Source organism: Dasypus novemcinctus, chromosome 20 (genome assembly GCF_030445035.2).
Source record: "Dasypus novemcinctus isolate mDasNov1 chromosome 20, mDasNov1.1.hap2, whole genome shotgun sequence".
NCBI classification, from domain to species: Eukaryota; Metazoa; Chordata; class Mammalia; order Cingulata; family Dasypodidae; genus Dasypus; species Dasypus novemcinctus.
This window is the reverse complement of record NC_080692.1, coordinates 16,157,821-16,286,513: the sequence shown is the minus strand read 5'-3', so window position 1 is coordinate 16,286,513 and position 128,693 is coordinate 16,157,821. Positions and strand designations below refer to the sequence as shown.

The 128,693-nt window shown below is 38.8% G+C and overlaps 3 pseudogenes; all 3 read left to right on the top strand.

Annotated features, from left to right (window-relative positions):
* The first annotated feature begins 21,181 nt into the window (after positions 1 to 21,181).
* On the top strand, positions 21,182 to 24,680 carry LOC101439993 (putative aldo-keto reductase family 1 member C8; annotated as a pseudogene).
* A 20,411-nt stretch (positions 24,681 to 45,091) lies between these two features.
* Positions 45,092 to 46,074, top strand: LOC101429352 (homeobox protein NANOGP8-like; annotated as a pseudogene).
* A 29,253-nt stretch (positions 46,075 to 75,327) lies between these two features.
* Positions 75,328 to 121,722, top strand: LOC101428898 (prostaglandin-E(2) 9-reductase-like; annotated as a pseudogene).
* Positions 121,723 to 128,693: the final 6,971 nt, after the last annotated feature.

The window sequence follows — 128,693 nt, the reverse complement described above, 5'->3', positions numbered from 1 at the left end:
CATCAGTGAACACCTCAGACTTAACATGCCTCAAACAGAACTGCTTTAGTCTCCTTTATTCCCCCTGTAATCCTGCTCCAGCTTCAAATTTCCAGTTTCAGTAATTGGAAACTCAATCCTTTTAGTCATGAAAGCCAAAAATCTTAGAGTTAAAAAAGAATTGTATAGTCATTATATAGATAATTTTATATCTCCATAATATGTCCAGTTTTCATGTCAAACACTTAAAGACATGTGTTGAAAAGATGTTCTGCAGTGGTCATTAGCATATACAGTCATTTGATCTTACAATAAGGAGGTTATAGTCAATATTGTGGTAGACCTCATCAAATAAGATGAGGCCCAAGGAGGAAAATACTGAGGCTTCCCAGAGAAGAAGATACTCTTCTGCCTCAAGACTAACACAATACATGACCTTATTATTTAAAGTAAATCATAAATGTAATGTAACAAATGGTTTTCCACTAGAACCGCCTCTATGTAGGAAAACAGTAAACCAATAGCTTCCCTGGAGGGATTACAGAAATTAATTATCCAGTAGTCAAAGAATGCAGGAATGATGACTAACATCATCACTATTCAATTTGCCTATTTGGCCTGTGCAGGAAGGAGATGTATCTTGGAGAATGATAATGGATTATTGGAATTTTAATGAGGGAGGGAGTATATGTAATTGCTGTTGTTCTAGATGTAGTTTCATTGCTTATGAAAATGGTACATTCCCTGGTATGTCATAGGCAATTATTATCTCGAAAATGCTTTTTTTCTCAATATCTTAGTAAAGACCTCCAGAAGCAGTCTGCTTTTAGGTGGCATAGCCAGCAATATACCCCCACTCTCCCAGGGAATAAGAACTCCCTAGTCCTATGTCATAACTTAATTTGCAGGGGTCTTGGTCAACTTCCCTTCCACAAAATGTCATACTGGTCCATTACATTGTTGTTTTTTTTAAGTTAATTAATTAATTACTTTTATTACATTCAGAAAATATGAGGTCACCATATACCCCTGACCCCCCTCACCCCACTCCTCCCCCCATAGCAACAATCTCCTCCATCATCATGAGACATTCATTGCATTTGGTGAATACATCTCTGAGCACCACTGCACTTCATGGTCAATGGTCCACATCGTAGCCCACACTCTCCCATGTTCCATCCAGTGGGCCATGGGAGGACATACAATGTCCAATAATTGTCCTGGCAGAACTACCCAGTACAACTCCAAGTTCCGAAAACGCCTCCACATCTCATCTCTTCCTCCCATTCCCCACACCCAGCAGCCACCATGGCCACTTTCTCCACACCAATGCCACACTTTCTTTGATTACTATTCACAATAGTTCATGAATAGAATATCAGTAAGTCCACTCTAAACCATATTCTATTCCTCCATCCTCTGGACCTTGGATTGGTTGTATCCACTCCAAATCTACATCAAGAGGGGGCTATATCTATATTAAGAGGATGCTGGATGCAATCCTCCCGCTTTCAGTTGTAGCCACTCTTGGCTCCATGGTGTGGTGCTTGACTTTCTTCAACTCCATGTTGGCTGAGTTGGGTGAGTCCAATAAACCAGAGTGTAGGACCTGAAGTCTGTTGAGGCTCAGGGCCTGGCTATCATATGGTCAGTCCAGAGATTCAGATCCTCTGGGTATATATTAAACCCCAGCACCAACTACAGTTCTGGTAAATGTAATAGGAGAGGCTTGTGAAAAAAGATGACATCTGAGTCCAGCTCCATCACACAGAAACACAAACTCCAAATTAGGGCCAACTGACATGGCACTGAACTCCATCTGCCATGACCACAGAACCTGTGGGTCTCTGTAGCCCTCAGAAGAACCAATATGCGGTCACCCCTCGGGCTGAAGTGTGGTTTGCTGGCCTGGTGGGGGAGCAGCTGCGGTAGGCCTAATTCCGATGCCCCCATAATAGGGTGGCTGGTCGGACTCACCGCCACCCCTGAAGGGAGCTCGGCATGGGCGCAGAGTGCCCTCGGGTCTCCCCTTCTCGGCAGCCATGCTTCCGCGGCCGCCCCTCCTCCCGGATGGCACCACACGATGCCTGTGGGGCGGCACCCTTCTTCTTCTTTCTCCCTGCGCAGGCGCAGGGCGGAAAATTCCAGTCTGCCCTTTTCCCCTCCCCCGACAGCAGCAACAGCCAGGCATGGGCGGAAAAATCCAGTCTGCCCTTTTCCCTTCCCCCGACAGCAGCAACAGCCAGGCGTGGGCGGGAAACTCAAGTCTGCCCTCCACCCCAGCAACAGCAGCCACCAATCCCTAAACCCTGCCCCTTCCCCCAGCAACAGCAACAGCCAATCCCTAATCACCACCCCTCCCCCGTCCAGTACCGCCCACTGACCTTTCTCCGGCAACCAATCAGAACAGGGCGTGGCCTCGACCAATCAGCCTTCCCCAGCCCCTATAAAACTGTTGCCTCTCCCTCAATAAAGTGGACTTGCATGTTTACCTCGTCTCCGCGGTAGTTTTTCTGCCCTGCGCCCTCCAGTCCTGAGAGCCCCCGACAAGGGCCTGGCCTCCCTTGTCCCCAGTTCGTCGCCTGCTTCTCCGGGCGACCCCTTCGTCGCCGGCTTTGCCGGGCAACCCCGTCAGCTGAACCGCGCAACCCCTGTGAGACCGACCCCTCGTCTGCTGCTGGACCGACCCCTCGTCCCAAGTGGGACCGACCCCTCGTCCCAAGTGGGACCAACCCCTCGTCCAGAGCGGGACCGACCCCTCGTCCGCAGCCAGACCCCACCTCTACCAACTGAGCAAGCCGCCGCACCAATACCTGGGGTTGTATCTACTTTATCTGTCTCTGGGACTCTGCTGAGGTGTGCATAAGGGTGATCCCTCTGATAACTGCCTGGCTATTTTTTGGAGATTCATAGCCATATAAACTCATTTGTCCTTTCCATTTCCCCCTTGATTCAGGTCAAAAAGCATTTTTACTCCTGGTATTATATGTAGACTGAGATATTCTGCTGGTCCAAGTTGACCCTTGTATTCAAGGTCATTTTCTAGTTACATCATCAGCTGGTACTTAGTAGTAATCCCTCGGTGCCAGGGAGGCTCATCCCTGGGAGTCATGTCCAGTGCTGGGGGGAAGGCAACACATTAACATGCTGAGTTTGGCTTTGAGACTGGCCACATTTGAGCAACACGGAGGTTCTCAGGAGGGTACTCTTAGGCACCCTGCAGCTCTAGGCCTTGTTCTTATTTCAGGCACATAGGCTCACAAGCATAGTCATTATTATCAAGGGCTCATTGTTGGACCTTCCTTCTTTTTTGGTATTTGCCGTTGCACTTGGGGGATTTTTGCTGTTCCTTTAGGGACTGTGATAGAGCTCCCCTGGCTAGGAACTCAGCACTCCCTCAGTTGTTGTTTTTAATTGTAACCACTATGAAAATATCCAAACATTTTTATGTACCCTGGATATATGCTCTATAGAACTCCCTGCCAACCATGTGTCCCCTGTCAATAACATCCCAGTATTCCTCCACTGCCATTGTTGAAACTCTGTGATCCAAAACCTTCTGAAAAGTGAAGCCCAATATATTACCAGGTTCCCTTATTAGTAAAATGGAAAATAGCAATGAGTTTAGAGGTTAGATATAGAATACATATTAATTTAGAAAAATTAAGGTAAAAATAAATTGGAGTATCAAAGAAGTAAAAAATGCAAAACCTTTGTTTTTGATGTTTTGCCTTCCATCACTGCAATAAGTGTTGCCCTGTATGCAAATTGGCAAGGCAACTATGTCCATCTTTATCTCAGTGTCTACGTCCTATCTTTTTTTTTTCTAATTATTAAGCTTATCTTCACAAGAGTTTTAGATCACAGTAATTCATATATACAATATACAGTACTCCCACATATCCAATATAAAACCTTTTCCCTTCCCCAGCAATAATCTTTTTACATATTCATGCTATATTTCCTGAAACTGTTGTACAGATATTGAGACTATAGATTTCAAACAAGGTGACATATGGGTTTACACTGTGGTATAATTTTTAGACTATACAATTTTCTAAATTTTTAGTTGTCTTATGTTTTACATTATGATTTACATTTTAGCCTATCAACACCTATAGATTTTTGGTGTAATTTTACATGTCTTATATCCATCCTTGCGTACTCTTGTGAAACACTTCAATTGTCCACACAGTTACATTGGCTCCATCTATTCAATACATTGGATGTATATATCACATTTAATTTATTCATTCGTCTGTTGATGGGCATTTGGGTTGAGTCCAACTTTTGGCAATAGTGAACAATGTTGCTATGAACATTGGTGTGCATATATCAGTTTGTGTCCTTGTTTTCAGTTCTACTGGGTATATGCCCAGCAGTGAAATTGCTGGGTCGTATGGCAAATCTATGGTTAGTTTTTTGAGAAACTGCCAGACTGTCCTCCAGAATGGTTAGATCCTTCTGCATTCCCACCAGCAGTGGATGAGTGTTTCCATTTCTTCACATCCTCTCCAGCATTTGTAGTCTTCTGGTTTTTTTCATAGCTGCCAATCTTATGGGAGTAAGATGGTATCTCATTGTAGTTTTGATTTGCATTTCCCTGATAGCTAGAGATTTGGAGCATTTTTTTCATGTGCTTTTTAGCCATTTGTATTTCTTCTTTGGAGAAGTGCCTGTTTAAATCTTTTTCTCATTTTTTAAATGGGTTATCTTTTTATTTTCAAGATACAGGAGTTCTTTATATATGCAGGTTATAAGTCTTCTATCAGATATATGGTTACCAAATATTTTCTCCCATTGTGTAGGCTGTCTTTTCACTTTCTTGACAAACTCCTTTGAGGTGCAGAAGGCTTTAATTTTGAGGAGATCCCATTTATCTATTTGTTCTTTTGCTGCTCATGCTTTTGGTGTGAAGTTCATGAAGCCATTTCCTATGACAAGGTCTTGTATATGCTTCCCTATACTGCTTTCCAAAGTCTTTATGGTCTTGGCCCTTACATTTAGGCCTTTGATCCATCTTGAGTTGATTTTTGTATAGGTGTGAGATTGTAATCTCCTTTCATTCTTTTACATATGGATATCCAGTTCTCCAGGCACAATTTTTTGAATAGACCATTCTCTCCCAGTTGAGAGGGTGTGGTGGCTTTATCAAATATTATATGACTATATATATGAGGATCTATATCAGAACTCTCAATTCGGTTCTATTGGTCTGTTTGTCTCTCCTTGTGCCAATACCATACTGTTTTCATTACTGTAGCTTTGTAGTATGTTTTGAAGTCAGGTAGTGTGATTCCTCCAATTTCATTTTTCTTTTTCAATATGTCTTTGGCTATTCAGGGTCTCTTTCCTTTCCAAATAAATTTCATAGTTAGTTTTTCTAGTTCCTTAAAGAAGGCTGTGTTGATTTTTATTGGGATTGCATTGAATGTGTAGATGAGTTTTAGTAGAATAGACATCTTAATAATATTTAGTCTTCCTGTCCATGAACAAGGAATATTCTTCCATTTATTTACAACTTCTTTGATTTCCTTGAACAGTCTTGTGTAGTTCTCTGTGTATAAGTTTTTTACATCTTTAGTTAAATTTATTCCTTGGTATTTGATTTTTTATTTGCTATTGTAAATGGTGTTTGTTTCTTGATTTCTTCCTGAGCTTGCTCATTATTGGTGTACAGAAATGCTACTGATTTTTTGCCCATTGATCTTATAATCTGTGACTTTACTAAACTCATTTATGAGTTCTAGAAGCTTTGTTGTAGACCTCTCAGGGTTTTCTATGTATAGGATCATGTCATCTGCAAATAATGAAATTTTGAGTTTTTCCTTTCCAATCTGAATGCCTTTTATATCTGGTTCTTGCCTCAGTGCTCGAGCAAGTACTTCTAAGACAATGTTAAATAGAAGGGGAGAGAGTGGGCATCCTTGTCTTGTTCCTGATCTTAGAGGGAAGGATTTTAGGATTACACCATTGTAAACGATGTTGGCTGTGGGTTTTTCATATATACTCTTTATTATGCTCAAAAAATTTCCTTGTATTCCAATCTTTTGCAGTGTTTTTATCAAGGAAGTTTGCTGTGTTTTGTCAAATGCTTTTTCTGCTTCTTTAGATATAATCATGTGATTTTTTCCCTTCAATCTGTTTATATGGTGTATTACATTGATTGCTTTTCTTATGTTGAACCATCCTTACATACCTGGAATGAATCCCACTTGGTCATGGTGTATAATTCATTGAATGTGTTGTTGAATACAGTTAGCAAGTATTTTGTTGAGGATTTTTGCATCTAGGTTCATTAGAGAAATTGGTCTGTAATTTTCCTTTCTTGTGGTGTGTTTGTTTGGCTTTGGTTGTAGGATAATGTTTGCATCATAGAATGAGTTAGATAATGTTCCTTCTTTTTTGAATTTTTGGAAGTGTTTCAGCAGGATTGCTGTTAGTTCTTTCTGGAATGTTTTGTAGAATTTGCCTGTGAAGCTGTCTGGCCCTCAGCTCTTCTTAATTGGGAGGTTTTTAATGACTGATTCTATCTCTTTACTTGTGATTGGTTTGTTGAGATTGTCAATTTCTTCTTTCATCAATACAGGCTGCTTATGTGTTTCTAGGAATTTGTCCATTTCCTCTGAATTGTCATTTTTGTTGGAATATAGTTTTTCAAAGTATCCTCTTATGATAGTCTTTATTTCTGTGGGGTCAGTGGTGTATCACCCTTCTCATTTCTTATTTTGGGTATTTGCATCTTCTCTCTTTTTTTCTTTTTTGTCTTGCTAAGGGTTTGTCAATTTTATTGATCTTCTCAAAGAACTAGCTCTTGGTTTTGTTTATCTTTTCAAGTGCTTTCTTATTTTCTATTTCATTTAGTTCTGCTCTTATCTTTGCTATCTCTTTCTTTCTTCCTGTGGGGTTACTTTGTTGTGTTTTTACTAATTCCTCCAAATGTGCAGTTAGTTCTTCAATTTTTGTTCTTTCTTCTTTTTTGATGTATGAATTTATGGCTATAAATTTTCCTCTCAGTACTGCTTTTGCTGCATCCCATAAGTTTTGGTATGTTGTGTTATCATTTTCTTTAGTTTCAAAGTAGTTATTAATTTCTTTTGAGATTTCCTCTTTGACCCACTGTTTTTCTAAGAGTGTGCTGTTTAATTTCCATATCTTTGTGTGAAATCTGGGCCTCTGGCCCTTGCAGATTTCCAGCTTCTCTCCACTGTGGTCAGAGATATTATTTTGTATGATTTCAATCTTTCTGAAATCATTGAGCCTTTCTTTGTGGCCTAGCATATGATCTATCTTGGAGAATGATCCATGTGCACTTGACTAAAATGTATAAGTTGTTGTATTCAGGTGTAATGATCTGTACATGTCTATTAGATCCAGCTCCTCTAATAAACTGTTCAAAGTTTTTGTTTCTTTCATGATTCTCTTTTGAGATGTTCTGTTCAAAGTTCATAGTGGTGTATTAAAATCTCCCACTAAAATTGTAAGGGCATCTATTCTTTCACTTAGTTTTTCCAGCATTTGCCTCACGTTTTTGGAGGCACCCTTGTTAGGAACATAAATATTAATGATTGTTCGTTCTTCTTGAGAGATTGTCCCTTTCACTCATATGTAGTATCCTTCTTTGTCTCTCACAATTATTTCACATTTAAAGTCTATTTTGCCTGATAGTAATATAACTACGCCTGCCTTTTTTTGGTTATTGTTTGCTTTTAAGATTGTTTTCCAACCATGCACTTTCAACCTCCATGAATCCCTGGGTCTAAGATGTGTTTCCTGTAAACAGCATATAGATGGGTCATATTTCCTTATCCAATGTCCCAGTGTGAATCTTTTGGTAGGTGAGTTTAATCCATTGACATTCAGTGTTATTACTTTCAAGGAATTATTTATGTTAGCCATATTTTGATTGGACTTGTGTTTGTCATATTTTGGTTTTTTTCCCCTTCTCTTTTTGTCTTTTTTGTTGCTCTTACACTCTCCTCCAACTCTACCTCTCCTGCTTTTTCCTTTCTTCCTGCAGAAATCCCTTTAGTATTTCTTGAAGGGCAGGGTTCTTGTTGGCATACTTTTTCAATTTCTGTTTATCTGTGAATGTTTTGAACTCTTCATCATTTTGAATGGTAGTTTAGTTGGGTAGAGTATTCTTGGTTGGAAATGTTTTTCTTTTAGTACCTTGACTATATCGTACCACTGCCTTCTTGCCTCCATGGTTTCAGATGAGAAATCAGCACTTAATCTTATGGAGCATCCCTTGTATGTGATGATTTTCTTTTCTCTTGCTGCTTTTAGAATTTCTCTTTGTCTTGAGCATTGTTTAATTTGACATGTATATTCTTGGGGTGGGCCTATTGGGGTTTATAATGTTTAGGGTCATTTGTGCTTCCTGGACATGTACTTCCATCTCTCTCAGTAGATTTGGGCAGTTTTCATCCATTATTTCCTCCAACACCCCTCTGCCCTTTTCCCTTCTCTTCTCCTTCTGGGATGCCTGTAATATGTATGTTTGTACGTTTTGCATTGTCTTTCAGGTCCCTTAGTCCTAGCTGGATTTTTTCTATCTTTTTATCAAGCAATTCTACTATCTGTTCGATTTCAGATGTACCGTCTTCCACGTTGCTAATTCTCTCCTCTGCCTCTTATAATCTGTTGCTATTTGCTGAGAGTGTATTTTTGATTTCTTGAACTGTGGTGTTCATCACCATCATATCTGTTATATTTTTGTGTATGTCTGCAATTTCCTCTTCCAGTGTTTTCTTCACATTGTTAATCTCTTCATTAAGTTGGTCTCTAATATATGTTTTGAGATCTTTAATTACTAGTCCGATGTTCTGCTCCCCTTCCTGGTTTTTAGTTTGTTCATTAGATTCAGCCATGTTTTCCTGATTATTGGTTTGGTTTGTAGTTTTTTGTTGCTGTCTGGTCATTATTTTATCTTGATGGATTTAATCAGTTCCTTAGCTTCTTTGTCTAGTCTTAGGGATTAATTAGTTGTTCTTGCATAAGTGTTATGTCTTCTCTTTGTCACTTTGTTCTTCTTACTCTAATTTCTTGTTGCCGGCTAAGCTCACTTTGGAGGAAAATATTAGGGTCAGGGAAAGGAAAATGTGTAAGAAAAGAAAATGTGTAAAGTAGTATTGATAATTAATGTTAACAGATCAACAATGTGAGATCTGGGAGAATGGATATTAGACTCATGTAAGTTGTGTAGAGTTATAGCGGTAAGTTGAGTATCTATAATGAGATAGTCAACTGAATATGGGGAGGAATATAGTATGAATTAAAAAGCCAGTGTTTTCATGAGAAAGGGAAAGAGAAAAGAAAGGCAATAATATCAAGAGTGGATAAAAGAGAGTAAACAGAACAAATGTATTAGAAATTAAAAGTTGGACAATTTGGGGGCCAAAGAAAGGGAGGTAGAATATAAGAGAGACAGTAGATGATGGAGGATAGCAAGATGTGGGGGAAAGGGGATAGTGTAGGTGGTCAAAATCAATTCATACAGAAATGAGGAAATGGAGGATGAGGAATCACAGCAAATCTGAGGTGCTCCCTGCAGCACCTATTATATAAATAAAATAAAATAAAATAAGAAGAAAAAGAGAGAAATATAACAAAAGAGATGAAAAAAAGTGGATGGGCAAGAAAAGGGAGGGAAACAAGCAAGAAAAAGAAAAGAAGAAAAAACCTGAATAAATGAAAAAAGGATCTTGGGGGATAAAATGGGAGAAAAGACCAGGAGATAATGCAATATTGGCACCCAAGACAATAAAAAAAGAAAAAAGAGAGAAAAAGAAGAAGAAAAAAACCCCCACAAATGCCGAGGGCTAGGATAATCAAGGACCTCAGACAGACGTCAGGGTGCAGTGGATGCAGGGATGGGATGTCTGTGATATTGCAGACTCAAGGTGTGTGAGTCTCTGGAGTGTGGGCCACCAGGGTTTAGGGGACACAGACTTGTGAACCATGCATCTGGTTAACAGGGAGCCTCGGAGCACTGCAGTGCAAGACAGCCTTCAGGGTTTCCCACAGCTGGGCGCCAGCCCTAGGGGGAGGGGTCACACCTGCAAACTCTGACCTCCATGTCATAAACCCAAAATTCCACCTCTCACAATAATCTCTTCTGCCACTGTCTCACCAAATCGACTTTCAGATACCTCCCACCCTTCAAGCCCCTAAAACAGACTGCTGGGGGACCTGCTGCACTACATACAGTTTAAGGACTGCTGCAGATGGGCTGCTGGCCCTAGGGGGAGGGGCTCTAGGCAGAAGCTCTGACCTCTGTGTCAGAAACCCAAAATTCCTCCTCTCGTAAGAATCTCCTCTGTCACTGTTTCACCAAATAAACTTCCAGACACCTTCTGCCCTGAAAGCCCCCAAAGCATCCTGCTCTGGGCTTGGGAACTCCCCAGCACAGCAAAGCCTTCAGGAATCACCACTGCCAGGCTGCCAGCTCCAGGGGGAAGGGTCCCATGTGCAGCCCCAATCTCCATGAAAGAGACCCAAAATTCTACCTCTTACAAGAATCTCCTCTGTCGCCTCCCCATAAATCAACGTCCAGACACCTCCTGCCCTGCAAACACCCAAAACAGCCTGGTCCAGCAGGACTCCAACCTTACTCACCTGCTTCTTTGCAGGATAGATTATAAGGTGCACTCACTCAGATGCCATCTTGCCCTGCCTCCTGGTCCATTACTTTGTTGACATTATGCTGATTGGACCTGGTGAGGAGGAAGTACTCCAGTCTTATTTGTAAAATTGGTACATGAAAGAGGATTGGAATTAAATATGAAAAAAATCACGGGCCTTCCACCTCAAAGAAATTTTTAGGGATCCGGTAGTGTATGACATGTTAAGTTATCTCTTCTAAGGTGAATTATAACTTGTTGCATGTGGCTCTTTCTACACCCACAAAGGTGCACAGCACCTAGCTGGCCTCTTTGGAGTTTGGAGGCAGTATTTTATGTGTGCTGTTCCTGCTAGTTTTGAGTGGGCTCCAGAAAAAAAGAAGGCTTGCAACATGTCTAGTCTTCTCTGCAAGCTGTTCTGTCACTTGGGCCATATGTTTCAGCCAATCTAATGGCTCCTGAAATGTCAGTGGCAGATGAAGAGGTTGCTTGGAGTATTTGGGAGTCCCAATAGGTGAATCACAGTGCAGACCCTAGAATTTTGGAACAAAGTCCTATAATCATCTGAAAAGGCAATAATCCAGGAGATAAATACTCTCCATTCGAAGAACAACTGTTGGTCTCCTAATGGGCTTTATTAGAGACTAAATACTTTTGATTCCTAAGATAGGCTGAGATTCCCATCATAAACTGGCTTTATTTGACACAACTAATTGAATAGTATACATGGTTGAATAGAAGAAATGACCACAGGCATAACTACATACCAATCTGGAGATTTGGATGGATGGTAAGGAACTTAGAAGGAACATGATTGTAAAATTGGTTACAAGGGTATCTGTGGAAAAGGTAGGCAGATAAAATTCTTGGAATGGACAAAAAACTCAAAGAAATTTTTGACCCAAAGGAATGGTCACCAAAGGGTGACCTTAGCAGATGAAGATTTTCATTTTGTATTAGTAGATATTTATCCCATTCTGTGGATAGCTGTCCATCTCTCTCCCCAGGCACTCCTATCATTTCCCAATAAGATCATATGTTGGAGATTTGGACCCAAAGGGTATCAGGAATGAAAGAAAGAGAAAAGGGAGAGTGAAAGAAAGAGAAAGAAAAAGAAAGAAAGAAAGAGAGAAAGAAAGAGAGAAAGAAAGAAAGAAAGAAAGAAAGAAAGAGAGAAAGAAAGAAAGAGAGAAAGAAAGCAAGAGAGAAAGAAAGAAAAAGAAAGAGAAAGAAAGAAAGAAAGAAAGAAAGAAAGAAAGAAAGAAAGAAAGAAAGAAAGAAAGAAAGAAAGAAAGAAAGAAAGAAAGAAAGAAAGAAAGCGAGCGAGTGAGCTGGGATCAGGGGGTCTGCGAGTAGAGACTCATCAGACAACTTTATTGTTTACAAGGGCTTTCTATATACCCCAGTCTATGTGACAACAAGCAACAACATGCAGTTAACTATCAGCATTACTAATAATCTAAGGAATTTTAAAAAATCTTATCTCAAGGTACAAAGTCTAAGTGTTCTATTTACTACAAAGGTATGTGCTCATCTTTTCTTTCAGCCTTTAACAACTTCATCCTATCTGCTGGGAACTCTTAATTATCACATTCCTTAGGTTGCAAGCATAGCCATGGAGACAGCACGTCTCTCCTTGTGAGGCCACTGTGCCTCAGTTTCCAACATCTCCCCCTTTTTGTTTTAGTTGAGGTGACTGTGCCTGTCTTAGGTTGCCCTCCTTTCAAGAGTCTTACCCATCATTGACTACCGGCCAAACTCTTCAACTTGGGGAAATTATTGAAGTGCTTTTGCCAGCACCAGATTATTCACATGTCCCATGGCAGTTACGCCTTGCAATTTTCTTCAAAAGCACTGTCCCGCACAGGTGAGAATCATGAGCAACAGAACAAATATGATTAGCCCTATTCCTAAAGCTGACAGGAAATGCTGTGATTTCCACCAATTAACTGGGTTAAATTTTGTAATATATGAAATCATATCTGAGGAAATATCCTTATCATTAGCTACATGACTTTGATTTTGAGACATTTCTATTATTTTTCTTTGTAATTCAATTATTTCCAGAGAGAAATTGCTTTTATGACCTAATAAATGTTTCTTAATTTTTCTCCATTCTATATGAGTTGAATTATAGGCAAGAGGAGTAATACAAAAGTTGCTTTCATTCCAATCACATTTCAATCCCTTAACAAGTTTAAATTATACAATTGATCTCCAATATGCAAAACAGCTGATTCTAAATCATTAACCCTGATTATATAACTGTTCATCAATGTGCTCTTGGCTATGCCACAAATCACTAACATTTTTATGCCAATCATGCACATATTGTTGAGTCTGAACAGTCTCATGCAAAGCCACAGCAGTGGTTGCAGCAGCTGTGATGATTCCATTTAGTCCCATTATACTAATTATTAGGAGTCCAACGAATCTTTTTGCTTGTTTTAGGATTTCTTGCACCATGTAAAGCAATAGCTGACTTTCAGGTGATGACTGCCATATTCAGTTCATTTGGTCAGGAATCCATATACCTTGTCGTCTTCTGGCTGTTGTGATGGTGTCTCCATCCTGCAACACACTTTCTGACAGACATGTATACAAGGCACCATTTTTATAAAACAAATTATCTTTTATAATTATTTTTCCAGTAATGAATATGAAAGGATCCCTGACACATGCTTTCAATTGATAAGTTTGATTTAATTGTAGATACTGACTTGTTTGACTGTAATTACGAATCCATTCATAAGTAGGGGCAATTCCAAGAAATACTTTCCACAAGTTTTTATGTATATTAAGATTATAGGTGCCATTAATCCAAGGAGTTGGCAACCATTTTCCTTTACATTTCTAAATAGTAAAATTATTAGTATGTGCCACTTGTTCACCCAAGAATAGAGATTCTGAAAAAGGATATTGCATATTATTAACTCATTGACCCTTGTTATTAAGTCCATACCATATAAATCTGCCGTTATATTCTTTGGGGGTCTCCATAGGAGCACTTTCCCACACTATTCCATAGGAATCATTAAAAACGACAGATCTTTTTCCTATATGGCATCCCTGCCATCCCTCTTTCTCTTCATGTTCTCTGGGTGGACAATTATAATTTTGCTTTTTAGTTATGAAAGAATTATATGAGGGAAACAAAGTTATTAATTTGGTACCATTACTTTTCATGATAACCACAGTTCGATTTTTTGTTTGCATGCAAGGGGGACTTTTTCTAATACATAATGGTCTATGATCAAAAGGAAGGGTAAGATGATATATTTCTTTCCCCTCTTCATCAGGTTTTAAGGGTAGTCTGCAATCTATAGGCCCAGGAAACACGTATTTTATTCAAAAATATAGGAAATGATGGGTCTCTCCATGTTAGAGTACGTACTAGAGGTGGGTTAGGAATATATGCCCAATAAGTATGATTTTGACCTGCATGACCCAGAGTTACCATTAATATGACCAGTAGAGGAGAAATCATTGTTAACATTCTCTTTCTTCTCCTTTATACACGGTTTAATCCATCAAGCTGGCAGCCAAATTTATTCCCCGTCTTCTGAAATGACAAGAGCATATCCTCGTCCCCGTACTTTAACCTTTCCCTTTGCCAAGCGTTAGTACATCTTTCCAATATATTGGCTGATATTCAGCTAAGTCACATAATACATTTTCTTTATTCTTATTCAATGCATAATGCCATTCAGCAGGTGTTATTGAATCATATACATTAAGGAAATTTAAAGTGAATAAAGCTTTTGCCAATTGGTCCTTTGGTACTATAATGCCATCATTTCTGTTTTGCTTTTAGTATTTGCAATCCACCCCTGGATAGGAATGGCAGTCTTTAGAATGACCAGACACTATTGGGTTAAGTCTTTCACTTTTAGCAGAACCTTTTATGCTGCACACAAATTGCTTTTTCATATTTTGCTTTCAGCCTCTTTTCAGAATTGTGATTAAAACCCAAGGGGTACTTGTTTAGTATTTTGCTTTTGCCACAAACTCCACCCAAAGCCAATATTGGTGCTTGCTACATCCAATTCATAGGCTAAGTTAATGTCTACAATTTACCTTCCTGTTATTATTATTTAAAGCAGCTTGCTGGAGGTTTTCCTACTTCCATGAAGGACTTTTCCCAATTAATACATACAGTAGTTTTAATATTTGAGCTAAATGAGGGATGAAAGATTTTCAGCACTTTAACAATATTACAAACTATATTAACATGAGAAAACATTGCATTCCATTAGTTACAACAGAGGGCATAGTTTTATCCCACCCAACCAAACCACATTTAGGAATTTGATAGAGCAGCAGGGACTTTGCAGCCTGTCCCAATTGTTTGCCTAGTTCAGGCTCTTAAGATAAGATACTATTGTCTCTGGTGTTTCTTTTCATTCTGAAAAAAGGATTATTGGTTAACATAATGTCATCAGTAGAGTTTCAGCCACCAATTTTTTTCTATGCAGCTAGATTATCACCATGCCAGGACAGATGGTTGGGCTATGCACACAGCCTTGGGAAAGCACTGCAAAAGTCCATTGTTGGGTTTTCCATAGATAGGGGAATGCACGCTGGCTTGACCTGTCTAAGGAGACACTAAAGAAAGTCTTAGCAAGTTTTAAAACAAAGTGATAGGGACACACTGGAAATTAACTTCTTGCAACAAACTAGCAATATTTGGGACTGCTGCATACTACAGTGTTGTTGTTATTTTAATTTATGATAAGAGGTTGTTTCTGTAACACATACCTTTTTATAATAATTAAAACCATAATTAACCACATTGTACTTCTGTTTAATATTATGCTGAAATATTGGTAAATTTATACACTCTTGTATTCATTTGAACCTTTTACTCACAACTTTAATTAACAGAGGGTTAAAAAATCCTGTTAATTTTATAACACTTTTAAACACCTTCTACTTATATTAGATAAACTCAACTATTACTTTAAATTTTCTTTCATGGTAAAATAATAAATCTCTTGTAATTAGTTTGAAATAAAAAGCTACTTTTCAGGATTTGATTTTTAGAAAGCAAGTTTGAACATTATGTTCCTTTAAAAGAGATAAGACCCTTTCTTCTTCAAACACTGAGGAAATGATGAGGTTAAAGCACAAGAAGCTATTTTGATAAAACAGACTTTCTTTGTACACTGATTATTCAGGATAGCAACTTAAGATAGAAAGTTTTCATAAACTTTTATTAAAACAGACTAATGATTTGAGAGACTTTGAAAAAGGACAAAATTTTTAACTTTGCATTAGTATACTACTTGATACTAAAGCTTTTAAAACTTTATAGACAGACCCATCAAATCTTACTCAATTTTAGTCATAAAAATTTCTTTTCTATGAACCTTCTATACTTTCAGTATTCATTCAGGTTTTGTCCTACACTCAACTCCTTCTCAATAATCAATCATTTTATCTTAGGACAAAATCATCTCCTGTTTCCTTAACAATAAAAACACATTCCATATATAAGTTACCAGGCAAACTTCTTACAACATATAATTATCATTAACACTAAAACTTGTTAAAATAACAAACTTTTCTTCACTTTAAATACTTTGTAGCATGCAATACCAGAAACAGTCTCCTAGAGGCAAGCTGGCAGGGGAGGCTGGCCACCAACAAGTTTTCCTGTTATAAAACTACCTTTTATTATTAGCATTACCAATTCGGGTTTTGTTTAATAATGACTTTTTGCAGTTAGCCATTTAAATACCTTAAACAATGCTTCATTAAACTTCTTACAATTATTTATAATTTTAAGACAAATTTTACCTTCAGAGAACACATTCCCTTACTTAAAATTACCACAATACCTTCTACAACTTGCCACATGCATTTAGGTCCCTAGAGTTTATGAAAATTAGCCATCCTATTTTAGGACAAAACACACCTTTTAGAAAAAACTTATTAAATTTCAGTCAGCATTCCCACAAACTTTTAACCTTCTTTAATATTCATTTAAGTTTTACATCCTTCATTTTATCCTGTGAAGAAAAATAAACTATTCATTTCAATCTAGGCAAGAACCATTTTTTATGAAAAGATTTATAGTAATTTTGTTAATCAAGACTTACAATTTTTATCATTGTAGTGGTCTTATTAACATTTAAACTTAAGTATTAATATAAGTGCTTATTTAAATTTTAACCATTTGAATAGAGCTCTTTTAGAAACTTTTATTTATTAATTTATATCACCATCCGGAGGTATCAGAATACACACTGACATTGAACAAACAAACACAAAACAATTAAAACATACCAATACAAACATACAGTTTACAATTGACTCATCAACAGTGCTTGTGTATTAAAGCAAACAATTCTAGTAATTCATAACTTTTTATAGGCACCCCATTATCTTTCAACAAAGTTTTTAACACTTATGAATATGCTTCCACACGTCCCGTTTGATTACCCATTACCCTGATGACTATGTAGAAAAGTTACTTACTTAATCTTGAAGACTCGAGTCACTCTGCTTTGGATTTCTCACTTGACCCTCAATGAGGTCTTTTCTGCTGTTCCTGATACTGATTTGGAAGACTCATTGACTTCTTTGGTCCCCACGCTGGGCACCAGATGTTGGAGATTTGGACCCAAAGGGTATCGGGAATGAAAGAAAGATAAAAGGGAGAGTGAAAGAAAGAGAAAGAAAGAAAAAGAAAGAACGAGAGAGCTGGGATCAGGTGGTCTGCGAGTAGAGATTCATCAGACAACTTCACTGTTTACAAGGGACTCTCTATATACCCCAGTCTATGTGACAACAAGTAGCAACATATAGCCTATGTGACAACAAGCAGCAACATGCAGTTAACTATCAGCATTACTCATAGTGTAAGGAATTAAAAAAAATCTTATCTCAAGGTACAAAGTCTAAGTGTTCTATTTTACTATAAAAGGTATGTGCTCATCTTTTCTTTCAGCCTTTAACAGCTTCATCCCATTTGTCAGGAACTCTTAATTACTGCATTCCTTAGGCTGCAAGCATAGCCATGGAGACAGCACGTCTCTTCTTGGGAGGCCACTGTGCCTCAGTTTCCAACAATCATAAACAAGTTTCCATAGTGATAGGGAGGGAGATTATTAATGGGATCAATAACATGGGCTTCCATTCACCAAGACTGACCTGGTTACATCTACAGGTAAATGCGAATTTTCCAGCAACAGAGACTGACATTGTGTAGCAGTTTGATACAGTTATGAATTCCAAAAATAAACATTGGATTATGTTTGTAACCTGGTCTGTACCCTTGTATGAATTAATTATCAGTAAGGCTTTGATTTGGCCATGTCAGAAGGCTGTTGAGTCCCCACACCCAGCAAAGAGTTGGGACTCACAGTTAAAAGACATGGCAAAGGACAGAGTTGGAGGTTTTGATGTGGAGTTTTGATTTGGAGTTTGATGCTGGAGTCTTGAGCTGGAGTCCAGGAAGTAAGCTCACAGAGGAAAGAGAAGCTAGCCCCAGTTAGTGAGGACCTGAGTCAAGAGAACACAGAGGAATAGAGATGGCTCCTTAGACACAGCAGAAACCCCAGGGAGAGAGCCAGAGGCATTCACCTGAGAGTCTACACTTGACCTTGTGGAGAGAGGCAAAGCCTAGAGAGCCTCATAGTCTACAGCTGACCTTGTGGAGAAAAAGAGAACCTGAGCCTAGACAGAAGCAAGACCTGGGAAGAGAAGCACCTAGGAAGCCTGAACACTGGCAGATGTCGGCAGCCGTCTTGCTCCAACATGTGGAAATAGACTTTGGTGAGGGAAGTAAGTTATGCTTTATAGCCTGGTGTCTGTAAGCTTCTAGCCCAAGTAAATTTCCTTAAAGTCAACAGTTTTCTGGTATTTTGCATCAGGACCCCTTTGGTTGACTAATATACATTGTGTCTCCAATATGGCACCATTCCCTCAGGCAATCAGTCAGCTACCCCGGGGGCAGCTAGATCACATCAGACCACTTTTCTTTTTTTTTTTTTTTGAACTTAAAACAACACAACACTAATTTATTATCTCACAGTTCTGTAATTCAGAAGTCTGAAATGGGTCCCACTTGGCTAAAATCCAGTATTAACAAGGCTTTCTTCTTTTCTGGAGACTACAGACTTCCAATTCCTTGCTTCTTCCAATTTCAAGAGGCTGCCTTCCTTGGTTCCTGGCCCTAACTTTAAAACCAGATATTAGACCACTTTCATCATGGGAAGAACAGCATTTTAATCTTCCTGTAATAGTTACTAGTGGTACCATCTTGCCTTCCCTGAAGACAAAGTTTATGCCAAAACTATTATCTACCATGGATTTAGATTGTTTTATCCACCATCCCAGTATTCCACACAGGATTGCTTCTAATTGAGGAACTCACTTCACAGAAAAATGAAGGGTGTCAATGGGCCCATGCTCCTAGAATTCACTGCTCTTACCGTGTTTTTCATAATCCCGAAACAACTAGCTTGATAAAGGGTGGAATGGCTTTTTGAAGAGTCAGTTATTGTGGTTTGGTGGCAATACCTTGCACAGTTGGGACATTGTTCTCTATGAAGGTGTATATGCTTTTCATCAGTGTGCATCATATGGTTCCATTTCTCCTCAAGCTAGGATTCACAGGTAGGAATCAAACAGTAGAAATGGAGGTGGCATTATTCACTATTATGGTTTCAGGAGATGTGCATAGGTGACAAACTGAGAAGGGGTGTGTGATGATTAATTTTATAAATCAATTTGTCTTGCATTCAGCTGATTGGAAAAACACTAATCCAGATGTTGTACTTGAGGGAATTTGATTGAAGTCTACATTCAGTTTTCATAAAGTAAGGGACATTACCCTTGATAATATGGGTAAACCTTATCCAAAGAGTTGAAGCCCTTGAAAGCAAAAAATAGGATTCCCAGAGAAGAAGAAATTCTTTCTCGATCACAACATCAAGTCTTACCTGAATTTCTAACATGCTGGCCTCACCTAATGATATTGGTTCTGTTTCTCTAGAACACCCTGATGGATAACTTGAATATTTTTAATTTTCATTCTCTATATATCTACAATCTATGAAAATATTATGCCATAGTCACCTTCAAATTAAAATTTTAAAACTTTTATGACCTTCAAAATTAATAAATAGCCTCTTAATTATTTTGCCTCATTATGCCATTTTTCTTCTGTATTACATTCTTGAGAGAGCAGCTCAAAGTCCCCCAATGTTTTTTGTTCATTCACAGAGTAAAAACTACAACCACTTCAGTGACTTAAAGGATGTACCCAATTTATCTTTTCGTTAACTTCCTGATATCTTTGCTATTTTGCTCATGCCACACCAGCCCCAACACCTTCCTGCTATACCTGGAACATGCTTATCATGCTATTGCTGCAGGGATTTTGCCTTTTAGGCTCTCTCTGCCTGAAATTCTGTATTCTCAGAAATCAACATGGCTTACCTCCTCCCCTTCACAACTATAATATCCCTCATTATGCTATTAAAAATTAATTTCCTCTCTCCTTCCATTTCCTATCCTTTTGCTCCTCCTTTAATTTCTTCACTGTAATTCTCATAAGTATGGAGCAAACTCTTTCCTTGTACATATATATTTATTAGTACAATCCTTATACAATTTTTTTTAACTGGAAGTCTTCTCAGATCTTAGATTTCAGAGTATATTGTGGTCCTACAAGGGATATTTGGGAAGATTCCACCTACATCTCATTTTTCTCCTGTGGGTATCTCAGTTAAGCCCAACACCAAGGTCTCCTCCAGAAAACAAACTTGTTGCTGGGGGACAGGTAGGCTGTAGTGGATATTCACTTGGCAACAACACTTTATCCCATCTAGCCATTCCAGGAAACTTTTGCCAGATCAACAAATCAGTTACTTAGCAAAGTGCAATTTATTACAATTGACCAGGGGACCTTGGTTATTGTTTGGCCATCTTGTTCATGATTCGAATAGTTTTATTCACCTACTGTTCATGGGCTGTTGAAAGAGTGGCTTCCATCCTAGGATTATCAGTCTGGCTAAATGCATGATATGCAATGCTAGACAGTTGAGATGGGCAGAAGGTGTAAGTTGCATATACTCACACCCTAGGTGAGCAGGACACTGCATCACACAAATTCAGACATTCAACTTGGGAAAAGACTGAACAACCAGTGGTTGTAGGGATTGGGCTTTGTGATAGAAGGAGGATGCAGTGGATCCAGGCTCCAGTGGGAGGGTGGGATTAGCTTCTTTGATAGCTCCATGAGTTAGCTGGAAACTGATTTCTTTCTCATTTAGAAAAATGAACTTCAGTGAATTCTTTGATGAGAAAAGAAAAACAAGTGAAATGGTGCTAATTCTATTTTCACTCGATGTAATGTCCCTTGAAGCATAGTCACTCCTACCATATTATTTGTTAAAAATTGAACTGTGCATTGGGGCTTCTCATTTGCATCTCTTTGCAGTTAGGGCATGTCTTTTGTCTTTAGGACATTTCCTTTGCAATTGGGATATTGCCTTGGTGTTGTTCAAAAATCTGCTGGAGGAAAAGGAAAGAATGCAATCCCTATGTATTTTGAAGGGTGAGAAGCAATGGGTCTCAAATATTGTGTGCAACTGAACGATGGACACTACATGCCTGTACTGGGATTCAGCACATATTCACCTGAAGAGGTAACAGGACAGGGCTTGGGGTCAAGGTTGTAGAAGGAAAATAGTTTGGATGGGTGGTTTCTAGTCTAGTCTGCAATAGAGTCAGTTCCTGTGTGACACTGAGGGTCCTCTTTGTCTCAGTTGCATCAGGTTAGAGCCAGTCCATGGATAAAGTCTTTAGATGGTCTTTCAGGGTCTCAGAATTTGGTCACCTACAGATTATTCTGGGCATGACTTTTCCTCCTGTTTCCAACTTCTTTTAGAAGAAATGGACTTCAGCTGTTAGGCAACTTGCTGTCATCTGTCTACTTTAGATATATTGCAATGAGCAGTTTCTCTGTACATTTCTATAATTCAAGAAATATTTCCTCCTACCAAGTACAGTGAAGTCCATGTGGTAAGGATCCCTGGCCTTGCCATTCAGGACTCATATATACTTCAATAACCTCTTATTGTAAACCTATATTCTAGAAGTATTTTTTTCTTCCTAATATATAATCCTGTTATGGGACTAAAGTGATTGTGCTGAAAAGAATTAAAGAAGTCATCTACTATCCTTACAAGTTCCTCCTTACAAGTTTCACCATTGGCTGCCATGTGTGAACTTGAATTTCAAGAAGTGTCCAACAGTCTTGTCATCAGGAACAGTGGTTCAGTATAAAGTGTTTGTACAAACAACGAAACTTCATGGTGAATCCTCCTTCCTTCAGGGGAACTGGAAATTTGTTCTGTGTTAGGCAGAATGGGCTTCTATGAGTAGCCCCATCTAAACAGTTTGGGAACTGAGTCTGTAGTGAGCTTACCTGGTAGACAACATTTCCCACATATTGTCAAAGTTTGATACTGGAATATTAAGCATGTTCAATGTTCCTCCACTGGAGGAGAAATCTTTAAATTCCGTACCTGGTTCCTGTGTACTTAGCCATATGTACCTTTTCCCTTGGTTGATTTTGCTTTGTATTCTTTCATGGTATTGAATCATAGCTCTGACAACAACTCCATTCTCAGTCTTTTAAGAACTTCTAGTGAATTGCTGGACCTGAAGGTGGTCGTGGATACTTCCAATGCCAATGAACTAGCATTCCAGTTTTCCTGGAGTGGAAAGTGTTCCTGGGATCCACAACAGTCCAAAATAAACCTGAGAAAGTCCCAAACAAACTGGGATAAATTGTTCAACCTACATGGAGAACTAACACAAGAATTGAGGGAATAATTGATTATGTGAAGGCCGCCGTTGGGGCATGGCTATCTGTAATAAAATGAACCTCCAACTACTTCCTTCATTGCTCCTCTAGATTCCTAAGAGTAAAGTAGGGGAGGACACCAAAGTAGCTATTAATGCTGAGTATCCTCATCTTGATGTTGTGTATGTGTTTGGAAATGAAGAGGAAGTTGGACAAGCTTTCTGAAGGTTATGGATGGCACTGTGAAGAGAGAAGTCATATTCTATACTTGGAAGGTGTGTGTATAAGTTGCATGTATGTGTGTGTGTGAACATTTGTGAAATGTGATCGTGTGTAGACATGGGATAATATGATCAGTTGAGTAGCTATTTTCTGAATTATATTAATTTGTGTGACTTTTATTCACACATGTATTATGGGTTTCTCATATTTTGTGGTTCTTCCTTATGTTTAATCACTTTGCTTTTCTAAGCCTAGCCAAAAGCACTGTAGTTTGGCATGGAGTATAGCATCAGACAGACCTATGGTAATTTGATGGATTTCCTTATCATTTCTGAGACGAAGTGAAATTTCTTAACATTCTGAATGTCAAATCTCAAAGGCAAAAAGACAGAGCAGGGAAGCAGATGTGGCTCAAGTGATAAGGTCTCTGCTTACCATATGGGAAGATCTGGTTTCCATCCCTGGGGTTTCCTGGTGAAAAATAAGAAGAGAAAGCATGTCCACACGGTGACCCAAGTGCCCATGTGGTGAGCCTATACCCACATGGTAAGCTTAGTGTCCACATGAGTGCAAGTAAGGGAAACCAAGTACCTGCATGGTAAGCCAGTACCTGTGCAAGTGAGTCACCGAACAAGATGATGATGCAACAAAAGAGAGATGAAAGGGAGAGTGAAGATGAGGCACTGCAGAGACTAGGAATTGTGGTGCTACAATTGACATGGAGCTTCTCTCTCCATCAGAGCTTCCCAGGTTCTAATCCCAGTGAATCCTAGAAGAGAAAGACAAGAATAGAAGACAAAAGGAGAAATAGATACAGAGCTCACACAGTGAATGGTCACAGACAGCAAAAACAGTAGGGCTGGGAAAGGGAAAGGGAAGAAAAAATAATAAAAAAATGAAAAATAAAGAAATCTTCCTTCTTATTAAAAAAAAAAGGAAAAAAGACACAGAAATGTAAGAGCGTCAATAGATTATCAAAATATATTGCTAAATTTTCTCAAAATGTGTCAGCACATATCACCATGAAAAACCATCTTCCCTTCATTTATGCATGCAACAGTATTACAAAATATTCATCCTAATGGGTTTTATGAGGACGGAACTAGATAAATTGCCAGAAAGTGCTTTGTAAACTCTTTAAAATATAAATCAAATGGTGGACATACTTTTCACTTGATAATGCTTTTGCTTCTTGAGTTATTTCCTTCTATTGAGGAACATACTTAAAAAATAATAGTTTCTTTTAATATGTCAGAGGAAAAGGAAACCCAAGATAAAAGGAAACTTTTCCTCTGTGGTAATGAAGTGTTTAAGTAGTAGAAAACTGTGTACATATTGGTTTATGTAAACTATTCAAGATTTGACATTAAAGTCCTTGAAAAAATGCCTGTGGGAAACATTTTTGTTTAGTACCTTAATGGAACTCTTCCAGCATGGCTATTTTTCAGTGTTCTTCATTTACTATGCATGCTAGAAATCCCATATCATTAATCTGTTTTACTTTGGCAAGATATCCATGTCTTTTATAATATTTTGCTCATTAACTTCTATTTCCTTTCAAAAATTTCCAGATCACTTTTATGCTATAGAGAGCCATAAAATATAAAAGATATTAAAAGAGGAATTGTATTCTGAATGAAAGTCAATGATTAGGTCTATACATACTGATTACATTCTAGATTGATCTTTGATCCAAGTATAGCTTATATTTAGTCAAAATGGCAAATAAGTTTCAGTTGTGAATTTGCTCAACTAGTCACCCTCCATCTGCTTTCTGTTTCCTGATCTCACTCACCAAGTCAGCTGAAGTATTAATGCAACTTGTCTTTTATTTAACCTCTGCAGCTTTGGATCACTTTCTTTAGACCAGACTTGGTCCACCAGCCTTGAAAAGATCACTGAAGAAACTTCAGCTGGACTATGTGGACCTCTATATTATTCATTTCCCAACAGCTCTGAAGGTCAGCAATTTGCATGATCAAACCATTTGTACTTTCTCTAGCAGCATGCCTTTCATTCATATAAATGATTGAAATATGCTTTTTTAAGCAGTTGCAGGGATTGTGAAACTGCATTCATCCTTCTCTTTTTTATTGAATGTTTATATCCCTAAATTGCCTACACCATGTCTCCAAATGATTAGAGTTCAGCAACTCAAAGCCTCTGCCTCAAAATCTTGAAGAAATTTCTCTGGCTGGGTCCAAGGCATAGACATGATTTTGTCTTCTGAGTCCATTGGGGACCTTAGAAGACACAGTTTTCATGTAGCTGTTGTAAACAATGACACTGCCTTATGTAGGTCTACAAGGTGTTGTCCTCCTCTCTCACCAATTTCAAGCTGAAAAGAGGTTTGTTGTTGCTCACTTTGGGTTGCCCTAAAACTAGCAGGTTCCACAGGGAAATGCAGTGTTTGCTCTTTCTGTTGGCAACTCTTCAATTAGGGTATTTTTTTTAAATTGATGGTCTAGCCTTTATTTTTTTAGAACTATCAAAAAAAGTAAAATTTAAATATGGTACAGCTAGCATGCAAATTTTCCACTTTTATCATGTCTACTGAATGCTTTCAAATTAAATTGTAGTCTTGACGTTTCACACACCTCCATTCCTCAGTTTGCCTAAGACTGAAGATATTCTCTGACACACTAACATTCTATTATAAGCAAATTAACAGTGATTCCTTATATTATGTTATCCATTCATATTCATTTTCCCTGTTTGTTAAATAAATCCTTCTGCAATTCTTTTATAAACAGGATCCATTGTTGATCACTTATATTTTACATTTATTTAAACTTTTTTGATCTTCCAACATCACTGAAAACTTACTTATCTGATGATATACTGACAGGTTTTTTTTCTAATATTCTGGATTAATCAGATTGTTTCCCTGTGGTGCTAGTTAACTTGTTGCTCTATTCCAAGTTTCTATAAAGTAGAATTTGCATCTGAAGACTTTATTAGATTCAGTTTAAATATTAAAAAAAAATTTTTCATCAGGGTGCTGAATCCTTCAAAGTGCACCGAATTAGGAAACATAATATCAATTTGCCGCTGACAGTGGAAATAGATTTGCTATCTTGGTTAAACTACTGGTAGCCAGATCTACTCTATAACATATGGTTTTCCCTTTGCAAGTGCCATCTATTATGATGAGGGGTAATTCAGCATCAGGGAATATCTTTTACCTAATGTTTGATATCTAGCTAAGATTTTGCCTGAAGTCATTATTTCATTGGGGTTTGTGGTTTTAATTTTCTACTTTTGTCAGTCCTTTTACCTTTCTTAGAGGACAATTTCCTACATTAAAAATTTTTCAGAGAGCAGATGTGGCTCAAGTGGTTGAGCGCCAGCTTCCCAGATGGGAGTTCTGGGGTTTGGCCCCTGGTGCCTTTTATAAAAACCAGTCAGGAGAGCAAATGTGGCTCAGTGGTTCAGCACCTCATTCCCACACACAAGGTCCCATGTTCAATCCCCAGTCCTGGTACCTCAGGAAAAAAAATATTATTTCAACTCAGAATAAATTACAAATATAATTACTTGATGATGGTAAGGATAATTTCTTTCCCTTTAATTATTAATATATGGAGGAATACTGTATTAATCACATTCAATGTTGATAATTATTTTCTGTATTCTCCCTCTTTCTTTCTCTTTCTCATCACTGGGGACTCGTGGATTTTTATTGATTCAAATGATAAGAAATGTAGTACTCAGTATTCCACCTGATGATCATATCTACCCAAACGTGGCCAATGCGATCCTCCCAAAATATGTTGCTTTTCTTTTCCTATTCCCTCCTAAGTCTTGGACTGATTTCCTCTTTTCTGGCACAGTCTGATTCCCATAGCTCAGATGGTTCTTTCTCTATCTCCTATCCAGAATTAGTCCTCTCTGGATAGAAGGCATTGATATTTTATTTTATTAAATAATTTTTTTATTCATTTTTAAAAAATATTACATTAAAAAAATATGAAGTCTCATTCAACCCCACCGCCCCCACCCCACCACTCCCCCTACAGCAACACTCTCTCCCATCATCATGACATATCCATTGCATTTGGTAAGTATATCTCTGGGCATCGCTGCACCTCATGGTCAATGGTCCACATCATAGCCCATACTATCCCACGTTCCATCCAGTAGGCCCTGGGAGGATCTACAATGTCTGGTAATTGTCCCTGACGCACCACCCAGGACAACTCCAAGTCCCAAAAATGCCTTCACATCTCATCTCTTCCTCCCATTCCCTGCACCCAGCAGCCACCATGGCCACTTTTCCCACACCAATGCCACATTTTCTCTGTGGACCTTGGATTGGTTGTGTCCATTGCACATCTATGTCAAGAGGGGGCTTAGATTCCACATGGATACTGGATGCAATCCTCCTGCTTTCAGTTGTAGGCACTCTAGGCTCCATGGTGTGGTGGTTGACATTCTTCAACTCCATGTTAGCTGAGTGGGATAAGTCCAATAAGTCAGAGTGTAGGAGTTGACATCTGTTGAGGCTCAGGGCCTGGCTATCATATTGTCAGTCCAGAGATTCAAATCCCCTAGATATATCTTAAACCCCAGCACCAACTACAATTCCAGTAAAGTAGCATGAAAGTCTTGTGGAAAGAGATCCCATCTGTGTCCAGCTCCATCACGCAGAAACACCAGCTCCAAAGAAGGGCCAAGTGACATGGCAGTGAACCCCATCTGCCATGACCATAGAACCTGTGGGTCTCTTTAGCCCTCAAAAGGACCAATACCTGGGGTTGTATCTACTTTATCTGTCTCTGAGACTCTGCTCAGGTGTGCATAAGGGCAATCCTTCTGACAACCTCCAGACTCTTTTTTAGAGACTCATAGCCATATAAACTCATTTGTCCTTTCCATTTCCCCCTTACATTAGGTCAAACAGCACTTTAAACTCCTGTTATTATATGTAGACAGGGATATTCTGCTGGTCCACGTTGAACCTTTAATTCAAGGTTGTTTTCTAGTTACGTCATCAGCTGGTAATTGGTAGTGATCCCACGGTGCCAGGGAGGCTCATCCCTGGGTGTCATGTCCCACGCTGGGGGGAAGGCATTGCATTTACATGCTGAGTTTGGCTCGAGACTGGCCACATTTGAGTAACATGAAGACTTTCAGGAGGAAACTCCTAGGCATAGTGCTGCTCTAGGCCTTGTTCTTATTTCGGGCGTATAGGCTCACAAGCATAGTCATTAGTATCAGGGGCTCACTGTTGGACCCTCATTCCTTCCTGGTCCTTACCATTGCACCTGGGGGACTGCTGCTGCTCCCCTAAGGACCACGAAAGAGCACCCCGGCCAGGAACCCAGTACCCCCCCAGCTGTTGTTTTTAATTGTTGCCACTATGAGTATATCCAAACATTTCCATGCACCCTGGACATATGCCCTGTATAACTCCCTTTCAACCATATATCACCTGTCCATAACATCCCATACCAGTATTCCTCTGCTGCCATTGTTGAACCACTCTGTGATCCAAAACTTCCTGAAAAGTGAAGCCCAATATAATGTCAGGATCCCTTACTAGTAAAATGGAATATAGCGATGGGTTTAAAGGTTAGATATAGAATACGTATTGATTTGGAAAAATTCTACATCCTATCTTTTCTTTTCTTTTTTCTCTAATTATTGAGCTTCTCTTCACAAGAGCCCTAGATCACAGTAATTCATATATACAATATACAGTACTCCCACACTTCCACCATAAAATCTTTTCCCTTCCACACGATATTCTTATAACTTATTCATATCATATTTACTTAAACTGATGTACAGACTCTGAGACAATAGCTTTCAAACAAGGTGACATCTGTGCTTACATTGTGGTCTATACTTTAGGATATACAGTTTTCTAGATTTTTAGTTATCCTATGTTTTACATTATGGTTTACATTATTAGTCTGTCGTCCTCTATATGTTTATGGTATAATATTACATGTTTTATATCCATCCTTGTGTACTCTTGTGAAACTCCTATCTTACCCCCACATTTACCTTGGTTCCATACATTTAACATACATTTTCCCCTCCCCTTGGGGCCCACAGCGACAGCCAATCTCCATTTCCCAAGGAGCCACATCCAGAGATACTTGCAACAGTGTTCAGGGCCTGACTTGCTCAACTGCCCTAATGCCCTGGGAGCCACCCTTTCTCTCGAGAGATACAGTTCCCTCTTTTTTGATGGCATTAGTCCTCCCCAGGATGTGGGTCCACCCCCACTCTTGCTGCTTGGGTCTCTATCCAATGGTACAACCCACCCTGGCAAAATGAGCATTCAGACATTCCCCTGGAGTCCGTCCCGTGTCAGACCATCCCCTCTGAGCATCCTAAACATGTAACTCTCTTAAATATATTTTGATACTGTTTTCTCAGCATTTTACTCTCAACCAACACCTGACACTCTCCTATGTTCGTATGTTGCCCCACCCTCCCCCCTATCTTTTGGGCACTATTATCCATCCGCCCATCCCTACCCCACCTCAAACCTGCAAAGCCCCACCCAAAGGCAACCCCTTGCCCCCATTTTATCTCTTCTTTGTGCTCATACTTACCGCCAGCTCATCATAAATTCCACCCCTGCAGACGTCAGCTCACATCCTTCCTCCACCCCCCGATTTCCTGTAAGCCTATCTTCCAGTCTCTAGCTCTCTGAGGCAGCTTGCTTATTTCATATCATTGAGGTCATGTAGTATTTGTCCTTCAATGCCTGGGTTGCTTCACTCAGCATAAGGTTCTCAAGGTTTGTCCATGTTATCACGTGTGTTTGTAGTGTATTTTTTCTTACAGCGGAGCAGTATTCCATTGTATGTATATACCACATTTTATTGATCCACTCATCGGTTGATGGGCATTTGGGTTGATTCCAACTTTTAGTGATAGTGAACAATGCTGCTATGAACATTGGTGTGCATATATCGGTTTGTGTCCTTGTTTTCAGTTCTGGTGGGTATATACCCAGCAGTGGTATTGCTGGGTCATATGGCAAATCTATGGCTAGTTTTTTGAGAAACCGCCAAACTGTCCTCCAGAATGGTTGGATCCTTCTGCATTCCCACCAGCAGTGGATGAGTGTTCCCATTTCTTCACATCCTCTCCAGCATTTGTATTCTTCTGTTTTCTTCATAGCTGCCAATCTTATGGGAGTAAGATGGTATCTCATTGTAGTTTTGATTTGCATTTCCCTGATAGCTAGAGATTTGGAGCATTTTTTTCATGTGCTTTTTAGCCATTTGTATTTCTTCTTTGGAGAAGTGCCTGTTTAAATCGTTTTCCCATTTTTTAAATGGGTTGTTTATCTTTTTATTTTCAAGATATAGGAGTTCTTTAAATATGCAAGTTATAAGTCTCTTATCAGATATATGGTTGCCAAATATTTTCTCCCATTGTGTGGGTTCCCTTTTTACTTTCTTGACAAACTCCTTTGAGGTGCAGAAGGCTTTAATTTTGAGGAAGTCCCAGTTATCTATTAGTTCTTTTGCTGCTCATGCTTTTGGTGTGATATTCATGAAGCCATTTCCTATTACAAGGTCCTGTAGATGTTTCCCTACACTGCTTTCCAAGGTCTTTATGGTCTTGGCTCTTATATTTAGGTCTTTGATCCATCTTGAGTTGATCTTTGTATAAGGTGTGAGATGGTAATCCTCTTTCATTCTCCTACATATGGCTATCCAGTTCTCCAGGCACCATTTGTTGAATAGGCCATTCTCTCCCAGTTGAGAGGGTTTGGTGGCTTTATTGAATATTATATGGCTATATATATGAGATTCTATATCAGAACTTTCAATTTGATTCCATTGGTCAATGTGTCTCTCCTTATGCCAATACCATGCTGTTTTCACTACTGTAGCTTTGTAGTATGTTTTGAAGTCAGGTAGTGTGATTCCTCCAATTTCATTTTTCTTCTTCAATATGTCTGTGGCTATTAGGGCCTCTTTCCTTTCCAAATAAATTTCATAGTTAGTTTTTCTAGTTCCTTAAAGAAGGCTGTGTTTATTTTTATTGGGATTGCATTGAATGTGTAGATCAGTTTTGGTAGGATAGACATCTTACTAATATTTAGTCTTTCTATCCATGAACAAGGAGTATTCTTCCATTTATTTAGGTCTTCTTTAATTTCCTTGAACAGTCTTGTATAATTCTCAGTGTATAAGTTTTTCACATCTTTAGTTAAATTATTTCCTAAATATTTGATTTTTTATTTACTATTGTGAATGGTATTTGTTTCTTGATTTCCTGCTGATCTTGCTTATTATTGGTGTACAAAAATGCTACTGATTTTTGCGCATTGATCTTATAACCGGCGACTTTACTAAACTCATTTATGAGTTCTAGAAGCTTTGTTGTAGACCTCTCTGGGTTTTCTATGTATAGGATCATGGCATCTGCAAATAATGAAATTTTGACTTCTTCCTTTCCAATTTGAATGCATTTTATATCTGGTTCTTGCCTCAGTGCTTGAGCAAGTACTTCTAAGACAATGTTAAATAGAAGGGGAAGCAATGGGCATCCTTGTCTTGTTCCTGACTTTAGAGGGAATGATTTTAGGATTTCTCCATTTAGACAATGTTGGCTGTAGGTTTTTCATACATACTTTTTATCATATTCAAAAAATTTTTTGTATTCCGATCTTTTGGAGTGTTTTTATCAAGAAAGGGTGCTATATTTTGTCAAATGCTTTTTCTGCATCTATAGATATAATCATGTGATTTTTTTCCTTCAATCTGTTTACATGGTGTATTACATTTATTGATTTTCTTATGTTGAACCATCCTTGCATACCTGTAATGAATCCCACTTGGTCATGGTGTATAATTCATTTAATGTGTTGTTGAATATGATTAGCAAGTATTTTGTTAAGTATTTTTGCGTCTAGGTTCTTTAGAGAAATTGGTCTGTAATTTTCCTTTATTGTGGTGTCTTTGTTTGGCTTTGGTACTAGGGTAATGTTGGCATCATAGAAGGACTTAGGCAATGTTCCTTCTGTTTCAGTTTTTTGGAATAGTTTCAGCAGGATTGGTGTTAGTTCTTTCTGGAATGTTTTGTAGAATTCACCTGTGAAGCCATCTGGCCCTGGGCTCTTCTTAGTTGGGAGGTTTTTAATGACTGATTCTATCTCTTTACTTGTGATTGGTTTGTTGAGATCATCAATTTCTTCTTTCGTCAATATGGGCTGCTTATGTGTTTCTAGAAATTTGTCCATTTCCCCTGAATTGTCATTTTTGTTGGAATATAGTTTTTCAAAGTATCCTCTTATGATAGTCTTTATTTCTGTGGGGTCAGTGGTGAGATCTACTTTCTTATTTGTTATTTTGTCCATTTGCATCTTCTCTCTTTTTTTCTTTGTTAGTCTTGCTAAAGGTTTGTCAATTTTGTTGATCTTCTCAAAAAACCAGCTCTTCGTCTTGTTTATCTTTTCAAGTGCTTTCTTATTTTCTATTTCATTTAGGTCTGCTCTTATCTTTGTTATTTCCTTCCTTCTTCTTCCTGTTGGATTATTTTGTTGTTTTTTTCTAATTCCTCCAAATGTGCAGTTAGTTCTTCAATTTTTGCTCTTTCTTCTTTTTTGATATATGAATTTATGGCTATAAATTTCCCTCTCAGTACTGCTTTTGCTGCATCCCATAAATTGTAGTATGCTGTGTTATCATTATCATTTGTTTCAAGGTTGTTGTTGATTTCTTTTGAGATTTCCTCTTTGACCCACTGTTTTTCTAAGAGTGTGCTGCTTAATTTCCAAATCATGGTGTGAAATCTGGGCCTCTGCCCCTTGCAAATTTCCAGCTTCACTCCACTGTGGTCAGAGATATTATTTTGTATGATTTAGATCTTTCTGAATTCATTAAGCCTTTCTTTGTGGCCTAGCATATGGTCTATCTTGGAGAATGATCTATGTGTGCTTGAGAAAAATGTATATCTTACTGTGTTTGGGTATAATGATCTATGTATGTCTATTAGATCCAGCTCCTCTAATATACTGTTCAAATATTTTGTTTCTTTAGTGATTCTCTTTTGAGATGTTCTGTCCAGAGTTGATAGTGGTGTATTAAAATCCCCCACTAAATTGTAGATGCATCTATTCTTTCACTTAGTTTTTCCAGCATTTGCCTCACGTATTTAGAGGCGCCCTTGTTAGGAGCATAAATATTTATGATTGTTCGATCTTCTTGACAGATTGTCCCTTTCACTAAAATGTAGTATCCTTCTTTGTCTCTCACAATTGTTTCGCATGTAAAGTCTATTTTGTCTGATATTAATATAGCTACTCCTGCCTTATTTTGGTTATTGTTTGCTTGTATGATTGTTTTCCAGCCATTCACTTTCAACCTCCATGAGTCTCTGGGTCTAAGATGTGTCTCTTGTAGACAGCATATAGATGGGTTATATTTCCTTAACAATGTCCCAATCTGAATCTTTTGATAGGTGAGTTTAATCCATTGACATTCAGTGTTATTACTTTCAAGGAATTATTTGTGTTAGCCATATTTTGATTGGAGTTGTGTTTGTCATATTTTGTTTGTTTGTTTTTCCCTTCTCTTTTTGTCTTTTTTGTTGCTCTTACACTCTCCTCCAACTCTGCCTGTCCTGTTTTTTCCTTTCTTCCTGCAGAAATCCCTTTAGAATTTCTTGAAGGAGAGGTTTCTTGTTGGCATACTCTTTCAGTTTCTGTTTATCTGTGAATATTTTGAACTCTCCATCATTTTTGAATGCTAGTTTAGCTGGATAGAGTATTCTTGGTTGGAAATTTTTTTCCTTAGTACCTTGACTATATCATACCACTGCCTTCTTGCCTCCATGGTTTCAGATGAGAAATCAGCACTTAATCTTATGGAGCTTCCCTTGTATGTGATGGTTTTCTTTTCTCTTGCTGCTTTTAGAATTTTCTCTTTGTCTTGTGTGTTGGATAATATGACAAGTATATGTCTCTGGGTGGGCCTGTTGGGGTTTATGAGGATTGGGGTGCGCTGTGCTTCTTGGAAATGTACATCTGTCTCTTTCAGTAGAGTTGGGAAGTTTTCAGCCATTATTTCCTGCAACACTCCTTCTGACCCCTTTCCCTTCTCTTCTCCTTCTAGGATTCCTATAATACATATGTTTAAGTGTTTTGCATTATCATTCAGGTCCCTAAGTCCTAGGTGGATCTTTTCTATCTTTTTATCTACCGATTCTACTATCTGTTTGATTTCTGATGTACTGTCTTCCACATCACTAATTCTCTGCTCTGCCTCTTCTAGTCTGCTGATATTTGCTGCAAGTGTATTTTTGATTTCTTGAACTGTGGTGTTCATTCCCATCATATCTGTTATCTTTTTGCGTATGTCTGCAATTTCCCCTCCAAGTGTTGTCTTCATGTTGTTAACCTCTTCTTTTACATCATTAAATTTGTTGGTGATAAATGTTCTGAGATCTTTCATTTCTTGTGTGAAGTTCTGCTCCCCTTCCTGATTTTTAGTTTGTTGATTGGATTCAGCCATGTTTTCCTGATTACTGGTTTGGTTTGTAGATTTTTGTTGCTGTCTGGTCGTCTTTTAATCTTGACGGATTTAATCAGTTCCTTAGCTTCTTTGTCTAGTCTTGGGGATTAATTAGCTGTTGTTTTTGTGTAAGTGTTATATCTTCTCTTTGTCACTTTGTTCTTCTTACTCTAATTTCTTATTGCTGGTTGAGTTCACTTTAAAGGAAAGTATTAGGGCCAGGGAAAGGCAATTGTGTAAGCAAGGAAAAAGTGTAAAGTAGAATTGGTGATAAATGTTAACAGAGCAACAATATGAGATCTGGGAGGATGGATATTAGATTCATGTAAGTTGTGTAGAATTATAGCAGTAGGTATAGTACCTATAATGAGGTAGTCTACTGAATATGGGAGGAATATGGTATGAATTAAAAAGGTAGTATTTTCCTGAGAGAGGGAAAGAGAAAAGAAAGGTAGTAGTTTCAAGAGTGGATAACAGACAGAAAACAAAACAGAGGTATTTGAAATTAAGAGTTAGACACTTTTTGGATCAAAGAAAGGGAGGTGGAATATAGGAGAGACAGTAGATGATGGAGGATATAAAGATGTAGGGGAAAGGGGATAGTGTAGGTAGTCAAAATCAGTTCACACAGAAATGAGGCAGTGGAGGATGAGAAAACCCAGCAAATGTGAGGTGTTCCCTGCAGCACCTATTGTATAATTAAGATAAAATAAAATAAGAAGAAAATGAGGGACAAGAGAGAGAGAAAAAAACAGAAAAAAATAAAAAAAGAGAAGAAAGGAAGAAAGAAAAAGGGGGTGGATAAAGGGCAGGGAACAGGTAGGGGGGAAAAAAAAAGATATACATCAACCACAACAGCAACACCAACAAATAAAAAAACACTAAATAACTCAAGAAAAAAAAAAAGACTTTGGGGGGTATGCTGGGAGAAAAGACTAGGGGATAATGCAATGTTATCAATCAGGATGTTAAAAAAATAAAAAATAAGATAAAATGAAAATAAAAACAAAACAAAATGAAACAAAAAAGAAAAAACGCAAACGTTGAGGGCTAGGGCATTCAAGGACCTCAGATGGACCTCAGGGCATGATAGATTCAGGGATGGAAAGTCTGAGATATTAAACTCAAGAGGTGTGAGTCTCTGGGGTGTGGGCCACCAGGGTTTAGGGGACTCAGACCTGGCAACCTCAAATCTGGTCAACAGGGAGCCTGGGGGCACTGCAGTGTAACACAGCCTTCAGGTATCCCCGCAGCTGGGTGCCAGCCCTATGGGGGAAGTCAGATCCGCAAACTCTATCTTATGTCTGAACCCCACAATTCACTCACTCATTGGGGTCTATTCTGTGGATGTATCATCAATTAGACTTCAGGACAACTCCCACCCTGTAAGCCCTGGGAATGGCCGCCTGAGGGCGCCTCTACACTGCAACCAATTTAATGACGCAGATCAGAAGCCAGGCCCAGGGGTGGGGCTCCAGCCGGAAATGCCGACAACAGAGTCCAACACCGGAATTCCCAAGCTTCGCAAAATATTCCCCAATCGGCTTCCAGACATGTCCCCCCCCCCCAACACACACACACCCTGTAGCAGCCTCCCGATTATGTCCCTTTGTTGCCAGCAATCTAAGTCCACTGCAGATTGGCAGCCGGGCTTGTGGGGGCGGGGCTCCAGGCGGAAGCGCTATTACTTGTGTCCACAATCAAAATTTCCGTGCTTCGCAACAAAACCCCCGTTTGTCTCCCCAAATCGGTCAACAAAGGCATCCCGTCCTGTCCACCCCCTAACAGCCCACCCAGGGCTCGCGAATTCCCCAGTACCACAGAGCCTCCAAAAAGCACGACTGCAGTGCCAGTTCCACGGCTCCACCCTCCCCCCCCCCCCCAGGAGGGAGCATCCCGTGCAGCTCTCACCTCCGTGTAATAGAGTTTCAATTATATCTTATAGACTAATCCTCTCCGTTACCTTCCCACCAAATCGATGTCCAGACACTTCCTGCCCTGCAAAAATCCTGAAACAGCCTGGTCCCGGAGAACCTCCAATGCTGCCCAGCCGCTTCTTTGCAGGAGAGACCGTCAGGTAAGCTCACTCAGCCACCATCTTGCCTCCAGTGGCAATGATATTTTAGAGTAAAGATCTGGGCAATGGAGGTGCTTCTTTTCTGGAACATCATGGTTTTGGTTTTTCCAGGGGACAATGATATAAAATTTCTCTTTCTTCAAGTCATTAGCTCATGTTGATATTTTCAGTTCATGTTTAACTTTGCAGGGTTTTTATTGAGCTTCTTTGACTTTTATCCTTTCTCTTACATTTTAATGTGAGTTTTTCATGCAATCTAACACATTTCTACCCTGGCATCCCACAGGTAGAATACCACCATATTTCAACCAGAGAAAACTGTTAGACTACTGCAAGTCAAAAATGTTGAAACTATAATGTTGAGAAAACTCTTTAGAAAATATAATAAGGAAAGATTCTGTGTTTCAGGTGCTTAAGGGGGGGCATCAAGTACAGGGGCAGGCTTCTAGGGAGTTTGTGAGTGCTCATTTTGTTACAGTGTGCTATATCATTGGGTGGAGACCCATATAATGAGTGTGAAGGTGTACCCACATCCTGGGGAAAGCCGTTGTTTTCAAACAGAGTGAATTGTGTCTCTCAAGAGAATGGGGGCTCCCAATCAGTTAGGGAAGTCTAGTATGTCAAACCCTCAGTTTTGTTGCAAGTATCTGTAAATCTGGTCACTCAAGTAGTGAAGATTGATTGTGACTGTGGGCCCTGATGGGAGGTGGAGAAAGGTATAGAATAGATGGAAGCAGGGCAGCTGGGGGGCAATGGAAGTGCTCCACAAGATCATGTAATGATGGATATAGGACATGTTAACTTACACCAAAAGTGTATAAAATTCTAGAAGCTAAAATGTAAACCATAATGTAAAACATAAGGAAACTAAAAGTTTTAAAATGTGTACAGCCTAAAATATAAACCATAATGTAAACCAAAATGGAACCATGTTTGATAGCTATGTTTCAAAACCTGGACATCAGCTGCAGCAAATATAACATGAACATGTAAAAAGATCATTGCTGTGGAAAGGGGAAATGGGTTTGATGTTGGATATATGGGAGTCCCCTATATTGTACGTATGATTTACTGTGATCTAAAACTTTTTTGGAGACAAAATTAAAAATTAGAAAAAAAAAGAAAGGATGTAGACACTGAGGAAGAAATGAAAGAATGTGCTTTGCCACTGCACATACAGAGCAATACTTGTTACAGTGATGAAAGGCAAAACGTTAAAAACAAAGCTTTATAATATTTTTCATTTTTAAAATATACCAACTTATTTTTACTTTATTTTAGTATTTCTAAATTGGTATGTATTCTATTTCTAAACTTTAAACCCATCACAATATTTCAATTTCCTATTAATTGAATTTGGCATTATATTAGGCTTCATTGTTGCAGAGGTTTTGGACCACAGTGAAGATCAACTATTGCAGCAGACGGACACTGGAGTGGGGTATTATCAATGTTGACGGGGGACACATAGGTGGGAGGGAGTTCTCCAGGGCATGTATATAGAGGACATAAAAATGTTCTGATATATGATATTTTCATAATAGTTACAGTTACTATATAACTTAGGGAATGCTGAGTTCCTACCAGGGGAGCTCTGTTACATTCTCCAATGGAACAGCAATAATCCCCCAAGTGCAACAGCAGAGACCAACAAGGAAGGATGGTTCAATATTGAGCCCTTGATACTGATGTCTATGCTTATGAGCCTGTGTGCCTCTAAGAGTTACCTTCTGAGAGTCTTCATGTTGCTCAAATATGACCACTCTCTAAGCCAAACTCAGCACATAAATGCATTACCTTCCCCCCAATGTGGGACGTGACTCCTGAGGATAAGCCTCTCTGATGCTGAGGGATTACTACCAATCACTAGCTGGTGATGCAACTAGAAAGAGAGCTTGAATAAAAGTGTCAACTCAGATCAGCAGAATATCTCAGCCTACATGTAGGATCATGTGTTAAAAACTGCCTTTTGACCTTGAATGAAAGGGGGAAATGGTAAAGATGAATGAATTGATACAGCTAAAAGGTTTCAAAAAAGAGTCGGGAGGTCATCAGAGAGGTCAAGTTTACACACACCTCAGCAGGACCCCAGAAAAAGCCAAAGTAGATACAACCCTAGGTACTGGTTCTTCCTAAGGCTACAGAGATTCACAGGGTATATGGTCATGGCAGATGGATTTGGAGTTCTGTGTCATGTCAAAGGGTCCTACTTTGGAATTTGTGCTCCTGAGTGTGATGGAACTAGACTCAGATGTGACCTTTCTACCCATGCCTCTTCTATCACTTTCACTGAACCTGTGGTTGACCCTAAGGATGGTATATACTCAGGGGACTTGAATCTCTGGACTGCCCAAGTACCTGCTGGGCCCTGAGCCTTAGCAGACTTGCAACTCCTCTCTGGTTCTTTGAACTTACCTAGGTTAGCTAAAAAGGAGCTGGAGATGGTCAACCACCACACCAGGGAATCAAGAGTACCTACAACTGCAAGCAGAAGAATTGCGTCCATCATTGATGTGGAATCTAAGCCTCCTCTTGATCTAGAGGTGGAGTGGACATCACCATCCCAGAGTCCACAGAATGGAGGAATAAAATATGGATTAGAATGGACTTACTGATATTCTACTATAGAAGTTTTGTGACTAGTAATGGAAGAAATTGTAGCATTGAGATGGAGAAAGTGACCACAGTAGTTGCTGAGGGTAGGAAGAGGGAAGAAGAGATGTGATGTGGGGGTATTTTTGGGACTTTGAGTTGTCATTAATGATATTGCAGGGTCAGATGCTGGACTTTATATATCCTGCCATAACCCACTGAAGGTACTGGGCGAGAGTGTGAACTATAGGGCAAACTATTTTCCATGTGGTGCAGCAGTACTCCAACATATGTTCACTGAATGTGATAAGAGTGCCACAGTTATGGGGGAAGTTTTTGGTTTGGGAGGAGTGGGGTAGGAAGGTGGGGGTATATGGGAATCTCATATTTTAATGTAACATATTTTGATATATATGTATATCTTAAAAAATACAATTTACAAAAATGATGGGGGTGGGGGTGTGAGGAGTGGGTTTTCTGGGAATCCCTTATGTATTTTAATGTAAGCTTCTTTGTGATCTATTAACTTTAATAAAAAAAGTATTAAAAAATAAAGGGAATGTAACATAGGGATGAATAGCATAGTAAAAGATCATGTGAAATTTAAACAAATATATAGTGCTTGTTGCCTATACTGCTCTAGGATCCCAATGAGATAAAAGACTATAATGAGAAGAGGGGGTTTACCTAAAACCCCACTATGGATTAAACATTGTTAATCATACTAAGCTTTGTTTCCTGGAAATAACTCTCAACTGTCTATTTACATGGTGGATAGGGACAGACATACACCTCCTTTAAATCCTGTAACCCTATACATTGCTTTTACATTGTATTATGTTGTTACAGTTTATATAATAATAAATATCTGCTTGAAAATCTAATCATAATAAAAAAGGTGAGCCAAAGGCATAGTCTTAAGTAATAATTCTGAAAGTTCAAGTAACATCTTCCATAAGCTTCAGTACTTTATTTGAGATTTATATAATTTGAGGATAGAAAGAAATTATCATCTGAAAACATTTTGTAACTTTATATTAAAATATTACCCATTATACTTAATGATGAGAATGAATACTAATCATTTGGAAACTGCAAGATTTTCAATAATATGTTAGAAAATTTAGAATAAAAGTGATCAAAGTCTTCCCTTTCTTTCTTCTATGTAGTTTCTTGCCCTTCTTCTAGGGTTATTATACCAAGAGAAGAAATATATCCACAGGGAAGTAGAAAAGAAAAAGTCAATAGCTTGGAACCATTGTTCTCAAAGCAAACATCCTTAAAAATGACCTGGAGGACATGATAAAACACAGATTACTGGACTACACATCTGGGCTATGATTCAATAGATTGAGATTGAAGTCTTAGATTTTACATTTCTAGTAATTTCCTAAATTGTATAGTGCTGCTCCTCTAGCGACAATATTTTGAGAACTACTGATCTAATACAGATAATCTTATTCTTTTAGGAGCCTCCTAATAAATTGAATACCCATCAACAGATATTCAGCCTTTCTGCTTTCTTTCAAGGGTGGACCAGAACTTACCTGTTCTCTTGGATGATCCAGTCCTTTGTGATATAGCAAAAAACACAAGCAAACCCCAGCCCTGATTGCCCTTCGCTACCAGATACACCGTGGAGTTGTGTTCATGGCCAAGAGTTCCAATGAGAAGCAGATGAAAGAGAACATGCAGGTGATGAGCAGCGCTGGGGCCTCAGGAAGCCTCTATCATATTCTCATATGTGTTCTGCTTTGGCTTCATTTATTTCCCTAAGTTTTCCCATTCATATATGTGCCCCGTACACTACCAATAGTTTTCTCCTTCTTCCACAACATCAGGAAAAGGATAACTGGATGGAGAGAAGGTTGGGGAAGAGCTTGAAATTTGGTTTCTCATCATATCCCTGTAATTTAATCTGTAACCCTGGTCAAGTGACATCTAATTTTCTTCCTTTCTAAAATAAGGTATTCAGATTGTAAATCTCTAGGATACTTTTGCTAAGACCGAATTGATACCTCTGAACCAGAACTGACAACCTAACCCAAAACCATGGATAATCCCCCAGCATATTTGCTGTGTCTTAAAAGTGAGAAGACCAATGTCCAGGTGACAATCTTCTCCACTCTGAATTCCTACAGGAAGTGGTCCCGTTCCTATGGTAAATTGAAATGTTCTTCTTATCTCTGATATTTTAATCTTTTAATAACTTTTAAAAAATTATGTTAAAAATTTAAACAGTATAAGAAGAAACTGTAGCACTGATCTGGAGAAAGTGGCGATGGTAGTTGCTGAGGGCAGGGAGACAGAAAGAAGAGATGAGATGTGGGGGCATTTTTGGGACTTGGAGTTGTCCTAAATGATATTGCAGGGACAGATGCTGGACATTATATATCCTGCCATAACCCACTCAGTGTCCTGGGGAAGAGTGTAAACTACAATGTAAACTATAATCCATGCAGTGCAGCAGTGCTCCAAAATGTATTCACCAAATGCAATGAATGTGCCACAATGATGAAAGAGATTGTTGATGTGGGAGGAGCGGGGATGCGTGGTGTGGAGTGTGTGGGAACCTCTTATATTGTTTAATGTAACATTTTTGGTGATCTATGTATCTTTAAAAAAAAAGACAATTTAATTAAAAAAAAATAAAAATTACCTCATGTTTTTTTCCATGTCATTATCAGTTGGCCTTTTCCCGTATCACTTTCAGAGACGATCCCTGAGTAAATACCTTCTTTAAAAATCAGTGCAGATGGGAAATGGACTTGGCCCAGTGGTTAGGGCGTCTGTCTACCACATGGGAGGTCCGCGGTTCAAACCCCGCGCCTCCTTGACCCGTGTGCAGCTGGCCCATGCGCAGTGCTGATGCACGCAAGGAGTGCCCTGCCACACAGGGTTGTCCCCCGCGTAGGGGAACCTCGCGTGCAATGAGTGCGCCCCGTAAGGAGAGCCGCCCAGCACGAAAGAAAGTGCAGCCTGCCCAGGAATGGCGCTGCCAACACTTCCAGTGCCGCTGATGACAACAGAAGCGGACAAAGAAACAAGATGCAGCAAATAGACACAGAGAACAGACAACCGGGCCGGGCGGGGGGAGATTAAATAAATAAATAAATCTTTTAAAAAAATAAAGATACTGTAAAAAAAAAAAGTCAGTGCAGAATGGTTACACTTTAATTTTTAATTTTTATTTCAGGACACAAAATTTAATATTGACATGAAAAGATATAAACTATGGCTTTCAAGTATGTGTTATCAGTTTGAGCAGTGTATTGAGTGGTTCAACTTGCTTGCCATAAGTTGCCTAAAAATAAGAAATATATCATAAATGAAAAATATGTCTATACAATGAATTACACCTAAAATGTTAACAATCAACTGAAAATCCTAGATTTTCAGAGTATGAAATAGCATATGTCTTCTCTGATTCTTGCTGATTATATCTCATTCTGTCAGAAGTTTCCATTTACCAATTTTATAATAATCCTTGTCTCCCTTGATTATTTTTATATTTTGCTACATACAAGTATATCACTCAAGATGCCTTTCAGTTTGACTTCTTTGAACTTTGTAAATGTGGAATCAAACTGTATTCTTCTATAACTTGCTTTACTTAGTTAACATTAAGCATGACAATAATCCATGTTGTTGCATGTGGTCGTACTTTGTTCAGACTACATCTATGTAGTGTTCCATTTGATGAATACACCATAATTTATCAAAACACTGAAGAGCATTTGTGATTTTTTTTTTATTTGTGTTTTTTCTGCTTCTAGATACATTTTTTCTTGTGTCTCCTGGTACAAGTCTATTCTTTGGATATAGTCTTAGATCTAGGAATGAAATTGCTGGAAAATATAGTATGAGAAGATTTACATTTATTTAATTAAATCAAACTTTTTCTGAAGTGGTTTTTGAAGAGCCACATAGGCAATATCTCCTTTCTCCATATTTTAGTCAACACTGAATATTGCTAACTGTTCCATTTTTGGCCAGTCTGCAGGATAGGTGGAGCTCCTCATTGTGAATTTTTCATTTTTCTGAATACTAATGGAACTTACTTTGCCGAGTTTTATTAGGTTGAGCATTTTTATTTACTCGTAAAAGATTATTTTTGTCCCATTAGCTATAGCTTTGTAACGGAACACCCCCAAACTTATGTGCTTAGCTTTAAAAAAAAATTTCTTTAGCTCATGACTTTGGATTCCTGATTTATGCTTGACTCATCTGAACATTTCTGTTCTTGCTTGGGATCACTTCTTTTTTAAAAAAATTAATGAATGAATGAATTTTAATGTTACACTAAAAAAATGAGGTCCCCATATACCCCCACACCCCTTCACCCCACTTCTCCCATAACAACAACCTCCTCCATCATCATGGAACATTCATTGCACTTGGTGAATACATCTCTAAGCTCTGTTGTACCACATGGTCAATGGTCCATATTATAGTTTACACTCTTCCCCAGTCCACCCAGTGGGCCATGGGAGGGCATACAATGTCCAGTAACTGTCCCTGCAGTATCACCCAGGACAACTCCAAGTCCTGAAAATGCCCCCACATCACATCTCTTCTTCCCACTCCCTACCCTCAGCAGCTACTGTGGCCACATTCTCCACATCAATGCTACATTTACTTCCATTATTAATCACGATAGTTTCAGAATAGAATATCAGTAAATCCACTCTAATCCATACTCTATTCCTCCATTCTGTGGGTCCTGGAATGCTGACGTCCACTCCACCTCTATATCGAGAGGGTGCTTACATTCCACTTGGGTGATGGATGCAATTCTCCTGCTTGCAGTTGTAGGCATTCTTGGCTCCCTGGTGTGGTGGTTGACATTCTTCACCTCCCTGTTAGCTGGTTGGGGTAAGTTCAGTAAACCAGAGGGTAGGTTTTGCAAGTCTTTTGAGGCTCAGGGCCTGGCTATCACATGGACAGCCCAGAGATTCAGGTCACCTGAGTATACACTAAACCCCAGCATCAAACACAGGTCCAGTAAGAGTAACAGGAGAGGCTTGTGAAAAAGACCACATCTGTGTGCAACTCCATCACACTCAGGAGCAAAAACTCCAAAGTAGGGTCAACAGACATGGCACTGAACTCCATCTGCCATGACCATAAAACCTGTGGATCTCTGTAGCCCTCAGAAGAACTAATACCTGGGGTTGTATCTACTTTAGCTGTCTCTTGGACTCTGCTGAGGTGAGTGTAAGGGTGACCCCTCTGATGACCTTCCAGCTCTTTTTTGGAGACTTATAGCCATATAAACTCATTTGTCGTTTCCATTTCCCCCTTTTATTCAAGGTCAAAAAGGATTTTTTACTCCTGATATTACATGTAGGCTGAGCTATTCTGCTGGTCTGAGTTGACCCTTTTATTCAAGGTTGTTTTCTAGTTACATCATCAGCTCGTACTTGGTAGTAATCCCTTGCATATATGAATTACTGTGATCTAAAACTTTTGTGAAGACAAGTTTCATTAGAATAATAAAATAAAATAAAAAGAAAGGGTGTAGAACTGAGGAAGAGAAGAAATTGCCTTGCCAATGTGCATACAGGGCAACACATTGCAGTAATGAAAGGCAAAACATCAAAAACAAAGTTTTTGCATTTTTAAAGTTTTTGATACCCCAATTTATTTTTACTTTAATTTTTCTAAATTAGTATGTATTCTATATCTAACCTTTAAACCCATCACTATATTCCATTTTACTATTAATGTAAACTGGCAATATATTAGGCTTCATTTTTGAAGAAGTTTTGGATCACAGAGAGGTTCAACAATGACAGGGGAGGAATACTGGTGTGGGATTTATTGACAGGGGACACATGGTTGGGAGGGAGTGCTCCAGGGCCTATACCCAGGGTACATAAAAATGTTTGGATATTTTCATAGTGGTTACAGTTAAAAACGACAACTGAGGGAGTGCCGAGTTCCTAGCCAGGGCAGCTCTATCACAGTCTCTAAAGGAAAAGCAACAATCCCCTGAGTGCAACAGCAGAGACCAAAAAATAAGGAAGATCCAACAATGAGCCCTTGACACTAATGACTATGCTTGTGAACCTGTGTTCCTGAAATAAGAACTAGGCCTAGAGCTGCAGAGTGCCTAAGAGTTACCTTCTGAGAGCCTCCATGTTGCTCAAATATGGCCAGTCTCGAAGCCAAACTCAGCATGTAAATGCATTGCCTCGCCCCAGCATGGGATCACTTCTTAATGCCATCAAAAACAGAGCAGCGGAGCCTTCCTTATAAACTCTGACTATGCTCTTCATCTCTTGCTGCGCTCTTCGTCTCTTGCTGCGTTGGGCTGGTTGGCTATCGTTGCTGTTTTACCTGTAGGTCTTCCATCTTTGATTTTTTTCCCTCCTCCTTCTACTCAGTAAACATGAGTGTGGATCTAGCTTCTCCCCAAAGTCTGTCTTGCCCCAAATCTGATTCCAGGGAGTCTTCACCAATGCCTGAGATTTATAAGGCTGAAGAAAATTATGCATCCTTGCAAATATCATCTGCTGAGGTTCCCCAGTCAGAGACAGCAGTCTCTCCTCTTCCTTCTCCAATGGACCTGCTTATTCAGGATAGCCCTGATTCTTCCACCAGTCCCAAAATGAAACTACCTGCTGCTGGAGAGAACAGTACAGCAGAGAAGGAAGATGAGGTCCCAGTCAAGAAACAAAAGAGCAGGACTGTGTTCTCTCAGGCCCAGCTGTGTATACTCAATGACTGATTTCAAAGACAGAAATACCTCAGTCTCCAGCAGATGCAAGAACTTTCCCACGTTCTGAACCTCAGCTACAAACAGGTGAAGACCTGGTTCCAGAACCAGAGAATGAAATGTAAGAGGTGGCAGAAAAATGTCAGCTGGTCAAAGAGTAGCAACAGTATGACCCAGAAGGGCTTAGCACCTACAGAATACCTGGGACTCTACTCTCCCTATCCCCAGGGGTGCTTGGTGAACGCTTCTGCTAACCTTCCAATGTGGAGCAACAACCCGACTTGGAGCAGCCATTCCTGGAACACCCAGACCTGGTGCACCCAAGCCTGGAACAACCAGTTCCAGAACAGTGGAGAGGAATCCCTGCAGTCCCAGATCCAATTCCAGCAAAATTATGCCAGTGATTTGGAGGCCATCTTGGGAAGTATTGGGGAAAGCCATAATGTAATACAACAAGCTGTTAAGTATTATAGTACCGCACAAACCATGGATTTATTCCCAAGTTATTACTGCATGAATGGACAGCCTGAAGATATGTGAAAGTGTGGGTAAAGATAGGTATATAATCCAGTCTCTATCTGGGCAGAGCCTGCACTACATCCTTCCTTGCAGAGTTTTCTTGAGTGCTGTGTATCTGACTTTATCCTGGTTTTCACTGTGTAACTGGGGAGTGGGAGTGGGGTGTGTTTTGAGTCTAATCAGAGGTTACAAAAACTCAAAACAGGCCGGATTTATGTTGTCCAAAGCAGCCAAGGTAAATATAAGATGTCTATGACTATAGAGAACTTGATATAATACTTGCATATTTTTAGGATCTAACCTCAAGTGTAAGAAGTAAAAGTATAAAGTGTGATAGAGTATTCATTTCATAGGACTGGGAGGCTTTGCTTAACTAAAAGTCTGAATTGTTGAGATGAAGGATTAAGCTATCATGATGACCTGCTTCATTTATTTTCCCTACCCCTTCTGCTCTGTGTTTTATTGCCTCTAATTTGTTAATTACATTAATATATGTAGATAGATGTTTTGTTTTTGCTGTATCATGGTAATATTATAGTAGTTTAGCTGGCTGGTTTATAAATTTATAGATAAATAAAAAATACGTTTAAAAAAAAAACCAAAAAAACAAAAAAACAGAGCAGCTAGGTTGCTCTGCTTCTTGAGTTTGATAATCACGATTCATCTCTCCTCCACAGAGTTTTTCATCCTGTAGCCAAATTAGCCCACATGTTATATTATGACAGTAGCAGTTATCCAAGGATGGAAGAAGTGCTTTCAAAGCCACATATTTGTTGAAATATCTTCTCCTCATTTGCGCTTAGTTTTAATGTTCTTGATGGTATATTTTTATGAACCAAGTTCTTTCTCTATTGTAGTCAAATTCATCATGCAATAAATGTGTTGTTTATGATTATTGTATACTTCCATACCTTAAGCAACAGACAATATTCTTCTCTATTATTTATATTCTTTCTTTTCTTTTTTTTAAAACATTTTTTGAAATATATCACTCATACATAAACATACATAAACAATAAATGTATAATAGTTGTGAACTTAAAAAACAAACATAGTAACATCAAACAAACATATAACATCTCACCCTACCACCAATAATTTGCATTGTTTTTAAACCTTTTTAACTAATGACTAGAGAACATTGTCAAAATATTACTACTAAACAATTATTTTCCCCCTAACCAATCTGATTATTATTATCTTTATATCATTTATATATGAACATTCATAAACAATTAAGTGTATAGCAAAAGTTGTGAACTTACAAAGCAAACATGCATAATGTCATACGGGGTCCCATACATCAACCCTCCACCAGCACCTTGCATTGTCATGAGACATTTGTTGCAAACTGTGAAAGAACATTGTCAAAATCTTACTACTAATTATAGTTCTTTTCTTACATTTGGTGTGTTTTTCCCCCAACCCACCCTCTTATTATTTTGTAAATATATTTTTTATGACAGCAGTTGTAAACTTATAAAACAATCATGCACATGTGCAGAATTCCCAAACAACATCCCTCCAACAACACACCACAATGTGGTGTGTCATTTGCTACAGATCAAAAAATATCATCTTATTATTGCCATGTCCATAATGTACATTTGGCTCACTTTTCTATAGTGCCTCAGTATCAACACAGTACATCTTTTGCATAGATGCCAGAATATTATATTATTACTACTAACCACACTGCATAGGTCACTCCAGCTGTATTTTTCCCATACTTCACATTCCCATCATCTTGCAGTAGTGATATACATTTGTTCTAGCTAACAAAGGACACTGTTGCATCTGTACCATCAAATCTCTCCCTTCCTTTCCGTCTCATATTACTGCAGGTCCCAAACACTGTATTTTGTATTTTACTCTTGCAAGGCTGGCCTTGGATTGGTATTTAAGAACTATTGGTTTTAATGTTCTGAAATATGGAAATCTCAGTGCAAATGATGAATAAGGTTAAGAGAAGAGAGATTTAAAATCAGAAGAAGAGTGTTGAGGCATAACCTCCACTGATGGAGATAATTTACAGTCAATAGATACTTACTCTTCATTCACACTCTAAGGTCTAGGTTTATGCATGTGCAATAAAAATTAATGAAAGCTCTTGGGAATTTAATTCATAATGAGAATCAAGTGATAATGTATGCTAAGGGTAACAATGATAGTTCATTACTCAAAACCTGTCATACATTATTGTTAATTTTGGGCAGTATAAAGAAAAAGAAGAATAAAATAGGGAATTAATGGAAAAAGTATAGGAAACTGACAAAAATCAAGTAATTCTGACCACTAACTAATCTTTTAGTCATAATCATTTGTTATCACTTTATATCATGTACTGTTATTATTATACAAAAATCACCTTTAAGGGAAACGGACTTTGGCCCAGTGGTTAGGGCATCCGTCTACCACATGGGAGGTCTGTGGTTCAAGCCCCGGGCCTCCTTGACCCGTGTGGAGCTGGCCCATGTGCAGTGCTGATGCACGCAAGGAGTGCTGTCCACACAGGGGTGTCCCCCGCGTAGGGGAGCCCCACGCGCAAGGAGTGCACCCGTAAGGAGAGCCGCCCAGCGGGAAGGAGGGAGCAGCCTGCCGAGGAATGGCGCAGCCCACACTTCCCGTGCCGCAGACGACAACAGACGCGGACAAAGAAACAAGACGCAGCAAAAAGACACAGAAAACAGACAACCAGGGGAGGGGAGGGGAATTAAATAAATAAAAATAAATCTTAAAAAAAAAAAAATCACCTTTAAAGTCTAATTACCTTTTTGGATATGGGACCAAATATTTTACATTTCATTTTATCCAATTGTGAATCTTATACAGTATGTTGCATGTGCCAGTTAGTAAATAATTAATGAATTATTACAATGAAAGTGAAATTTCTACCAGTAATGCATAGCATTGCAAAATATGTCATAGTGCTGAGCATGTAGCTAGAATTTTTAAATAAAAAGTCAGAATGAGTTTCTTCTTTCAGGGAGATTCCAAATTTAAAAAACCAGGAAATCTCTTTGTTGTGTTATAGAGGTACCTAAGGGAAGAGAATGTATTTGAATATTTGCAGTATTCTATTGATGTAGTTTAAATTCCATGTATGGGAATATAAATTGATTAGTCAATTACTTTGAAGAGAAACGTTATTAGAGCATCAAGCTTATGGAACTAAGAAAGGTAGGCTTTATAAAAAAGCCAGTAAATAAAATTTTAAATTTTCACCCTATGTCATCTTCATGGAAACCAAGTTTGTATCATAATAGAGACACAAACACTGACTTGACATACCCACAATTCTTTCTTACTTTAGTGTCATGGGTCACCCTAATTATCTACTTTCTGAAGAATATTAACGAGGAAGACTTTGCCATGTTCCTATGATGATCTCCTGCATGTGCAGATTGATACTGGAAACATCTCCTGTGGTGAAATCCATGCTACTTAGCAACACACTCTCTGTAATCTATGGGAGAGGCATTAAAATCTTTAGTCTCTACAAAAAGAATTAAGAATAATTTTACACAAAGGTCTTTACCTAATCTAGCCTGTCACTGTTTCCTTTGGTTCACTAAGGTTAAAATTATGATTTGTCTAGAGATTAAGGAAAAAAAGAGAGATAACATCTATTTTTTTTCTGATTTATTTTTGTCTTTATTTTTTTAATATTACATTAAAAAAATCTGAGGACCCCATATAAACCCACCCCCCTCACCTCACTCCTCCCCCCATAACAACAATCTACTCCATCATCATGAGACATTCATTGCATTTGGTGAATATATCTCAGAGCACCGCTGCATCTCATGGTCAATAGTCCACATCATAGTCCACATTCTACCACATTCCACCCAGTGGGCCATGGGAGGACATACAGTGTCTGGTAACTGTCCCTGCGGCACCACTCAGGACAATTCCAAGACCTGAAAACTCCCCCACCTCTCATCTCTTCCTCCCACTCCCTACCCCCAGCAGCCACCATGACCACTTGCTCCACACAAATGCCACATTTTATTTGATTACTAATCACAATAGTTCATGAATAGAATATCAGTAAGTCCACTCTCATCCATACTCTATTCCTCCATCCTGTGAAACTTGGAATGGTTGTGTCCACTCCACATCTATATCAAGAGGGGGCTTAGAGTCCACATGGATGCTGGCTGCAATCCTCCTGCTTTCAGTTGTAGGCACTCTTGGCTCCCTCGTGTGATGGTTGACCTTCTTCAACTCCATGTTAGTTGAGAGGGGTAAGTCCAATAAACCAGAGTATAGGAGCCAAAGTCTGTTGAGGCTCAGGGCCTGGCTATCACATGGTCAGTCCAGAGATTCAAGTCCCCTGGGTATATATTAAACCCCAGCACCAACTACAGTTCCGGTAAAAGTAACAGGAGAGGCTTGTGAACAAAGATGACATCTGAGTCCAGCTCCATCACACAGAAACACAAACTCCAAAGTAGGGCCAACTGACATGGCACTGAACTCCATCTACCATAACCATAGAACTTGTGGGTCTCTTTAGCCCTCAGAAGAACCAATACCTGGAGTTGTAGCTCCTTTATCTGTCTCTGGGACTCTGCTGAGGTGTGCATAAGGGCAACCCTTCTGATAACCTCCCAGGTCTTTTTGGAGACTCATAGACATATAAACTTATTTGTCCTTTCTATTTCCCCCTTGATTCAGATCAAAAATTGTTTTTAACTCCTGATATTATATGTAGACTGAGATATTCTCCTGGTCCGAGTTGACCCTTTTATTCAAGGTCATTTTCTAGTTACATCATCAGCTAGTACTTGGTAGTAATCCCTCAGCACCAGGGAGGCTCATCCCCAGGAGTCATGTCCCACGCTGGGGGGAAGGCAACACCTTTACATGCTGAGTTTGGCTTTGAGACTGGCCACATTTGAGCAACACGGAGGTTCTCAGTAGGTAACTCTTAGGCACCCACCCTGCAGCTCTAGGCCTAGTTCTTATTTCAGGAACTCAGGCTCACAAGCATAGTCAATAGTATCAAGGGCTCATTGTTGGACCTTCCTTCTTTTTTTGTGTTTGCTATTGCACTTGGGGGATTGTTGCTTTTCCTTTAGAGACTGTGATAGAGCTACCCTGGCTAGGACCTCAACACTCACTCAGTTGTTGTTTTTAATTGTATACACTATGAAAATATCCAAACATTTTTATGGAGCCTGGATATATGCCCTGGAGCACTCCCTGCCTACCATGTGTCCCCTGTCAATAACATCCCACACCAGTATTCCTCCCCTACCATTGTTGAACCTCTCTGTGATCCGAAACTTCTTCAAAAGTGAAGCCCAATATATTGCCAGGTTCCATTAATAGTAAAATGGAATATAGTGATGAGTTTAAAGGTTAGATATAGAACACATATTAATTTAGAAAAATTAAGGTAAAAATAAATTGGGGTATCAAAAAATTAAAAACTGCAAAATCTTTGTTTTTGATGTTTTGCCTTCCATCACTGCAATAAGTATTGCCCTGTATGCAAATTGGCAAGGCAACTACCTCCGTCTTTTCCTCAGTGTCTACGTCCTTTTTCTTTTCTTTTTTCTAATTATTAAGCTTATCTTCACAAGAGTTTTAGATCACAGTAATTCATATATACAATATACAGTACTCCCACATATCCAACATAAAACCTTTTCCCTTCCATAGCAATAATCTTTTTACATATTCATAGTATATTTCCTGAAACTGATGTACATATATTGAGACAATAGCTTTGAAACAAGGTAACATTTGTGTTTACATTGTGGTTTATATTTTACACTATACAATTTTCTAAATTTTTAGTTATCTTATGTTTTACATTATGATTTACATTTTAGCCTATCAGCCCCTATATATTTTTGGTGTAATTTAACATGTCTTATCCATACTTGTGTAAGCATGTGGAACACTTCTATTGCCCACACAGTTACATTGGTTCCATCTATTCAATACCTCTTTCCCCCTGCCCTTAGGACCCACAGTGACAGTCAATCTTCATTGCTTGAATGGCCAAGTTCAGAGATACTTGCAACAGTGTTGAGGGCCTGACATGCTCAACTGCCCTAATGCAGTGGGAAACACCATTTCTCTTGAGAGACACAATTCCCTCTTTTGAGAGCATCAGTCCTCCCCAGGATGTGGGTATACCTTCACTCTCCTTATATGGGTCCCTATCCAATGATATAGCCCACTATGGCAAAATGAGCATTCACATATTCCCTTGGAGCCTATACTGCCTCAGATTATCCCCTTTCATCATCTTAAACAGGTAACCTTCCTTATTATATTTTTGAAAAGGTTTTCTCAGCATTATACTCTCAACCAAATACCTGACAATCTCCTATGTTTGTATGTTGCCCCCCCCCAATTTCTTGAGCCATATTACCCTCTCAAACCCACAAAGCCCCACACAAAGGTAACACTATGTCCCCATTTTATCCCTTCCTTTTACAAATACTTACCTCCTGCTTATCATAGATTTCACCCATGTAGGTGTCAGCTTACCTCCTTCCTCTACTCCCCGATTTCCTTTAAGCCTATCATCCAGTCTCTAGCTCTCTGAGGCAGCTTGGTTTACTTATTTCATATCACTGAGGTCTTGTAGTATTTGTCCTTCAATGCCTGGATTGCTTCACTCAACATAAGGTTCTCAAGATTTGTCCATATTATCATGTGTGTTTGTAATGTATTTGTTCTTAAAGCAGAGTAGTATTCCATTGTATGTATATACCACATTTTATTTATCCATTCATTTGTCGATGGGCATTTGGGTTGATTCCAAATTTTGGCAATAGTGAACAAGGCTGCTATGAGCATTGGTGTGCATATATCCATTTGTGTCCTTTTTTTCAGTTCTACTGGGTATATACCCAGCAGTGGAATTGCTGGGTCATATGGCAAATCTATGGCTAGTTTTTTGAGAAACCGCCAAACTGTCCTCCAGAATGGTTGCATCCTTTTGCATTCCCACCAGCAGTGGATGAGTGTTCCCATTCCTCCACATCCTCTCCAGCATTTGTAGGCTTCTGTTTTTTCATAGCTGCCAATCTTATGGGAGTAAGATGGTATCTCATTGTAGTTTTGATTTGCATTTCCCTGACAGCTAGAGATTTGGAGTATTTTTTCATATGCTTTTTAGTCATTTGTATTTCCACTTTGGAGAAGTGTCTGTTTAAATCTTTTTCACATTTTGTAAATGGGTTGTTTGTCTTTTCATTTTCAAGATATAGGAGTTCTTTATATATGCAGGTTATAAGTCTCCTATCAGATATATGGTTACCAAATATTTTCTCCCATTGTGTAGGCTGTCTTTTCACTTTCTTGACAAACTCCTTTGAGGTGCAGAAGGCTTTAATTTTGAGGAAGTCCCATTTATCTATTTGTTCTTTTGCTGCTCATGCTTTTGGTGTGAAGTTCATGAAGCCATTTCCTGTTACAAGGTCTTGTATATGCTTCCCTACATTGCTTTCTAAAGTCTTTATGGTCTTGGCTCTTATGTTTAGGTCTTTGATCCATCTTGAGTTGATCTTTGTATAAGGTGTGAGATGGTAATCCTCTTTCATTCTTTTACATATGGATATCCAGTTCTCCAGGCACCATTTGTTGAATAGACCATTCTCTCCCAGTTCAGAGGTTTTGGTGGCTTTATCGAATACTATATGACTATATATATGAGGATCTATATCAGAACTCTCAATTCGGTTCCATTGGTCTGTCTCTCCTTGTACCAATACCATGCTGTTTTCATTACTGTAGCTTTGTAGTATGTTTTGAAGTCAGGTAGTGTGATTCCTCCCATTTCGTTTTTCTTTTTCAGTATGTCTTTGGCTATTCAGGAGGTCTTTCCTTTCCAAATAAATTTCATAGCAAGTTTTTCTAGTTCCTTAAAGAAGGCTGTGTTGATTTTTATTTGGATTGCATTGAATGTGTAGATCAGTTTTGGTAGGATAGACATCTTAATAATATTTAGTCTTCCTATCCATGAACAAGGAATATCCTTCCATTTATATAGGTCTTCTTTGATTTCCTTGAACTGTTCAGATTTCCTTGAACAGTGTAGTTCTCTGTGTATAAGTTTTTTACGTCTTTAGTTAATTTTATTTCTAGGTATTTGATTTTTTAATTTACTATTGTAAATGGTATTTGTTTCTTGATTTCCTCCTGAGCTTGCTCATTATTGGTATACAGAAATGCTACTGATTTTTGCGCATTGATCTAATAACCTGTGACTTTACTGAACACATTTATGACTTCTAGAAACTTTGTTGTAGACCTCTCAGGGTTTTCTATGTATAGGATCATGTCATCTGCGAATAATGAAATTTTGACTTCTTCCTTTCCAATTTAAATGCCTTTTATATCTGGTTCTTGCCTCAGTGCTCGAGCAAGTACTTCTAAGACAATGTTAAATAGAAGAGGTGAGAGTGGGCAACCTTGTCTTGTTCGTGATCTTAGAGGGAAAGATTTTAGGATTTCACAATTGTAAATGATGTTGGCTGTGGGTTTTTCATATATACTCTTTATCATGGTCAGAAAATTTCCTTGTATTCCGATCTTTTGGAGTGTTTTTATCAAGAAAGGGTGCTGTATTTTGTCAAATGCTTTTTCTGCATCTATGGATAGAATCATGTGATTTTTTTGCCTTCAATCTGTTTATATGGTGTATTAAATGGATTGATTTTCTTATGTTGAACCATCCTTGCATACCCGGAATGAATCTCACTTGGTTATGGTTGTGTAATTCGTTGATTGTGTTGTTGAATATGGTTAGCAAGAATTTTGTTGAGGACTTTTGTGTCTAGGTTTATTAGAGAAATTGGTCTGTAATTTTCCTTTCTTGTGATGTCTTTGTTTGGCTTTGGTACTAGGGTAATGTTGGCATCATAGAATGAGTTAGGTAATGTTCCTTCTGTTTCGATTTTTTGGAAGAGTTTCAGCAGGACTGGTGTTAGTTCTTTCTGGAATGTTTTGTAGAATTCACCTGTGAAGCCGTCTGGCTCTGGGCTCTTCTTAGTTGGGAGGTTTTTAATGACTGATTCTATCTCTTTTCTTGTGATTGGTTTGTTGAGATTGTCAATTTCTTCTTTTGTCAATATAGGCTGCTTATGTGTTTCTAGGAATTTGTCCATTTCCTCTGATTTGTCATTTTTGTTAGAATATAGTTTTTCAAAGTTCCTCTGATGATAGTCTTTATTTTTGTGGGGTCAGTGGTGATATCTCATTTGTCATTTCTTATTTTGTGTATTTGCATCTTCTCCCTTTTTTTCTTTGTTAGTCTAGTTAAGGGTTTGTTAATTTTATTGATCTTCTCAAAGAACCAGATCTTGGTTTTGTTTATCTTTTCAAGTGCTTTCTTATTTTCTATTTCATTTAGTTCTGCTCTTATCTTTGTTCTTTCTTTCTTTCTTCTTCCTGTGGGGTTAATTTGTTGTTTTTTTACTAAGTCCTCCAAATGTGCATTTAGTTCTTCAATTTTTGCTCTTTCTTCTTTTTTTGATGTATGAATTTATGGCTTTAAATTTCCCTCTCAGTACTGCTTTTGCTGCATCCCATAAGTTTTGGTATGTTGTGTTATCATTTTCATTGGTTTCATAGTAGTTATTAATTTCACTTGAGATTTCCTCTTTGACCCACTATTTTTCTAAGAGTGTGCTGTTTAATTTCCATATCTTGGTGTGAAATCTGGGCCTCTGGCCCTTGCAGATTTCCAGCTTCACTCCACCATGATCAGAGATATTATTTTGTATGATTTTGATCTTTCTGAATTCACTGAGCCTTTCTTTGTGGCCTAGCATATGGTCTATCTTGGAGAATGATCAATGTGCACTTGAGAAAAATGTATATCCTGCTGTATTCAGGTGTGATGATCTGTATATGTCTATTAGGTCCAGCTCCTCTAATATACTGTTCAAAGTTTTTGTTTCTTTATTGATTCTCTTTTGAGATATTCTATCCAAAGTTCATAGTGGTATATTAAAGTCCACCACTGTAACTGTGGAGGCATCTATTCTTTCACTTAGTTTTTCCAGTATTTGCCTCATGTATTTGGAGGCCCGCTTGTCAGGAGCATAAATATTTATGATTCTTCTTTTTTTGGAAAGATTATCCCTTTCACTAATATGTAGTATTCATCTTTGTCTCTCACAATTGTTTCACATTTAAAGTCTATTTTGTCAGATATTAATATAGCTACTCCTGTCTTTTTTTGGTTATTGTTTGCTTGTAAGATTGTTTTCCAGCCATTCACTTTCAACCTCCTTGAATCCTTGGGTCTAAGATGTGTTTCTTATAGACAGCATATAGATGGGTCATATTTCCTTATCCAATTGTCCAGTCTGAATCTTTTGCCAGGTGAGTTTAATCCATTGACCTTCAGTGTTATTGACTTTTAAGGAATTATTTATGTTGGCCATATTTTGTCTGGACTTCTGTTTGTCATATTTTGTTTGATTTTTTTCCTTCTCTTTTTGTCTTTTTTGTTGCTCTTACATTCTCATCCATCTTTGTCTCTCCTCTCTTTTTCTTTTTTCCTGCAGGACTCCCTTTAGTATTTCTTGAAGGGCAGGGTTCTTGCTGGCATACTCTTTCAATTTCTGTTTATCTGTAAATATTTTGAACTCTCCTTAATTTTTGAATGCTAGTTTAGCTCAGTAGAGTATTCATGGTTGGAAATTTTTTTCTTTTAGTACCTTGACTATATCATACCAGTGCCTTCTTGCCTCCATGGTTTCATATGAGAAATCAGCACTTAATCTTATGGAGCTCCCTTGTATGTGATGGTTTTCTTTTCTCTTGCTGCTTTTAGAATTTTCTGTTTGTCTTGAGCATTGGATAATTTAACAAGTATATGTCTCTGGTTCGGTCTGTTGGGATTTATGGTGTTTGGGGTGCATTGGGCTTCCTGGACATGTACATCCATCTCCCTCAGTAGATTTGGGAAGTTTTCAGCCATTATTTCCTCCAAACCCCTTCTGTCCCCTTTCCCTTCTCTTCTCCTTCTGGGATGCCTATAAAACATATGGTTGTGCGTTTTGCATTGTCATTTAGGTCCCTAAGTCCCAGCTGAATTTTTTTCTATCTTTTTATTGATCAATTCAATTTTATTGATCAAATCTGTTTGATTTCAGATGTACTGTCTTCCATGTCACTAATTCTCTCCTCTGCCTCTTCTAATCTGCTGCTATTTGGTGAGAGTGTATTTTTGATTTCTTGAGCTGTGGTGCTCATCACCATCATATGTGTTATCTTTTTGTGTATGTCTGCAATTTCTTCTGTATTCTCTCCAAATGTTTACTTCATTAAGTTGGTCTCTAATATATGTTTTGAGATCTTTAATTACTTGTCCAATGTTCTGCTCCCCTTCCTGGTTTTTAGTTTGTTCATTGGATTGGGGCTTGTTTTCCTAATTATTGGTTTGGTTGTTTAGTTTTTTGTTGCTATCTGGTCATCATTTTTTCTTGGCAGGTTTAATCAGTTCCTTAGCTTCTTTGTCTAGTCTTGGGGATTAATTAGTTGTTGTTGTGTAAGTGTTATATCTTCTCTTTGTCACTTTGTTCTTCTTACTCTATTTTCTTATTCCTGGATAAGTTTACTTTCAACAGGGAAAGCAAAATGAGTAAGAAAAGGACATGAATAAAGTAGTATTGATAATAAATGTTAACAGAGCAACAATGTGAGATCTAAGAGAATGGATATTATACTCATGTAAGTTGTGCAGAGTTATAGCAATAACTAGAGTACCTATGATGAGACAGTCAACTGAATATGGGGAGGAATATAGTATGAATTAAAAAGCCAGTCATTTAGTGAGAGAGAGAAAGAGAAAGGAAAGACAATAATATTAAGAGTGTACAAAAGACAGAAAACAGAACAAAGGTATTAGAAATAAAAAGTCAGACAATTTGGCAGGCAAAGAAAAGGAGGTGGAATGTAAGAGAAACAGTAGATGATGGAAGATAGAAATATGTAGGGGAAAGGGGATACTGTAGGTGGCCAAAATAAATACACACAGAAAAGAGGAAATGGAGGATGAGGAAACACACCAAATGTGAAGCATTCCCTGCAGCACTATTATATAAAGAAAATAAAATAAAAAAGAAGAAAGAGAGAAAAGAAAAAAAAGAGAAGAGAAAAAGGGAGGGGCAAAGAAAAGGTAGGGAAACAAACAATAAAAAGAAAAAGAGAAGAAAACTAAATTAATGAAAAAGGACTTGGGGGATAAAATGGGAGATAAGACCAGGAGACAATGCAATATTAGCAACCATGACAAAAAAAAAAAAAAAAAAAAAAGAACCAGCATTTCAAGCTAGGAATCCTCTTTGCAGTTAAATAAAACTCTTAGGGATCTGACCTTCCCCCTTTCTCCCTTCCTCATTCTCTCTCTTCCAGGGCAGCAGGAAAGCTGCCTAAGAGGTCGTGTAGGAGATTCAAGTGGGTCCTTGTTGAACTGACTCAACACAAAAAACTATGACTCTTTACTTCCAGCGTGAGAGGACCTACACCTCACCAGAAACCCCAAATATGCTATTGGAAGTGTGGATAGCACCTCCTACAGTCCCTCCCACTTAGGGCACTAGGGGAGGTCTAATTGATTTTCTGACTCCACCTTCTCCCAGAACAAGTTTCCTATCCCAGGATGTTTTGGTAAATTGAGCTTCCTCAGCAAATTCGCCTCTCCTTTCTTTCCAGACTCTCCCCAGGTCAGCTGGTATACTCCTCCAAGCTCAAGGAGAAAAAAAAAAAAAAACCAACAACAACACAAAATGCAGAGGACTAGGGTAATCAAGGACCTCAGACGAACCTCAGGGCATGGTGGATTTGGGAATGGGAAGTCTGTGATATTGCAGACTCAAGGTGTGTGTCTCTGGAGCATAGGTTACCAGTGTTTAGGGGATACAGACCTGGGAACCATCCTCCGGTTAACGTGGGGTTTGGGAACACTGCAGCACACAAAGTTTTCAGGGATTCCCACGGCAGGGCCGCCAGCCTTAGGGGGAGGTATCTCGCCCATGACTTCTGACCTCTGTGTCAGAAACCCAAATTCCTCCTCTCACAAGAATCTCTTCTGTCACTGTCTCACCAAATTGACATCCAGACACCTCCTGCCCTGCAAGTTCTGAAACAGCCTGCTCAGGGTTTGGGAACACCGCAGCACACAAAGTTTTCAGGGACCCCCACAGCAGGGCCACCAGCCCTAGGAAGATGGGTCCTGCCCAGAACTTCTGGCCTCCATGTAAGAGACCCAAAATTCTACTTCTTGCAAGAATCTCTTCTGTCACTGTCTCACCAAATCAACGTCCAGACACCTCCTGCCCTGCAAGCACCTGAAACAGCCCAGTCCAGCAGGACTCTGACCTTACTCAGCTGCTTTTTTGCAGGAGAGATTATGAGGTGCACTCACTCAGACGCCACCTTGCTCTGACTCCCTAGGTGTTCTTTAATACCTTTTAAAAAAAATGAAAATTTCTCCACAAATGCAATAGTGCATCTTTTGTCCTGGATTTGTTCATAAATCAATAATAGTTATGCTAATTCTTTGATAACATTTCCTACATTTTTAGTTTGAAAATTTACAAATGTTGTGAATTGAAAAAAGTTGCGAGAAAAGTACAATAAACCCTCATAAACTAAAGTCATCAATTGTTAAAATATTTACAAATATTTCAATTTACAAGAAATTGTAAATTGAAAAAAAGTTGAAAGAAATGTAAAATAAACCCCTATTAACTAAGGCCATTAATTGTTAAAATATGAACACTTCTGCATGCTCTCTTTATACCTATCTACTATCTATCCTTCCTATCTATCCATACTTCTTAATATAGCTATGAATACAAGTCCCATTTGTTCTCTCTCCCTTGTCAAGAATTTTGATTAGACATATCCTTGGTCTTTATATTAACTGTATTTGAAAACAATCAGGGAGAAAGAAACTCTATAGAATGATTAAGAGATTATTAAAATAATTCTCTGGAATTTTTAGAAATAAAATTCAGTATTAGTAATATAGAAAACAGTTCCAACAGCAGGAAATGAGTTTCAGTCAATGGGAAGGTACAGTTGAAGAAATTATCCAGAATGCTCTTCACAGAAACCAATAGATGAGAAAATAAAAGTGGTTGACAGACACAGAGGACTGAGTGTAAAGAACAAGGATATGTCTACTCAAAGTTAATTTATAGTATATCAATGCCAATATTAATAATCTTGAGGGTATTCATTGACAATGACTTGTTTCAATAGTTGTTGTGCTATTTTCATCTGTAAGATCCTCATTTTCTACTTAATTTTATTTCTTGAAGTCTTTTGAGACCTACAGTTCCCATAGATTCTTAAGAGATAAGGGCACTACTAGTCCAGAATCAGAATCACACGACATTAATTTGAAAGTTTAAGAAGCTTTGAAGCACTGAGCAATATGTGTTCAGGGTCAAACATAGGCAAGGGATGACTTGTGAATCCAAATTGTAGTCGTGATGTCACATCCATCTCCCCTCAATAGTAATATTTGAAACAGACAATTTTTGAAATAGTCCCCTGGAGGAGTTCAGACTTATCTGGATTATACAGCATTACGGGAAATGTACGACGGATTTTGTTTATGGGAGAAGATCTTCCACTAAATTTTCAACTTTGAGGACATACCAGCCTTTATTTCTTTTTATTTGCAACTTATTGCTCAGTCAGTAGACACAAACCAAAGTAAAGACAATGATACTCAGCCATGAGGTTTGGTAAATACTTTCAAGCTAGGGAGACCATGAGTCTTAAATTGCCAGCAATGTGCTGTGTGTGCCTCTTTCACATATGGCAGTGTTTTATCCATATTAGAATCCCTCACATTCCCATAAATGTTAGGAAACTTTTGCATTATACATAGTAAAGATTAATTTATAACAAATGACATTTTTATACTGTGGAGTCTTTCTATATGAGATAAAGTTATCTCTTTCCACTTAGTTTACTCTTTTTACATAATCCCTTGGAGGATTTTATAATTTTCTTCCAAAATCCCTCATACATTTCTTGTTAAATCAATACGTAGGTAATGTATCTTATTTTTGTCATTATAAATGGAATCTTTTCTTGCCTTTCAATTTCTAGTGGGTTTTGTGTAGTATCTGGATATTTATTGATTTTTTAAAATTAATTTTGTACCACATATACTGTAATTTCTTTTGTTTATAATAATGATTTCTTAGGTTTATCCATCTTGACAATCATATGGCCTAAGTATGATAAATGTCTTCCTACTTCCCTTATAGGTTTTTGAATTTCAGTTGACTTCAGAGGACATGAAGGTCTTAGATGGACTAAATTGAAATTTTCGCTATATTATTGTTCAATTGTAAGTGACTGTAAATATTGCTTAATTTTTTCTGATGAGGAAAATATGAGAGTTCTAAGAATTTGTTTCAAAACCAGAAAGACAGAAGGCATTTTGAGGCAAGGATGAGACAGGAGCTTTCCTGAAACACTCAAACTGCTCGAAACTTGGCATATATCCTCTTACCATTGCTAATTTTGGTGTTATAGAGAAAAATTCAAATTCAAATAGGGAGCAAATGCAAAAAGAAAGGGAAATGGGAAAAAGCAAGTAAGTCTTAACACCACCTACTGTATTCATAATCTTTTGAATCACTTTATATTATGCATTGTTATTACCTTTATGGTATAGTCATTTCCTTGGATGTGGGGCCATATCTGTCTTTGTATCCACTTGTGAATCTGACACATATTTTGAAAGTAATAGTTAGTTAATAAATAATTAATGAATTCATAAAATGGAAGTAAAATTGCCATCAGGAACCTGTATCATTTTTTTTTTAAGTTTTGCTTTGTATCATCTTAAAATACTTATTAGTGCTGAGCATGTAGGTAGAAAATTTGCTCAAAACAAGGCTGAATGAGTTTTTGCTTTCAGTGAGAATTCAAAAAATTTTTTTAAAAATAGGAAATCCCTTTGTTTATTTACAGATGTGGCTAAGGGAGATGAATAGATTTGAATACTTGCATTAATTTATGTCTGTGTGCTCACGTATAGGCATGGGGATAATTTGATTATTTAGTTATTTTTTAAAAGAGACATTGTTATAGCATGGCTTCTGTGGACATTAGAAAGGTAGGCTTTATAAATAGCCAGGAAATAAAATTTTACATTTTTGCCCTAATGTTGGTTTCATAGAAACCATTTTGTATCTCCTCGGAAATAATCATTGCCTCCACATTTACCCACTAATCTTTCTCCTTTTAGTGCTATTGACCACCCTGAATATCCATTTTCTGAAGAGTAACAAGGAGGCCCTTGTCATGCCTTCTTCCAGGAGCTTCTGTGTATGTGGAGAGTGATGGATGGAAATGTCTCAAATGCTGTTGATTAGAGACATTGCTTCTGGTTAAATCCATCCTGCTTAGCAACTCAGTCTAAATTGGAATAAAATCTATACAAAAGGCATTAAATTCTTCCTGCTTTGTGAAAAATTGATGTTTAAATTTCCTTAATATTTTTACCTATTCCATTTTCTGTCACAGTCTTTTTCCATCTGTAAGAGCCAAAACCATGATTTGCCTAATATTCTGGAAAGAGAAATTGGGAAAGTGATTTATAGACATTCCTGTGGTGAGGCTGAAGGTGTGGTCTTTATCCTCTTAGGAAAGCAATAGTTAGCAGGCAGGTTCAGTCAGTGTTTCCTGAGTTTTTAAGGGACATGAAAACACATTGCATATAGCTGGAGAGGTGAGGCACACGTCAAAAGGATAACCAACACTGCCAGGGCTCCCTTTGAGAGCCAATGGCCAGCACTCTAGGAAGCTTGGATGGAGAGGTTACTGTGGGCTGAAGGCCAGAAAGGTGGGCGGGCAACCAGACTGAAAGGATGGACCCAGATATGTGCATAGGGCCAAGGGGTAAAGCACATTTTCTGATAGGGAAATATTAGCAAATGCTCTTTGGATTGTGTTATCTTATACATAGAAGGAAATTTCCAGACTGGTTTTCCTAAAAGTCTGAGCTGAGGATCAGGCATGGAGCACTGTATGTTTCTCAGGAACAGTCATGAACAGTCATGGGCTGTGATAAGACAGGAAGACATTTAGCACCGTATTTTTCAGATTCCCTTAGGTATTAGAAACATATTCTTAAATTTATACTTGATCTTTCTAATTGTTTTAAACAAGAAGCCAAGCATATTTCTGTAAAATAAAAATTAAAATGGCTAATTCGTTTAGCAAAACAAAGTTTCCTAATTTTCAAACATGTTTTAAAAACAGTGTGTGCAAATTAACTTAGTACTTAAAAATTTGATAACTTTTTGTAAACACATTTGCAAAAATGTGCATTTATTTTCCATTATTATTAAGTATACTAATTTAATTACCTAATCAAGAGGAATCAATTATTGAAAACTTGGCACAGTTTGGTTTTTTATTATTATTTTTATTGTTATTACTGGAATAATGAAAAAGTTATAAAAGTGATTGAAATGATCAATGTACAGCTATGTGATTACACTGGCACTGATTTTACCCTTTGAATGGACTTATACTTTAGTAATATATATCAATAAAATTTATATGTAAAAAAAATTGGCAGACAAGAAAACCAGGAGAAAAAGTAAAATAAGATAAAATAAAAATTTGGTGCAATGGTATGTTCTACTGGTCAAAGTTATTTGAGATGACCACTGTTTCGACATGTGGTCATCTAATTCCCACATTTAAGCCTGCAACATTTGCTTCTTTTCTTGGCCACTTTGTAACACCAGTGGGGCTTTCTACTCTAAATGTCTACTTGAACATCAATGAACACCTCAGACTTAACATGCCTCAAACAGAACTGCTTTAGTCTCCTTTAGTCCCCCTGTAATCCTGCTCCAGCTTCAGATTTCAAGTTACAGTAATTGAAACTCAATTCTTTTAGTCACAAAAGCCAGAAATTCCAGAGTTAAATTCTAGAGTTAAAAAAAGAATTGTACAGTCATTATATAGATAATTTTATATCTCCATGATATGTCCAGTTATCATGTCAAACACTTAAAGATATGTTGTTGAAAAGATGTTCTGAACTGGTCATTTGCATACACAGTTAACTGATCATATATGAAGGAGATTGTAGTCAATATTGTGGTAGACCTCATCCAACAAGATGAGGCCCAAGGAGGAAAATACTGAGACTTCCAGAGAAGAAGATACTCTTCTGCCTCAAGACCAGCACAATCTATGACCTTGTTATTTAAAATAAATCACAAATGTTATACATATAACAATAGAATAGTAAATCATATATATAAAGTGTGTGTATATATATATACATATAGTGAGAAAGAAAAAGAGAATACCACTTTTACCTATTTTGATGTTTACAATTTGGTACCAACGGCACCAAATCGTAAGGATGTGTTTTCAGAAATTGTTCAGAAATTTTTGAAACTGGCTTCCTAACCTGATTAGATTTAAGGGTTTTAATGACTTTATTTTCAGTGTTGAACAGAATACTGAAAGTCCATAGGGTGATGTGGCAATAGAGGTAAGTAAAATGTCACCATTACATATTCCTCATCAGGTTCTGGGTGACTATGTATTTGAAACTTTGCAACATTTTTATCAAACTAACAAATATAATGAGATTGACTGTTTGCTCCTAATTGTGCCTATTGAGAAATTCCCTAATTGATAAAGTAGGAAAATAATAGGCTGAGTTTCAGCACTTTAAATTTCCAGTACAGGTACATATAAATGTACAGAGAGATTCTTCTATCTGCCTTGAAAGAAATCTTTATCTCCTATAATCACAGAGCTGGGATTTCAGAAAACTAAAGCCATAGTCTTACCCTACAAATGTATTAATTACAACACAAATTGAATTCCCAACATGCTGGTAATGAGAGCACTAATTAGGTAGGATTAGGATTCTGAAAATTGATATGGTGACGTATGGGAATATCCTGATGTAGGTGGGAACTGTAAATCCTTCAATTCTGCTGAGTCTTCTTTCCCAGTAGAAGCAGCCTTTCCACCCACATCAAGAGACAAATCTAGCTTTCCTTTACAAAACTGTTGGCCATGATTGAAGTATTTGTCACTCAAAACATTACCACTTATCATTAGTACCTATCCCATCACTTCTTCTTTCTTCAAGACCTATGGGTAGACTAAGTCCCAGCACACCTGAATGTAAGGTATAAATTGTGACCCATGAGGTAATGTGTTACATACCAAAATAACTGTTGATTTCTCTGATTGATAGAGATGGAAATCTGGGGAATACATTTGGGAAAGGATAGTAAAGTATGTGAAAATGTTGGTAGTAACAGTTATAAACACAGGCTCATTAAGCAAAAATTCTGTATTCAGTGTCATAGTTTGAGGGTTTAGAAAGAGCTCTAACAGTTTGCTTGTTTGGCTCATTGGTAAAAACATGTTCCAAACAGTGGACTACACTAGATGAATTGAAATGCCAAAACTGCCTTAATATATCATAGAGTCAGGTATTCATAGAGTCATAGAGATTGAAATATTAGGATGGGTCAGTAATGATAGATCACTGCATCAAACTTGGGAGGATCCAGAGGATACATTTTCACAGTAACTTTCACAATAAAAAGGTAAATTTGTGAGAGGAGCCCCGGCATCCTTGAAGAGCTCTGTGGTTGCTCTTCCCTGTAGGTAAAAATTACAATGGGATCAGGTGCCACTGAACTAGGACCCCCTAATGCAGTTAGATAATTGGATCCCAGTGTAGCAGGGGCAAAATTGTGGCAACTAATTGGTAAGGATAATGTAGGCAAGGGTACCATAATGGACAGCTGAGTCAAAGCAATAGTCTGAATAGTCTGATTTGCAGAGGCTTATTGTGGCTAGTTGACCATGGTGTCCCTAAAAGAGAAATATTTAGGTATTCTAGTAATTGTTACTTGATCTGTATAGGTGAAAGAGTTCTAGAACAATTGAACAGAAGGCTTACTTGAATCACCAAATCAGAGAGTCATGGTCTCTTAAAAAATGTCCAGACCTGAGCCAACTGATAGGTGCAGAACCCCTTGAATAAAAGGAGGCTGGGCCCCCTTCAAGAAGGACTCTGATACACTGATACACAAATTCTGATACACAAATTCTGATACACAAATTCTTACTGCTAATCTTGTTCCCAGACTTCCCCAGGGGGATGTATGGCCTTTTAGCAGGATGAATTATTCACCTAGGAAAAGAAATAATCAGACTTTAGGTGAGTACTATACACTGGAATTGCACAGGCAATAATCCAGGAGAATGAAAACTGTGGTCCACCAATAGAGGTCCTTCAGGCTTATGGAGGTCAGGTGAACAATTATTTTTAATGCAGGTCTAGTTCAGTGAGTTCCTGAAGGCTTCCTGTGGTCAATTACCAAGTTTCAAAATGCATAGCTGGAATAGACAGCAACTGGAAGAATTCTGACATTGCTTCTCTGAACTGTGGAGTGAAAATATTATGGTAAAAAAAGGGCAAATGGAAATCACTAGAACTGCCTCTGTCTAGGAAAAGAGTAAACCAATAGCTTGCCTGGAGGGATTGCAGAAATTAATGCTCAAGTACTCAAAGAATGTAAGAGTAATGACTAACACCAATCACTATTCAGTTTGAGTATTTGGCCTGTGCAGAAAAGAGATCGAATTAGGAGAATGACAATGGAGTTTGGAATTTTATTCAGGGAGAATATCCAATTGCTGCTGCTACTCCAGATGTGGTTTCATTGCTTATGATAATGATACATTCCCTGGTACCTGATAGGCACTTATGGTCTTGAAAATGCATTTTATCTCCATATATGTTGGTAAAGACCACCAGAAGCAGTCTCTTTTAAGCAGGCATAGCCAGCAATATACCCTTACTCTCCCACCTCAGAGTTTAAGAACTCCCTTGTCCTATGTCATAAGTTAATTTGCAGGGGTCTTGGTCAACTTCATTTCCACAAAACATCATACTGGTCCATTACATTGTTGACATTATGCTGATTGGACCTAGGGAACAGGAAGTACTCCAGTCTTATTCATAAGATAGGTACATGAAAGAGGTTTGGAAATAAATCTGAAAAAATCAGGGGCTTCCACCTCAATGAAATTCTAGGGGTCCAGTAGTGTGTTATTTTAAGATATCCTTTCTAAGGTGAATGATAAGATGCTGCATGTGGCTCTTTCTATACCCGAAAAAGAGGCACAGCACCTAGTTGGCCTCTTTGGAGTTTGGAGGCAATATTTTATGTGTGCTATTCTTGCTAGTTTTTTTTTTTTTTTAAATTTTTTTATTTTTTATTGACTTTGTAATAATATTACATTAAAAATATATATGTGAGGTCCCATTCAACCCCACCCCCCCCACCCCCCCTCTCCCCCCCCCCCCCCAACAACACTCGTTCCCATCATCATGACACATCCATTGGATTTGGTAAGTACATCTTTGGGCACCTCTGCACCTCATATACATTGGTTCACATCATGGCCCATACTCTCCTCTATTCCATCTTGCTAGTTTTGAATCGGTCCCAGAACAAAAGAGGGCTCTGCAACGTGTTCAGTCTTCCGTGCAAACTGTTCTGTCACTTGGGCCATATGTTACAGGAAATCTAATGGCTCTTGAAATGCCAGTGGCAGATGAAGAGGTTGTTTGAAGTATTTGGGAGGCCCAATAGGTGAATCACAGTGCAGACCCTAGGATATTGGAACAAAGTCCTAAAATCCACTGAAAAGGCAATAATCCAGGAGATAAATACTGTCCTTTTGAAGAACAACTTTTGGCCTCCTAGTGAGCTTTATTGGAGACTAAATACTTGGGATTACTAAGATGAGCTGAGGTTCCCGTCATAAATTGCCTTTTATTGGACAGAACTAGTTGAATAGTATTCACGGTTGAAGAGGAAGAAAAAATGACCAGAGGCATAAATATATACCAATACGGTGATTTGGATGGATGGTAAGGAACCTGGAAGGAACATGATTGTAAACTTGGTGACAAGGGGATCTGTGGAAAAGGTAGGTGGATAAATTTCTCTGAATGGACAAAAAACACAAAGAAATTTTTGACCCATGTGGATGGTCACCAAAGGATGACCTTAGAAGATGAGGATTTTCTTTTTGTATTAGTAGAGAGTTACCTCATTCTGTGGATAGCTGTCTATGTCTCTCTCCGGGCACTCCTATCATTGCCCAATAATATCATAAACAAGTTTCCATAGTGACAGGGATGGAGATTATGAATGGGATCAGTAACATGGACTTCCACTCACCAAGTCTGACCTCGTTAAAGCCAGAGGTAAATGCGAATTTCCAGCAACAGAGAGTGACATTGTGTAGCAATTGTAGCAATTTGATACAGTTATGGATTCCAAATATAGATACTGGATTATGTTTGTAAACTGGTCTGTACCTGGATATGATTTAATCATGATTAGGGCTTTAATTGGGCCATGTCAGTAGGGTGTTTAGTCCCCACCCAGCAAAGAGTTGGGACTCAAAGATGAAAGACTTGGCAAGGACAGATTTGCAGGTTTTGATGTGGATTTTTGGTTTGGAGTTGATGCTGGAGTTTGAGCTGGAGCCCTGGGAAGTAAATTCACAGAGGATAGTGAAACAAGCCCCAGAAAGAGCGGACCTGAGCCAGGAGAACATGAGGGATTAGAGACGGCTCTTTAGACATGGCAGAAACTCCAGGGAGAGAGACTGAGCCATTCACCTTATAGTCTACAGCTGACCATGTGGAGGAGGCAAAGCCTAGAGAGCCTCATAGCCTACAGCTGACCTTATGGAGAAAACAGAGGACCTGAACCCAGAGAGAAGTCAAACCTGGGAAGAGAAGAACTCAGGAAGCCTAAACCCTGGCAGATGTTGGCAGCCATCTTGCTCCAACACGAGGAAATAGATTGGTGAGGGAAGTAGGTTATGTTTTATGGCCTGGTATCTGGAATCTTCTACCCCAAATAAATACCCTTTATAAATTCAACAGATTTCTGGTATTTTGCATCGGCACCCCTTTGGGTGACTAATACACATTGTATGCCCAATATGGCACCATTCCTCCAGGTAATCAGTCAGCTACTCTGGTGGCAAGTAGATCAAATTATACCACTTCCATCATGGAAAGACGAGCATTTTATTCTTCCTGGAACAGTTACTAGTGGTATCAACTTGCCTTCCCTGCAGGCAAAGTTTACGCAAAAACTGCTATCTTTGGATTTAGATTGCGTTATCCACCATCCAAGTATTCCATACAGTATTGCTTCTAATCAAGGAACTCACTTCACAGAAAAATAAAGAAAGTCAATGGGCCTCTGCTCCTGGAATTCATTCCTCTTACCATATTTCTCATCATCCTTAAACAGCTAGCTCTATAAAGGGTGTAATGGCTTTTTATTTTTATTTTTCCTTTTGTGTCTGGCTTATTTCTTTCTTTTTTTTTAATTGACTTTGTAATAATATTACATTAAAAATATATATATATGAGGTCCCATTCAACCCCACCACCCCCACCCCACCTCTCCCCCCCCCCCCCCCCCAGCAACACTCATTCCCATCATCATGACACATCCATTGCATTTGGTAAGTACATCTTTGGGCACCTCTGCACCTCATGGTCAATGGTCCACATCATGGCCCATACTCTCCCCCATTCCATCCAGTGGGCCCTGTGAGGATTTACAATGTCTGGTGATTGCCCCTGAAGCACCATCCAGGGCAGCTCCATGTCCCAAAGATGCCTCCACCTCTCATCTCTTCCTGCCTTTCCCCATACCCATCAGCCACCATGTCCACTTTTCCCAATCCAATGCCACCTTTTCTATGTGGACGTTGGATTGGTTGTGTCCATTGCACCTCTATGTCAAGAGGAGGCTCAGATTCCACATGGATGCTGGATGCAATCCTCCCACTTTCATTTGTAATCACTCTAGGCTCCATGGTGTGGTGGTTGTCCTTCTTCAACTCCATCTTAGCTGAGTGTGGTGAGTCCAATAAATCAGATTGTAGGTGCTGGAGTCTGTTGAGGCTCAGGACCTGGCTATCACATTGTCAGTCCAGAGATTCAAATCCCCTAAATATATCTTAAACCCCAACTCTAACTGCAACTCCAGCACATTAGCATGAAAGTCTTATGAAGAGAGATCCCATCTGAGTCCAGATTCATCACACATAAACACCAGTTCCAAAGAAGGGCCATCTGACCTGGTAGTTAACCCCATCTGCCATGACCATACTCCCATGGGTCTCTTTAGCCCTCAAAGGAACCAATACCTGGGGGTTGTATCTGCTTTATCTGTCTCTCAGACTCTGCTCAGTTGTGCATAAGGGCAATCCTTCTGACAGCCTCCAGACTCTTTTTTAGAGACTCGTAGCCATATAAACTCATTTCTCATTGTAATGGCTTTTTGAAGAGTCAGTTGTAGTGCATTTAGGAAGCAATGCCTTGCACAGTTGGGGCATGGTTTTCTATGAAAGTGTATATGTTTTCATCAGTGTCCATCATATGTTTCCATTTCTCCTATAGCTAGGATTCACAGGTAAGAATCAAACAGTAGAAATGGAGGTGGCACTATCTACTATTACTGGAATTTATTGTTGTATTTATTTGGACCTTCAATATGGTTTCAGGAGATATGTGTGGGTGACAATTGAGAAGGGGTGAACTGTGATGTTTAATTTTATATTTATATATATATATTTTATATATATTTATGTATTCTTTATCATGTTCAGAAATTTTCCTTCTATTTTGATCTTTTGCAGTGTTTTTATCAAGAAAGGGTGCTGTATTTTGTCAAATCCTTTTTCTGCATCTATAGATATGATCATGTGATTTTTTTCCTAGTCTCACATTCAGCTGTTTTGAAAAACACTAATCCATATGTTGCACTTAAGGGATTTTGATTGATGTCTACATTCAGTTGACATAAAGTAAAGGACATTACTCTTGATAATGTGGGTAAGCCTTAGCCAAAGAGCGGAAGCCCTTAAAAGCAAAAATTAGGATTCCCAGAGAAAGAGAAATTTTGTCTTGGGCCACAACATGAAGACTTATCTGAGTTTCTAACATGCTAGAGTTACCTAATGATATTGGTTCTGTTTCTCTGGAACACCCTGATGGATAACTTGCATATTTTAAATGTGCATTCTCTATCTATCTACGAGCTATGGTAATGCTGTTCCATATTCACCTTCAAACTAAAATTTTATCACTTTTATAACCTTCAAATTTAATAAATAGCCTCCTAACTATTTTGCCTCATTCTGCCATTGTCAATCCATGTTCCAATCCTCAGAGAGAAGCTCAGAGTCCTACAATGTTTTTTGCTCATTCACAGAGTAAAAACTCCAACCAATTCAGTGGCTTAAAGGATGTACTCAATTTATCTTTTCATTACCTTCCTGACATTTTTGCTATCTTGCTCATGCCACTCTAGCCCCACCGCCTTTGTGCTATTCCTAGAATATTATTAACATGCTATTTCTGCAGGCATTTTGCCTTTGATGTTCTCTCTGCCTGACATACTGTATTCTCAGATATTTGCTTCAGTTACCTCCTCCTTTTCACAACCATAATATCCCTACTATGCTATTAAATATTAATTCCTCTCTCCTTCCATTTCCTATCCTTTTCCCCTCCTTTATTTTTCTTCACAGCATTTCTCATCACTTGATGTGCTCTTCATCCTACATATATAGATGATATTTATCCCCTCTACTGAAAAGTAAGCTCCGTGAGGTCACAGATTTTGTCTGTTTTTATCACTATTTTATTTTTAGAGTCTATTAAGACAGTAAGTAGCTACACCTACTCAATAATTATTGTTGAATATTACACCTTGTCACACAATTCTTGAACATTGCACTTAGGGATCATCTTAAAACTTTCTCCGACAAGTTCAGGTTGGGTTAACTGCCCCTCACAATATATTCTCCTATGATTCTGTATGTGTCTTTCTGTATTGCATGTATGATGCTCTCTTGTGGTTGACTTGATCTGTCTCACTTCTATCAGTTTTAAGCTGCTAAGTTTGTAGCAATGTTCGTCAACATGACAGAGCTTAGCTATGTATTATGTGAAGGATCGTTCATAGTCTGTAATCGAGGTGCCAGCTGTAGCTGCTGCACTCATCTGAAGGGTTAACTGGAGAAGAATCCATTTCCAAACTCACTTGGTTGTTGGAAGAACTCAGTTTCTTGCAAGTGGTTGGATTGAAGGTCTCAGTTCCCTGTTGGGTATTGGCCAGGTTTCTCTCCCAATTCCTTACAATTTAGACCTCTACCAATTGGCCACTTGCTTCATCAAAATGTGTGATCTGAGCAGGCAAAAGAGGAGTCTGCTAGTAGGACTGACATAGCAAACCTTTTTGTTTTTTTAAAGATTTATTTTATTTATTTCTCTCCCCTTCCCCCCCATTGTCTGCTCTCTTATTTCTATTCGCTATGTGTTCTTTTGTGTCTGCTTGTATTCTCGGTGGCACTGGGAATCTGCATGTCATTTTGTTGCATCATCTTACTGATATACCAATCTTCTAAACCTTATCACAGAATTAATATGCCCTCACCTTTTCTATATTCTATTGATTAGAAATGAATCCCAAGGACAGTCCACAGTCAAGAGGAGGGATTATATTGGGGTGTGAATAAAAGAGGTGGGGATCATTGTGGACCATCTTGAATTCTGTCCACTACTCACTTATGAATTACGAGCATCTTGAGAGCATCATCTGACATTGGTGTCCTTTAAGAAATATTAGAATGCGACGGTTTGCTCGGTCGGTAGAGGTGGGGTCTGGCTGCGGACGAGGGGTCAGTCCAGCTTTGGACGAGGGGTCGGTCCCGCTTGGGACAAGGGGTCGGTCCCGCTTGGGATGAGGGGTCAGTCCCACTTGGGACGAGGGGTCGGTCCGGCAGCAGACGAGGGGTCGGTCTCACAGGGGTTGCGCAGTTCGGCTGACGGGGTCGCCCGGAGAAGCAGGCGACGAACTGGGGACAAGGGAGGCCAGGCCCTTGTCGGGGGCTCTCAGGACTGGAGGGCACAGGGCAGAAGAACTACCATGGAGACAAGGTAAACACGCAAGTCCAACTTTATTGAGGGAGAGGCAACAGTTTTATAGGGGCTGGGGAAGGCTGATTGGTCGAAGCCACGCCCTGTTCTGATTGGTTGCCGGTGAAAGGTCAGTGGGAGGTACTGGACGGGGGAGGGGTGGTGATTAGGGATTGGCTGTTGCTGTTGCTGGGGGAAGTGGCAGGGTTTAGTGATTGGTGGCTGCTGTTGCTGGGGTAGAGGGCAGACTTGAGTTTCCCGCCTTGTGCCTGGCTGTTGCTGCTGTCGGGGGTGGGGGGGAAAAAGGGCAGACTGGAATTTTCCGCCCTGCGCCTGCGCAGGGAGAAAGAAGAAGGGTGTTGCCTCATAAGGCATCGTGTGGCGCTATCCGGGAGGAGGGGCGGCCGCGGAAGCATGGCTGCCAAGAAGGGGAGACCCGAGGGCACTCTGCGCCCATGCCGAGCTCCCTTCAGGGGTGGCAGTGAGTCCGACCAGCCACCCTATTATGGGGGCAGTGGCTTGGAATTAGGCCTACTGCGGCTGCTCCCCCGCCAGGCCAGCAAACCACACTTCAGCCCGAGGGGTGACCGCATTAGAAGGAGTGGTACCTGGTAGCCTGAGATAAACAATTTTCCCATTACGAAGGGAAGATAGATTTTGTAACTACATGCTATAAACCATGATATCAGATTATGGAAAAGTATTTGGATAAATTTCAAATGCACATTTAAAAAAAGCCTCTTATAGTACAAATAAATATAACCATGGCCTGATATAACTCCACCAAAGGAGACCTACATTACACCAACCTATCTTCCTTCATTGATCAGGATGCTAGACTTCTGATTCAGGAAAATGAAGGGAAAAATTACTTCTCTGCACTAGAATAAAGAATTAGTGAAAAACAGAGGAATATTGCATGGGGTATTACACATATGTGTAGCCTATTCAATGACAGGTTCAAGATTGCTAACATTTAAGAAACAGTCTTTGTGGATTTGTACAAAATTGACCTAATCCTGTTTATTTAAACAGTTTTGGGAAGGAAAATATAATGGGTATATCTATCAGACCTATGGCTAACACAAGGTGAAAGAAATCCCTTGTCAACCCCTCCCCCCAGCTGCAAAAACGTGGGCAATGGTGGAAGTTTAGGAAGGGATACTGATTGAGGAGCACAGATGGAAAACTGAGTGTGTATGTATGTAAAAGCAAGTTATAACTATGGAGCAAACTCTTTCCTTGTACAAATATATTAGTATAATCCTTATCAAAATTTTTTCTTAACTGGAAGTCTTCTCAGATCCTAGAGTTCAGTGTATATTGTGATCCTCCAAGGGATATTTAGGAAGATTCCACCTGCATCTCATTTCTCTCCTGAGGGTATCTCAGTTGAGCCCAATACCAAGGCCTCCTCCAGAAAACAAACATATTCCTGGGGGACAGATAGGTTATAGTGAATATTCACCCAGTAACAACACTTTACCCCATCTAGCCTATCCAGGAAATTTTTGCCATATCAATGAATCAGTTACTTAGTAAAGTGCAATTTATTACAATTGACCAGAGGACCCCGGTGGCTGTTTGACCATCTTGTTCATGATTCCAATAGTTTTATTCACCTGCTGTTCGCCTACTGTTGAAAGAGTGGTTCCCATCCTAGGATTATCAGTCTAGCTAAATGTGTGACATGCAATGCTGGACAGTTGAGATGGGCAGAAGTTATAAATCACATATACTCATAGCCTGGGTGAGCAGGACACTGCATCACACAAAGTCAGAGAATGAACTTTGGAAAAGACTGAACAACCAGTGGTTGTAGGGATTGGGCTTTGTGATAGCAGGAGGGTGCAGTGAATTCAGGCTCCAGTGGGAGGGTGGGATTGGCTCCTTTGATAACTCTATAGACTAGCAGGGAACTTATTTCTTTTTCACTTAGAAAAATGAACTTCAGTAAATTCTTTGATGAGAAAAGAAAAACAAGTGAAATGGTGCTAATTCTATTCTCACTCGATATAATGTCCCTTTAAGCATGGCTACTCATACCATGTTTTGTTAAAAATTGAACAGTGCAGTTGGGGCTTCTCATTTGCAGTTAAGGCATCTCTTTTGCAGTAAGGGCATGTCTATTGCCGTTAGGGTGTTTCCTTTGCAGGTAGGGTATTGCCTTGGTGTTGTTCAAAAATCTGCTGGTGGAAAAGGAAAATAATCAGTCCCTGTGTATTTTGCAAGGTGAGAGGCAATGGATCTCAAACTCTGTGTGCAACTAAACGATGGACACTACATGACTGTACTGGGATGCGGTGCCTATTCACCTGAAGAGGTAGCAGTACAGGGCTAGGGATCAAGGTTGTAAAAGGAAAATAGTGTGGATGGGTGGTTTCCAGTCTAGCTGCCATAGAGTCAGTTCCTGTGTGATACTGGGGGATCCTCTTTGTGTCAGTTTCACCAGGTTAGAGCCAGTCCATGGATAAATTCTTCAGCCAGTACTTCAGGGTCTCAGAGTTTGGTCACCTACAGATCATTCTGGGCATGACATTTCCTCTTGTTTCCAACTTCTTAGAAGAAATGCTCCTCAGCAGTTAGGGCACTTGCTGTCAGCTGTCTGTTTTAGATTGATTGCAGTGAGTAACTTCTCCGTGCATTTCTATATTTCAAGAATTATTTCCTTCCCAAGTACTGCAAAGTCCATGTGGTAAGGATCCCTGGCCTTGGCGTTCAGGACTCCTATATTTTGGAATTACATTTTTCCTTCTAATATATAACCCTTTCATGTGACTAGAGTGACTGTGTAGAAAAGAATTAACGAAGACATCCACTATCCTTAGAAATTCCTGCTTTTAAGTTTCACCATTGGTTGGCATGTATGAACTTGAATTTTAAGAAGTGTCCAACTGTCCTCTCATCAGGAACAGTGGTTCACTGTGTGTAAAGTGTTTGTACAAAGAATGAATATTTATGCTGAATCCTCCTTCCTTCAGGGGGATGGAAATTTGTTCTGTGTTAGGCAGAGTGGACTTATATGAGTAGTCCCCTCTAAACAGTTTGGGAACTGAGTCTGTAGTGAGCTTACCTTGTAGACAACATTTCCCACATATTGTCAAAGTTTGATATTGGAATATTAAGCATGTTCAATGTGCCTCCACTGGAAGAGGAATCTTTAAATTCTGTACCTGGTTCCTATGTACTTAGCCATATGTACATTTTCCCTTGGTTGATTTTGCTTTGTATTCTTCCACGGTAATAAATCATAGCTATGACAACAACTATATTCTCAGTCCTTTAACAACTTCTAGTGTATCCCTGGACCTGAAGGTGGTCATAGGGACTTCCCATGCCAATGAACCACCATTCCAGTTTTCCTGGACTGGAAAGTGTTCCTGGGATCCACAACTGTCCAAAGGAAACCTGAGAAAGTCCCAAACAAACTGGGATAAATTGTTCATCCTACATGGAGAACTAACACAAGAAGTGAGGGAATAATTGACTCTGGTGAAGGCCACCATTGGGACATGATTATCTGTTAATATAATGAATCTTGAGCTACTACCTTTATTGCTCCTCTAGATTCCTAAGAGTAAAGTAGAGGAGGACACCAAAGTAGCTATTCATGGTGGGTATCATCATATCGATGCCGCATATGTGTACAAAAATGAAGAGGAGTTTGGACGGGCCATCCGAAGCAAGATTGCAGATGGCACTGTGAAGAGAGAAGACATTCTATACTTCGAAGGTGCATGTATATACTATATGTACATGCATATGTGAAAATGTGATTGTGTGTAGAAATGGGATATATGATTAGTTGAGTAGCTATTTTTTGAATGATATTAATTTGTATGACTTTTATTCACACATGTGTTATGGGTTTCTAATTATTGCTATGCTCATATTTTGTGACTCTTCCTTAAGTTAATCACTTTACTTTTCTGAGCCTGCCCAAAGCACTGTGGTTTGGCATGGAGTATAGCATCAGACAGACCTATGGTAACTTGATGGATTCCGTTATCTTTTCTGAGACAGTTCAAATTTTAACATTCTGAATTTCAAATCTCAAAGGCAAAAAGACAGAACAGGGAAGCCGATGTGGATCAAGTGATAAGACCTCCTCCTACCATATGGGAGGACATAGGTTCTATCTCTGTGGTCTCCTGGTGAAAAAGAAGAGAAACCTTGGCCACACAGTGATCCAAGGACCCATATGGTGAGTCGAGTCCCACATGACAAGCCGAGAGCCCATGTGGTAACCTGGGTGCCCACGCAAATGCATGAGTGGCAAACCAAGTGGTCATGTGGCAGTCAAGTGCCCACCTGGCAAGCCAAGTGCCAATGCAGTGAGCCAGTGACTGCGTGAATGCCCATGTGGTGAGCTGAATGCCTGCGTGGCAAGCCAAGTGTCCTCACGAGTGTCCGTGTGGTGAGAAAGCGCCCACGCAAGTGATTCTTGCAGTAAGATGATGATGCAACAAGAGAGACGAAAGGAAGAGTAAAGATGAAGCGTAGCAGAGACCATAATGAGGTGGTATAGTTGACCGGGAGCCTCTCTCCATATCAGAGCTCCCCAGGTTTGAATCCCAGTCACTCCTAGAGGAGAATGACAAGAAGAGAAGACAAAAAGAGAAATAGATACAGAGTTCACACAGCAAATGGACACAGACAGCAAAAACAGCAGGGTGGGGAGGGGAAAGGGAAGAAAAACTAATAAAAAAATAAAAAATAAATAAAAGGGAGACCTTAAAAAGAAAAGAAAAAAAAGGCACAGCAATATAACAGAGCCAATAGAGTATCTAAAAATGTATTGCTAACGTTTCTCAAAATGTGTCAGCACATATCACCATGAAAAACCAACTTGCCTTCACTTATGCATGCAAAAGTAATACAAAATATTCATCCTAAAGGGTTTTATGAGGATGGAACTAGATAAATTGTCAGAAAGTGCTTTGTTAAACTCTATAAAATATACATCAAATGGTGGACATTCTTATTACTTGATAATAATTTTTACTTCTTGAGTTATTTCCTTCCATTGAGGAACATACTACAAACATAGTAGTTTCTATTAATATGTCAGAGGAAAAGGAAACCCAAGATAAAAGGAAACTTTTTCTCTGATGTAATCACATGTTTAATTAGTAGAAAACTGTATATATTTGTTCAAATAAACCATTCAAGATTTGACATTAAAGTCCTTGAAGAATGCCTGTGGGAAACATTTTTGTTTAGTACCTTAATGGAACTCTTCCAGTATGGCTATTTTTCAGTGTTCATCATTTATTATTTTTGCGAGAATTCCCATATTATTTTGTTTTACTTTGGCAAGATTTCCATCTCTTTTATAAGAGTTTGCTCATTTTCTTCTATTTCCTTTCAAAATTTTCCATATTATTTCTATGCTGTAGAGATCCATAAAAATATAAAAGATATTAGCAAAGGAATGGTATTCTGATTGAAACTCAACGTTTAGGTCTATACATACTGATCACATTCTAGGTTGATCAATGATCCAAGTATAGCTTATATTTAGTAAAACTTGTGAATAAATTTCAGTTGTGAATTTGCTCAACTAGTCACACTCCATCTGTTTTCTGTTTCTTGATCTCATTCACCAAGACGGCTGAAGTATTAATGCAGCCTGTCTTTTATTTGACCTGTAGCTTTGGGTCATTTTCTTTAGACCAGAGTTGGTCCAATCAGCCTTGGAAAGATCACTGATGAAACTTCAGCTGGACTATGTGGACCTCTATATTATTCATTTCCGAACAGCTCTGAAGGTCAGCAATTTGCATGATCAAACCATTTTTACTTTCTCTAGCAGCATGCCTTTCTTTCTTTTTTTCTTTATTTTCTTTTAAATGTTACATTCAAAAAATATGATGTCCCCATATAGTCCCACCCCTCTCACCCCACTCTTCCCACATCAACAGCCTCTTCCGTCATCGTGGCACATTCATTGCACCTGGTGAATACAATTTGGAGTACTGCTGCCCCACATGGACAGTGGTCTAATTGTAGTCTACACTCTCCCCCAGTCCACCCAGTGAACCATGGCAGGACACACAATGTCCAGCTTCTGTCCCTGCAGCACCATCCAGGACAACTCCAAATCTGAAAATGTCCCCACATCATATCTCTTCTCTCTCCCTACCATCAGCAGCTACCATGGCCACTTTCTCTACAATTGAATTATGCTTTTTTAGGAGGATGCAGAAGTTGTGAAACTGCATTCGTCTATTTCTTTTTTTACTGAATGTTAATATCCCAAATTCCCTACACCATGCCTCCAAATGATTAGAGTTCAGCAACTCAAACCCTCTGTCTCAAAATTTTGAAGAAATATTCCTGGTGTGTCCAAAGCATAGACATGATTATGGCTCCTGAGCCCTTTGGGGACCTTCACAGCCTCAGTTTTCCTGTAGCTGTTATACACAATGAAACTGCCTCGTGTTGATCTACAATATGTTGTCCTCTTCTCTCCCCAATTTCAGGCTGAAGGGAGGTTTGTCATTGCTCACTCTGAGTTGGCCTAAAGCTAGCAGGCTCCTCAGGGACCTGCAGCCCTGCTCTTATGGTTGGCACCACTTCAATTAGGGCTTGGTAGCCTGCTCTTATCTAATGACTCTGTTGTAAGGATTCTTAAATAAAAGTAGCAGAAATATGATTAAGCTACTTATGCAAAACTAAGAAGTTTTTTATTATGCAAATGAGATATCCAAGATAATGCTAGATTTAATGATTCAATGTTGTTTTCAGAAATGTCTCATTTTTCCACACTTATCTCTGAATTCTCTCAGTTCAGTTTTATTTTTGTCTCACATTTTCTGTGGTGTCCAATATGCCATTGGAGTAGTTCATAGCTCATAGAGAGTAATTCTTGAGACTATTCCAGCCTCCTTATTAGTCCTAAGAATAGCCTAGATAGACTGTGTTCTGTGTCTTTACCTCTGGGCCTTCATGTGTCTAGGGGATGAGGAAATGTGATCTTCCATGTGGGGCAAGGTTATAATGCTTTCTTGGTGGAAACTGAGGCCCCAAAATGGACTGCTTTCTCAAATGAAGGAGAGCCATTTCCAAAATAGAATGGGCAGACAAAAGTAACATAAGTCCATTATCATTCCCTATTAGAATCTTGGGTAAAATATATTTATTGAACATTTAATAGATGGAAGAGATTATAAAGCCAGTCTCCATAGACATTTATTACCTCTGCATATACAAACCACACTGAAAAATTAGAACTGGAAATTTCACCAACTTCATGGATCCTTAAGGTCCCAACCCTAGATGACCTGTCAGCACAACCAAGGGCAGAGGCATTCATTCGTGAGCTCCCTATAATGACTCTTTCTGTTCTAGCCCAGGGAAGATCTTCTTCCAAAAGATAAACATATAAAACCTATATTCGACACAGTGGATCTCTGTGCCACGTGGGAGTTGAGTGCTGTTCTTCAGAAGAGTAAGCTCAGACGAGAAAGTCCAGAGACGGGGGATGTGCTTTACTCTTCCACCAGTAAGCATTTAGGACTGTCCCTAGATGAACCTCAACCTGAGTGCTCTCAAATTTGTAGTCAGGCTTGGACAAAGGATCCCAAAATTCTCTAGAACCTCTAAAATTGTTTTATTCTTAAGCAACCATTTCCTGGTCACACAGTGTAAACTTGTTTCACAAGGGAAGCTGACACAACCCATGGCCACTGTGGTTCTGTATACAGAGATCAACCTTCTCCTGTAGGATGGGAGAGGGAAATATTCTATTGGTCCTAGAGGGGTACCTGAAATTGGATTTTGAGTTATATTAATATTAACACTTTCATCAATCCTCTGTTCCCAAGTCTAGTGAATGTTTGGCGCTCATAAAATCTCAGAAAAGCTACTGGAATTACAACATCATCTACATTCCTAACTTCATCCTAAACCTGGAAATGAGAGTAAGACATGTAGAATTTTTAAGTTCCCACTTGCATTTTGACAAATGTTCAGAAATTAAGTTTTTCTGAACAATCTTGCTTTCTTTAGTTAATCTGATTTTTGCTAATCTTTATTAACATAACCTAGGTAGAAGTTTTACCTCTGGAAGACAACTTCATTGATAAGTTTAATCATAAAAAGTACAGTTAACTCAATGATTGCCAATGCCTATTCTTCCTCTATTGTCTGATGCTCTCACTGGGCCAGTGAATCTCTGTACCTATCCTGGCAGGAGATGAGGAAGAGCTTTCCCACTGACTTACCCATTGCTGTGGTTCCCAGTCTGGTGCCCTCCCTATCATATGGTATACTGTGTCTCAATTTAGTGTGTTTTACCATTTCTCAGCCCACCTCTTTCTATACTCAAACTGAAGGCTTTCTGACGTATTGAAGGCATACTGAGCAGTTATTATGTATTGGGCACGGGAATAAAATTCCCTGCCCTCATTTTTTCTGGCATTCACATTAGAGAAGACAGTAAATGAACAAATGAAAGGATAAATACAACTGGTCAGATGGTGATAAGATATGTGGAAACAATAAATAAGATAAGGAGGTTGCACATACCATGGGGAAGTATTTGGTGGATTTGCAATTTCATAGGCATCTAGGTGAGATCCCATTTAAACTGAGACATTTAAACTGAGACACAATGAGGTATAAATCTTCAGATACCTAAGGGAAGACTATCTAGAGACAGGGAACTGCAAGTTCAAAGACCTTTAAGTGCTAGAGTGGTTGTAACCAAAGAACAGCAATATCTCTCATAGGAGTGTAAGAGGATAGAGTGCCAGAGGGCAAATGGGAGATCAGATCTGGAAGGGCATTTTAGGAAGGACTTTGACATTTGTTCAATATGAACTTGGAAGTCATCAGAGGGTTTTGGTCTGATTTACTTTTTCCTAAGGCTGCTGTATTTTGCACTCTCTAATCTAGCAGCCACTAGCCATATAGGGTTATTTACATTTACATCAAATAGAAATCAAAACTAAGAAAAACTCAGTATTTCAAGCACATACTTTATTTGGTAAAGAGTCACAATTTTCTAGTGTTTACCATATTAAACAGGGTGGACATGTAGTATTTCCACTATAAGAGAAAGTTCTGTTAAAGAGCACTGTATCTAAATCCTGTGGACTACAGACAAGAGAGGAGAGGACAGAAGCAGGAAGACTGGGTAGGACACACTCGAAACAATCAAGAAGAGGAAAGATGATATGAAAGCATGCAGTCCATGAAGGTTGGACTGTGGACCGGTTCTGAAGGCAGAGATGACAGAGATTTCTGCTACAATGGAAGAGGGGTGTGAGACAATGAGAGAATTGATTAATCCTGAATTCCTTGATCTGAGCAAATGGGAAAGTGGAGCTGGCATTCACTGAGATGGAGAAGTCTGCAGGAGGAACAGGTTAGGGGAGAAGATCAGTAGATCTGTTTTGGATTTGGTTAGTATCAGATGACTATTCCAATATTCCAACTGAGATAGGTATAAGATGGAGATATCAAGTTGTGAATCTAGGCAAATAGACGGTGTTTAAAGCATGAATTAGATGAGATCACTTGAGAGTGGGAGAAGATAGAGAAGACATGACTCTGAAGCCTGAGACTAGAAGCTTCCATCTGACACCGATGATGAAACCAAAAGGAATTAAGAGGACCACCAACTTAGTTCAGTGTCTAGAAGCAAGTGCTGAAAGTGTTTTAAGGAAAAAATTATCAACTGTGTCCAATGGTGCTGCTAGCTCAAAAGAGATAAGCAACAATGGATTTAGCAATTCATGATCTTGACAAAGACTGGGGGAAAATAAGGAGGGGAGCTTATTGGCATGTGATAGAGAGAAAGGGAGGAGAAGAATTGGGAGCACTGAGTATAGGCATCTATTTCCCTCAATGTACACATCTCTCCTGTTTTGCCTAGAAGAAAATAGTCACTTCTTTCTATTTAATTCTTCTCCTTGCCCTTTTCATTTTTTATTTTCTTCTTTGAGACAGTGAAAGTCAGTTTCATGGTCATTTCTTGGAACATGTTATTTCATTGTTTCTTGAATTTATCATAACCAGTCTTCACAACCTTTTCCTCCCAGGCCCTGGAGAAATGTAAGGATGCAGGATTGACAAAATCTATTGGTGTGTCCAACTTTAATCACAAGCAGCTGCAGAAAATCCTGAACAAGCCAGGGCCCAAGTACAAGCCCGTCTGCAAACAGGTGAGTAGCCTTTACTTTTTCTGATCTTCACATACTTCTTCCTGCACTTCTGCCAGATGCCTACTTATCCTCCCCTCCTACTTATTTGACCTTTGTAGACCACAATATTCTAGAGAGTAGCTCATCTGTCTGGAAGGGCAGAGATAGAACCCTTCATTGTATCTATGCCTGGTAAAGTCTTAGTGAAAATGATAAGACATTAGCACATAAGTATATGAAAGAATTTAGAGGAAAGGAGAAGAGATCAATGAGGGCTGGAAGAGTTAAAAATACCTGTAAGAGGAAAGTGGACTTTACCTGAGTTTTTAGGCATGACCAGAGATTGGGTGGGAAGGTGATTTGGAATGAATTGCCTTTAGTAAGGACATTTATTAAGCATGAAAACTTAAGTCAAACCAAGAATGAGTCAAAATAAAATGAGATAGGTTTTAAGGTTTATCTTGGGCTTGGAAGACATATTCCTTTGTCCTGATTCTTGACCCAGGAAGCACCCAGATTGCAAAAATTAACATGAAACTATTAAAGTATTCCATGGTTAAGGGATTAAGTAACCAGTTTATGTTGATGATAACGGTGGAGGAAATCGCACTAAAGGGACTATTCTCAGGTAGATAAGGCAGATTTTGCACCTGCATCTTAGCCCAGTTCTCCTCCCTGCTTCTACAATTAAATTAACTTTTAAAATATCTATTCTGAGACTGGTTATTTGTTCTAACTTAACTTTAAAAACTTGGATCCCAGTAGTGGGAGTATGTCCTAGATTGGACACTTTATTTACAAAATTGAGTAATATCTTTTTGAGATACTGTATAGTGACATAAAACAATGAGTTTATATAAATAAATAAAAAATGTATTGATGGTCTAGACTTAATTTTTTTAAAACTATCAAAAAAAGTAAAATTTAAATATGATACAGCTAGCATACAAATTTTCCACTTTTATCATGTCTACTGACCGCTTTCAAATTAAATTGTAGACTTGACATTTCACACACCTCTATACCTCAGTTTGCATAAGAGTGAAGATATTCTGTGACACATTAACATACTATTACATGCAAATTAATAGTGATTCCTTGTATCATGTGTTATCCATTTCCTATTCATTTTCCCCATTTGTTAAGTAAATCCTTCCATAATTCTTTTATAAACAGGATCCATTGTTGTTCACTATTTTATTTTACATTTGTTTCACTTTTTTGATCTTTAGTCATCACTGAAAACTTCCTTATCTGATGATATACTGATAGTTTTTTTTCTAATATCTTGGGTTTATCAGATTGTTGCCTTGTGGTGCTAGTTAACTTGTTGCTCTATTCCAAGTTTCTATAAACAAAAAGTTGCATCTGAAGACTTTATTAGATTCAGTTTAAATATTTTTAGAGACAAAATTTCATCAGGATGCTGAAGCCTTCAAATTGCACTTAATCAGGAGCTCATAATTACAGGTTGTGTTGCCAATAGTGGAAATAGATTTGATATCTTGGTTAAACTACTGGTAGTCTGATCTACTCTACTACATATGTTTTTCCATTTGCAATTTCCAACTAATATGATGAGGTGTAATTTGGCATCAGTGAAAAACTTTCACCTAATGTTTGATATCTATCTAAAATTTTTGCCTGTAGTCATTATTTCACTGGGGCTTGCAGTTTTAATTTTCTACTTTTATCACTCCTTTTACATTTCTTAGAGGACATTTTCCTACATTAAAAATTTACTTCAAGGAGCATGTGTGGCTAAGGGGTTGAGTGCCTGCTTCCCTAAGATTCTGACACTGGTGGTAATAAGCCACTCTCTGATAAGTACAGGATCAGATTTATTCTCATTCATTCAGACTAAGACCACAGAATGGCTGATATAGGGTATAGACTGGTAGAACTATTAAGAACTACCCAAATAAATAAATTGCCCTGGGAAGAATTGATCCTTCTTTGCAGATTTAAGCTCCATTTCAGGGTACCTTGGAGAGGATGTGGTAGGCGAGCTTTAATTTTACAGTGTTTTATAAAGCTGAGAATCTCTGTTGAAAAAAGTTATCAATACATGGTAATGAAAAACTGCTGAAATGATCATTAATTAGCTTACCAACCCTGTCCAGTAACTTTGTTGGCCCTCCAGACTATCCATTTTACTCTCTAGCTTCACCTCTAAAAGGTCAGAAAGAAGAATGGTGCGGGGGGGGGGGGGGCGCGGGGGAAGGAAAGAAAGAGATGAATGAGGGAAATAGAAGATAAGAAGGAGCTATAAGGAATCCCAGCTCTATGCTCAGGAAACATGCGTTTAAGACTTGGCCCTTCAATACATATATGTGAGCATGAAAAATTGGCTAACCCTTTGTGGAATTTAAAAACACAATCCACATATTGAATTAAACATGGAATTGAAGTTACAATTATTATTATTATTATACTATTTTTAAATTAAAATAAAAGAATAAAAAAGGTTATGCATGGAAAATGATGAAATGTCATTACTTAGAGATTGCAAAGGACAGCCTTATGAACAAAAAAATCTGACTTTTAAGTTACAGACCTCAAAACAAAGAAAAGACGATTAATCGAATCACCTCCAGTGTGCTTCAACAGAAATTACCTTGCATCTCTGAATCAGTTTCCCCACCTACAAAATGGTTACAATGATCATTTCTATTTAATGGTACTTTTGTGAATTAATATGTGTGACACAAACTCAACATTCAATAAATATTAGCTTTTATCATCTGTATTTTAAAGTATTTTAATCCTGGCTGAACATTCAGCTTCCATTAAATTCTAACAGTGTTTGAGTTTAAGGTGACCACGAGGATACCAGGCAACACGACTGGTAGAAATGGGAATGGGACACCATTTATTAGGCTTTCAAACATTGTATTAGTATTTTAAAATTTGTTAAATTCCTACTATGTGCTTGACAGTAAGGTAAGTCCTTAAAGCTCAACAGTAAACAAGAACTTAAAACTGGTAAGTCATTGACATTATTTTTGTTCTGGAACATGAATTATAAAGTTGTAAGTGTAGCTCAGGAATAGTTACAGCCCAGTGACTAGCTCTGTGACAACAGTATCTCCACAACAGGACTGGGAGTATCAATGACTCAGATGACTGTCTTTCTAGAGAGGCAGAAGAATGTTGTAGAGAAGGAGTCAGGTTTTGGGTTCAGACGATAGTTATGACCACAGCCTTACATGCTTAGCACTTGCTCACAACTACTCAAGGTTCTTACATGGAAGCACTTATTTAAGCCTAACAACAACCCCCCTTAATGAATAAGATGACTGAGGGCCAATCACACAGCTAGGAGGTGGTATAAGCCAGGCTTGAACCTTAGCAGTGTGGCCCAAGAGCTGTCCATGGTCTTAACCACTGCACTGGCTGCTGGCGCCAACAAAGGGGAAAGCCACATTCCACACTATTCCTCTGTCCCTACTATACCTAAAAGCATCTGAGGATTGTGAATGATGGAGAAAAGAAAGTGAAGTGTCCTGGGACCTAGACCTCGGGATTCAATTACGAACTGTGTAGCAGGTTTCCTGGGATTTCCTTTAACCTCTCTATGTTCCAGCCTGGGCAATGGAGAAGCTCACAAACTGGAAACACCAATGGGCACAAACAACAAAGCAAGAAAACCAACAAAAGCAGGATAAGGCTGGTCTCTCTGGCCCAGGGACTAGGGAGGGGAACTATCATATATGGGTAGTGGGAATGTAAAATGGTACAATCACTTTGGAAAATGATATGGTTGTTTCTTTTTTTTTTTAAGATTTATTTATTTTTTTAAATTTATATGTCTCCCTTCCCCTCCCCCCCAATGTCTGCTCTCTGTGTCCATTCGCTGTGTGTTCTTCTGTGTCCACTTGTATTCTTGTCAGTGGCACCCGGAATCTGCATCTCATTTTTGTTGTCATCTTGCTGCATCAGCTCTCCATGTGTGTGGCACCATTCTTGGGCAGGCTGCACTTTTTTCATGCTGAATGGCTCTCCTTATGTGGCGTACTCCCTGAGCTGGGCTCCCCTATGCAGGGGACACCCCTGCATGGCACCACACTCCTTGAGCACATCAGCACTGTGCGGGGCCAGCTCATCACACGGGTCAGGAGGCCCTGGGTTTGAACCTTAGACCTCCTATGTGGTAGGCGGATGCCCTATCTGTTGGGCCAAATCTGCTTTCCTGATTGTTTCTTAATAAGGTAAACAAACACTTATCATAACCCAGGAATTCCACACTTTATGTATTCACCCAAGAGAAATAAAAACTTGAGTTTACGCAAAGACTTTTATACAAATATTCATAGTAGCATTATTCTTCATAACTTGTAACTACAAACAATCCAACTGGCCATCAACTGGTGAGTGAAATAACAAAGCATGTTATATCCATACAATGGAATATTATGTGGTAATAAAAAGGAATGAACTATTGTTACCAATAACAAACTGGGTGGAGCTCAAAATTATTTTGTTAAAGAAGCCAAACAAAAAAGACTACATATTGTATAATGACATTTACATGAAATTTCTGGAAAGAAAAAAACTCTAAAAACAGAAAGTAGGTAAGAGGTTCCTTGGGTATATAGTTGGAAGCAGTTATTGCCTGCACATGGAGACCTTTTGGGAGTGAGGGAAGGATTCCAAAATGGGATTGTGGTGATGATTGCACAACTGCATCAATCTCCTAATAATAAAACTCATCTAACAATTTCGTTAAAATGCCCCAAGAGTGAGTAATGCCTATCAGAACTTTGCATGCAACTCTTAATAAGGATTTTGAGAGTTTGGGGATCATAAAATGTAAGAACAAAACAGAATAACCTAAATCCATTATAGGTGACTATGCCCAGAACTCACTATTATTCATTCAGCAAATTCCTTCTGAGCATGACATATGTACTGGGTAGTCATCCTAGGCATGGCAGTTAGAGTTTTGAGTAATTTGTGCAATATATTTGAAAACAAACCAGCAAACATATGAAAAAATTAAGATGCTTTCAGAGAGTGGTAATTGTTCTAAAGGATTGTAAACCAAGGGGTGCAATGGAAAGAGATGTGGAGAATTGGGAGCTTCTTTGATTAGAATGATGTCATGATACATTGTTGCAGTGGAGGGAGGGTGTATGATGGTCCCTTTTGGAGCCGAGGCCCCTAATTGCCCAGAGAGTGACCTGGGATTAGCCCAGAGAACAGGTCGATCCTGGCACAGGAGCAGCAAGGCCTGGGAGGGAGTGGCAGGAGCCTCCCCAGGACATGGCCTGCCCTGCTCCCACGGCTGCCTTTGCCCAGTGAGGAAGAGGCCTGAACCAGGCCAGATTCTCCAAGGGCCATTCTAGAAACCTAAAAGGTTAGCAATCATTTGGACTGCTCTGTTTGTGCATGGAGGTGAAGTCGGGGTGGAATGGATCATCACAGAAAGTGTGGCAATGTTTCCCTTTGTTCCTTCATGATGAACTCCTTGCTATTCGGGCAGAATTTTATGGGTCTTCAACCCTTCTCTCATAAGTCTAAGATACTCTTTCCTTGAAAATTGGAGAGACCACATGCTGGGTCACAACACAAGTCAATAAATTTAAAAAGATACACAAAGCATCTTCTGTGGACACAATGGAATGAAACTGGAAATCACTAACAGGCAGAGAACTGGAAAGTTCACAAACATGGAAGTTAAATAACAGAAAGTTCCTACTGTTCAATCAGGAAGATGAGGTAGGAATTATGCCTCTGCCTTTCATCAAAACATTTGGTGAAAGTTTCAGGTGAACATTTCAATGGGTATTGGGCAATTTGTAACCTGTTAGATGACAGTGTCAAGGCTGCTAACATCGTTAAAATAGAGGGTTTTTAAAAAATGGTTTGGCACATAATATGAAATTTTTATTTGATACTTTTACCAATTGAACAAAAAGGGTATATTATTGAGATTTATACCTGACACAATGTTGGGTTGAGTGTCAAATTCACAGAATAATAGAATCAGTCAGGGTTCTGGCTTTAGTCAGCCAGAAGGATGGGTCGAAAATGATTAGAGAAATTTAACACAAAACAATGTTATGTTATGTGTTTGACACTCAAATATCAATTTAGCAAATACAGGGTAGTAACACTAAGTGAAAGAATATTAGGGGCATAGATAACATATTAGTGCATACTATTAAAGCTAAAACAATATGAATTCCAACTAGATTTTTAAAAATTTAAGATGTTAATATTAATCCTGAGGGTTACCACTAAGAAAAACAACTAAAATATATAATGCAAAAATATGAGATGGGAATTAAAATGGTACAATAGAAAATCACAAAATAAGTATGAGGATCAAAAATATAGAGAATATATTTAAAAACAAATAGGAAAATATCAGGAAGTATGTGGCTACTTTCAGTGTTTAAATGTAAATGAATTAAACTCTCATGTTGAAAGACCAATTGATAGCATATATGGAAAGGACTGATCCCCAGTGTGTTCTAATATTTTGGTTAAAGTATTGGGTGATATTAAAATAAAAATGATTCAGAAAGAGTAATATTTCTAAGAATAGTCTTAGATATCTCCTCACTCACCTTGAGGATCATATGTGGGAATGTTTAATTTTTCAGACAGAACAGAATTTATGACACAAGAATTAGTGAAATGGAATTTACTTAATATTCCATGGATATAAATTTCCTTAAATACCAGATGAAAACCATCATAATATCCCCTTAAATATCTCTTTTCTTTTTCCCCAAGTCACTCCCAAGGCAAAAATGGTGCTCCTTTAACACCTAGCCCTCTTCCCTACTCCCTTCTCCCATACACCTTCCACCATCACCCCATTTCCAAAGCATTTAAATTCTGTCTCTTGGAAGATGCAGCCCCACAGCCCCTCACCCCTTACCCTGGAAACTTTTATTTGCAAGTATACTCATTGATTGCTCAGAAAAGACAAAACATCAATCCATCATACACATCCACTTACTAGGGATAAATTCTCTTCCCAAGATCAATTTTTCCAAGCATATCAATATACATTACTGAGAAATATTTGCTATTTCTTCAGTGGACCTAGGGATTGAGACCAGAGACACTTCCCAAGTCTCTGAGAAAGCGGGGCCCTCAGCTAACATTATCCAGGCATGAACAAGGTTGAAATATAAATCTGACTTCAAGAAAACAAAGACTGAGCTAATATCTTACTCACCTGAACTTGTGGATGGAAATTTTCATGCACTATACAATGCAACCCTTTCTAGCTATCCGAGCTAGCGCAATGGAGTGCTTTCTCTAGGAAAGGTGAAACTCCTCACTGAGGCACAGTCCACATGAATACCCAAAGGATGTTTGGAAGGCACTTGAGCCACAGGTGAGCTCTTCAGGATTTATCTTGTAGAAACTGATAATTTTCCTTATAAAGTAATAGAAACTCCTTTAAAAATAAAGAAGTATCTCTACTGTCATAATTATTCCTGTGTCTTACCTGATGCTTTCACTATACTTCAAGGTGGACTTCAGGTTCCCTCACACCTGGAGTCACTTAAATGTGTCACAGCGAAGACTGATCCTCCTCCAAGACTTCACAGAACAGAGAGCCAGGAGGGGGTGCATCTCTGAGAATGCAGAGGTCTGGAAGGAGGGCAGAAACAGAGAGTGGGGGAAGGAAATATTGCACTCTTGACCACCTTGACTTGAAAATAATGATCACTTCATTTCATTTGGATGCTGTCCATAGAAAATTGAGTTAAAAACTGGAAGAGATGCAGATGACACTGTTGAAGGTTGTTGAGTGCATACACAGACTTGCTAAGTGTGTTCTGTGCACAGCAGATAGTTCACATCCTAAGTCCCGGCCACTTGAAGAGAGACCTGGACAAAATCTAGGCAACTAGGTATTCCAGGATTAGCTGAAGGTATAAATCCAGATTGTCAGGAAAAATGCTGAACACAAGAGAGAAGAGAGAAGGTGCCAGTTCATGAAACCCAACCACAGTTAAAGTCAGGAGACACCATATTCTAAATTGTGTAACAAATTGAAGGGATGGGTGGGCAAGTAATAAAGACTGAGAACAAGAAGCAAAACATGAGATAAAAGTTTTAACTATTAGACTTCTACCACATAAATTCATTTTGAAAAAAGCAGGAATTCATTGGTTAATGGTTTCAAGAGTTGAAAGCTTGCTTCCTCCAGGTTAGATAGCCATGGTCTTGTTGGCATTTATTAGGTTCCTTTTCTCCCTCATCAAGAAGGGATGTCCTCTCCTTGCTTTTGTGACTTCTAGTAATCAGGATTAAGACCTATTATCATTCAGTGAGGACACACTTTAATTAAAAATATCACTTTCTTGAGGTCTTTTTTACAATGGGTTCACATCCACAGGAGTGGAGATTAACATTGAGACCAAGTTTCTCCAAAGTACATAACTCCATCAACCACCATCCACACCCAGGACCCCAGAAAGACTTGTTCTTCCCAGATCCAAAATATATTCATTCCAACACAACATCCCCAAACCCTTAAGCCACTTTACAAAAATTCTAAGTATAAAATCTCCTCAAAATCAGTTATGGTCATGATCCTTCCTGGTGTAAAATTCCTCTGTATATGTGTTCCTGTGAAACCTGGAAAACAAAAAGCAATGTTGGAAACCAGGGATCATGGGTCCCAAACACTTCTGAAAGCCAGAGTGATAAACTCCATTAGATCTAAAGGTATGAGAATCATGTGTGGATCAATGCTTTATCCTATGGGTCTGCTAGAATGGCAGCTCCATCCTTTCCAAGTGCTGGTGCAGTAACCGTGTTCTTCCTGAATGCTCAAGCTTACACCCCACCCTCTCTGAGCACTGGAGTATGGTCTTGCTCTGCCCAAAACTGGGGTTTAGTCTCTACCCTTACCAAGCACTGGGGCAGTAGATGAACTATCTCTGAATATCTGGGCATAGAGTCCTGGGATTTTGTCAAACTCTCCCACATATTAGGGCAGGAACCAATGTGTGCCCCCTCCTTGCACAGGGATCAACACACTCTTTTCACATGAATGGCTGGATCCTCTTTCTTGGCCCTAGCAGATTTTTCCCATCCAGACATCCTGCATCTTTGGTTTGTTCTAACGTCGTTGTCCTTCAATCCATCCCCTCTTTGTCCCTGCCAGTCTACATTTTAAATGGCTCTTTGCATAGAAATTTCACACAAATATTCACAGCTTTGCATTTAGTTTGAGGGAGTCCAAACCATCAGGAGAAGGACTTTCCACAGGTCCTTTCTGGATACCGCATGTTCTCTCCTGGCTTCATCTGAACTGACTGTCCAGGTCCATGTTCGGTCACACCCCCTTAGGAAAGGGTTCTTCATTTAAACATTATCAAGAACCTAGTTCCCTGGTATTTCACCTTTCTGGAGCTCAGGAGGTCCCTGAGGTCCCTGATGCAGGCTCTTTGGCCCTAGACTTAGAGCACACTCTCTGGAAAGGCTGAGAAATTTCCAAATTATCATTTGCTGGTTGCTTTGTGCAATAAAGTTCAGTTCCCATTTTATCTCTTTCCTCTTGCATTTTACTATGATCTGCATGGCATAACTAGATGATACTCTTACCCTTGGTGTGGAAAACTCCTCAAATAAGTATCCAAGTTCATTACTTACAAGTTCTGCCTTCCATTTTGCCGTGTTCTCTGCCACTTCACAAAAAGGAACACATTTCCTCCACTGTTCAATAGCACATTCATCATTTCCTGCTATGCTTTCACCAGAAGAACTTTATCCATATATCTACCAATAATTTCTTCAAAGTAATCTAGGTTCTTTTCTTGGCACCTAAAATTCTTCTAACCACTAACTCTTACCCAAATCCAAAACCAATTCAACAATTGTAGGTTTTGAAAAAAGAAGCAACATACTCTCAGGAACACAATCTTCATTGATCCAGATTTCCAAGCCAAAATATTAACAGGATCTATATACACACATATATAGAAACATCTCTATACATACATATATAAGTACTGTATATTAAGACATTTATTATAGGAATTGGCTCATGAACTGTGGGCATTAGCAAGTGCAAACTCTGTAGTGCAGGAGGCAATTTGAAAACTTCAAAGAATGTGAAGTTTAATTCCCCAGGCAAAAGACTGCCTGCAAAAAGAGAGGCAATTATTCCTTATAGATTCTGAAACCATACCTATGACTTTAAGTCATCCAACTGATTGAATAAGGCCAGTTTCTTCTGTTAATTATTGATGTACATAGTTGAAGACGCCATCAGTTGACTATAGATATAAATCCATCTGTAAAATACCTTCACAGTAACAGTCACGTCAGAGTTTGTTTGACCAAACAACTGAACACCAAAAGCTAGTCAAAGTGACTTATGAAATTAACGAACACAGGTAGGGAACAGACTGTGATTTTAACTACTTCTTGAATGAGAAGGAAGTTCAAAATTCTCTTTTTCCCATTTTCCGCAGTATGTATTATTGGTACATAAGATTCTGGCCCCCAAAATTTTTATGATGAGGCACAAATTTCTCATTAAACCTGAGCCAATGACATGGGAGAGAAGTTTACAGGTTTTGGGTCAAGCCATCTGCCATGGTTATGAGGTTCGGTTCTCTGCATGTCCTTGCAGATTGTGCCAGGAAGCACTTAACACCGTGTTCCTTAGCTGCAATGCAGCCCATTGTGTGAAATGCCATCAGTGAACTAATTATGTTCCCCCCCACACCTGGGGACACCACCACCAGTGCTACCATGCTAATGTCCCTCAATGTTGCTGGTTGTGTGCTGGGAGTGAAAAGTGGCGTTTCTGTGATCGACATCTCTTGCTGTCTATGCTGTGAAATCAGACTTATCTCATGACAGATAGGATAAGATCAAAAGGACAGCCAACAATTACACAAGAGCAAACTTGAACACCTGTGACCAAGAAAGATAAGCAAATGAAACTTCATAACGGTGGCTGCTCTCCTGGCCTGTTTTCACTGTAAATGCCAATATTTTTGTTGTTTGAGTTAAGACAAGCTCTAGACATTGAAAGACTAAAGACTGAGAGAAAATCCCCATGGACTGGAAAACAAGAAGAGAACCTTCTGTTGGTTACAGTTTCCCATACTTCCATCCTTTGACTTTCAGGCGATTTTCATCGAAGGCTGTTCAATATCCCCATTTACACCTTGCAAACTGTGAGGCAGAACCTCGTTTGTCCTCATCCAATGAGAAACGACATGCATAGCAGCTGGACCTAAAGACACCAAATGACACGGGAAATCTGACTTCTCATTGGAACCAGGGATGCAACCAGAGGCTTTATTTCTGTGTCTCTGAGACAGCAGGGTCTTCCACTAACATTCCCCAAACATGATCAAGGTTGAAAAGTAAAATCAATTTCAATAAAATGAAGAACTGAGCTTATTTCTTACTCACCTGAACTTGTGAATGGAAATTTTCATGCACTATACTGTGAATACCTTTTCTAGCTATTGGAGCCAGCACAATGGAGTGGTACCTCCATGATGTGCTGAGACTCCTCACTGAGAGAAATACCCAAAAGTTGTTTGGAAGACACTTGAGACAGGAGCACTCTTCAGGATTATATTTTCAAAATCTGGAAATTTTGCATATCCATTAATATAAACTGCTTTAAAAATAACAGTCATAATTTATTCCAGTGTCTCATCTGATGCTTTTACTGTGCTTGTAGGTGGACTTCAGGTTCCCCTCACACCTGGAGTCACTTAAGTGTGCCACAGCAGAGTTTCATTCTAAAGCAAGACTTCACAGGACAGGGAGTCAGGAAGGGGTGCAACTCTGAAAATTCTGGGGTTTGGGAGGGGGACAGAAACAGAATGGGGGAAGGGACCAGAACATACTTGGCCACCTTGACTTAGAAATAATGATCACCTCATTTCATTTGGATGTTGTCCATTGAACACTGAGTTAAAAAAACTGGAAGAGATACAGAGGTCTATGTTGGAGGTTGTTGAGAGCATACACTGACTTGCTAAGTGTGTTGTGTGCACAGTAGGTAGTTCTCGTCCAAAGTTGTGGCCAATTGAAGAGAGACCTGGATAAATTCTAAGCAAATGGGACGTTCGAGGATAAGTTGAAGACAGAAATCCAGATTGTCAGGAAAATCACTGAGTTCAAGAGAGAAGAGATATCCTGCTGTTCTGAGTTGACCCTTTTATTCAAGGTCATTTTCTAGTTACATCATCAGCTGGTACTTGGTAGTAATCCCTCAGCACCAGGGAGGCTCATCCCCGGGAGTCATGTCCCATGCTGCGGGGAAGCCAACACATTTACATGCTGAGTTTGGATTCGAGACTGGCCACATTTGAGCAATACAGAGGCTCTCAGGAGGGTACTCTTAGGCACCCTGCAGCTCTAGGCCTTGTTCTTATTTCAGGTGCACAGGTTCACAAGCATAGTCATTAGTATCAAGGGCTCATTGTTGGACCTTCATTCTTTTTTGGTCTTTGCCATTGCACTTGGGGGATTGTTGCTGTTCCTTTAGGGACTGTGATAGAGCTCCCCTGGCTAGGAACTCAGCACTCCCTCAGTTGTTGTTTTTAATTGTATCCACTCTGAAAATATCCAAACATTTTTATGTACCCTGGATATATGCCCTGGAGAACTCCCTGCCAACCATGTGTCCCCTGTCAATAACATCCCACACCAGTATTCCTCCCCTGCCATTGTTGAACATCTCTGTGATCCAAAACTTCTTCAAAAGTGAAGCCCAATATATTGTCAGGTTCCATTAATAGTAAAATGGAATATAGCGATGAGTTTAAAGGTTAGATATAGAATACATATTAATTTGGAAAAATTAAGGTAAAAATAAATTTGGGTATCAAAAAATTAAAAAATGCAAAAGCTTTGTTTTTGATGTTTTGCCTTCCATCCCTGCAATAAGTGTTGCCCTGTATGCAAATCAGCAAGGCAACTACTTCCGTCTTTTCCTCAGTGTCTATGTCTTATCTTTTTTTTTTCTAATTATTAAGCTTATCTTCATAAAAGTTTTAGATCACAGTAATTCATATATACAATATACAGTACTTCCACATAGCAAACATAAAACCCTTTTTCCTTCCACAGCAATAATCTTTTTACATATTCATACTATATTTACTGAAACCAAGGTACAGATATTGAGACAATAGCCTTCAAAAAAGGTAGCATTTGTGTTAACATAGTGGTTTATATTTTAGACTATACAATTTTCTAAATTTTTAGTTATCTTATGTTTTACATTATGATTTACATTTTAGCTTATCAACCCCCATATATTTTTGGTGTAATTTAACATGTCTTATATCAATTCTAGTGTAATCTTGTGGAACACTTCTATTGCCCACACAGTTACATTGGTTCCATCTATTCTATACCTCTTTCTCCCTCTCCTTAGGACCCACAGTGGCAGTCAATCTTCACTGTCTGAAGGGCCATGTTCAGAGATACCTGCAACAGTGTTGAGGGCTTGACATGCTCAACTGCCCTAATGCACTGGGAGTCACCAGATGGAGCTGGACTCAGATGTGATCTTTGTTCACAAGCCTCTCAAGTTACTTTTACTGGAACTGTAGTTGGTGCTGGGGTTTAATGTATACCCAGGGAACCTGAATCTCTGGACTGACCATGTGATAGCCAGGCCCTGAGCCTCAACAGACTTGCAACTCCTACACTCTGGTTTATTGGATTTACCCCACTCAGCTAACATGGAGGTGAAGAAGGTCAACCACCACACCAGGGAGCCGAGAGTGCCTACACCTGAAAGCAGGAGAATTGCATCCAGCATCCATGTGGAATCTAAGCCCCCTCTTGATATAGATGTGAAGTGGACACAACCATTCCAAGGTCCACAGCATGGAAGAATAGAGTATGGATTAGAATGGACTTACTGATATTCTATTCATGAACTATTGTGATTAGTAATCGAAGAAAATGTGGCATTGGTGTGGAGAAAGTGGCCATGATGGCTGCTGTGGGTAGGGAGTGGGAGGAAAAGGTGAGATGTGGGGGCGTTTTCAGGACTTGGAGTTGTCCTGGGTGGTGCTGCAGGGACAGTTACCGGACATTGTATGTCCTCCCATGGCCCACTGGGTGGACTGTGGGAGAGTGTGGGCTATGATGTGGACCATTGACCATGAGGTGCAGCAGTGCTCAGAGATGTATTCATCAAATGTAATGAATGTCTCATGATGATGGAAGAGATTGTTGTTATCAGGGGAGGAGTGGGGAAAGGGAGGGGGGTATATGGGGACCTCATAGTTTTTGAAAGTAATATTAAAAAAATAAATAAAGATAAAAAAACAAAACAAAACGGGAGAAGAGAGATGGTGCCAGTGTCCAGGAATTCCATCAGAAGTTTAAGTCAGGAGACAACATATTTTAAATTTTGTTAACTAATGGGGGGACTAAACACAGATTTCATGATGGTTGGGAAAGTAATAAAGAAGAGTAAGGACCACAGACAAAACCCATGGCAGTTGAGCGTTGACATATAAAGATAAAAGTTTAAACTACTAGACATCTGTGAAGTAAATCCATTCTGTTCAATTCTGCCAGGAACAGACTATCTCATTTTATAAGTAAACACTAGGGGGCTTGCCCTCCTTTGAAAACACATTATGTTATGTTATGATATCATTATATATAAAATATGCAGTCTGCCTTTTTAAGTTATCACATTAGAAGCCCTCAGCCCTGTTTTTAAATTTTTCAAAATACCGTGTTATATGCTTAATTTGGAGGGCTCTGTAATATTCCTTTGTATTCATGAATCATACTTAACTTAAACATTCTCAGGTCTATAATTATTTGTTTCCAATTTTCTCTTATGAATACTGCTGAGAAAGATCATAGGTTGCGGTCACCCCTCGGGCTGAAGTGTGGTTTGCTGGCCTGGCGGGGGAGCAGCCGCGGCAGGCCAAGCCGCTGCCCCCATAATAGGGTGGCTGGTCAGACTCACCACCACCCCTGAAGGAAGCTCGGCATGGGCGCAGAGTGCCCTCAGGTCTCCCCTTCTCGGCAGCCATGCTTCCGCGGCCGCCCCTCCTCCCGGATGGCGCCACACGATGCCTGTGGGGCGGCACCCTTCTTCTTCTTTCTCCCTGCGTAGGCGCAGGGCGGAAAATTCCAGTCTGCCCTTTTCCCCTCCCCCGACAGCAGCAACAGCCAGGCGTGGGCGGAAAAATCCAGTCTGCCCTTTTCCCTCCCCCGACAGCAGCAACAGCCAGGCGTGGGCGGAAAAATCCAGTCTGCCCTTTTCCCTCCCCCGACAGCAGCAATAGCCAGGCGTGGGCGGGAAACTCAAGTCTGCCCTCCACCCCAGCAACAGCAGCCACCAATCCCTAAACCCTGCCCCTTCCCCCAGCAACAGCGACAGCCAATCCCTAACCACCACCCCTCCCCCGTCCAGTACCTCCCACTGACCTTTCGCCGGCAACCAATCAGAACAGGGCGTGGCTTCGACCAATCAGCCTTCCCCAGCCCCTATAAAACTGTTGCCTCTCCCTCAATAAAGTGGGCTTGCGTGTTTACCTTGTCTCCGCGGTAGTTCTTCTGCCGTGCGCCCTCCAGTCCTGAGAGCCCCCGACAAGGGCCTGGCCTCCCTTGTCCCCAGTTCGTCGCCTGCTTCTCCGGGCGACCCCTTCGTCGCCTGCTTCTCCGGGCGACCCCTTCGTCGCCGGCTTCGCCGGGCGACCCCGTCAGCCGAACCGCGCAACCCCTGTGAGACCGATCCCTCGTCTGCTGCCGGACCAACCCCTTGTCCCAAGCGGGACCGACCCCTCATCCAAAGCTGGACCGACCCCTCGTCCGCAGCCAGACCCCACCTCTACCGACCGAGCAAGCCGTCGCAATAGGTTATATAAAATATATTTAAAATTTTTTGAGCATCACTCTATGACACTTTTCTAAAAGTTATGTAATTGGGTCAGAGATACAAATAACTCAAACTCTCTGATTGCCTAAAAGAAAATGACGTCAAAAACGTATAATATATTTATATTCCAATGTGCTGAATGCCAGTCTCTGTTTTTATTGCACCATCTACAGATTGCATAACCTTATTATAAAGTTAAGAATGGAGAAAACAATAATACAATAAATGCAAATGCTTAAAGGCTAGTTTTCTATAATTTAATGCTTTAGATTTGTGAGACTGAACTTCTGAAAAATGCTCATTAGCTCTTCATTGATAGGTACGTGTTTTATAAGATATTTAAATGTTTGAATTATGTATTATCAAGAATGGGGTTCATGGTGAAGAAAAAATTAAAACTTAATTGTCATCTGGAGGTTTTCGGTCTATGAAATGGTCAACATAGCTCTTAAATAATTGAGGATAATGGGTTGCAGATTCTGAGGAGAGTAATAAGTCCCCCAAATAATTAATGATGTATCAGTTACTATATTAAACTTAAGTACACTCTGATGAAAAAAGAAATCCAAATGACATGATGAAAATTCTACCTCAATCCATGAACGTGGCTATTGGCATGGCCCCTCCCGGCACATTATTTCCTAACAGTTGAACAGGGCAGTCGGAGCATTGCTTTGAGTTGTCCATAACTCTGGTGAAATTAGAGGGAAAAAGTGTGTTGAGAAGCGATGGATCTCAAACGCCATTGTGTGCAACTAAATGATGGTCAATTCATTCCTGTCCTGGGACTGGCACTTACGCACCTGAAATGGTAACAGTAGAAGGTTTGGGTGCAAGGGTAGAAATAGCAATAGCCCTAGGAAGGGTGTGTGTCCAGCTGGGTTTTCATAGAACACAGTTCCTGTGTGACTCTGGGGATCCATTCAGTTTCACCAAGGTAGACCCATTCTACTGATAAAGGAGAAGGGAGACAATCTTCAGCCAGTGCTTCAGGGTCTCATACTGTGGTCACCTATGTATTATTCTGGGCCTGGCTGTTTAGAAGAAATGACCTCAGCAGCCAGGAAGCTTGATGTCAGCCACCTGCGTTGAGATTCATTGCAATGAGGAGCTTTCTGTACAATTTATAATTCAAGAAATCTTTCCTCCTTCCAAGTATACATGATCCAGAGAATTCCTTGTGTCATGAGCCCTAAACTTTAAAGTGAGTGACCAAAGGGAAATGCTGCTGTGGAATAGGGTAGGTTGCTGATTTCCTTCCCCTTTTGACCTGGAAACTCGGCCTAAATGGGAAATATAACATCTTTCAGGGGAAATGCTATCTTACAAGGGCAAAACTTCAAGTCATGTCCTCCTTAATATACTTAAATTTAAAGGAAATAGGTAGAGTTGTTCCTCTCACCTGAGCATAAGCAAAGTGGACACTTCACTAGATGGATGTCAGAAAATTTGCATTCCAAATTTTTCTTTCGGACTACTTAAGTGTGTATGACAAGATACAATTTGCCTACCCTTTCAGTCTCATTTTTTTGAAGCTGTAATGTGTACAGAAAATTTTAAGAGACATTTTGAAAAACAGCAAGCAGGTCTTGTTTTATTAGTCATGCAATGGGGCGTAAAGAAAGAGACAGACCATGGACAGCACTGAAGCTTCAGCCTTGTGTGTCTCCACTTGCTGAATACCTAAGGAAAAGTGCATGGTGGAGTAGCAGCCACATTTGGAGCTCAGTACCTAATTCTTTGCACTGTGTTGAATAAAGACATACTCAACAACAAATGATAGCAAAGATTTGCTTCAGTTTTCTTTTGTCCATTACCAAGTGCACTTAACAGTTTTTCTCCAATGTTGGTAGACATACTGTTAACTCATATTTCCACAAAATTGCATCTTCTCCCATTGAACTGGCTTTGGCTTTCAGGCTCATGTCTACTTCACTAATCCCTTACAAGTTGTGATTCATTTCTACTGTAAATCTATAGCTTCAGAGTGCATATTTTTACTCCTAACCTACAAATGTTTTGTCATGCCACTGGAGTGGCTGCAGGAAAGAATTACCATAGTAGACTACTATACTTAGACTTTTCTGCTAAACAGCTTGTCATTGGCTCATCTAAGAATTTGGATTTTTGGAATTGTCTACCATTCCTTTAACTGACAAGTGTTTTTAAATGTGCCTACAGTGTACAAGCAATGAATTTATGCTGAATATCTGCTTTCCTTCTAGGGACTGAACTATTTCCTGCACTAGGCAGAGTGAGCGCAAATGAGTAATCCTCCTGTAAAAAGTATTGAGTCTGTAGTGAGCTTCATTGGTAGACAATATTTCCAAAGTGTTGTCAAAATTTGATGCTGGAGAGACAGCCAATGGAAATACAACCCCAGGTACTGGTGCTTCTGAGGGCTATGGAGACATACAGATTCTATGGTCATGTCAGATGGCTCTGAAGTCCATTGACTTGTCAGTGGGCCCTACTTTGGAATTTGTGCTCCTGATTGTGAAAAGTTGGACTCAGATGTAACTTCTCTACACATACCTCTTCTGTCACTTTTACTGAAGTTGTGATTGGTGCTGGGGTTTGTGTATGCTCAGGAAACTTGAATCTTTGGACTGTCCAATTGCCACCTGGGCCCTGAACCTCAGTGGAGTTGCAACCCCTACTCTCCAGTTCATTGGATATACCCAGGTCTGTTCACAGGGAGGTGAGAATGGTCAACCACCACACCAGGGAACTGAGAGTGTCTACAACTGCAAGCAGGAGAATCACAATCTTATCCCTCTCTCAATTTAGAGGTGAAGTGGGCATCACCATCCCAGGGTCCACAAGATGGAGGAATATAATATGGATTGGAGTGGACTTGCTGGTATTCTACTATAGAACTCTTGTGACTCTAGCAATGGAAGAAATTGCATCATTGATGTGGAGACAGTGGCCATGGGAGTTGTTGAGGGAAGTAGAGGGATGAAGAGTTGTGATATGGGATATTTTTGGTACTTAGACTTGTCCTGAATGATATTGCAGGACAGATGCAGGACATTGTTTATCCTGCCATAACCCCCTGAGGAGAGTGTGAACTACAATGTAAACTATGGTCTATGCAGTGTGGCAGTGCTTCAGGGCGTATTCACCAAATGAAATGAATAAGCCTCACTGATAAAAGGGGATGTTGATGTGGGAGGAGTGGTGGGGGTGTGTGGGGTGGTGGCTGTGGGGTGAAGAGTGGGGTGTGTAGGACTCTTATGTTTTTAATGTAACATTTTGTGTGGGCTATTTATTTCTAAAAAAATCTTATTCCAAAAAAAATTTTTTTTTAAATTGATGCTGGAGGAATTAAGTATGATCTCTGTCTCCACTGGAAGAGGACTCTTGAACTTTGTGATTGATTCCTCCTTACTTTGCCACGTGAACCATTTCCCTTTGCTGATTTTGCTTTGCAGACTTTCAATGTAATAAATCATACTTGTGAATACAACTAATGTTCAGTCCTGTGAGCACAGCAAATCGCTGACTCTGAGGTTGGTCTTGGGGAACTTGAATGCTAACGAACAACATTCCAATTTCCCAGGACTCATACTCCCTAGGATAACCAACATTCAATACTAATCCTGAAAATCCTAGGAAAACTGGAACAAGTTGATCAATTTACATGCAAAACCAAAACAAGAGCAGGGGAATGACTGATTCTGGTGAAAACCACTACTTGGGCCATGACTTCCAATCAATCAAATGGATCTCCAACTTCTGCTTTTGTTACTTCTCTAGATTGCTAAGAGTAAAGTAGAGGAAGCCACCAAATTAGCTATTGATGCTAGGTTTCACCATATTAATCTGCCTATCTGTATGACAATGAAGAGAATGTTGGATGAGCCATCCGAAGTAGGACTGCAGATGGTACTGTGAAGACAGGAGATATATTCTATACATCGAAGGTGTGTGTCTATTTTGTGTGTTTGTGTGTGCATTTGTGAAATGTGATTTTATGTGGAAAAGACATGATACCATTCATTGCATAACTGCTTCTTGAATTGTGCTGTTTCATACAACTTTTATTCATACATATATGGTGGGTTTTTAATCACTGCTATGTTTTCATCACTGCTGTATTCACATTTTGTGACTTTACTTCAAAATAAAATCTGGTAATTTTTCCAAGCTTCAGCCCAGGCAGTGAATTTGACATGGATTATAGCTTTGACAGATCTATGATGACATTACAGCTTTCCTTATCATCTACCTGTCTTTGTAAAAATTTCTTAGCATTCTGAATTTAACATCCTCAGTTCTCACTTTGTCAATAAGAGCAATGAAGGAGAGATATTTGAGTATTAAACAAGATATAACTGAAGTCTCTTGTATTTCGTCCTCAGATATTATCATGTTCAAACCAATTTTTCCCTTCAGGTATATACACAAAAGCAATGCTACATATTCACTCACAGTGTTGTATGAGAATGAAACTAAATAAATTGTGGGAAAATGTTTTGTGAACTCTTTAAAACATAAAACAGATGATGGTCAATACTATTATTTGATAAGGAATTTTACCCCTTCCATTGTCCAGTAGATGTACTGAGAGTATAGTTTGAACAATAGAGTTTATTTAAATATGTCAAATTAAAAGAGAACATAATATGAAAGGAAATTTTTCCATGTGTTCATTGAGTATTCAATCAGTAGAAAACTGTGTAAATATTGGATAAAGAAATCCAGTCGAGGAGTAGCTTTAATGCCCTTGCAAAATACTTTTGTATAGAACCTTAATGGAACTCACCTAGCATGGCTATTTTTCAGTACTATATGCATCCTTTATATGCAAGAGTCCCAATCGTCTAATTTGTTTTCATGTGGTTATGTTTTCATTTCTTGTATGTATCTTTGATATTTGTTCTCTATTGCAGTAAAAAATATTCAATACCAATCTTAGATTGTAGAAACCCACATAATTAAAGGGACATTTATATTAATAAAGGAGTAAGATTCTAAATAAAACCTAAAGATCAGTTCTATTCCTACTGATTGCAGTCTAGGTTCATCAATGACCCAGATTTAGGAAAAAGTAAATAGTGATGGCATACAAGCTTACTTCTGAATATGCTAAACTAGTCACACTAGATCTGTTACCTATTTCCTGATCTCCTTTCAGCTAAAGTATTAACGCAACATATCCTTTCTTTTAGTTTCTGCAGTTTTGGTTCAATTTCCTTCGATCAGAGTTGGTCTGGCCATCTTTGGAAAGATCACTAAAAAAACTTCAGATGGACTATGTTGACCTCTATATTATTCATTTTCCATTCACTATGAAGATTAGAAGTTTTCTTGATCAAATCAATTTTACTTACTATAGCAGTATGATCTTCACCTTGCACAGATGGTTGAATTATCCTTCTTTAGGAGGTTATGAAAGTGAGGGAGAATCCTAAATAATATTCCATGATTCACATTTTATTGAATAATCTTTATATCACTAGTTCCCTCTTCCACACAACCAAGAGATTAGAGTACGACAACCTCAAAGTCTCTGCCTCAAAATCTTGAGGAAGGAACTTGGCTGGGTCCAAGGCACAGGCCTGGTTATGGCTCCTGGTTCTTTTGGGGAAGTTTGCAGACTTCATGCAGTTATGATAAGCAATGAAAGTGCCTCATGTTGGCCTACAAGGCCTTTTCCACATATCTCACCAATTTCAATCAAAAAGACTGTTGCTCAATCTGGGTGTGTCCAAAAGCAGCATTCTCCACAGGGACTTGTAGGCGCTTGTTCTAACTGTTCACACAGCTTCAAAGTCAATTTATAGCCTGCTCTTAATCACTAATGACTGTGTATAAGGAGTCTAGATTAAGTAGCAGAAGCTAGCTATGTAAAACTAAGAGTTTATTTGATTATGCAAATGGGAGGTCCAAAGTGATACTGGATTTAAGGAATCAAAGTTGTTTCCAGAAATGTCTGTTTTTCCTCCATCCCTTGTCTCTGCATTCCTTCAGTTCAATTTTATTATTGCCCACAATGGCCAATATGCCTTGGGGCAGGTCAAGGCTTCTGGGGATTAATTCTTGTGAACATCTCTGGCTCTTTCGGGATCCATATTAATCCTGAAAAGAACCTAGATAGGCTCTTTTTGGTACATGTGTTAATTGCCTGGCCCTCATGAGTTCAGGATATAAGGGACTGTGAGTGTCAGCCTGGGGCAAGTTAACAATCCCTTTTTGGTAGAAATTAAAGTCATGTAAATGATTGCTTTTTCAGGTGAAGGAGAGACATTTCCCAACTCTAAGGAGCAAACTTAAATAACATAAGCCCATTATGAGTCTACATTGGGACTAAGGACAAAAAGATATTTATTAAAACAAAATAGATATGAGATTATAAGAAGTTTGCCTTCTAAAAGTCATTCCTTACAACTCTATACAGTCACCACTTTGTATCAATTAGTATCGGGAAAGCTTTTGTCCACTAAACTCATGGAGTCTTAGTGTCCCAACTCTAGATGTTCATGGCACCTTGACTAAAAGGCGAGGCATTACTTTGTGACCTGCCTATAATGACTTCTTATATTCCAGCCTGGAGAAGAGCTCCTTCCAGAAGATGAACATTGAAAATACATATTAGACATGGTGGATCTCTGTGCCATGTGGGAGGTTAGTGCTGTTCATCAGAGAATTGGATAGGGAATCTGTTTCACTCATTCACCAGTAAGAACTCAGGAGTGTCACTAGATGGCCTTCAACCCAGTGCTTTGAAATTACCATCAAGAATTGGTCAAATGACCCCAAAGTTCTTTTCAAGCTCTAACATATACTTAGTAGCAGATTCCTTCACAAAGTGGACCTTCCTTCATAGAAGAAGCTGACAACACCATGGCAATTCGGGAAGAAAACAGAAAATCCTTTCTATGAAAGTGAAAGAGGGAAATTATCTATCCCTTCTAGAAGGATGCAGCAATGTGGACAATAGATTTATAGTCTTATTGATAATATTACTTTTATCAATCACGTGCTGTCAAAAATATTGGCACATTCAAATTACAGAAAAATTATGGGAATTAGGCACAGAAAATTTCAAGCCTCCACTTCCACTTTTAAGCCTCCACTTCCACTGTGAATAAGAGTAAGACATTTGTAACTTTATTGGACTCACTCACAGGCTTTGTCAAACTGAAATTAATTTTTTTTCTGAAAAATCTTGCTATCTTTAGCCAATACAATTCTTGGGAATGTCTATTACCATAAACTAGGTTACAGTTTTACTTCTGGAACAGAATTTCTTTGATAATTTTAACCAACAAGAACAACATGCCCTGGAAACTCAAAGACTGTCAATGTTTTATTCTTCTTCTAGGGTCCCATGCTCCTTCCTAGAAATACAAATCTCTGTAACTGCCCTGGCAGGAGAGGAGAGAGTTATTTCCCAATGACTTTCCCATTACTCTCGCTACCTGTCTAGTGTTCCCCTACAATTGGTTACTCTGGCTATGCTGGAGTAGTAGATATTTTACCATTTCTCAACCTATTTCTTTTAGTAATCTAACCGAAGGACTTCTGACAATTTTGCTTTATTCTGTCTGCTATACATAGACTTGAATTATGACATTCATCTATTAATCTATTATTCGAAATAATATTTAACAAACAGTTATTATGGGTAGGGCATAGAGACAAAAAGAATCCTTGCCCTTATCATCCTACATTCAAATCAGAGGAGACAGACAATAAGCAAGGTGAAAGTTAAACATAAGTTTGTCAGATGGTGATAAATTATGTGGAGAGAGGTAGTGGAAGCTAAGGAGAAGGAGGTGTTACATGGAGGAGGGGGATTTGTTATTTTATAGAGGCTTCTAGGTGAAATCCTCAATTAAATGGAGACTTTTGAGGAGAGATATGTGGACGGGTGAATCATGAAGATATTCAGTGGAAGACAATCTGGGTAGAGGAGACAGCAAGTTCAAAGTCCCTTAGGTGGTAGAGTGCTTTGAGTATGAAAATATTGAGTTCTCAGAAGACTGGAAAGGAAAGGATGGCAATGGATGAAGTCAGAGAGCAAAGAGAGGACCAGCTCAAGGAAAGCCTTTAGGAAGGGTTTTTTTTTTTCAGTATGAGCTTGAAAGCAATTACAGGGTTTCATCTAATTTACTTTTCTGTAGAATTACCATTTATTTGCACTAACACAGTAGGGAAAAACCCAATGAGGCTATTTAAACTTATATTAATTTTAAATCATTAAGATGACAAAATCAGTACATCAATGTATTAGTCATCCAAAGGTCCAAAGGGGTGGTGATGGAAAATTCCAGAGATTGGTTTTTTTTTTTACTTTAAAAACATATGCTATGTATTTTGGGGGGGATTCTTTTTTTTCCTTTTTGAATTTTTTTTTTGAATTTTTCTTTTTAATTTTTTCTCTCTTTATTTTTTTAAAATGTTACATTAAAAAAATATAAGAGGTTCCCATATACCTCCCACTCCCTCACCCCACTCCTCCTACATCAACAACCTCTTTCATCATAGTGGGACATTCATTGCATTTGGTGAATACATTTTGGAGCACTGCTGCAATACATGGATAATGGTTTACAATGTTGTTTATACTCTCCCCCAGTCCACCCCGTATAAAGTATATTTATTTGGGGTAGGAGCCTATAGACACCAGACCATAAAGCATAAGTTACTTTCCTCACCAAAGTCTATTTTCACTTGTTGGAGCAAGGTGGATTCCAATGGCTTTGAGGGTTCAGGCTTCCTGGATTCCTCCTTTCCAGGGTCTTTCTTATCTCTGTGTTCAAGCTTCCTTTCTTCCTGGGGCTGGCTTCTCTTTCTTCTGTGTGCTTACTCCAGCTTAAGTCTTCTGCCCCAAACTCCCTCTTCAAAAATCCAACATCAGAAACCGGCAACTCTATTCTTTGCCATGCCTTTTATCTGTGATTCCCAACTCACCCAGGGCATGGGGACTCAACAACCTAATCATAATTCAATCATGCCCAGGTATAGATCAGATTACAAGCATAATCCAATATCTATTTTTGGAATTCATAAGCATATCAAACTGCTACACTCCACCCTCTGAATTCCAAAAAGACGTTACAATATTCAAAAAACCCTTAAATCAGTAACAATGCAAGTACTAAATCATATCACAGTCAATTTAAAGAAATACAGTTTAACTTGGGGGAAAGTCCTGTCTGCTACATACCTCTGAAACTTAAAAAAAAATTTTCTGTTTCCAATATACAAATGGACAGACATAGGATAAATATTTTCATTACAATAAGGAGAAACTGGGAGAGAAACATGAGTCACAGGTCCTCTAAAGTTCAGTAAACCTGGAGGGCATCCTCTATTAGATTTCAGTCTGAGAGTGAGTCTTAAGATGATGGTTTTTCTCCTTGTGGCCATATGGTGACCCATGCTTTCCACAGTCTACCAATGGCCATTTTCTTGGTTCCACCCTCATCAAACATTTGTGTGTGAACCAATTTCAAACCTCTCCCTCCAAGAGTGTTGGGGTTTTTGCCATACCTCACCCAAATCTTTGGATTAATGTCTTAACTCACCTAATACAGTGATGTGAAGACAACATTCCCTCTAACCTTTGGCATACAGGCTCATCCCTCTCAGAGCTGAGTTGACCACCTGACCTTCCCTAATGTTTGGGGAACAGGTACACCCCTCAAAGACCTGTAGAGTGCTGACTTTAACCACCCTAATGCTTTGGAAATGTGCTCACCATCTCTATACCCTGAGGCAGCAAAACTCTCCCAGTACATCAGACCAGACCATCCACCCTCTTCAACAGCTGGGGCAAACTCACTCTCTCAGTGCACATGAGCAGCCTTCCTCTCTTGGTCCAAGGTGAAGTCTTAATTCCAGATCTCACCTTTCATGGTTTTCCTCTTAAAGCTGTTTCTCCTTCAATCTCTCCTTTTCATGTCCTCCTTACTGCAGGCTTACAGTGGTATTGTTCATACAGCTTTCTCAAAAAGTCAGTTGGTTCAGCATGCAGAAAGCTGGGGTCCAATCCATCAGACGGTAAGACTTTACACAGGTCTTTCCTAGGTAACTGCATCTTGAAGCTTGATTTACCAGTTCCAAGTTTAGATAAGTCCTTCAGTGGAGCAATTTCATCCGGGAGCTTGCTTTCCAGAGGCTTGGAATTTCCAGAATCAGTTTCTGTTTTCTTTGTGCCTGACAATTCACTCCTCAGCATATATCTCTCATCTAGCATTTTGCTATAAGCTGCGAGCAGAAGCCAAGCTGCATTCTCCAAATTTACTTTGGAAATTTCTCCAGTTAAATGCCCAGGTTCACCATTTTCAAATTTTCCCTTCCATAAAACACCAGGAATTAACCTTGCTAAGTTCTCTGCAACTTTAAAACACAGATCACCTTTTCCCATTTCCAATAATAGTTTCATCATTTATTTCTAAAACATCATAAAAAGTATTTTTAGCATCCATATTGTTATCAACAGTCTCTCCAAAGTGATCTAGGCCTTTTCCATCAAGATTTCCACAATTCCTTCAAAAAATAGCCTTAACCCATTTATATAACCATTTCAGCATTTCAGTAATTGCAAAGCCACTTCCCCACTCTTCGGTACCAAATTCTGTATTAGACAGCCAAAGGGGTGCTGACGCAAAATGTCAGAAATTGGTTAGTTTTTATAAAGGGTATTTATTTGTTTTAGTAGCCTACATATACCAGGCCATAAAGCATAATTTACTTCCTTCACCAAAGTTTATTTCACTTGCTGGAGCCAGATGGCTGCCAACAGCAGTAAGGACTCAGGTTTCCTGGATTCCTCCCTTCCAGGGTCTTGGTTCTCTCTGGGTTCAAGTTTCTTTTCTTCCTGGGCCTGGTTTCTCTTTCTTCTGTGTGCTTACTTCCTGTGGCTCCTGCTTAAGTCTTCAGCACCAAACTCCAATATCAAATTCCAACATCAAAAGCCCCAACTCTGTTCTTTGCCATGCCTTTTATCTCCGAGGCCCCACCCAGAAAAGAGAGGGTAATCTAAGCATAATCCAACATCTATTTTTGGAATTCATAACCATATCAAACTGCCACAATCAATAACATATTTTAATTGTAAAGTAGCCACATTTGTCTAGTGGGTACCATATTGGACAGGGTGGACTTATACTATTTACATCATCAGAGAAAGTACTAATGAAGAGCACTGTATCTAAATGCTGTGGACTAGAATCTAGAAGGATAAGACTAGAATCAGAGAGAGCAGGTAAGTGGCTGCTAAAATATTCAAGAAGAGAAATTGTGGTATTATAGCAAAGAACATGATGGTTCCAAGAAACAGTTGGATTCTGGATGTATAATGAAAACAGAGATGACAAGGTTTTCTTCTGGAATGGATGAGGGATGTAGGACAATGAGAAGAACAAATTAACACTGAGGTCCTTGGCCTGGTCAAATGGAAAGATGGAATATTAGTTTACCAAAGAACTGCTGATGCAAAGTACCAAAACTGGGTTGGCTTTTATAAAGTGGATTTATTTGGGGTTAAAAACTTATGGTTTCAAGGCCATGAAAAGTCCAATTCAAGTCACCAAAAGTGGTGCTTTCTCACCAAAGTCAGCTGCCTTGTGGTGAAGCAAGATGGCCACCAATCTCTTCCAAGGTCTGTGCTTTTCCACAGCTGTGGGCAAACCTGACAGAGGGCTTGTTTCTTCCTGGGCCTCTCAGTTCTGGCTTCTCTGCTTTCTTTCTGAGTTCAGCTGGCATATGGGTGATTTCTCCCTGGGCCTCAGCTTTTCAGCCTCTCCTATCTCTCACATGGCAGGATCAAATGTGTTAGAGTTCCCTTTTCCTGTGTATCTCCATTTATATCAGACTCAGCAAGAGGGCAGAGGCTCAACCTGAGTCATGCCTCGCTGATGTAGTCCAATTTGAAAATGTCTCATACAGACAGGAATGAATTTAGTTCACACACATAATTGTTCTCTTTTGGGGATTCATAAAAGAATTTCAAACTGCCATAGGTGAAAAAGGCATTCTCTGAGATGGTGAAAACTGGAAGAGAAACAGATTAAGGGAGATGGTCAGGAGCTGTGTATTTTACTTCTTCAGTATAATATGCCTATTCAGACATCCCAAAACAGATGTGTGTAGGCAGGGGAATCTAGAATTCTATAAATATCAAAGTCTTGGAAAGTTTTGGGAGGAGATTTCAGCTTGGGAGTCTTGGGCAAGTAGATGGTATTTAAAGCATGAATCTGGATGAGGTCATTAAGCAGGGAGAGAAGACAGGGAACAGACAAGTTCTGAAGACTGAACCTAAAAGCTTCCAATATTATAGGTGAGAAAGATGAAACTCTAGCAAGGGAAGAATCCAGGTAATTAGGAGATCCACCAAACTAGTTCAGTGCCTGGAAGCAAGTGATGAAAGTATATTAAGGAAAAAATTATCAATTGTGTCAAAATGCTGCTGCTAGGTCAAATGAGATAGGCACAATTGAATGTAGTAATGCATGAGCTTAATAATGGCTCTTTGGTGGAACAGTGATGGGGAGAGCCTTTGTCAATGTTAAAGAGAGAAAGGGAGGGAAGGATTGGGAGCAGTGACTATAGGCTTCCATTTCCCTCTTCATGCAGTGGTCTCTCCTGTTTTCCATAGAAGGAACCAACCAGTCATTTCTTTCTATTTAATTCATCTCCTTCCCCTTTTCATTTTTTACTTTTTTTTTTCTGTGACACTGTCTAAGTCAGTCAGCCTCATTGTCCGTTTCTTGACACTTGTTCTAACAGTTCTATCAGCATTTCTTGATGTTTAACCAATATGTCATATTCCTTCTTCATAATCTCTTCTTCACAAACCCTGGAGAAATATAAGGATGCAGGACTGACCAAGTCCATTGGTGTGTCTAACTTTAATTGCAAGCCACTCGAGAAGATCCTGAATAAGCCAGGACTCAGGTACAAGCCTGTCTGCAACCAGGTGAGTAGCCTCCTTTGCCCACCTGGGGCTTACTCTTTTCTGTTCTTCACAAGCTTCTTCCTTCATCTCTGCCTGATGCCTCTACATTCTCCCCTCCTACTCATCTTACCTTTGAATAACAGAATATTCTAGAAAGCAGCTCATCAGTCTAGAAGGACAGGGATAGAACACTTAATCATATCTCTGTCTGGTAAAGTTTTAGTGAAAAAGAAGGGGGAGGAGATTTACCATTTAATTATATAAAAGAATTTAGAGGAAAAAAGAGGAGATCAAGGAGAGCTGGAAGAATTAATAACACCTTGAGAAGGAAGGTGGACATTTACCTGAGCTTTAAACCATGACTAGAAATTGGTGGGTGAAAATGATTTGGAATGAATTGCCTTTAGTAAGGAAATCCACTAAATTTGGAAGTGTGAGTATTAACAATGAAAGAGTGTAAATAAGATCAAATAGGTGTTTAGGGCTTGTGCTGGGTTTGGGGGCCTGAATCCTCTCTTCCAGTTCTTGACCAAGGAAGCATGACCAAGGAAGCATACATATGGCAAAAATCAACATGAGTCTTGGTTTGAGAGATGAATTAATCAGTTTATGCTGAAGATAAAGGTGAAGGAAACCAACTGTAAGGGGCCTTTCATAAGAATATAGGCAGATCTTGTCACTGACTAGATCTTGGTCTGGTTCTCCTGTCTGCTTTCTACCATTAAGTGTTTAAAAGTATCTATTCTGAGACCTATTCCTTATTCTAACTTACTTTTTAAGAATTTGGAATCTAGGCATGGTAGAGGGCCTTAGATTGGACAATATAATTACCAAGTTCAAGAGTATGTTTTTTATATTTAGTGATACAACACAATGGCTTTAAATAAAGAAACATTTAAAATTTTTTGGGTTCTAGCATTAACTTTGCCTCTAATTTCTATCAGAGTTTTCAAACAAAGCAAAATTTAATGTTTGGTATAGTTAACCTACATATTTTACTCTGATATAAAAAATGGTTTGCATCTTTTGTCAGATATGTATGTTGCTTGGAACTTTGGATACCCCAGAAAATCACATCCTTAGAGTTAATCTATTCCTGTGAGTGTGAACCTTTCGCAAGTAGGACCTTTTGAATAGGTTTCTTCAGTAGGGCATGGTCCGGGGTGGGTCTTAATCTTCTTACTGGAGTCCTTTATAAATGGGTAGAATTCAGAGGCAGAAAAGCCACAGAAAGAAACAAATAAAGGCAGCAAAACCTTGGGGAGGAGGCAGAGACAAGCAGATACTGCCATGTGCCTTTCCAAGTGACAGAGAATTCCAAACTCCCTGGCAGCGAGTCTTTGGGAATAAAGCATCACTTCATGATGCCTAGATGTGGACATTTTTCTGAGGCTCAAACTGTAAGTTTTTCAAGCTAATAAATTCGTATTTTTTAAGTCAATGCATTTCACGGTATCTGCTTTGAGCAGTTCAGGAAACTAAAACAGATTTTGGTACCAGTAGAGTGGGGTGCAGCTACTAAAAATATCAAAAATGTCAAAAAGGTTTTGTAATTATGTAATGAGCAGGAGTGGGAAGAATTGAAAGTGCTTGAGAGAAAAGGCCTAGATTTTTTTGAAGAAACTATTAGTAGAAATATGGACACTAAAGGTGCTTCCAATGATGCCTTAGACAGAAATGATGACTGTTTAATTCCAATGAAGATAGGTGATCTTTATTTTAAAGTGGCAGAGATTTTGCAGGATTGATTCTTGATGTCAGATCAAAGGTGGAATTTGAAGTGATGAATTTCTATATTTAACTGAAGAGATATCCAAACTAAATGTGGAAAGTGAAGCACATTTCTCCTTGCTGCTTTATAGTAAAATGTGAGTGAAAATGGATAAGCTGAGAATTGAACTCCTGGGTACAAAAAGAACCCAGAAAACTGATGGTGGGAAAATTCTGAGCTTCCAGAAAGCAAATCTCCAGAGAACAGTGGTCCATGTGAGGGTTTAACTGAGTCAATTGACCCAGAACATCCATTTCAGTGCAAGTCAGGATTGGAAATGCAGTTATCCAGAAAGTTCATTTTTCTGATGATTTGGACTCCTGTGTACTACATGTGAAACCAAGTTTTTTTTTTGCAAGATCTGTATGAAAGGAATCACTGCCAGCCTGGACTGAAAGTGACAGAAATGGGGTACATTGAAGGAAAAACCATTTTGTGTGCAGGACCATGGAAGCTGAGGTCTGTACTGAAGACATCTTCTCAAAGCAAGAGAACAAACCCACACATGTGTGGAAAGGGTGAGGATGTGGGGGTACTTGGAGAGGATGGGTCTTCTGGCCTATTGTTCAGGAAGAGTGTTACCATTCCAGTTTTCTCAGATGTCTGGGGGATTGCGGAGAGCCTGGACATCACCTCAATGCTTGGCAAGGATGGATCTAAGAGCCTGGTCATCACCTCAGTGCTTGAAGATGTTGGAGCCTTTACCCCAGTGTTTGGTGAGTTCATGGCCATGGTGGAGTTACCACTACATCAGGCCTAAAGGACAAGCCATCCTTCCATAGATGACTGTAAGACCTTGAAATCTAATGGAGTATGCCCTGCAGGGTTTCAGAATTTTGGGGGACCTGTGATCCCTGTTTTCCTTCCAATTTCTTTGTATAGGAATGGAAATATGTATCCTGTAGCTGTCTCTTCATTGTGTTTTGGAAGCAGATAACTTGTTTTCTAAGTTTCACAGGTCCACATCTGGAAGGGAATTTTGCCCCAGGGCAGAAGACACCTTTACCCGATTTTTTTAACTCTTTTTTTTCTTTAATTTTAAAGAAGCCTTTTAAAATTAGATTTATTTATTTATTTCTCTCCCTTTCACTCCTCCCCACTCTCCCCTGTTGTCTTTTCTCTATGTTCATTCACTGAGTGTTCTTCTGTGTCCCCCTGTATTCTTGTCAATGGTACTCTTTTTGTTGCATCATCTCGCTCTGTCGTCTCTCCATATGTGCTGTGCCACTCCTGGTCAGGCTTCACTTTTGTTGTGTGGGACAGCTTTCTTTACTGGGTGCACTCCCTGTGCATGGGGCTCCCCCCTTGCCTGGCACTGTACTCCTTGCACTCATCAGTACTGAATGTGGGCCAGCTCACCACCTGGATCAGGATGCCCTGGGTTTGAACCATGGACCTTCCATATCGTAGGTGGATGCTCTATCATTTGAGCCAAATCCCCTTCCCTAAAGAAGCTTTAGATTACACAAATGCCACATAAAAATATAGGATTTTTATCAGACTTTGTACTCAACATTTTCGCTGAAATGATTTAAGGCTTTTGGAATATTGACAGAATGAATCATTTTGCATATGGAAAGAACATGTCATTTTGGGATCTAGAGGGTGAAATGTGGTTGTTTGGAACTTTGGATACCCCAGAAAATCATGTTCTTAAGGCTGAACCATTCCTATGGGTGTGAACCTATTGTAAGTAGGACTTTTGAATAGGTTTCTTATTTGAGGCATGGCCAGGCTGGGTCTTAGTTTTCTTATTGAAGTCCTCTCTAAATGGGATGAATATAGAGAAAAAAGGCATGGAAACAAGCAGCTGAAAGCAATGAACCCTGGAAGTAAAGGGAGAGACCAGCAGACACTGCCATGTGTCTCACCATATGACAGAGGAGTTCAGGATCCTTGGCAGCTGGTCTTTGGGAATAAAGCATCATCTCATGATGCCTTGATTTGGACATTTTCCTCAGCCTCAAACTGTAGGCTTATGAGCTAATAAATTTTTATTGTTAATAAATACATTTCATGGTATCTGCTTTGAGTAGCTTAGCAAGCTAAAGAATATATATATATATATGTAGGTACATATGCATGTGTCATGTTTACAGAACTCTTTTGAAGTAAGTTGTAGACATGACACTTCACCCCTACATACCTCATGATACATCTCATAAGAATGAAGATATTCTCCCACACACTCACAATTTTATTATTTTATCTCAACAAACTAACAATAATTCTCTAACAACATAGCCTATCAATTTCATATTAATATTTCCCCATTTGTTCTAATAATGCCATCTATGGTTCTTCTTTTTTGACTAGGATCCATTGCAGTTTGCATATTCTTTTTTACATTATTGTTGGCTCTTTTCATCAGCAGCCACTACTCCATCCTTTCTTATCCCATGAGGCATTGACAGGTTTTCATTAAATATTGTAGATTTATCAGAATTGTAGCCTTTGTGATACTGGGTAATTTGTTTCTCTGGTACATAATTCTATGCAATAGAAGTTACTGAAGATTTAATGATTTTCAGATTAAACATTTTTGGGAACAAAATATCATCAAGAGGCTAAGTCCTTACAATTGCACTCCATTAGGAAGTACATAATGACAGGCTGTCCTGTTATTAGTCAGGCTAGATATAATATCTGTATTACCTGGTAGCCAGAGCTACTGTGTAACATATGTTTTCCCCTTTGCAATTGCCAAATAATATAATGGTTGGTAGTTTGACATGAGGGAAAACCATGTTGCTCTACAACTTTACACACAATGGGTGCTATTCATGTTATGAATTTTCCCTGAAATCATTATTTGATTGGAGTATGCAAATCATAATTTCCTATTTTTATCACTGTAGCAGTTTGATTTGGTTACGAATTACAAAAAAAGATATTGGATTATGTTTGTAATCTGATCTGTACTTGGGCATGATTAAGTTATGATTAGGGCTTTGATTGTGCCACAACATTAGGGCATAGAGTAGAGATAAACAGCATGGCAAAGGACAGAGTTGGGGTTTTTGACGTCGAAGTTTTGATGTTGGAGTTCGATGCTGAATCAGCCTTAAGCTGGAGCCCCGGGAAGTAAGTTCACAGAGGAAAGAGAAGAAAGTCCCAGGAAGAGCCAAGCCCTGGGAAGAGATGAACCCTGAAACTAGAGAGAAGCAAGACCCTGGAAGGGAGGAACCCAGGAAGCCTGAATTCTCGCTGACGTCGGCAGCCATCTTGCTCCAACACATGAAAATAGACTTTGGTGAGGGAAGTAACTTATGCATTATGGCCTGGTATCTGTAAGCTCCTACCCCAAATAAATACCCTTTATAAAAACCAACCAATTTCTGGTATTTTGCATCAGCCCTCCTTTGGCTGACTCAGATACCATTGTTTATATTGTTTATACTTTTCTTAGCTTAGATTTTTCTACATTAAAAAATTCACTCATCAACTCAGAATAAACCAAAATACAGTTATTAAATAAGGTAAATACTTATCTCTTTTCCTTTAATTACAAATATACTGAGGAGTACGGTAATAATCGTATTCAATGGTGATGACTCTTTCTCACCACTGTGGACTGATGGATTTCTACTAATTAAATGTGATAAGAAATGTAGTAGTCAAATTCCATTTTGAACTCAGTAGTTTGAGTTGAAAAAACCCCATAAAAACCCAACTATAGGGAGCAAGTGTAAATCAGGGGTTTGAGCACATGCTTCCCATGTAAGAGGTCCCGGGTTCAATCTCTGGTACCTCCTGAAATAAATAAAGAAAATTCCATTTGATGAACATATCTACCCAAATGTGGCCAATGAGCTCCCACTCCCAAAATGGTTTGCTTGTCTTTTTCACATGCCCACATAAGTCTTTGACTGATTTTTTCTTTTCTGTCACAATTTGATTTCCAAAGCCCAAATGGTCTTTCCTTACCTCATATCCAGTATAAGCTATTTTTCCTTGTATAAGGTGATGGCATTTAGAATGAAGATCTGGTCAAAGGAGGTACTTCTTTTCTGGAGCATCAGAGTGTTGACCTTTCCAGTGGAAAGTTATAGAAATTTTACCTTTGTTCAATTCATTAGCTCCTCCTGATATTTTCTGTTCATGTTTAATGTGCAGGGGGTTGGCTTCTTTGAATTTTACCCTTTCTTTCAAATTTTAATGTTATTTTTTTTCATATAATCTAACACAGTTCTGTCTTCCCATTCCACAGGTAGAATGTCACCCTTATATCAACCAGGGAAGACTGTTGGACTTCTGCAAGTCAAAAGATATTGTGCATATTGCCTACAGTGCTCTGGGATCCCAACGAGATGAAAAGTGGTAAAGAGAATAGGGAATTTACCTAAAATCCCAGTATAGGTGAAATGTTTTTAATCATACCAATCTCTGTTTCCTGGATATAGCCCTCAAATGTCTGTTTAAATAAAGAATAGGGACTTTAGAAACACTCCTTTAAAATCCATAGCCCAGCCCATTCCTTTTACATTGTATGTATGTACATTTTACATGTTTTATTTAATAATACATATCTGCATTTAAGTCTAAACAATCCAAAGGCAATACCAAAGGCATCAGCTTGAGTCATAATTTTGACAATTTTTAGCTGATTAACACAGTTCAAGTAACATCTTCTATACGGATCACTTTATGGTTAAATAATGATAATATTATGTAACTCCCAGCTTTACGAGGCAAGAAAAAAATTACCATTTGAAAATGTTTTGTAAATATCATTATACTTAACATTATACTAAATACATTATACTTAATACTTTATACATTATACTTAATGATGAGAGTGAATATTCTTATTTAGAGCCTCCAATATTTCAACATCATGTTAGGAAAGTTAAAATGAGAGTGATCAAAATCTTCCCTTTCTTTCTTCCATGCAATTTCTTGTTCTTCTTCTAGGATTATACCAAGAGAAGAAATATAAGCAAAGGGAAGTAGACCAAAGTAAATTCAAGGCCCTAGAACCATTTTTCACAAAGTCAAACACTAAAAATGACCTGGAGGACATGATAAAGCAAAAACTGCTGGACTCAACATCTGGGGCTCTGATTCAATAAGTCTGGAAGAAGTCTTAGAATTTGCCTTTCTAATAATTTCCCAGGTTGTATAGTGCTGTTCCTCTAGTGACCAAATTTTAGAACTACTGGTCTAATACAGATCACCTTACTCAGTTAGGAGACTCCCATAAATTGAATCCTGGCAACAGATATTCAGTCTTTTTGTCATTCTTCCAGGGTGGACCAGAAGTTGCCTATTCTTGTGACTGTTCCAGTTTCTTGAGATATAGCAAAAAAAGCACAAGCGAACCCCAACCCTGATTGCCCTTTGCTACCAGATACAGCATGGAGTCGTGGTCCTGGTCAAAAGTTTCAATGAGAAGTGGATCAAAGAGAAAATGCAGGTGATAAGCAGAGCTGGGGGTCTCAGGAGGCCTCTATGTTATCCTCACTTGTGCTCTGCTTTGTGAGCATCTCAACATATCTTTGGGCCACATTGATTTCCCCAACATTTCCTAAGCATGCATGGCTCAATGTGCAGTCCCAATAGTTTTTTCCTTCCACAATATCAGGAGAAGATTAGCTGAATGGAGAGAGAACTGGAGTAGATTTGCATTCTAGGCCTATCTCTGTAATTTAATCTGTAGCCTTACTGAAAAAACATCTCATTTTCTTTTTCTTTTTTTAAAGATTTATTTATTTATTTATTTATTTCCCCTCCTCCTCCCCCCACCCCGGTTGTCTGTTCTCTGTGTCTACTTGCTGCGTCTTCTTTGTCCACTTCTGTTGTTGTGAGTGGCTCGGGAATCTGTGTTTCTTTTTGTTGCATCATCTTGTTGTGTCAGCCCTCTGTGTGTGGCATCATTCTGGGCAGGCTGCACTTTCTTTCGCACTGGGCAGCTCTCCTTATGGGGCACACTCCTTGCGCGTGGGGCTCCCCTGCGTGGGGACACCACTGCATGGCATGGCACTCCTTGCGCGCATCGGCACTGCGCATGGGCCAGATCCACATGGGTCAAGGAGGCCCGGGGTTTGAACCTTGGACCTCCCGTGTGGTAGACAGACGTCCTAACCACTTGGGCCAAGTCCACCACCAACAGACAATTTTCGATGTAGTCCTCTGGGGGTTTAATGCTTATCTGGATTTTACAGCATTATGGGGTCTGATGTTTATGGGAGAGGATCGTCTATTAAATTTTCAACTTGGCGGACACCCTAGCCATTATCTCTTTTTATTTGCACCTTATTGCTCAGTCAGTAGAAACAAAAGAAAATAAAGGTAATGATACTCATCCGTGGGGCTTGGTAAATATTTTCAAGCGAGGGAGTCCATGAAACTTAAATTGCCAGCAATGTGCTGTGTGTTCCTCATCCAGGGCTGGCAGTGTTTTATCCATATTAGAATTCCCTCTCATTCCCATTTATGTTAGGGAATTTTTGCACTGTATACAAAAGTAAAGATTAATTTATAACAAATGACATTTTTATTCTATGAAGTATTTCTATATAAGATAAAGTTATTTCTTTCCATTTACTCTACTCTTTCTATATAATCCCTTATAGCATTTTATAATTTTCTTCTAAAATCCCTTGTGTATTTCCTGTTAAATTGATACATAGGTAATGTATCTTATTGTTGCCATTATAAATGGGATTTTTTCTTACATTTAAATTTCTAGGGGGTTTTGTGTAGAATCTGGCTATTTATTGATTTTTGTTTATTAATTTTGTACCAGACATACTGTAATTTCTGTTGTTTATAATAATGATTTCTTTTGTTTATCCATCTTGACAATTATATGGCCTAAGTATGATGAATGCCTTACAACTTTCTTCATAGGTTATTGAATTTCAATTGACTTCAGAGAACATGAAGTTCTTAGATGGACTAAACTGAAATCTTGGCTATGTTGTTGTTCAATTGTAAATGACCGTAATTATTGCTTCATTTTTTTCTGATAAGGAAAGTATGAGAGTTCTAAAAATTTGTCTCAGTACCAGAAAGACAGAAGGCAGTTTTAGACAAGGATTAGAAAGGAGTTTTCCTGAAACACTCAAACTGGATTCATTCCTGAAATAGTCAAGCAATGATATCTACACGCTCGAAACTTGGCATATATACTCTTTCCATTGGTAATTTTTGGTGTTATAGAGAGAAATTAAAATTAAATTTGGGAACTAATGCAAAAAGAACAGGGAAATGAAAAAAAAAAGTCTTCACACTACCTATTTTAGTCATAATCATTTATATCACTTTATATTATGCATTGTTATTACCTTTATGAATATTAATTTCCTTGGGTATGGAGCCATATATTTTTACATATCTTTTTATCCACTTGTGAATCTGACATACATGTTGCAAGTAGTAGTCAGTTAGTAAATAATTATGAATTTATAAAACGGAAATAAAATTGCCATCAGCAACCTGTATCATCATTTTTTTTAGTTTTGTTGTATATCTTCTTAAAATGCTTATTAGTATTGAGCATATAGCTGGACTATTTGCTCAAAAAAGGCCAAATGAATTTCTGTTTCTAGCGAGTATTCAAAAATTTTTTTTAAGAGAAGCAAAACCCTTTGCTTATTTACAGCTGTGGCTAAGGGAGATAAATATATCTGAATATTTGCAGTACATCATCTCTGTGTTTTCAATTACAGCCTTGGAGATAATATGATCATTTTATTATTTTCTTAAAAAGACATTGTTATAGCATTACCTTTGTGGACATTAGAAATGAAGGCTTTATAAATAGCTAGGACATAAATTTTTACATTTTTGCCCTAATGTCAGCTTCAGAGAAACCATGATTGTATCTCTCCAGAAATACAATCACTGCTTCCAGACTTACCAATATTATTTCTCCTTTTAGTGCCTTTGACCACCCTGAGTATCCATTTTCTGAAGAGTATTAAGAAGGAGGCCCTTGTCATGCCTTCTTCCAGGAGCTCCTGTGTGGAGAGTGATACTGGGAATGTCCCATATGCTGTTGATTAGAGACTTTGCTTCTGGTTAAATCCGTCCTGCTTAGCAACTCACTCTAAATTAGAATCAAATCTATACAAAGGCATTATCTCTGTTTGCTTTGTTTAAAAAATGAGGTTTAATTTTCCTTAGGATTTTTACCTATTCGAGTTTCTGTCTTTTTCCATCTATGAGAGCTAAAACCATGATTTGCCTAATATTGGGCAAAGAGGAATTGAGAAAGTCGTTTCATAGACATTCCTGGGTCTTTATCCTCTTAGGAAAGCATTAGTTAGCAGGCAGGTTCAGTCAGTGTTTCCTGAGCATTTTAAGGGACATGAAAACACATTGCATAGAGCTGGAGAGGTGAGGCATACGTCAAAAGGAAAACCAACACTGCCTGGGCTCCCTTTGAGAGCCAAGGGTGAGCGCTCCTGGAAGGTGGGAAGGAGAGGTCATTATGGGCCAATGGCCAGCAAGGTGGGCAGGCAACCAGTCTGAAAGGATGGACCCAGATATGTGCATAGGGCCAAGGGGTAAAATACATTCTCTGATAGGGAAATATTAGCAAATGCACTTTGGATAATGTTATCTTGCACATAAAAGGAAATTTCCAACACTGTTTTCCTAAAAAGCCTTAGCTGAGGATCAGGCATGCATGGAGTATGTTTCTAAGGAACAGCCAAGACCACCTGGGCTGTGATAAGATAGGAAACATTTAGCACCATATTTTTCAGATTCCTTTAGGTATTAGAAACATATTCTTCGTTTTATATACATGATCTTTTTTAATTGTTTTAAACAAGAAGCAAAACATACTTCTGTAAAATAAAAAATAAAATGGCTAATTCTTTTAGTAAACCAAAGTTTCCTAAAATTTCAAACATCTTTTTAAAAACAATGTGTGCAAATTAGCACTGTACTCACAAAATTTGTTAATTTTTCATAAACACATTTGCAGAAATGTTCATTTTCCATTATTATTATGTATACAAATTTAAACACGTAATCATGAGGAACCAAATTTTCATCTCAAAACACTTTATTGAAAACTTCTCACAGTTTGGTATGCTGCTTATTATTTTTATTAATATTACTAGAATAATGAAAATGTTCTAAAAATGATTGAAATGATGAATGCACACCTATGTGATTATACTGGCAGTGATTATACCCTTTGTAGGGTTATGCTTTATTAGTATGTATCAATAAAACTGATACACTTAAAAAAAAACTTGGCACGAAAGAAAACCAGCAGAAAAAGTAAAATAAAATAAAAATTTGGTGCAATGATATGGGCTACTGGTCAAAGTTATTTGAGCTGACCACTGTTTAGGACATGGACACTAATTCCCACATTTAGGCCTGCACAATTGCTTCTCTTCTTGGCCTCTTTGTCACATCAGTGGGGCTTTCTAAAGCCATATTCTTCACCTGAGCTAACCAACCAAGTCTCACTGCCCATAGTCTCTCTGGAAATGATTCAACTCTTAAATTTGAGGGGCCCCAAAATTTTGGAGTGCCCCAGAGCTAGTTCCTGCACCCTTTTTGATCATCACTCACTCTCTTTATGACTTTAGGTAGACATAGTTTAAATGCCATGTATAGGCTGAGAACCTTGAAATCAATACCTCCTGCTCTTCCCTTTATCCACATCCCAGACTGGAATATCAAATGATCTACTCCAAATGTCTACTTGAACTTTAGTGAACACCTCAAACAAAACTCCTTTAGTCCTCTTAGTCCCCCTGCAATCCTTCTTCAGCTTCAAATTTCATGTTTCAGTAATTGGAAACTCAATTCTTTTAGTCATAAAGCCAAAAATTCTAGAGTTAAAAAAATATTGTATAGTCATTATATAGGTAATTTTATATCTCTATGACATGTCCAGTTATCATGTTAAACACTTAAATACATGTTGCTGAAAAGATGTTCTGATCTGATCATTACTGTAAACAGTCATTTGATCTTACATGAAGGAGATTATAGTCAATATTGTGGTAGACCTCATCCAATAAGATGAGGTCCAAAGAGGAAAATACTGAGGCTTCCCAGAGAATAAGATACTCTTCTGCCTCAAGACTAACACAGTCCATGACCTTATAATATAAAGTAAATCATAAATGTTATAAATATATATATTTATATTGTTATATATTTTTTATATATTTATATACATATTTATGTATATATTTAAATATATATATTTATATTGTTATATATATAACATTTATGATTTACTTTATATATAATTTACTACATATATATGTATATATAGCAAGAGAAATTGAACAAAATGACACCTATTTTAGTGATGAGAATGGTTCCAGAGGACCAAATCTTAAGGATGAGTTTTCTGAAATTGTTCTGAGATATTTGATATTGGTTTCCTAGCCTGATTAGATTTAAGGGTTTTAATGACTTTATTTTCAGTGTTAACCAGGATACTGAAAGTCCATAGGGTTATGTGGCAACAGAGATATGCAAAATGTCACCATTGCATATTCCTCATATGGTTCTGAGTGACTATGTATTTGACATTTTGCAACATTTTTATCAAACTTGAAAATATAATGAGATTGACTGGTTGCTCTTAATTATGCCTATTGAGAAATTCCCTAATTGAGCAAGTAGGAAAAAAATAGGCTGACTTTAAGCACTTTAAATTTCCAGTTCGCATACATAAAATGAACTGAGAGATTCTTCTATGTCTGCCTTGAAAGGAACGTTTATCTCCTATAATCACAGAGCTGGGATTTCAGAAAACTAAAGCCATAATCTTACTCTGCAAATGTATTAATTACAACACAAATTGAATTCCCAACATGATGGGAAAGTGAGAACCCTGATTAGTTGGGATTAGGATTCTCTAAATTGGTATGGTGACATATGGGAATATCCTGAAGTATGTGGGCACTATGAACCCTTGAATTCTGCTGAGCCTTCTTTCTCAGTAGAAGCAGCCTTTCCATGCACATCAGAAGTCTAATCAAGCTTTCCTTAAAAAAAACCTCTTGGACCCTACTGAGGTAGCTGACACTCAACACATTTCTGATTATCATTGGGACCTATCCCCATTACCTCTTTTTTCTTCAAGACCTATAGCTAGGCTCAAGTCCAAGCACACCCAGAGATAATGTACAAATTGTAACCTATGAGGTAATGAGCTACACAAATAAATAAGTGCATGATTTCTTCAATTGATACAGACAGAAATCTGAGGGATATGTGTGAGAAAGGACATTAAAAGTGTGGGATAATGATGGTGGGAACATTTCTTAACATAGGCTCTTTAAGAAGAAATTCTGTATTCAATGTCATAGAGGGTTTAGAAAGACCTCTGACAGTTTACTTGTTTGGTTGATTGGTAAAAATATGTTTCAAGTGGTGGACTATATTAAATAAAATTGAAATGCCACAACTGCCTTAATATACTGTAGAGTCAGGTATACAGAGCGTTATAGAGATAGGAATATTAGGATGGATTAATAATGATAGATCACCTGATCCAACTTGGGAAGATCCAAAGGACACGACTTTCACAATGACTTTCACAATGAGAAGGTAAATTTGTGAGAGGAGTTCCAGCATCCTTGAAGAGCTCTGTGGTTGTTCTTCCATGTAGGTGCAGAATTACAGTAGGAACTGCTGTCACTGAACTAGGACCCCTTAATGCAATTAGATATTGGATCCCAGTGTAGCAGGGACAAAATATTGGCAACTAATTGTTACTGACAATGTAGGCAAGGCTGCCATAATGGACAGCAGAGTCAAAGCAGTAGTCCAAATAGTCTGACTTGCAGAGGCTTTTTGTGGTTAGTTGATCATGGTATCCCTAAAAGAGAAATATTTGCGTAGTCTGCTAATTCTTACTTGATCTGTATAGGTGGAAAAGTTCTAGGACAAGTGAACAGCAGGCTTGCTTAAATCACCAAATCAGAGAGTCATGGTCTCTTAAAAAATGCCCAGACAGCTTACAACTGCAGAACCCCTACAATGAAAGGAGACTGGCTTCCCTTCAAGAAGGATTCAGCTACACTGCCAAAAATTTTTACTGCTAATCTTGTTTCCAGTCTTCCACAAAATGATGGATGGTCTTTTCCCAGGATGAACTGTTCACTGAGGAAAAGAAATAATCAGACTTTTGTGTGAATACTTTTCACTGGATCTGAAAATGCAATCATCTAGGAGAAATAAACTGTGGTCCACCAGATAGAGATCCACCAGGCTTATGGAGGTCAGGTAAGCAATCATTTTTAATTCAGGTCTAGTTCAGTGGGTCCCTGAAGGCTTCCTGTGGTTAATTATCCAGTTTCAAAATGCATGGCTGTAATAGACATAGCAACCAGCAGAATTCTGACACTGCTTCTCTTACCTGTGGAGTGAAGTATATTATGGTAAAAAAAGGACAAAAGGAAACCACTAGAACTGCCTCTGTCTAGGAAAATAGTAAACCAATAGCTTCCCTGGAGGTATTGGAGAAATTAATTATCAAGTACTCAAAGGATGCAGGAGTAATGACTAACACCAGTCACTATCCAATTTGCCTATTTGGCCTGTTAAGGAAAGAGATTGATCTTGGGGAATGACAATGGATTACTGGAATTTTAATCAGGGAGTGTATCCAATTGCTGTTGCTGGTCTAGAAGTGGTTTCATTGCTTATGAAACATTTATGTTTCCTGGTAATGGATAGGTACTTATGATCTGGAAAATGCTTTCTTTTCTCAGTATCTGTTAGCAAAGACCTTCAGAAGCAGTCTGGCTTCAGCTGGCATAGCCAGCAATACACCCTCACTCCCTCATCTCAGGGTATAAGAACTCCCTAGTCCTATGTCATCAATTAATCTGCAGGGTTCTTGGTAAACATCCCTTCCACAAAATGTCATAGTGGTCCATTAAATTGTTGACATTATGCTGACTAGTGAGCAGGAATTACTTCAGTATTATTTGTATGATAAGTACACGAAAGAGTTTTGGAAATAAATCTGAAAAAGATTTCCACGTCCAAAAATTTCTAGGGGTCCGGTAGTATATGAAATGTTAAGATATCCCTTCTGTTGTTGTTACCATGCTTCTCTCCATGGTGTACCCAACCCGGATGAGTGCACCGGAGCCAAGGAATCACACACAGTGAACACTCCGGGGACACAGGCTTGCAGGCACAGGTCTGGTTTATTGAAAAAGTGCAGTGGTATATATGGGTGAGTGAGGGGAGGTTGGATGGTGTATAAGAACTGGATAGGTTTGTTAATTTGATAAGGCTGATTGGCTCCAGAGGTCTTGTTACTGAGGACGGGGGCAGTCTAGGAGGGCTCAGTGGTTGTTTACTTGAGCACTTCAGCGCCATCTTTGAGGAGTGGGTCTTTTGTCTTACCCACAATTCCCCCATTTTTGTTTTTTAAAAGGTGTAAGGTAGCGGCATTGGAATTTGTGATTGGGTAGACGTCAGGGTGACTGTGCCTGTCTTAGGTTGTCACCATCTAAAGAGAATTTTAGGTTGATTTCTCCTGCAGGTGATCTTACCCGTCATTGACTATCAGCCAAGTGCACTGACGTGAATAATAAGGGTGACTGTGCCGGCCTTAGGTTGTTACCATTTAAGGAGAACCTTACCCGTCAGTGGCTAACGGACAAGTTAAATGGCCACGCCTTTCTTAGGTTGCTTCTTCCCACAGGTGATCAACCTGTTACAGACTGCTAGTCATTGCATTAATGCTGCTCTCCAATCATGTTGATAGGCTCGCTATATATGCATTATATTGTCTTCGGTGAAGTTGTGGAGCACTTATTACAGCCTTGTGAGGGGAAATGGGGAGCGGGTGTATGAGGGGAGAGAGTGCAGGGTAGAATGAATGCTGGTGGTGGAAGGGGATGTTCTTCACATAGTGGTTTTGCATTCGGAGTCTGCTTGTGGGAGTCGCTGGAAGGGAGTGAGCTGTAATTGAAAAAAGGTTAGTCTGGAGATGTTTTGCAGCTTCTTTTGGAGGAATTTAATGATACAGGGTGCTATAATGAGAAGAAACATGATTAAAATGAGAGGGCTGAGTATAGGGGCAATCCATGCCATAAGAGGAGAGGAAATCCAATCGAGGAAAATATTTTGACTTCTTTGTTGCTTGATTAATTCATTGCATAGATTATTTAATTTATCAATATTTTGTTCTATGATTCCAGATTCATTGACATAATAGTAGCACTCTTCTCAGAGGAAAAGACAGGTTCCTCCTTTTTCAGCTGTGAGTAAATCTAAAGCTCTTCGATTTTGTAGGGTAACTTGGGCAAGAGAGGTCAACTGGCGTTGCAAGGAATAGAGAGAATCTGTTGTGGTTTCTATTAACAATTGCAACTGACTTTCAAAGTTTTGGGAGGTGATAATGTTATGGCCTAGGGTGCCTCCAGCGGTTGCAGCGGTTGCAACTGAGGCAGTGAGGCTTAATCCTACTAATATAAGGAGGAAGGCAGCTCTCTTTGACACAGATGGGGATAGTAAAATTTCTAGTTCACCTTCTCCATAGTATGTTAGTTGTGGGGTAATGGCTACTAGGATGCAAGGCCCCACTTTTATAAAATAAAGCATTCTTGGTTATAGTTAATTTTCCAACCACAAACACATAAGGATCTTTTACACACGACTGAAAATGATGAATTTGATCTAAATGCAGATATTGACCATTCTTACTATTATTCCCAATCCATTCTATAGTAGGAGTTATTCCTAGAAAAACTTTCCATTGATTCTTCTGCTTGTGTATAGATGTAATATTACACCATGGAGAAGGGATCCATTTCCTTTTCTGTTTCCAAACACTATTATTTTTAGTAAAAATTATTTTTTGTTGTCCTTTACTATTTAGACCATGCCAAATAAATCTGTCATTATATGGAGAGGGACTCCCTATTGGGGCACTGTCCCACACTAT